The sequence below is a fragment of the Mus caroli genome, unplaced genomic scaffold, assembly GCF_978045245.1.
Source record: "Mus caroli unplaced genomic scaffold, Mus_caroli_1 scaffold_16, whole genome shotgun sequence".
Classification (NCBI taxonomy): Eukaryota; Metazoa; Chordata; class Mammalia; order Rodentia; family Muridae; genus Mus; species Mus caroli.
The window spans coordinates 73,083,139-73,202,397 of NW_028227271.1; the positions used below are offsets into that span (position 1 = coordinate 73,083,139).

The window sequence follows — 119,259 nt, forward strand, 5'->3', positions numbered from 1 at the left end:
CTTAAAATTTCTCTCTGCATGTTCATCTTCCAGCGCCTCTCTAATTAGGACAGCTACAATCCAGGTGATTTGTAGCTCTACATGGTAAGTGGTTGCCATTCTGTAAGCGCAGCTCGGATGCCTCTGACGCTTGGTCTCTGTGAGGTGAATGCCCTTCCTCCAAGCACCGCTCCTCAGCACCGAGCAGGAAAGAGATGTTGAGAAACATCAAGGCTACAGAAGAAAGCCTCTAAAGTTAAATATCACTTCCCACCTGGTACTTTGCAGGGAGCCAATAACCAACTCTCAACCAATACAATCATGCTGTCACCATGCTAACAAAGGTTTAAAATACCTTCCTATGCTTCTAGATGCCCCTTCGGTGGGTCCTGCTCCCAATGCCTCTGATCACAGGGCCGGTTTCTGCACCTCAAGAGTGCAGCTTGTTCTGGGATCATTTATAACCTCCAGACTTTTTATTTCTTAGGTTTAAATCCACGAGTGTGCCCTCCGCCCACCATAAACATGTACTTCTGAGCCCACCACCTTTCCAGCTGAAGGAATTGCCACGGACAGGTGACACTTTTGTGTGTTTGTGTGAGGATGTGTATACACAAGTGCAGTTGCCCTTAGAGGCCAGAAGAGAGGATCGAATTCCCTAGAGCAGGAGTTACTGGAGGTTGTGAGCTGCCTGGTGTGAGTGCTGGCTCCTCTGCAGGAGCAGTATGAGTTCTTGACCTCTGAGCCATCTCTCCCTCAGGTGACATCCTAATTTCCACTCATTTCAGCTTTGTGGAATGTGCTGGTGACTGGCATTCTTAAACAGGAAAGAGGAGGTCTGCTTCTGAATCCAGATAAGATGGTGTCCAGCAAAATCCATGGGCCACTCACCATGGTCTCCTGAGCCCTAACAGCCTTCACTGTTTTTGACAGGACACTCTGGGAGGGCCCTGGGCTGCAAAATTCTGAAGAAATGTAGAGTCTTGGAAATCACTGACTGGTTCTCATGCTTCAAGAAACAGAAAGCAGGACACAGGCGTCTCTGCCAGGGTTTCTCTCCTGTCCCTTTTTACATAAATTCTTATGTAACCCAGCACCTGCTCTATACAGGGCCATCTCAGCCTTCCCTGTGTTAACTAGCAACCCACACTCACTGTCACAGACTCCTACGTCCTCACACTCTTCCTCACGCATACACATATGGCTACAATTCCAGGAACACTTATGCACACAATTATACTCTGACATACAGTCTCTCCACGTGTCTCTCTCTGTTTCTGTTTTCTATCTCTGTCTCTTTCTCTCTCTGTCTCTCTCACACACACCCCTTCCTCCTGGGGTCTTCTACATGGAACTGTAGGTGGCCAGTGTGTGTCAGTGTATGGATGTGTACAAGGTGTGCAAGAGTGTGTGTGTCTGAAAGAATGTGGGTGTGTGAGTGTAACTGAGTGTGAATGTTTGAGAAGTGTGGGTCAGGGGCATGAGAAGACATGTGTGTGTGTGTGTGTGTGTATGTGTGTGTGTTTGTGTTTGTGTGTGTGTGTTAAGCGTGTGATTATACAGCAGAATGATCTGTGAGTGTTTGGGGACCTCAGGAAGGAACCAGACTCCTTTCCCAACATTTTCTTTGGGCCTCCGACCTTGGTGGCAGCATCCTCTGAAGGTGCCCTGTACCCTTAGGGTGACTCCAAGCTGCACTCAGCATCTAGGACACCCTGGTGCTAAGATGGGAATGAACTCCTTGCTAGAAGAACATGCTGTGCAAGGGAGAATAGGAGCAAAAGAAGCTCCCACGCCTCCCACGCACAGGGCTGCAGCAGGCAAGGGGCTGACTGATGGATGGCTCAGTCCTAGGCAATGTGGGAGCAACCCCAGCCAAGGCCCCATCACTCAGGCTTAATTAGTGCTCTTCCTCGTTATCTTATGTCAGTCGCCTTCCAACAAGTCTCCGCAAACATCGCTGTAGTTTGGGCTCCCTACCCCTACATGCACAGGCATTCATTTAAAAATAGCCCAAAAAATTCAATCCAGAGCAGGACACATTTGACAATGAGTTTGCACTGGTTTCATAAAGCATGGACATTTACATATACGTATACATACACACCCACATATAGATGCATATACATGTATGTATATGTGTGTGCTCATATGTATATACAATTACATTATATATTAAATACATAGTAAATAATATTATATGTATATATTATTTGAACAGGCTGGATGTTGCTAATCTTTCCCCCAGGCAGGCTCTTGTGGGAAAGTGGCTAGAGTTGAGGCAGCTGCAGTTAAGACTGAATACATCCCATTGTGCTGAGGATCCCGCTATCTTCCCATCCCAAGGTGACTCTGCCACATTCCTGACCATGCCTCACCCATTCCTCTGCTTTCTGCAATGCCACAGCCTCATCTCACAGGACTTGTTCTAATGCTAGGCTCTGCCCCTTGGTTCTGTCAGCTAGACACCTCGCATGGTAAGCTATGAAGCACTAGCACCGGGCACTCCGGCCTGCCAGGGAACGGCTTTATTGCCAGCCTCTTGGTTTTGAAGGGACAAAAATGAAAGCTGAGACATCATCCAAGGGCAGATCAGGGGTTGGGGGTGGGGGGGAGGTGCTGATCTCACCGTAGTTCCATGAGTGGGAGACTCTGTGAATTAGAGAGTAAGGAGGCCTCTGAGGGTGAAAGTCATAAGGAAACATGCTATGTATGTCATTTGGGCTATCATGGCCTAACACTATAGACTTGGAAGTCATGTGGGTTATCATGGCCTAATGCTATAGACTTTTAGAAGTCACTTGGGCTATCATGGCCTAAAACTATAGACTTGGAAGTTGGCTATCATGATCCAAACACCACAAACTCAGATGGGCTATCTTGACCCAACATGACCGGGGAAGTCAGGTGAGCTATCATGACCAATATCCAGAGACTGGGGAAGACTAGGGTTGAGGGCTGGCTGGGTCAGTCCCTGGATCTTTTACTAGCATGCACTTAGCTGTGTCTCAGTGTCTTCACATGGCGAAGAGAGAGCTCATGCCACTAACACTGCCTTTTGTCTTTGGGGCAAACAGCCTTGGGGCCCCAAATTAACATCCTCATGAGCACAGGGCTACCTCATCACCTTCCAGCTCCAAACACACTGGGGGTTGAGCCATCACCCCAGGATTGAGGGCATGGCTGAGCCATAACAGTAGTAAAAGATAATTTAAAAATCCTGCCTTAGACCATTTATGTTCCTGTATGAAGCACACACAGCCTTGTATTTTTAAATACGTCCTAGGCAGCACAATAGCTAGACAGCTGCCTACTCTCTGTGTTGTCAGAATCTACTTTCCTACTGATAACTCCAAGTTACTACTTATTATTTTCTATATTCCATCTGGGTTGCTCTTAACTTCAACTAGACAGCCATCTGGAACACGTTCTCTCAGCCCATGGTGACGGCTCTCCTTTCTCTTCTCCTGTGTGTTCTTCTCTCTCCCATGCCGCTTTTTCTTCTCCCTCTCTGCTCCTTCCCTGAGCCTACCAAAACTCAACCCCACCTATCTCTCTTCTCCCCAGCTATTGGCTGCTGACATCTTTATTTACCAATCACAATCAACTGGGGGCAAGGTCATTCAGTGACTAATGTGCCTCTTGTCTTTGGGGCAAACAGCCTTGGGGCCCCAAATTGACATTGGAATACAAACAACATTAAGCCAACCCTCTACACACAGGTACACACAGAGATGTCCTGACCTATGGAGGATACCTTCTGTAACCAGGTCCCACCGTGCCTTTCCTTTCCCAGTCTTGTGATTTCTTGGCCCCATAAGACACCTATTGCAGTGTGGCCAGAGGTCTTGACTTCAGGAGAGCCCACCACCTTTATTACCTCTGTGACAATAAACTCCATCTCTTCACATGGTAGTCTTGGGAGAGCCTCTCTTTCTAGAGAAAACAGAAAATCTCTACCAACTAAGCCTTCTAAAGAAAGGACTGTTGTTTGTTTTCAGTTGTTTTTGTTTTGAGATTAAAGTCTCACTCTGTAGCCCAGGCTGGCCTGGAACTGACTCTATAGCTCAGGCTAGACTCATACTTGCCCAGGAAGTTTCCTTTTATTTTTTTTACTTTTTCTTTTAAAATATTTACTTATTTTTATGTGTATGAATGTTTTGCCCACATGTGTAGATGTACACCGTGTGTGTACCTGGTACCTACAGAAGTCAGAAGAGAGCACCCAGTCACCTGGAACTGGAGTCACAGACAGTTGGGATCTGCCACAATGGTTATGGTGGTCGAACCTGGGTCCTCTGTAAGAGCAGCAAGCACCCTTAATTGCTGAGCCATCTCCCCTTTTTATTTTATTTTATCCTGTACTGGTGTATATTCATTGCATGTAGTGCTGAGTTTCATAAACATAGTTTGTTTCAAGTAAATCGTGTGTCTTGACCATCTTCACGCTCACTCATCGCTGCCTCCCTGTACCTGTTTCTCCCCCTCCCTCTCCCTGGTCCCATTCATCCCATCTCCTTCTGCTTTTACATTATATATTACAATATTTTTATGTCTCTATAAAGAATTCTAGGGCCCCAAAGTAAGAGAACACAGCAATACATACGTGTCTTTCTGGCCCTGGCTTATTTCATTTAACGTGGTGTTTCTAGTTGCATCCGTTCTCCTGAAAATGATATATGACTGAGCTCTCCCACCCAGAGGACTTTCAGATTCCAGTGCTGGTCAGAATAGCCAGGTTCCTGAGTGGGCCTAGGTGGAGGCTGGCACATGAGTGGGTAAAGAAAATGTGGCATGGTGGCTTCAAAGACAGTTAAGGGGACTTACTGGTTTTCCAGAGGACCTGAATCCAGTTCCCAGGACTGACATTAGGTGTGTGGCTCAAATCCATCTGTAACTCCACCTCCAGGGTATCCAACAACCTCTCCCAGTACCCCACACACAAATGGAATACATTAATTCAGACACATACAGATACATAAGTACCAACAATAAAAAAGTCAATATTTTAAAAAGGAAACATACCCAGATAGGACTTTTAAATGCAGAATGGCACAGGTTTCAAATCAGAGACCTCTGGCCTGGCTGCTACTCCTATCGGAGTGTCAGCCAGCTGGGGTTCTCTCTGCCTCTGCATCCCTTATCCCCTGTAACCTCCCAGAAATGGTTTTTATTATGTAGGAGGTGAAGACCAACTCTACTTAAAGTCTTCACTGATGGTGCTGTGTGAAGGCTGCTTAGGGGATGGGCGTGTGAAGCCAACAGTTAGGAGTAGGCATGGCAAGAACTGGCAAAGAAGCCAGCAGCCCTGGGGCCCTGAAGACAGCTTTGTCTCAAACATCTCTGACCTGCTCCTCAGAAAATAACTCAATAGAAAGCCCACAGTGGGCAGTGACTTTCCCAATGAAGGCGCTGTAGAAGGGGGAAGGAACAAGGGGAACACCACAACAGAAAATCCAAGGAACAGGAGGGCAGTGACAACTCTAGTGGAATTGACAGCATGACGTGCTTAAAATGGAGTGCTCCCTCTGGGTGGCTCCTCCTCCAGACCATGCGCAGGCCCATCTAACCAGAGGAACACGATCAGGTACATCCAGAGAGGGGAGGCTTCTGCAGCATGTCAGACTACAGTCTTCTCAGCTGTCAAGGTCATCAGGGTAAAGGCAAGCCTGAGGAATTACCCCCCTGTGAGGAACCTAAAGAGAAGTGACATCTACACGAAGTGTGGCATTCTGGAAGAACCGGTTAACAGAACACTGAGGGTCTCTGAACCTCAGCTGGAAAAAAGCTGCGGGTGGTGGCAGTGTGTTTGCTAACTCAGTGCTGGGGGAGGTGGACACAGGTGAGCCCTGGGCTTGGTGGCTAATCAGCTGAAGCTGATTGGCCTAATTGGTGAACTCCAGGTCAGTGAGAGACCCTGTTGTAACAAACAACAATTATAAGACCAGGTGTATGCTGTCTGAGGAATGACACTTGAGGTTGACCTCTAGCCTCCACACGTGCACACACATGCACTCCACGTGAACATACTTGTGCATACACACTCAAAAGGATGAATAAAAAAGTGTTTTAATACTGGCTAAGAGTGCTGATTGTTCTTCCGAAGGTCCCAAGTTCAAATCCCAGCAACCATGTGGTGGCTCACAACCATCGTAACAAAATCTGATGCCCTCTTCTGGAGTAACTGAGGACAGCTACAGTGTACTTACATATAATAAATAAATAAATTTAAAAAAAAAGGAAATATAGGAAGTCTTTTATCTGCCCAATGTGTCTATAAATCTAAACTTATTTATTTTAATTTATTTTCATCCCAGAGACATGGCTCAGTGAGTTAGGCACTTAGCACTATGTCTGATGCCCTGAGTTCAATCCCCAGGACCCACATTGATTGAAGGAGAAAACCAACTCCTACAAGCTGTCCTCTGATCTACAGATGTGCATGATGGCACACATGCATGATACACCCACAAATAAGTACATGCTTTCTTTTTAAGAACTCCATTTTGAAAACCAGCAGGGGCTGAAGAGATGGCTCAGCAGGTAAGAATGCTGACTGCTCTTGAAGAGGACATGGGTTCGGTTCCCAGGACCCGTATCAGGTGCCTCATGACTGCCTGTAACACCAGCTCCAAGGCAGGTGATGCCTCTGGCTTCTGAAGGCTCCATCATTTACTCGCACATTATCCCCCTCACCCAATTAAAAATAATCTTAAAAGAAAAACCTCAGGCAATACGAGTTGGGATGGTCAGCCTAGGACAGGCGCTCTGGGACATTCTACAAGCTCTTCGGTCTTACAGTAACTCACTTTCTGCTTCAATCAGCTGCAGTGGGAATTTTGTTGTCTACAACCCAGAACCTGGACTAATTAATCCTTTGTTTTATGTATTCATACACTGCATTTAAAATTCAAACAGCAGGCGACTCAGTGTCATGTTAGGTTGTGTTGCAATCAGGTTTGAAAGGCGAGCTAAGGTGGGCACAGCACTTGGGCACAAGATCAGGACCAGTTATATAGGGTTTGCAATCCATGTGACGCTTCCTGGAGCTGCGGAGAGGGGAGGCCTGTGTGTTATCATCACCAGAAGCAGCATGTTTTGAAACCATCAGTGGGAAGGTGAAGATAATTAAAGTCAGTTAAATTACTAATTCTTTTCCAAGCAGACAAGTTCTATAAAAGTTAAAGAGACTTTTCTTTCCCCACAAATCAAATCCCTCTTTGCTTCCTTTGTCAAGCATTAATGATCTACAAGCTTCTGGTTAGATTTGGTTGGGTTCCTAAGGCATACACGTGATGTCAGTTTCTTCCAGATTTTCCATCAGGACGTTCTCTGACTTCTTAACAGCTCCCCTCTTAGGCCCCACCCCACACAGCACACCATATGTTTTCCTTTATTTGTACTTAAAATTGTTTCACAAAGGTAAATCGGTAATCTAGACTTTTTAGCCCAGGCCTCTGATCCCAGCTACAGCCTTTGGAGCCTGATGTAGGAAAATTGAGAGTTCAAGGCCTGCCTAGATACCTTAGCAAGACCTTGTCTCAAATCAAAACTAAACACTGGGAAGCTAAGACAGAAGTGTCACTAAGAGTAATAGAACAGCTAATGAGTGAGACTCTGTCTCCAAAAGCAAACACAAAAGTAACCAAGTAGGGCTGGTGAGATGGCTCAGTGGGTAAGAGCACCCGACTGCTCTTCCAAAGGTCTGGAGTTCAAATCCCAGCAACCACATGGTGGCTCACAACCATCTGTAACAAGATCTGACTCCCTCTTCTGGAGTGTCTGAAGATAGCTACAGTGTACTTACATATAATAAATAAAAAAAAAAAAAAAAGTAACCAAGTAACATCGTTACATTGTTTACATGTTACATTGCATGTAACCTCTGCATATTTTCTTATAGAGTTTTAATTGCCTCTAGATGATTTATAAAACACAAGTCAGTGCTGTGCGCATAGCACCTGTATTGCATAAGGAGTAAGGACACAACAAGTGTTCTACATGGTCAGTGAAGACACATTATTTTTAATTAAAGGTGTTTTTTTTTTCTGGCAGTATATTTTGATCATATTCTTCCACCACCACACCACTCCCCAACTCCTCAGATCCTCCCCACCTCCCTACCCACCCAACTTCATGTTTTTTTTTCTCTCTCCCCAATCCCCAAGCAAACAAAAAAACAAACCACAAAACCCAAAATCAAAACGATAAACAACAACAACAACAACAAATACCTAAACAAAACATGCTCAAAAAAGTCATAGAGTTTGTTTTGTGTTCCCCAATGACTCCCAAGAATGGGTTAGAAGGTTGTGGTTGATATACCCAGTGACACTCCCCTGGAGAAAATGGATTTCCCTTTCCCAGCAGGTATCAGTTGCAAATCTATCTTAGGGATAGAACTGTGCCTACTTCCCTTTTCAGTACAGGGACCCTGTCAGGCTTGAACCTGTGCAGGACTTGTGCATGCTGCCGCGTCTCTGTGTGCATCCGTTCTGATGGTTCTGGAAGACACTGTTTCCTTGAAGTCCTCCATCACCTATGGCTCTTACAATCTTGCTGTTTCCACTTCCACATGGATCTGTGAGGCTTGTAGAAGGCATTTGTTAAAGACATTCCATTTAGGGCTGAGCAACCCGAAGTCTCTCACTCTCTGAACATCATCCAGTGTGGACCTCTGAGTTAGTTCCCATCTACTTCAGTATGGAGCTTCTCTAACAACGGTTGACTGATGCTCGATCTACGGGTATAGCAGCATGCCATTAGGATTCATTTTATTGTTGTGTTCCTTTAGAATAATAATAGTACAGGTTTTTCTCTAGGGCTGACTTCCTCTGTTGTCTCAGGTTCTAGGCCACTTTAGCAGAGTCAAGTATGGGCTCCATCTCATGGAGTGGGTTTAAATTCACGTTGTTAAAAGTTGTTGGTCACTGCCATAACGTTTGTGCCACTATTGCACCGATTTTGTAAGCAGGTCTCTGTTGTATTTCATCGGGTGTGTACCTGGGTAGCTGGCTGATATCAATGGTTCCTTTTCTTCTCTGGATGCATGCAGTGTACCTTCAAGCACCACGCATGCCACTCAATGGGGGTGATACTTCTGGATGGGCACCGGCTCAGTTTCTCCATGTTCAATGGCATAAGTGGAATCTTCAGTAATAGGGTCTCACCCTCTTGTGCTTGTATAGAGTAACCATGAGCCCTGTTAATACCCTGTGCTGTTTGGTAGGGTTTAGGGGGCATGTCAGAGGGACCCTTTTGGCCAATGGGTCAAAAAAAAAATCCATTCCTTGCACTGAATATTTTACTTGGTGGTATAAGATGTCTAGTTAGAGGGACTGTCTCCATTTAAATTCCTTTCATATAGTATATTTTTAGGGAGTTTCTATAGTAGTAGATTTCCACTTGGCTTTTCTAATGGCCTTAAGTGTTAGTTGTCCGTCCCTTTTACCCTTCCCTTTATCATTCTCTATTTAAGCCTGCTAGTTTCCCCCTTATCTCTTTATAACAGCATAGTGTATTTCTCCTTCCTTGGAAGTTCCCCCTTTCCCACAAGTTCTTACTAGCTACTGAACCTCTGTGGTTATTTGGATTGAAACCCATTTATCTAAGTCTTAAAAGAAACATTTAAGTTTTCAATCCTTTTCAACCACAGTGAACTCTTACTTGGAAGGGATATTTGATATTTCCATGGGACTGATAAAGTAATGTATATCAGATATGGTTAGCAGAGATCATCAGCTGGCTCATCAGCTGGACCACCTTCAACCCAAGCCGGTTCTTCTTTGTTTTTCTTTTAACTTACAAAAAAAAAAAATCTCAAGAATTACCCAGCATATTCTAGAACATTTCCTACCAAATCCCATAAAGCTATCACAGTAGACATATGGCCTGTTTCCTATGATATAACTGAAGGGAGCTTAATTAACTGTGTTACAAGAACATAACCAAAGTTGCCAGTTTCTGAAGTGGAGCCAGGCCTGATGGTGTGCGCACGCACACACACACACACACACACACGCACACTTTTAGTTATTCTGGGGCTGAGGCAGGAGGATAGGGGGTGTAAGGCCTGTCTAATCTACACAGCTTGGTCAAGACTATAAAACTTAGTGAGCGGTGTCTCAATTTTTTTTTTATCAGTAAGTATATTTTAAAAATTTCAAAATAGCAAAAGCTCATTTAAGTTAAACATTAAGAAAATGCTGATTTCAAGCACAGTGAGAAAAATTATCAATAATATTTCCATGATGTTTATAGAACATGATTTTAATATTTTCAGCTGTTAATATTAAACAAACAGAATAATTATTTAAAGATATATTTTGTTGTTATATCTCCCTTTTCATTTCTGATTGTATTAATTTGGATACTGTCTCTGTGCCCTCTCATTAATCTGGCTAAGGGTTTATCTATCTTGTTGATTTTCTCAAAGAACCAGCTCCTGGTCTTGTTGATTCTTTGTATAGTTCTTTTTGTTTCTATTTGCTTGATTTCAGCCCTGAGTTTATTATTTCCTGCCATCTACTCCTCTTGGGTGTATTTGCTTCTTTTTGTTCTAGAGCTTTCATGGGTGCTGTCAAGCTGCTAGTGTAAGCTCTCTTCAGTTTCTTTTTGGAGGTTCTTAGAACTATTAGTTTTCCTCCTACCACTGCTTTCATTGTGTCCAATAAGTTTGGGTATGATGTGTCTTCATTTTCATTAAATTCTAAAAAGCCTTTAATTTCTTTTTTTACTTCTTCCTTGACCAAGTTATCATTGAGTAGAGCATTATTCAGCTTCCATGTGTATGTGTGCTTTCTGTTATTTTTGTTGGTATTGAAAACCAGCCTTAGTCTGTGGTGATCTGATAGGGTGCATGGGATTATGTCAATCTTCTTGTATCTGTTGAGGCCGATTTTGTGATCAATATGGTCAGTTTTGGAGAAGGTACCATAAGGTGCTGAGAAGAAGGTATATTCTTTTGCTTTAGGATGAAATTTTCTATAAATATCTGTTAGATCCATTTGGTTCACAATTTCTGTTAGTTTCACTGTGTCTATGTTTAGTTTCTGTTTCCACGATCTGTCCACTGCTGAGAATGGGGTGTTGAAATCTCCCACTATTATTGTGTGGGGTACAATGTGTGCTTTGAGCTTTAGTAAAGTTTCTTTTATGAATGTGGGTGCCCTTGCATTTGGAGCATAGATGTTCAGAATTGAGAGTTCCTCTTGGTAGATTTTTCCTTTGATGAGTATGAAGCGTCCTTCCTTATCTTTTTTGATAACTTTTGGTTGAGCATTGATTTTCTTCAATATTAGAATGGCTAACTCCAGCTTGTTTCTTGGGACCATTTGCTTGGAAATTGTTTCCCAACTGTTTACTCTGAGGTTGTGTCTTTGTCACTGAGGTGCATTTCCTGTGTGCATTAAAATGCTGGGTCCTGTTTATGTATCCAGTCTGTTAGTCTATGTCTTTTTGGGGGAATTGAGTTCATTGATGTTAAGAGATATTAAGAAAAGTGATTGTTACTTCCTGTTATTTTTGTTGTTAGAGATGGGATTATATCTGTGTGGCTATTTTCTTTTGGGTTTGTTGAAAGATTACTTTCTTGCTTTTTCTAGGGTGTAGTTTCCCTCCTTGTGTTGGTGTTTTCCATCTGTTATCCTTTGTAGGACTGGATGGAAAGATATTGTGTAAGTTTGGTTTTGTCATGGAATATTGTCTTAGTCAGGGTTTCTATTCCTGCCCAAAATCATGACCAAGAAGCAGTTAGGGAGGAAAGGGTTTATTCAGCTTACTCTTCCACATTGCTGTTCATCACCAAAGGAAGTCAGGACTGGAACTCAAACAGGTCAGGAAGCAGGAGCTAATGCAGAGGCCATGGAGGGATGTTCTTTACTGGCTTGCTTCCCCTGGCTTGCTCAGCTTGCTCTCTTATAGAACCAAGACTACCAGCCCAGAGATGGCACCACCCACAAGAGGCCCTCCCCCCTTGATCACTAATTGAGAAAATGCCTTATAGCTGGATCTCATGGAGTCATTTTCTCAACTGAAGCTCCTTTCCCTGTGATAACTCCAGCCTGTGTCAAGTTGACACAAAACTAGCCAGTACAAATATCTTGGTTTCTCTGTCTATGGTAATTGAGAGTTTTTCTGGGTGTAGTAGCCTGAACTGGCATTTGTGTTCTCTTAGGGTCTGTATAACATCTGCCCAGGATCTTCTGGCTTTCATACTCACTGGTGAGAAGTCTGGTGTAATTTAGATAGGTCTGCCTTTATATGTTATTTGACCTTTCCCCTTTACTGTTTTTAATATTCTTTGTGTAGCAAATTTGGTGTTTTGATTATTATTTGATGGGAGGAATTTCTCTTATGGTCCAGTCTATTTGGGGTTCTGTAGGCTTCTTGTATGTTCATGGGCATCTCTTTCTTTAGGTTAGGGAAGTTTTCTTCCATAAATTTTTAAAAGATATTTACTGGTCCTTTAAGTTGAGAATCTTCCATCTCTTCTATACCTATTATTCTCAGGTTTCATCTTCTCATTGTGTCCTGGATTTCCTGGATGTTTTGGATTAGGATCTTTTTGCTTTTTGCATTTTCTTTGACTGTTGTGTCAATGTTTTCTCTGGTATCTTCTGCCCCTGAGATTCTCTCTTTTATCTCTTGTATTCTGTTGGTGATGCTTGCATCTATGACTCCTGATCTCTTTCCTAGGTTTTCTAACTCTAGGGTTGTCTCCCTTTGTGATTTCTTTATTGTTTCTACTTCCATTTTTAGATCCTAGATGGTTTTGTTCAATTCCTTTGCCTGTTTGACTATGTTTTCCTGTATTTCTTTAAGGGATTTTTGTGTTTCCTCTTTAAGAGCTTCTAGCTGTTTACCAGTGTTCTCCTATATTTCTTTATGGAAGTTATTTATGTCCTTCTTAAATTCCTCTATCATCATCATGAGGAGTTATTTTAGATTCAAATCTTGCTTTTCCGGTGTGTTGGTGTATCCAGGACTTGCTATGGTGGGAGAATTGGGTTCTGATGATGCCAAGTAACCTTGGTTTCTGTTGCTTATGCTCTTACCCTTGCCTCCCACCATTCTTCTGGGTGTTGTGGGACTGCCTGCAGAGTTAGTGCTCAAGGTCTACTCAGAGCACCAGTCCAGATCTGCAGGAACTCATGCCACTGGTTGGGTGGAGTTCCTGGGTGCCTGGTTCCCACTGGTCCCAGTTACTTCTGGTGTTGGGCCAGATGTTGTGGGGTGTCTCAGAATTAAAAGGAGCTACTGATCCTTTTGTTTTGTACTCAGCGTCCTTGGTGGTAAGCACTTGACTAGTCCACAAGACTTGAGCTCAATGTCCATTGCTATTTAAGTAGAACAGGAGGATAAAGATGCCTCAATGGTGGACAAGGGATTTCAGCATTTTAGTGCTATGATTGGGACACACCCACCTTCTGGCACCAAATTCAGATCCAAAAAGATTCTTAATTTTTTAAAAAATGTTTTATTTTAGCTCCTCATTGATTCTTTTTTTTTTTAAGAGTTCTCTATTTATTTTATGTATATGAGTACACTTGTCAGTGTCTTCAGACACACCAGAAGAGGGCTACAGATGGTTGTGGGCTACCATGTGGTTGCTGGGAATTGAACTCAGGACCTCTGGAAGAGAGCATCAGTGCTCTTAACCGCTGAGCCATATCTCCAGCCCTCCTCATGAGTTCTTTAAGTGGGAAAAAAATTCTAAACCTAATCTGGCTTGAGTGACAAAGGAGCTCACTAGCTCAGGGAGCAGAAGCCCAGAGGGCATCAGATCCCCAGGCAGGCTAGTGCAGTTACTGGCAAGTCCTACCCATCACTCTGGTATTCCTTATCTAGAGCCCTTCTCACTGTGTGGCCTGATACAGTCACAGCCTTCACCCCTGCACCTTCCTCATGCAGCGGGAATGGGTGGAGTGGTTTGCAAGGTCTGGGCAGAAAGAATGACGGCTGCCCTGCTTGGCTGCAGGGTTGGACACTGTATGGATTGGCAAGGAGCATCTATTGCCCCAGCCCCGACTTTGCTCCTTAGGGAGCAGGGAGTGAACACCGAGGAGGGGCAAAGGTCAACAGACATTCTCAGCAGGCCAAAAAGGCGCCTTCTCCATGACCTTCTCAAAGTTATCTTTGGCAAGAAGCCAAATTCTCTTCAGAAATTCTCCTTGGAGATATTTCCTAGCACAGATGGATATTAGGGGAAGTGGGGAGAGTAAGACTCTTCAGCCGTCAGAGCTGGAAATGCTCCCCCAGATTCAGCCTACATATGTACGCAGTCAATGAAAGGGCTCTTTCCCTCCCACAGAATGTATTTAAAGAACATTGTCTTTTAAGTTATGAAGCTAAAAACATACATAAAAGATAATTTTAGTAACAATTCCCAATATTCGTGGCTCACTGTGGGATATGAATAGTTCATCAAGAGAAGGTTTGCATTTAAACTTCCAAATGTAGTCATCTGATATGATAAGGTTTACTGAAAAATCGCATTTAGGAGTTGCAGGCTGGCTTCCTCTCCAATATTCCCCAAATAGGGCACCTGCTCTGTGCAGCAAGTAAAGATGTTTATTGCCTTAACAACTGTCTGTGCACCAGGGCTCTCTGGCTTTTGGACCTTGCTCAGCCAGGGAGACTGATAGATGCCCATGCAATTTATTACCACAATCCATGGTTTGTATCAACTGCTGGGCAGTTTTTAATGGTAGCACCAAGCTCAACACAGTGTGGACCAGAGATACTTCTTTTGGTTTTACATGCTGTCTCTGAAAAGCTCAGCATCTCTGATGCACAAACAGCCAAGACTCCATTGGTGTGTGTGTGTGTGTGTGTGTGTGTAGTATCCTTCCCTCTCTCCCTCCCTCTTCCCCTCCCTTCTTTTCCTCCTCTTCTCCTTTCTTCCTCTCCTTCCTTTCCTCTCCTCTCTCCCTCCTACCCTCCTGCCCTCCCACCCTCCCAACCTCCCTTCCTCCCACCCTTCCTCCTTTCCTCCCCTGCTCTCCCCTTCCCTCCTTTCTTTTCTCCTTCTTTTCCTATTTGGTCAGGTTTATCTGAAGAATGTTCACACCACTTAAAAAACATGAAGTTTTGTGATAATCTTCAAGACCCAAGAAAACCACACTTTCCTCCACAATACATTATCCAGGGGCCACAGAGCTCCTCCATTCACAGTAACTATTCCTCTATAGCAATTTGCTCCCCAGGACTGAAGTGACTTGTGAGTCTCTGCCTCCCAGCCCTGTGGGCCCCAGCAAAGGCTAACCAGGAAAGATGCTTATGGATCATCTAATGTCTTCAAACTGCTGTTCACTGGTTGACTCCAGCCATGTCAAAACTTGGGGCAAAAAGGAAAACTTCAACCCCCTTCTTGTTTCTGTCTATGAGCACCCCAGCTTGTGGGCAGACAATGGGCTCTGATCTGTACAGAGGCCCTCAGCAAGGTTCCCCCAAATAAAGGCCTGAATTGTCCTAAGTCACCTGCTCGCTGGCTTCTTTCTTTGCCCTTCTTGTTGAGCATCCACAATCTCTATCTGCGTCTCTGTCTCTCTGTTTGTCTCTGTGTCTCTGTTTCTCTCTGTCTCTGACTCCCTCTATCTCTGTCTCTGTTTATGTGTGTGTGTGTGTGTGTGTGTGTGTGTGTGTGTGTGTACAGAATGTGGTAGTGATGGTGCTGGGCTTCACACCTATGCCCCTCTCATTCCCAGCAAGCCTTTCTGCTCTAAGCCGTATTCCAAACTTCCTTCCCCCACAAAAACTTCTGGGCTTTGGTGCCTAAACAAATTCTTTGGTCAATTTCCTTTATTATTATTTTATTCTAAATAACAGAAAGAAAAGAGCAGTTGATTCAATCTTTTGTAAACTCAAAGCTTCCAATGGTAAGATAATTAATTAAATCATTATTTGATAGAAAATCTTAAATAACCATTTCAGTGTCCCATCTGATACCTTTCCAAAGGATTTTGGCAGTAGTCAGAAGGCAGATTTTCACAGGGTTTCTCTCGTCCACTGTGGTCTTTGTTGTTATAAACTTGGTGCTGGAAAAAGTTGAACCAATCAGAACCTTCTTCACTTGGAAGGTGTCTGATGTTATATTCGAGTTGTGTCCGATCTCACACGCAGTGGAAATTGTGTCTCTTCGGGAAACGCAAATTATAAACACACCAAAAAATTCTTAAAATATTTTGACTCGAGTATTATTTAAATCAAGAATTTCTGGCGTAATTACAACAACGTATACTAAAATAATCCGTCCTTTTGCATGAATCCCTATATGACAAGGAACAGTGTCAAGCAATCTTTGATGCTATCTTCAAAATATGCTTATGTCAAAATTTCCGCTACTATGACAAAACACCTGTTGCTGAGCACTTATCAAGGAAAGAAATTTGGGACTGGAAGTGTAGCTGTTGGTAGAGTGCTTGTGTATGGGAGGCACACACTAGGTAAACTGGGTGTGGTGGTCACATGAACAATTCTGGTACGCAGGAGTAGTGGGAGGCTCTGAAGGTCAAGTGCAAGGTTGTTCTGTGTTACACAGAAAGTTTGTAGTCAGGCTAGGATATCCAACAGCGCCTAACACAATAGCAACTAAACAGGACAAAACAAACAGAAAAGAAAGAAGGAAAGAAGGTGTAGAAAGAGGGTACAGTTTGGCGGTAGAGGGCATAGGTGTGATGCCTGGGTTGGTTCCCAGAACCACACACATGCATGCACACCTTTATGAACTAAAGTTCATTACACACACACAAGCATTAGGAACTGTGTGGTGGGTGGCATCACAATGATGGGGCTCATGAGGGGAAGAGGTCACACCACAGACGGGAAACCATCCAGCTGCTGGTCGGAAGGTCAGTTCTTTATCACAGAAGAGCATGAGAACTAACTGGGGCCCTGTGGGAAGAACTACTTAGCTCCCCTCAAAGAAGATGTTTCCATGGCTTCCCTTCACCTTCCAACATCTTCACAATAAGAACCAAGCTCCCACACAGAGCCTTTGTGGGACCCTCAAATCCCACCATTGCCCCTGCTCTCCGGTCTTCCTTGAGATGATCATGAAGACGGTCAGACTCTGGGTCCCACAGCTGTGGAATGATGACAGCACAACCGTTGTATAAGACAATGTGATTCATTCCCTGGAAACCACTTGGGATTGATATCTCTCAGGGACTAGGAAAGCTCGATAAGACACTCCCTCATGAGGCTGGGCAGCCTCAGTGAGCCAGAACTCTGGAAGCATGTGGTGTTGTTAGGATCAGGTACTGGTGAGTTAAAGGTCATCCCACTGTATTCTTCTTACCATGAGTATGGAGGAGTAGGGCTCCATGGGAAACAGGGGCATCTGCCTTTGTTGTTGGATATTGATTATGTTTCATCCACTTTCACTGCTTGTTGTCCAGTGTGTAAGAGCACTTTTAGGAGGTGTGGCCTTGTTGGAAGAAGTGTGTCACTGTGGGGGTCGGCAATGAGACCCTCCTCCTAACCACATGGGAGCCAGTCTTCTCCTAGCAGTCTTCAGATGAAGACATAGCTCTCTCAGCTCCTCTTGCACCATGCTTGCCTGGATGCTGCCATGCTCCCACCTTGATGATAATGGACGGAACCTCTGAACCTGTAAGCCAGTCCCAATTAAATGTTGTCCTTATAAGAGTTGCTTTGGTCATGGTGTCTGCTCACAGCAGTAAAACCCTAGCTAAGACAAGGAGGCACGAGATTGACTTGAATATGTTCTTCTGGTTCTGATGGTGGCCGATGGAACCAGCCAGCTACAGTCAGCCATTGTCCATCTGCCACACCTACTGCTGGTGTAATAAAGTCCCTCTCTGCCTGGCCTGTCTGGAGCCAGATAGTTCTCAGCAACACCAGTTCTCTTCAGGACTCTACTGAGGCCCTGTTCTTTTCAGGAGTATTCTTTCTCTTGAGGAATATCTGTCAACTTTTCCTGTATTAGGGATATGAAGGCACCGCAATCGGTACTTTCTCCAACTTCTAGCTACATACCCTGGGAGAAGGCTGCAGGCTCAGATAGCTTTCATCCCGTCCGTGCATCTGCAAGCAGAGCCACACTGGGACCTTCTTCTGTCCTTCCCTGCCTGCAGTGGACACTGGAAGAAATAATGAGAGCAGTAAATCAGCGCTTAATTAACCACAGTCAGGAGATGACAGCTTGGGAGTGGAAGGAGTGGAAAAGGTCTAAGCAAAGCAGAGCCAGGTCTCAAGGGGACCAGCCCCTGGGGCACCCCGAGGGCTGCAGGGCCAGGGAGCCAGCTGCCTGCAGAGAATGTGGGTGTGAGTCACGAAGGCAGGGAGAGTGGGGAAATCAGCTATGGAATGCGCCTGGGAGAGAGGAGTGTACATCTGCTGTGCTCCAGAGCCGCTTGACTGAGTGCTTACGGGTAAGGAGATGGAGGCATATAGGATGTGGGCATGTTTATCTTTATTGAAGGGGTATTTTTGGTACTGAAAATAAAATGCCAAAATGTTCTGGTGAATTGTCCAAGAGATCTTATAGGCATGAAATGAGAAGCACCTATATAAAGTAAGAAACTGGAGATGTAACTTTCTCTCAGCTGAGCTCTGTCTCAGGCTAGGGCACTGGTTTCTGAGAGCTCTCTCTCTAGGTTCTGAGGAGAGCAGGCTGCTTGAGAAGGCTGGGATTGCTCAGCTGTCCCTCCATTCCTAACTCACTGGACATCCTGAGTCGGGGCCACACAGATGTATATATACTCAGAAATCTGGGAAGTCACAGTCTAATTTGATGTGGGCAGGTGTGCTCCCCTGAGGCCCTGCGGGAGGGAACTGGACTGATCCTATTTTCTTTCTGGCAACCTTAGGATAACAGGAGTATGTGAGTCCCCAGCAGACCTGGGTAACCACAGTATGGCCATCAGAGCGCGTCCAGATGACCAAGTCTGCATTTCTGCACTGCTTAGACAGACGAGGGGGTGGGGTCAGTGTACATAAGGCATAGGAAATGGTAGTGGTTACAGATACAGGGTGGAAAAAAAAGAGGGGAACCAGATATGGTGGCTCAGTCTGGCAATCTTAACTCTTGGGTGGGCTGAGGCAGGAGGATTGCCTTGAGTTAGGGGGCTAGTCTAGGGAAGGGATAGGCTAATAAAAGTGAGGAATGCTCTTGTTTTTTTCTGGGAACACAGGATTTTCCTGGGATTAAGGCTCTGATTCTTTCTTGTTTTAATTTTATTTTTCTCAGCCGCAGCCTTGGCCGTCGTCTGCTGTGACACAGGTTGTTTAGTATGCAGATTCCCGGAATTATTATGAAGTTAAGAGTCTGTTTGGGGGGGGGGGGCTGGTGAGATGGCTCAGTGTGTAAGAGCACTGACTTCTCTTCCAAAGGTCCTGAGTTCAAATCCCAGCAACCACATTGTGGCTTCCAACCACCCATAATAAGATCTGACTCCCTCTTTTGGTGTGTCTGAAGTCAGCTACAGTGTACTTATGTATAATAATAAATAAATCTTAAAAAAACAAAAGATTCTGTCTGTATCATACTGGCAAGCCACCTATATGACCCAACCAGCTTCAGCCAGCCTACCTGAAGAGGGTCTGCAGGCATTCTGCCCCCATAGATAAACAAGATTAGGGAGGCAGAAACTCAGGCTTGTTTATAGGTTACTCTGAGTAACGCAGGGGGTGGGCAGGAGGGGGAAGTAGAGCCTGCCTCAGTCTCAGTGAGTGGTTGAGGCAAAAGGACCCTAAGGCGGGGTGAGTGAAGCCATCCAGAGTCCTGAGGGCCTTGGGCTTGGAGTCCAAGAAGGAACAAAGGGCAGATTATGGTAGGCCTGAGGCGACTCCGGGTGCTCACACAGGAGGCCAGCCTCCACCCACTCTACTGAGAAAGAAGGATTTAGGCAGAAAGGAAGTGGGGCCTTGTGAGAAGGCCACCTTGGCGGACTGGGGGTGAGGACAGGGTGTGGGAACCTGCACTGCTGGAGCTAAGGTTGTCTGGGGAGAGGCCAACAGGCCCTGGGGCTAGAGAGCAGCTGATCTGGAACAACTCTCCCCACTTCGGAGGAGGGACAGAAGACAAAACGGAGATGGACTGGAGCTCCGGGACCAGCATGCCTTGCTCCTCACTTCCTTAGGGTTGTCGTTCTAGATCTTGATCTTCTCTCGGGACCTTCCCTGGCTTTCTCATCTAGAACATTGCTATGGCCTCTCCTGCTTTCTTCTGATGCTCAATTCTTACCATGTGGCATTACTCTAAATACTGTGTATTTCATCTGATTGGAGTTAGGAGCAAGGCTGCTTCCTTTGTAGGCAGCCATGGTAATAGGCCCAAAGAAAACATTATGTCTACCTCCTGGTGGTACCAGAAGACCAGGTTTACCATAAACTCTGCCTATGGATGAGCTCAGAACTGAAATACCAACCAAACCAACTGCTCGGACTCGGGTGTCAGTGTCATGTCAGCTGCTCTCAGCCTTTGCTCTCTCTCTCTCTTTTTTTTTTTCCAATGCCTGGTTCTTCCTCCCTGTTGGAAAAATGTCTTGGTCTTTCTTGAGTCTGTGTACATTCACCAGAGCAAACACACAACCAGTGTTCTCCACTTACGTTCACATTAACCAGTGAAGATCAAATTCATACTTTACATAGGACCTGAGTCATGCTCTTTTGGAACACATAAAAACAACGTAATTGTGGGGCAGTGGATTGCACACAGACAGTCTAGTCCCCAGTCAAGCAAAGGTCTGGAACCCCAGGGACCCTATGGGTGGTGATTTCCACCTATATGGGACGGAAGGTGTTCGATCATATCTTCTGGACCCCTGGCTCCTGTTGAAGTTACCGCCCCAGCCCCGACAGCACCCTGCAGGAGAGGGGTGTGACTATCAGTCACACAGATAGAGCCCCAAGCTTCTGGCATTCTGGCTAGACTCCACCCCCACAGTTAGCTGACAATAGCCAGGTCTGCTCCTCCCCACAGCTACCATGCAACTACAAGATAGCCCAGACCACTATAAAAGGGGCTGCTCGGGGGCCCCTCCTCGCTCTCTTTAAGCTCTCTAGCTCTCCTTCTCTTTTTCCCTCCCGCCTCTCTCCACGTGGCCATGGCCAGCCTCTCTCTTTCTACCTTCTCTCTTTCTCTCTGCCTTTCTACAATAAAGCTCTAAAATCATAGACTGTCTCTGCTCATCAAGGTCTAACCTGCTTGAACGATGGGATAGGCTTTCCCCTAAGGAGCCGCGTCTAACCTCCTGCCAGAAGGCCTTCCTGTGCTCCAGCCACGGACTGGACCAAGGACTCTCACCCTCCTGGGAACCACCCAGCGCCCCCTCTCTCCCTGCCCTCTCCACCCTTTGGCCCGGGGTTGACCAAGCCGCCCCCGGAGCCCCCATTTTGTTCTTAGGTCATCCATGTTGTGGAGCGGTGTCTGGGAGACTGGGTGTCTGTCTCAGGAGACTGAGAACCTGTTACCTAGGACTGCTCCTTGTCCATTCCACCCCCACCCTGAGCTGGGATTCCGCAGCTTCCCACAGCCAGACTCCCATCTGGGGCCGCGTGGAAAGTGTGCGGCAGTCCTTCCTCATCTGTCCCCCCAGAGCACCGGGACTCGTGAGACTCGGATTTTCTCCTACTCCCTTTATTTCCCCACTCCCACTGCCCAACATGTACTTAAAGCCAAAAGCCAACCCACCCAAAGAGAAAGCAACAACAACCAAATGTTTTATAGCCCTTGGCTGTCCTGGAACTCACTTTAGCGGGAGTGAGACTGTGCTTGCCTCAGATTCAGCAATCTAAACGCAGAGATCTGCTTGCCTCTGCTTCCCGAGTTCTGGAATTAAAGGCATAAAACATCATGCCTGGCTGCCTCAAATGCTCATTTTTAAGACCCCATCCTGGCTATAGGGAACTGCATATGTACTTTTTGATAAACCCTGCAGACCTGCCTCCTTCTGCAGTTCTACTTCATGTGTGAGACATTAAACTAGGCTCTGGTTCAAAAACCAACAATGATATCTTTTTACTTGCAGATTTCACCAATGTGGCAGGAGATAGGGACTAAATAGAAATGACAACAATAACACCCTAGGGGCTGGAGGGATGGCTCAGTGGTTAAGAGAGGTTGCTGCTTGTCAGAGGAACCAAGTTTGATTCCTACCACCCACGTCAAGTGGCTCACAACAGACTGTGACTCCAACTCCAGGGAATCTGATGCCTTCTCCTTGTGCTTCAGGGGTAGCAGTATCCCTGTGTGCACATACATGTTGTGTGACAAAGATTTTCCTGGGGAGACAAAACTCATATGTTGAACTCACCCTAGATAGGATACCCATTGCAGACCAAAATACAGATCCCACCAAGTCTAACTTGGAGAGTCAATGAATATTATTAGAGTTCTTAACAGGAGCAGACATGACTCAAAGACAGCTGTATCACCAAGGCCCACCACAGCATGGGTGACAGCTCTCAAAAAGCTGAGAACCTGGAACACACTACACAGCCTGCAGGCAGCTCAACCGGTTGAAGAGTGTCCTTTCCAGGTGCCTCAGTTGGTCTAAACCTCTTCCACTCAGCTCTGCTGGTTTCTGTTGCTCCCAGGATGCAGATGGTCTGGCCTAGTAGTCTTTGAAGCTCAGTTTATAGTGCTTACTCTGGCAGGGTGGGGCCTAGTGAATCTGTTCAGTTTCAGGGACTTCCTGAAGCTGTTGTGATGTGTTTACCTTCCTCCTCTACTGTCTCCTAAGCCCCCTTTTCAACAAGGAGGAGAAGGGCAGTGTAGAGGGATATACATGCTCACCATCCTCAGGGGTAAACGCATGGCCAGTTTTAAAGATTTAGTTTTAATTGTAAAACGATTTATTATTTTACATGGATGAGTGTTTTGTCTGCATGTATGTATGTATGTGTAAGCAGCATATGTAGGCCTGGTGCCTGAGGAGATCAGAAGAGGATGCCGGATTCACAACTGAAATTACAAAAGGACCTTGAGTCACCACATGGCACTAGAAACCAAACCCCAGTCCTCTGCAAGAGCAGCAAAGGCTCCTAACCTCTGAGCTACGTCTCGGCCCCAAAGATTTCTTTTTATTTCCAAGTGTGTGTGCGTGTGTGAGTTTGTGCTCAGGAGAGCAATGTCCACGGAGGGAAGAAGAGGGTGTCGGAATGGAACTTCCTGGAACGGAAGTTAGGAATTGTTGTGAGCTGTTCAATCCCCTCCCCTGCCCTCATTTCAGTTTGAACATGCAGCAATCAGGTAAGCATTGGAGTGCCTGGCTTTACACTTCACTTTTGCACTTGTGTGTGTGTGTGTGTGTGTCCACCCGTGTGCTTATGTAGAGGTCAGAGTACAACTTTCTGGAGTTGCTTATTTTCTTTCGCCATGTGTGTTCCAGGAATTAAGCCCAGGTTGTAAGACTTAGAGGCAAGGCAAGGGCCCCCACTGAGCCATCCCAGCAGCCTAGCAATATAACTCTGAAAAGCCTGATGCAGAAGCGTACCCAAGGTAGTGCTGAAAATAAAAATACTTTACTGTTGTAAAGACAAATTATTAAACCATGTGGACAAAGTGACACATATGTTATAGACATATCACCCTTAAAACGTAGTATAGATAATTCATTGACTAGACACGACTTCTCACAATGATATTGGTTTAAAAACGAGCCTTCGTCTATCTGATGCTTTGGTAAGATTCTCTCTCCTTGTCACTTAGATTCTGTTCACATAACATGTAAGCATCAGCTTTCCAAAAAATAAAAAACAAAAAATTAAATCTTTCTTTCTTTCCCTCTATGGACATGCATATGCCTCATTTTGATTTTTGTTTCCCTTCTTCCCCTTCTCAAAGATGAGGGATCTATTACTGCTGTGGGAAAGGAGTGTGCGAATATCATACACATACACACACAGACTGTGTGAGACTGAGTCTTAATGTAGCCCAGGCTGGCTTCAAGTTTGCTGTGTAGCTGAACATTAAAATGTTTTCTCTTCGGTGCCTTGGGATTACTGGCACAGTGTCTGCCAGGCTGAATAAAAATATGCTTTTAACGATGGGGTAGGGTTGGGGACGGGGCAAACAGACAGACAAACAAACAAACCCTCTTAGAACTCCTTCTTTGGAGCTATTTATTTATACCTGCTGCTCTTCAAGTGCTGGGGACTAAACCTATACCCTAGGCATGCTGCAGAGTTATACCCGGTTCCATTCGTGTTTATCTTTAAATGGCAAATGATTCTCGGCGATATTTGGACCTAAACTTCTGAGAAAGAAAGAAAAAAGGAAGTAGATAAATAACCATTCTCCTCCCATCAGTGAAGATAAGCTAGAGCTGGCTTCAGGACAGCCCCTCCCCCATCCTGAGAAATAGCTCTGTCCCCGGAAGCGGTCCCATGGGGTTGAGGATTCTGGTGATGGATTCAGTGAGGCCAGCCAGCCCTTGCCGCCACCTTGCCACCTTCGCTGTAGCACACAGGGTTTAGGGAACAACTGCCCCTTGTAAATCCCCTGAGTCCCTGGAACAGAAGCTGACTCGGAAAGGGAAATTCCCAGCGGGAATTTATGCAGCTGTGGACAGTTACAGATGTCGAGAGAAGTTGAACAGTGGTTGGGAGTGGGGGATTTTGGTTTTCAGAAAGAAAGCCCCAGTACACCAGTATTGCCCGCCGCTTTTTGTGTTCCCCTGGTAAGAACACGCTCAGGGCAACCGGAATCTTCTGCAGTACAAACTTTATTGCTTACCCCATCAGGAGCCAGTGGAGAAGGGAGCCAGAGAGAGAGAGAGATGGCGGAGCCCCCTCCCTTTTATGGAGGACTGTCCTCCACCTCGGATGTGTCACTCCCTGATTGGCTGCAGCCCATCAGCCGGAGTTGTCGTCACGGGAAAGGCAGAGCACATGGCGTGGAAAGCTACCCCGGCACATGCGCAGCTTGCTTGTTTACTACTTAGAACACAGGTGCCAGTGCCATCAGCGCCATCTTGTAATGGCAAATGTGAAGGCGGCTCCTTACATCTCCCCCTTTTCTTTTATATAAGAGCAATAGGCCACCCATAATAATGAGAGTGGAGATAGAGGTCAAATCCCCAGTGTGTAAAATAGGGGCTTTACACAAAACCTCCTCCCAGGCTCATCACCCAAAGGGGTCTTGGTCCGCTCCCGTGTCGTTTTTCCTGGGGGAAGGACACTTGGACACTCAACCTTCTTGAAAGATGACATGTCTCCCTAGAATAGGCTCATATATGCCACAGAGCCCTTCTACTGCAGTGCTTAGCCATGCAACTCTCTCGGGCTGCTGAAGCACACTCACTCTATCCCGTGCAATGAGACTAGCCTCGTGGGGTGCAAGAGCTGAGTGGCCAGCGACCTATTGCTTAAGCATAGATAACCATATATCAGGGGAAGCACCATGTTCTAGTGCTGCAAGCGCCTGGGAAATAACCACCATGTTTGTCTCTCCTAGTTTGGGCCTTAAGCTTACAGACCAATCAAAGAAGCAACACTAATCCACAGCAAAGAACAGCTCCAAATAATTCCACCCCCACCCATTCTTTAAAGAAGGATAATGTTGAAAAGATAGTCCTTAGGTCAGGGACAGGTCCAAGTGCGTGGGGCAAGTCTCAATTTTCAAAGGGTCTGTTCAAATTTAGCCGTCCAATTCTGTATCTCCCAACGCTGCTCTCCCTTTGTTGTTATCGCACTGGACATCACCAAGAAGAGGGACATCAGTATTCCCTTGGTCAGTCTGGATTTTTCGGGTGAGTCTTTCTGGTATCCAAAATGGGTTGTCTTCATTCTGTGGAAAAACACAAACAGCTCCCCTGGATCTTATCAAAATAGGATCCGGGCCTTTCCATTTGTTATTTAAAACATCTTTCCATTTAACTATCTCATTGGGCCTATCTGGCTCTGAACAATGTCGTTCAGCCGTGGTATGGCCATGAGAATCAAGATTTAAAAAATTGAGTGTAAAGAGTGCTGTAGACACAGACACTCTTGGTACTCGGGGAAAAGCCTCCTCGACTCCCCCTTTGTTTTATTAGATGGAAGTCCAGTCAGGTGGGTCACATCCATCTGACGGCAGAACTGTTGGAATTTTTGAGATGTATAAGCTGGTCCATTATCAGTCTTAAGGAGTTTGGGTTTTCCCCAAGCACTCCATGCCTCAAGGCAATGTTGAATCACATGTGAGGCCTTTTCTCCAGTTAAAGGAGAGGCAAACATGATGCCAGAGTATGTGTCAATGGACACATGGAGATATTGAAGTTTTCCAAAGGAAGAAACATGTGTAACATCCATTTGCCAGACCTGTAGAGGTCGAATACCGCGTGGGTTAATTCCCACATGAGGAACTGGCAAGAACTCACAGCAGCTTTGACATTGAGTAACAATGTCACGGGCTTCTTTTCTCGTCAAGGAGAAATGGCGGCGTAATGTTTCAGCCGTCACATGAAAATTGTTATGAAAATTTCTTGCAGCCTCTATCGGGGATGTTAGGGCAGCAGCCACCACTTTAGTGGCTTTATCTGCCAAATCATTCCCCAGAGCCATGGGGCCAGGTAGGCCTGAATGGGCTCTAACATGAGTAATATAAACAGGAAATCTTCTAGATAACAAAACTAATTGTATCTGCTGAAAAATATTGGCAACTTTACTGGAAGGCTTAATCACTCCAGCCACTTCTAAAAAATTGAGGGGTTCTAAAAAGGTTTTTAAAACTTCTAAAACCACTAAACATTTTACCACTTGAGGTGAATTTTCATTATATTGTTTGGATACTACTTCACCATTAGCCACATAGGCACCTATGCCAGTTTTTGATCCATCAGTATATACCACAACCCCATTTTTAAGTGGGTTTCTTACTGTTATTTGTGGAAACACAACAGATTGATTTTGGGCGAACTGTAAAATTGGATGTTTTGGATAATGGTTACCTATTTGTCCTGAAAAGGAGGTAACTAAAACTGCCCAATCATTAGATGTGGCTGCCAAGGTCTGAACCTGTGCAGCGGTATAAGGTACAATTAAAAGATAGGGATTTCGTCCAAAATGGGTGATCGCTGCTTTTAGGCCTTTAAGGGCGAGCTGTGCAATTGCATCAGGATACCAATTTATTATTTTAGTTGGAGATACATTTGGATGGATCCACAACAATGGCCCATTCTGCCACAAAACTGCGGTTGGCAATTGTGCTGTCTTAAAGACACATAAACTAAAAGGCTGCGAATCCTCAATACGTTGTAATTGTGCATTCTGTAAGGCATCTTCCACCTTTTGTAAGGCCTGGCTAGCAGCTAGAGTAAGAGCCCTAGGGGAGGAGATATGAGAATCTCCTTCTAAAATATCAAACAAAGGCCTTAACTCAGCGGAAGGAATCTTCAAAAAAGGTCTGAGCCAGTTAATATCCCCTAACAGCTTTTGAAAATCATTTAAGGTATGGAGGTGATCTCTTCTTATCTCTACCTTTTGGGGCACAATTTTATTTGGGGACACCACAGAGCCCAAAAATTGTCCTGTATCAGAAATTTGGACCTTTTCTGTGGCTATCTGTAAACCCCACTGACTTAAAGTCTTAAGTAGAAAAGGATATGCCTTTTGTAGTATGGTAAGGTTTTTATGGCATAGAAGGATGTCATCCATGTAAAGAAGCAAAATTAAAGAGGGGAATTGTTCCCTCACTGGCAAAAGAGCTTCTTGCACATAAAGTTGGCACATTGTAGGACTATTGGACATTCCCTGTGGTAAGACCTTCCATTGATACCTCTTATCAGGTTCCATGTGATTAATAGAGGGGATGGTAAAGGCAAATCTGGGCCTATCCCTTGGACACAAAGGTATAGAAAAGAAACAATCTTTAATATCTATAATAATTAAATTCCAGCGACGTGGTAAGGCGGAAAGTACAGGGAGACCTCTCTGTACGGGGCCAAATAAGTTCATTTGCTCATTAATGGCTCTGAGGTCATGGAGCAGTCTCCACTTTCCTGACTTTTTCTTAATTACAAAAATTGGAGTATTCCAAGGTGAGGTAGATGGTTCAATATGGCCCAGTTTTAATTGTTCATTTCCTAACCCTTTTCCCTCTTTATAACCCATCTTTGCCATGATATTTCTTACTTTAACCGAACACCCTCCCGACGGGGCATTCTCATTGGACAAAACAAGGCCCAAATGCTGCATAATATCCCTCCCCCAGAGGTTAACCGGGAGTGGGAGCACATAAGGTATGAATTTTCCTCGCTGCCCCTCGGAGGATTCCCATGTCAAGGCAACAGAGCTTATAGTGGGACATGATTGATATCCTAGGCCCTGTAATGAATGAGATGACTCTGTGGTGGGCCATGCTTTGGGCCACCAATGTGTAGAGATTATACTTTTATCTGCTCCGGTATCAAGGATGCCTTCAAACTCTTTTCCGCTGATCTTAAGGCGGGGCTTAGGTCTATCATTCAAAGATACAACCAAATAGGCAGAATCATTTCCAGAGGAGCCCATTTTCTTTGTCTCAGGTCCTGCAGATTTCTCCCTGGTATTATCAGGGAGGAGTAGTAGCTGAGCTATCCTATCTCCTTTACTAATAGAAAAAACGCCCTTAGGGCTTGAACACAGGACCTGTATTTCAGGGGAATGTTGACAATCCATAACTCCAGGGTGGACTACTAAGCCCTGCAAGGTGAGTGAACCCCGGCCGAGAATAAGGCCCATGGTTCCAGGGGGCAAAGATGGTATAGGCTCCACCGGCACCGGCTGAATACTCATTTGAGGCATTAGTAGGAAATCGGAGGTGGCGCGCAGGTCCACCCTTGTGGGTCTTCCTGGGTCGCCTCTCTGACTGCTTCCTGGGTCCTGACAAACCGGTTCCCATATCTTTGAGGGCCCTGGGACCGAGGGCCCGATAGCCCGTTTTTTTGACACATCAGCTGATTGGTTATCAGGTGGGGGAAGGAATCTGCCCTTTATATCCCTCACAGAGCAACACTGGTCGGCTCTATGATAGCCCTTGCCACACTTAGAGCAAAGAGTGAGGGTCCCCCCCTTTTTGTCTGGAGCTCTACAATCTTTCTTAAAATGCCCAGGCCTCCCACAGTTAAAACATGTCCTCCAATCATTTCTGCCTATGAAGCGTTTTTGGGATTGGAGGATGGCAGTCGCTAAGCCTGCATTGGTGAGAGGTCCCCCGAGCTCTCGACAAACCCTGAGCCAATCCTGTAAGCCTTTATTCTTTCTTGGGGCTATGGCCGTTCGACACTCCTGTGTGGCTTGCTCATAAATGAGCTGTTCTATCAGAGGTGCGGCTTGCTCTGAATCTCCAAAAATACGCTCTGCTGCCTCTGTCATTCTGGCCACAAAGTCTGAGAAGGACTCCTGGGGTCCCTGGATGATCTTGGTTAATTGTCCAGTGGCTTCACCTGTTCGGGAGAGCGCCTTCCAGGCCTTAATAGCCGCGGAGGAAATTTGGGCATAAGCTCCCCAGTGATAATTTGTTTGATCAGCGGTATAAGCTCCCTGACCCGTTAACAGGTCAAAGGTCCAATCTCTCTGCTCTGGAGTCAAAGCGGCAGCATTTGCTCGGGCCTGAGTTTGTGCAGCCTCTTGCCATAGTGCTCTCCATTCCATATATTTGCCCATACTGGGGAGAGCGGCTTTTGCAATCATTTGCCAGTCGGCAGGAGTTAGTGCCATGCCAGCAAGCCTGTCTAACTGCACCAAGGTAAAATTAGCATTGGTTCCATATTTACGGACCGATTCAGCAAGCTCTTTAATCTGTGTATAATCTACCGGAGCGTGAACACGCCCACCCTCGGCTCCTTCAAAGACCGGAAATGCCTGTTGTATCTTCCTTTGTTCCTCTCTTGGAATGAACGAGTCTGCGCACTGCCTCTCTGCGCAGGGCTGACGCACTACGCAGGGCGGGGGCTCCGCATAGGGCGGAGGTGCACTATGACCCTGAAGCCGACTGCCCTGAGGCCAAGCAGCAAGCTGGCCTTTGCCAGTCGCTTTTGGCTTTTTTCTTGACCTATAAGCTCGCATTTCTCTCTCATAATAAGCTGCTTCCTCCTCCAAGTCTGTTTCCTCAGAAGGGCTAATTTCTTCATCTGATTCACAGCTATTAAGAACTGGCTCCTTAAACTCATCTCTTTTCTCCTCTTTCCTTCTAATCTCTCCCCAGGTATTCTTCCCTGACATTAACTTTTCCTTGGGTTCAAGACCCGTGGAAAGGCCTGTATACTTATTTCGCGCGCCATGCTTTCTCTTTTTTCCTGCTCTCTCTCCCCGCTTTACTTCTGATAGACTGTCTTGAATTTCGTTCAGAATTCTCCACCCTGTCTTAACCGCTTGTTGACATATGAAAAGAAATAAAAAGGCTTTTAACACTAGAGAAAGTTCAAGACCAGACATACCTTGTAAAGCTGTAACGCGCCGTCCCCCAGCTGAAGAGTTCTGAACCTACACCGGGTCCTTCTCAACAGTCTTGTTTCCGGGAACACTTCATTAACCGCTCCTTCTCCGTGATGCAGTAGCTCGCGGGTTCCGGCACCATTTATTGCCCGCCGCTTTTTGTGTTCCCCTGGTAAGAACACGCTCAGGGCAACCGGAATCTTCTGCAGTACAAACTTTATTGCTTACCCCATCAGGAGCCAGTGGAGAAGGGAGCCAGAGAGAGAGAGAGATGGCGGAGCCCCCTCCCTTTTATGGAGGACTGTCCTCCACCTCGGATGTGTCACTCCCTGATTGGCTGCAGCCCATCAGCCGGAGTTGTCGTCACGGGAAAGGCAGAGCACATGGCGTGGAAAGCTACCCCGGCACATGCGCAGCTTGCTTGTTTACTACTTAGAACACAGGTGCCAGTGCCATCAGCGCCATCTTGTAATGGCAAATGTGAAGGCGGCTCCTTACACACCAGATCCTCTCACAACCTCAGTGTGACTGGCCCAGTGCGGGTGGCTCCAGGCACCCTAGAACTCTGGAAAGTGTTTCAGCCTGCAGTGCCTGTTTTTTTGATGTTGTTGTTGGTTTGTTTTTTTGTTGTTTTATGTTTTGTTTTGTTTTTTAGACAGCCCTGGCTGTCCTGGAACTCACCTGTAGACCAGGCTGGCCTCGAACTCAGAAATCTGCTTGTCCCTGCCTCCCAATTGCTGGGATTAAAGGTGTGCCACACCACTGCCCGCTCCAGTGCCCGTTTGGAGCATACTGCACGAGGTTTCTCACTATGCCCTTTGACTTGTCCACCCACATCCAGGTCCTTGTGTCTTATCTCCAGGATCTCAGTCGTGTTCCCCTTTGGGCCTCCCACCGGCTGACGTGCCTGGTAGGCTCGCTGTCAGGATGGGTGGAAATGAAGAGGAGGCAGTGGGGTGAGAGAGAAGTGAGGGGTTTCTTGCTGCCTCATGAGACACAGTTGGGATATACAAGTTTTCCTCTAGAACAGGGCCATGCCACCTCCTCCTCTTTATAGTGAGGGGCTCCAGGTGACAAATTCATACACACGCTTCCGACAAGTCAACATGGCCAGTAATCTCGATTTCCGAAATGTTTGTTTCTAGTCCTGGGATCAAAGCTGGTCGGTCTCCAGCCTTCTCTGGTTAATCTTCTATGACCTGTTACCACGCTCTCCCCTCCGCCAAGTGACAATAGTCAGGAGCTGGGGAGAGTGGAGCCCTCTCAAGGCTCTGACCAGGTGCTGTCTCTCTTCACCCCGTCGGTCGGTCGTCCTCCCCTGAGGTTCCTGGTCACTTTTCCAACTCCCTAGGATTTCTTTCCTATCAACCTGCCAGTCACAGCCGGCTTGGGTGACTTGGAGACTCTGCAGACCCTGTCTTCCTTTCAGGTTAGCCCCATCTCTCCCCAAATCAGCCTCCGGTCCTTATTTCGATCAGGATCGTCACTAGGGCAGGTTCTCCCCAAGATGGAATTTCCTCCTAAGTGGACAGCTCCACCATCCGCCCCAGAGCGGACGCTTTTCCACTCTCCAAGAGAGTTTCCAGGGAGTCCCAGGACTGCAACTGGCCAGAACTTGGACTGCCCGAGAGGTGACGGTCTTGCGGCTGCCCCTCCTTCGGCCCCGGCCCCGGGGCGGATTACGGTCCTCAGTGGGGAGTGGGAAAGGGGCGAGCCTCCAGGTGCGGGTACTTTCCGACGCTGGAAACTTGCTTAGCCTTTGGCGTCTCCGGACCCCATCTCCGCCCAGGCCCCCAGGGAGCAGCCCTTGGCGGGGCGGGGCGCCTGCTGTCCCTCACGCTGGCTTTCAGCCTCTCGAGTTACAGCTTCAGGATCTCCAGAACAAGCCTTTCCCTGCTCGGGACAAAGCGGCTGTGTGGTGGTGGCGCGGTTTGGAGAGGATCTCTGATGCTCCCGGGACTCGAGCCTGGAAGGCGCCCCGCCCGCTGCTTCGCTTTCACCCCGCCCGGCGGGGCAGGGAAAGCCCCCGCGGCTCCTCCCACCCAAGGGGCTTTTCTCCAGTCGCCAGTGACTTTGCACCGGGAGCGCAGCCGCCTGGAGCTGCTTTCTGCCAGTCTGGAGCGCGCGGGGCTCCTGCTCTTCTGCGAACGCAGGGGGCAAGGGTCGGTGACCTCGGGGCGCGCCCCGTCTCCGTGTCCCCTAATTCGAGCCCCAGCCCCCGGCCCGCGCCTTGGCCTCCAGCATGGTGCTGCTGGCTGGGCCCGGGCCGGAGGGCGGCGGGACACGCTGCTTGTCCCCGCAGTCGCCGACGCCACCCCGGAGCGTACAGACAGGAGAAGACCCAGCGGACTACGAGGAGTACGAAGACTTCTCTAGTCTGCCGGACACCCGCAGCATCGCATCGGACGATTCCTTCTACCCTCCGGGAGGCGAGGAAGAGTACGGCTCGGTGTGCGCGGAGAGCGTCCCGGAGGGCGTCCCTGAGGCGGCGACCCTCCTGCGCGCCGCCTGCGCCAACGACGTGGGGCTGCTGCGGGCGCTAGTGCGGCGTGGGCCGAGTTCCGAGGAGGTACGGGAGACTGACCGCAACGGCCGGGTAAGTCCCGACAGGGTTTGGGTTCCCTCCGCTCTTCTCCCTTGCCGGCATTTCCGTGTCACCCCAATCCTGGATCTACTGCCGCTCAGAGCACCCTTTCCTTCCTGTGAGGCAATTGGGACCCCATTTGCCAAGAGGGCAGGAGATGGTCCAGCCCGGCTTCCTACTTCATCCAGGACCCTTTACCGCCCCGGGATCCCCGAATTCTCCCCAGAGGAAGAATTCTCCGCGCTGGAAATGTGGTGACATCTGAGGTGTGTGTGTGTGTGTGTGTGTGTGTGTGTGTGGTGTCCCTTCCACTCAGTGCTCCTCCGACTGTTACCTTTCCCCAGGCACTAAGTAGGCAATGGTCTCTACTCACTTTCAGGGGACATTTTCCTACCCCCATCCGCATTTGTCCGCTCTGCCTCTCCCGCTGTCTTTGCCTAACACTTTGGTGCTCGAATTAGGATTTGGAAGCTACAGTTCCTTTCATTACCTAAACCGCCCTGGCTTTTTACGTGCATTTCCTAGTGGCCCGCGCAGCGACCAGCCAGCTTTATGTGCGGTCACCGCTGCGGGTCGAAGCCAATGAGCACTCACAGCCACGCTTCAGGCAGGCCGGGTGCTGCGCAGCTCAGTAGGGGCACACTCCAGGGTCGGCACGCGGGGAAGTAAGGAGGCAGTCTCCATTTATTACGCCAAGATTCAGAGATAGTAAGAAAGTTTAAAAAAAAAAAAAGTTGGAGAGCTGTTTCCACTGACTAGTAACTGGGAAAGTGACCGCTGTGGCCGTGTCCCCATTAGTCTCTGCTGGGCGGACAAACAACCTCACCTGATTTCCATGTTCCCAGAGGCCCCGTGGTTTTTTTGCAGACTCAGCCTTGAACAAATTAGGGACGCCCGTTTCTGCTTGGGAGTCACGGCTGACGGAAAATATGTGCTTTAATATAGAGACCTGGTGACCCCGTGCCTTTGGCTTATCCTGGGGGCTGTATATGCGCAATGTTTTGTGCCTGACTGCAGTCTGGGTCAGGCTTAGGCAAGGGTGAAGCCAGGGTGTCACTTTCTGCTTTCGATAACCTGGCATTGAACTTGGAGGAATGGTTTGTGCTTGTGATGTGACAGGGAGCCGGGTCTGGTGAGGTCAGCACTACCTTGGTGCCCGTGGTGGCTGTTCCAGCTGGCATGCAGCGGGAGGAGAGGCTCAGGGGGCTATTGCTCTGCTCCACTTTCAGTTTAAGTAAGCGACTTTTCTGGGTTAGGCGCTGGCGTTAGAAACCTTCCCTTTCCTGAGCAAGCCTTGTCTGCTTGGAAGCGTACACCTGTGAGTGGCTGTTGGTCGTCCAGCTTTATTATACTTTCCGGAGAGAGGAAAAAAAATCCTAACTGAGCAACCAAGTTTGAAAACAGCAAGGGAAATTGAGAACGAGCTAAACGGTGCACAGTGCACAGCAGGCTTGAGAGTGACAGAAAGAATTCCAGAACCCCTGGGAAGCCCCTCCCAGGCCCCGAGGCTCTGGAGGACAGGTAGCAGCCTCCCTCTGCTCTTGTTTGTCTTCTGTGGAGCTCAGCTGAAACGACAGTCCCTGCTGTGTGGTTTGTGGGCCTGAAATACAGTCCTGCCCCAGAGTCTGGAGAAGTCCGATACATATGACCATCGCTTACTGTCTGTCTCCTCATTTCTCTCTAATTTGTTGTGAAGAGATCATAGTCTAATCTTGCACCCAAGCTTTCTCTTGCTGTTTTTCTCTTCCCTTGATTTTGAAGATAGAGTCTGAAGGGCCTTTGTTGTACTGCTTTGAGTCTCTACCTCTTTGCACCCATCAGATGTCCCTGGGGACCCCTGAGGGAAGAGTCCTGCCTGGGCTTTTTATCTCTGGGTCCCAGGACCAAGCCTGTGTTCTGTGTGTCCTGCGGGGACTTAGGGAGTGAGGTGGTATGTGGCAGAAGACATTCTGGTCAGGCAGGTGGGGAACCAAGGGATAGTGGCAGGTGCAGAATGGTTTGATTGTGACCTGGAGTGGAGAGGAGGGCCCTGGGGAGCTAAAGCTAGAGGGGTCCACTCAGGCCAGGTGACACTGTCTCTAGCTGGGAATTGAGAGTAAAGGAGTGTCGGTTGGTCAGTGCCAGTCTGTAGTTCTTCAGTATGTCTTCCGATGACTGTCTTCCATGACTGGCTTTTTCACCACCTGGAGGTTTCTGTTTTAAGGATACTTTCTCGAAGGCCTTTCTACCATCTCCCATCTAAGCCCAGAGCTGGCTAAGGGTAGTCCATCTGTTGAGTCTGGGGCGGGGGTGGGGTGGGTTTGGTGGGGGTGGGGCTGAGAGTGTCAGTAGTGTGTTCACTTAGAAGCAGGTATCCTTAGAGCACAAGGAAGAGCCTTTAGGCAGAGAGGCGAAAGTCCAAAGGTCCTGAGGCAGGAGCAGTGCTCCAGGTTGATCTTGCTTTGTCTTAATGAAAAGAAAATCTTAAGGCAGGCCCCAGAGCTTTGGTGGAATAATAGCGGGGGGGGGGGGGGGGAGTGTGTGATTGCTCGAACAGCAGGTGACTGCTGATGGGTAGCTCTGCTCAGGGACAGCTTTCCAGGAGCTTCTAAAGCAGTGTTTCTCAACCTGTGGGTCATGATCCCAATGGGGAGGTATCGAACACCCTTTTACAGGGGTCACATATCAGATATCCTGCATATCAGACATTTGTTATTATAATTCATAGCAGTAGCAAAATTGCAGTTATGAAGTAGCAATAAAATAATGTTACGGTTGGGGGTGGAGGAACACCATACCATGAGGAGGAAGTGTCTTAAAGGGTCGCAGCATTTGCGAAGGTTGAGGATCCCAGCTCCAAAGGCTTTTGAATGTTGGTGCTGCGCTGAATAGCTCACTTCTTAATAGGGAAGCAGTCCAGCCTGAGCCACAGATAGCTGAGGGACCACACATGGGAACTAGAGGATGTGGCTGGCTGAGCATCTTTTCTTCTGAAACATTGTTCTGGAAGGATCTCAGGATTTACTGTGCAACGTTTAAGTATTTGTTACATCATTTTCCTGTAACTCCGAACATAGGCTCTCCCCGTGTTTTTAGGTGCAGGTGGTCTGGCTCCTCTCCTTAAAGGATGGTCCCTCCAGGGAGTCTTTCCCTAACTCTTTTCTTTGCACGTCAGGATGTCAGGCTTACTCCTTCAGTCCTGGTGGCTCTCCCTTAGTTGACAGCGAAACGGAAGACACATTTGTGGCACCTAAATTTGTCGTGGAACGGTAGTCAGTTTGCATGTCGGACAGCTGGTCAAGCTGAAAGCCTCTGTGTGCTGAAATCCCAGGATGTTTTCCAAAGTCCCTGTTCACAGCCAGCCCCCACCAGCGTGGGGTGCCTCCCCCCACGAAAGGCTTACAGCTCAGTTTCACAGATACTCGGGTGTGAACACTTTACCTTGAAATACAACTGAGGCATCTGTTGCCTATTTATTAAATGAAGGATTTATGAATGTAGAGACCTTGTCTTCCCAAAGTAAGATCACAGTGTTGGAATTCATACACAGCCCACTGTCCTCCCATGCCTCCGTTTGTATGGCCTCTGTGAGCATGGAGTTAGGCTGATTCACAGGGAACTCTTGTGTCTTGGCCTTGAACCTCCAGTGTTGGCCAAGGGTCAGAGTACACAGGGAGAGGTTCACTTTGCAATTTGGGACAATGTGTTCAGTTCATGTGTTTTCTCACTCCTTAATCTTGCATTCCCTCTGCCCCTACCCCAACCTGCCATCAGGATGTGTGTGTGTGTTTGTGTGTGTATGTGTGTTTGTGTGTGTGTGTGTGTTTGTGTGTGTGTGTGTTTGTGTGTGTATTCTCACCACAGTGCTTGTGTGGATGTCGGAGGTCCCCACCGTACACCTTTGAGTCAGGGTCTCTTATTTTGCTTCTGCCTATGTTAGGGTGACCCACAAGCTTTCAGAGGTTTTCCTGTGTCTGCCTTCCACCTTGCAGTAGAAACACTGGGACTATAGGACTGGAATACAGGCCCCCACACAGTGCAGCACCTGGCTTGATGTGGGACCTAGGGGTTCAAACCCAGGCCCTCATGCTTGTGTGGCAAATGCTTTATCCTCTGAGGCATCTCCCCAGGCCTGTTTTAGTTTCATCCTCCAGTGTGGGGAAGGAGAGAAGGTGAACCAAATAGAATGTGCTAGGAACTCCAAGGACTGCACTAGAAATAAGTCTGCTCAAGTGGGTCTGGGAACACTGGGCTTGTCAAGCCGCCCACTCTTCCTCTTATCTGACATGAGTGTGTCCATGCTAAGAGCAGTGGAGAGGCACTTGTGTATTCGGTGTAAGGATATCAGTTATCTGTGACTGGTAGTGTTGTGTATGTTAGTCAGCCCTGTGTATGTAAAAATACCTGTAACATTTATTATTTTTTTATTTGGTTTTTGAGATAGGGTTTCTTTGGGCAGCCTTGGCTATCCTGGAACTAGCTCTGTAGACCAGGCTGGCTTCAACCTCACAGAGATCTGCCTGCTTCTGCCTCCTAAATACTGGGCTCAAATGTGTGTGCTACCACTATCCAGAAGTAATAATTTATTTATAAGAAGATATTTGTTTGGGTTCATACTTGTGTAACTTCCAACCCTGGCCTGAACAGGCCTATCCCTTTGGGCCTCTAGGTGCCAGATGGCAGTGGCTGCAAGCCCAGGGTGCAGGAAACTGCTTGCATCAAAGCAGATGGTCTTATAGTCTCCTTTGAGGACAGACACCTCAGGTGATCTAAGAACCTCAGACAGGGCCCTGCCTTCTAATGGTTTGATCATCTCTTTAGGAAGTACCACTTTAGGAACCAGGCTTTTAACCCATGGGCCTTTGAAGACATTATGCAAGCCAGAGCACCATGTAACTCACACCTAGGGAACACCAGGGCCTCAACAGTAACCTCTCTGCTGAGGATGTCCAAGTCTAGCCTCTGAAGGCGAGAGTTTTCATCTGTCTGCACCTAGTTGGTGAGCTGCTGATGGTAAGACCAGGATGCCTCTGCAGGTGACCCCTCTCTGCTCCTACGATGGCTCAGCTTCCAGCAAGCTGTTCCTGCTGGCTTTCCGTGGCACATGCAGGTTCCAGGAGGGCCATTTTGGCCCAGGTTTAATTCCACTTCTGCTGAAGCAAATCACAGGTCAAGCCCAGGTTCATATGGTGAAAATAGACTTTCTTCTCAGTGGAGGAGCTGTGAAGCGGAGGATAAAGGGGGGGGGGGGGGGAACAAAACCTCTTCTTGTTATGTCAGTCTACCAGAGGGAAGATGAGTGAGTCTAGGAGAATGATATATACATAACCTTGTATGTGTAGCTATTGAGCAGTGATATGTGTGTATGTGTGATATGTGTGATATGTGTGATATTGTGTATGTGTGTATGTGTGTATCTATCTGTTTGAGTTCATGGGAAAGTGTTTGCAGTCTACAGAGGTCATGGTCTGAGGGTGACCATCCTTGACCATTGGGGTTGAGCTGGCTGGGGCTGCTCTCTGTTGTTTTAATGTTGTGCAATCAGCCCCTACGTCAGCAAGATGCCCGGGACTGACTTATAGGCCACTGAAACAGTCTTTGGATCAGAATCCAGCTCCCAGGAGGCTATGGTGAGGGAGGGAGTGGTTGTTTCAGAACCAGGCAAGGGGACCCAACAAGCTAGCTCGGCAGGTAAAGGCATTTGCTACACAAGGCTAACAACCTAAGTTTAATCCAGGAAGCGAGATCAGGCTGGGAGGAGAGAATTCACTGGGGAACCTTGTCCTCTGATCCTTCCTGTGTGCATGCTGCGGTGTGTGCACCAGTGAAAGGTTTATCCTGGCTCATGATCTCAAAGGTTTCAGTCCGCAGTCACTCAGGCCTGTTGTTTTGGGCCTGTGGCTGTACAGCACAGTGTTTAGGGAGCTTAAGATGGGAGGTTCCTCACTTCATAGCAGTCAGTAAGCCAAGAGAGAAAAGGACTGAGGTAATATTTATTATACCTCCTAGTAGGCTCTACCTCCAGAAGGTTTTATCACATCTTGGCGATGATACAAGCTACGACCAAGCCTTCAACACATCAAGGGAACCTTTAATGTTCATTTTATAATAAGATATTTTCATTTTATAGCTGGTACAAAAAGGGGCTCAAAGAGCCGATAAAAAGGCCCAGAGGACAGAAGCACGTGCCCGGGACTCATGATCTGGGCTGCCCTCTGATTTCCACATACAAGCGCCGGATCACCTGTATACCAGCACATGAGATGCTAGGTGTTAACCCTCTGTTGGATGTATGGCTGGCAAAGGTCTTCTCTCATTCTGTAGGCTGCTTTTCCGCTTGACTGACTGTTTCTTTTGTTCTACAGAAGCCTTTGAGTTTCATGTGGTCCCGTTTTCCATTGTTGGCCTCATTTCCTGAGTAATTGGAGTCGTACTTAGAAATCCTTACCTGTGCTCTACCATACACTGTGTGCTGTCTCTTCAAGCAGTTTCAGGTTTTATGTGGAGGGTTTTGATTCATTTGAAGTTGATTTTTGTGCATTGAGAGCTAAGGGTCTGGTTTCTTTCTGCTACATATAAACATCCAGTTTTCTGACGCCATTTATTGAGGCTCTTGTCTTCTTTTCAGCATGCATCTTTGTAAGGTATCAGTTGGTTACAGTTATGTAGAATTAAATATGGGTCTTCTATCTACATGCCTTTTTTTGTGCTAATACCATGCTGTTTTTTATTACTATAACGGTAGTATAATGGGCTTGCTGAGGCCTTAGTTGTTTTGCTTTGGATTGTTCTTAGCCCTCCTGTTTGACTTCTTCTGGACCAGTGTTTCAGCTTATTGGGGCAGCAGTTCTACATCATAGCCATGGGGCTTACAGAGGTCAAAAACAATCCCTTATTTAAAACAACGGTATTTATTTATTTTACTAAAGACAATAAGAAAGCAGAAGTTGTTGAATTGAGTGAAGGCAGTGTGTTTCTTTCATGAAGTTTGAGAAGTAATTCATGTAGGTGGTCAGGTGTGTGTGTGAGTGCACACATGCACTCACACACACACACACACACACACACACACACACGATCACCATGTTACCATAACATTCTAACCCTTTCCTTAGCCTCCTGATCTCGGTGGAAAGAGTTCAGACGAGACACACAGAGTGTGGTGTAGAGAATAAGTAGAGTTTATTACTGAGTAAATCGTGCCATTCCTAGTGGGTGAGGTTGCCCAGTGGCCAGAGAGACCATTGCAGAGCAGAACACTCTCAATAGGTGAGCGTGGACATTGGCCTGAGAGACTGCTGTGTAGTGCACTCTAGATGGATGAGCATGAAGAGTGGCTAGAGAGGCCATTCTACAACTTATATTTCAGGTAGGTCTTATGCCGTTTCAAAGGTCTCCAGAATAACCTTCCCAATGGTCATTTTCTGACCGGATGATTGACAGGCACTCTTGGATTGACTCTTACTGGAGGGAGCAATGGTATGTAAAGTCTGTTAGATAGCCATCTTGGAGGAGTCAGGATTCCTGGAACCAGGGCTAGATACCATCAATTGGTAACCTTCCAGGAAGTCCAGAATGCCATGTCTCCTCCCTGGGCCACAGATAGGATTCAGGTCCCATTCTTCTGACTGGTCATTGAGTCTTGCTCCTGTGCTTGGTTTTACAAGGTATTGATTATGAGGGAGGGGACCTTAGCCAGTGACTATCAAGTCTGCTGATACCTAACTGGCTGCTTAGAGATACTAAGAGGAAGATCTGGGCAGGGAGTGTGTTGGGTAGAAGCCACAGAGAGCTGGGTGACATGGGGTGAGGTGGATGGATGGTGAATATGTCTTCAGCCTCCTTGTAGCTCTCAGGAGCTTGTAGTTAGATGAGGTAAGACTAAGAGTTTGGGGCTGGAGAGATGGCTTGAGGTCAGGGGCACCTCTTACCCTTCCTCAGGACCCATGTCACATAGATCACAAATGCTATGACTCTGGCTTCAAAGGATTCAATGCCCTCTTCTGGCCTCCATGGGTACCCACACATATCACACATACAAACATACACACAAATAATAAATTCTTTTAAAATGAATAGTAAGAATCTTTGATGTCATTATGTATGTACGTAAGAATCTTTCTTTCTTTCTTTCTTTCTTTCTTTCTTTCTTTCTTTCTTTCTTTTTTTTTTTGGTTTTTCGAGACAGGGTTTCTCTGTATAACCTTGGCTGTCCTGGAACTCACTCTGTAGACCAGGCTGGCCTTCAATTCAGAAATCCACCTGTCTCTGCCTCCCAAGTGCTGGGATTAAAGGCGTGTGCCACCACCGCCCGGCTGTACATAAGAATCTTAAACAAAAGTTTTTAAATGGTGTTTTTTAATTTAAAGGACAGTTGAAAGTGAAATAGACTTATTTCTATTAAGACGGAGAAAAGGAAATGGGGTAGATGTGGAGTCCCATCAGACATTTGGATTTGTGGGAAATTGGATTGGAGTGGTGGGATTTTAGAGTAATTTCTAAGTAAGAACAAAATCAACACACAGGCTTCCAAAGACATATTCGTGCCAGAGCCAGATAAGCTCATGCCCAAAGCAGGCACTGGAGGGGCAGGAAGTCAGGATTTCTATCCATCCTCAGCTGGCAATTGGAGACTATACCTGTCCTGGGATGTCTCAGCTGAGAGAGGCATAGATGGGTGTGTGGATGGCGAGATGGATGGAGAGGTTCATCTCCTTATGCTTGTGGGAAGTGGGAATTTAAGGGTGTTAAAATTTTAGTACCACATTCTCCAACAATATGCATTTGTTGTGTTTGTTTAGTTAGTGATGCTGAAGACGGAGCCTAGGGCCTCACACATGCTAGGGAAATGTCCTTCCATGAAGTTGGTTAGAATAAAGAAGTTGGGCTTCATAGTGCAAGCCTGTAATCTCAGTTACTGAGAAAGCTAAGACAGGAGGAGTAAAAGTTCAAAGCCAGGCTGGGCAACTTAGCAAGGGACTCTAACTCAAAGTAAGAAATAAAAAGGAGGATATAACGCCGGGCGTGGTGGCATACGCCTTTAATCCCAGCACTTGGGAGACAGAGGCAGGCAGATTTCTGAGTTCGAGGCCAGTCTGGTCGACAGAGTGAGTTCCAGGACAGCCAGGGATACACAGAGAAACCCTGTCTCGAAAAACAAAAACAAAAACAAGAAAGGAAGAAAGGAAGGAAGGAAGGAAGGATGAATACAGCTCAGCAGTGGGAGCTCATGCCGCATGAGTGGAGTCCTGGGTTCAGTATCCAGTTCTGGGAGTCGGGAGGAAGACAGAGATGTTACACTGACTGAAAAGAGCCCATTCAAGATGCTAACACTCTGTAATAATGTGCCATTAGGGACAGAAGAGGACTCAGGCCTGGAGAACAAAGAGCTGCTACTGAAAGATAATGTAGGAGCCCTGGGGATAGAGCAATTCTGCTCCTTGCTTTTATAGTAGCGGTGGGAAGACATACGTGGGTTAAATGTACATGAAACTAAATACAGGCAGGCATGTATGTTACATGCATGTTACACACTCACATATGTATGTAATACTCTCACACACATGCATGCACCCTTTCACGCATGTGTGTACACACCCTTCACATACATGTAAGCACAACCCTTATGTACATATATGCACAGCACATTCTCCCACAGTGCAAGCACACACCCTTACATACATGTATGGACATGCCATCTCACATACATTCATGCACAGACTCCAGTACACATATGTATGGACACACCTTAACACATACCTTAACACACACACACACACACACACACACACACACACACATATATATACACACACATACACTTGCACACCGCACATGCATGCATACACACATGCACACACACACACTTGCATGTCAGGTGACATCAGAATGCGTCTGTGATTTGAAGCAATGTCGAGTTTCCGGGTATTACTGTTACTTCATTTTCTGGGGAGTGGCTGTCAAGGACAAATGTTGCAGTCCTCAGAGTGCAACTTCCTGTGGTCTAGTTAACTATTTCAAGTGGCTAATGGGGCTCCCCTGTGATGTCACCCTCCCCCACTTTCTGCTTGAAATTTACCTTTGGTGATATGGTTGGAATGAACCTGGTTCAGCACTGTGACAGCCAAACCCGAGAGTGAGTTATAAAAGAGTGTGGGTGACAGGAGCCTTCCTAAGTGCAGGGTTTCAGGTCTCCCGAGGCTGCTGATCCACGAAGCCGTGTCCTGGGTGCTGAGGGCCACTCTAGCTCCTATTGCTGGATGCTGGGACAGCAGATGCTGCTGATACAGGTACCCTCTACCTCTGGATGCCACCTTCTTGCCATCCTCGCCAGCCCCAGTCACTGTGGTCTTTGCTGGGTGCTGTGTCAGGTTGGAGCAGGAGTGAAGCCACAGTTGAGCCCAAATCTTCCATCTTTCCAATGTGTCTTTCCCGTACCCCTTCCCAGATCTTCCTTCTGGCTGCTTGCGGGAGGAGATGCTCAAAGACAGTTGTGATGTTAGTTTAGTAAATAGGACTCTTAGTTCCTCCTCTTTCCTTGGCATTTCTACTGTAGTAGAATAACTGAAGATTTTTGTAGCAGATCAGGTACACACAGGCTTCCCAGCCCAGCAGCTACAATGGTGCTTGTTATTTCATAGGAATTAAAATAAAGCACAGATGCCAGTCTCTATTGAATGATCTGGTCAGGCAACTCAATAATATGGGTGGTTTAGCTGTTCAAGCCATTTACCATTTTTTTTTTTTAAAGGTGAAGAAGGCATGCATTTATTTTTGGGCTTGCTGCCACAATTAGGTTTCGTTTTGGAAATGGAAGCATGGTCAGAGCTAGTGGGCATGTAGGAAGGGGATCTGAGGCAGGGGCTCTGTTTCCTGGATCTTGTTTCCTGGGTGTCCTCCACCCCACTAGCCCTTAGCTGTCTTCTAACCAGTTCTAACGACTCCAGTGTTTGCAGTTTCTTTCTTAAGCTGTTGGTTTCTTTCTTTCTTTTTCTTATTTATTTATTATTACTTATTTATTTGTTTTTCTTGTATGTGTGGGGCACATGGGTACCAGGGCGCAGCATGCAGAAGTCAATTCTCTCCAGTTTGCGAGGTCCAGAGTTGGAACAGGCTGCCAGGCTTGGCAGCAAGCGCCTTTACCCACTGAGTGCCTGATCTTTTGATCTTGCTTCCTGTAGGTCTGAAATGGAAAGGCCCTTGAGTTTAGTACTACCCTCCTGGGCTGCCCAGGGGAATACATAAGATCCTTAAATAGGAAGCATTTGTCCAGTGGCAGCCGCTCTTTCGGCCGCTATTGTTTTCTGTGACTTATAGAGAGGTCATTTCTTAGTGCGATGCATTTTAACTGCATTTTAACCTCAGGAAACTTTGGCGCCAAGGGTTGAAGCAAAGGTTTGAAGCAGAAAAAGCTGTGATTAAGGAAATGGAACTGGGTGTGGCAGTTTACACCTGTAATCCCCGGCATTCAAGAGGCTGAGGCAGGAGGATTGCCTGCTGGGAACCTGAAGGCTACAGTGTGAGATCTTGTCTCAAAAATAAAATAGAACAAGAAAGGAAAAAGAAAAGGGTTGGAAAAGTGGGGTGTGGTGGCACGTGTTGTGGGTGTGGTGGAACGTGTTTTAGTCCCAGCACTTCGGAGGGAGAGATGGGAGAAGCAGGAATCTGGAATTCAAGGTCACCCTTTATTTTACATGCAAGTCAAGGACTCTCATCCGGTTAGTAAGGCCAGCTGCAGGGAGATGAGGAGGCAGCTGCAGCACATATCTGGGCGCACCTCGAGTCTGAGCAAGTGGGGACTGAGGTGCTGCTGTGGAAAGTGGAGCAGAGGCAGAGGAACCTGGAGGGACTGCAGCTGTCCTGTCAGTGACTGCCACAGCCTTTCTTCACCTTTCTTGACTACAAGTCAGAGCAAAGATGCCTGCATTGGGGGCAGTGGTGCTGGCCCGTCCTGGGCCTGATGTTGGGGTCACCAATCAGCCAAGGTGTATTCCAGAAGTTTCCTTTAGCTTCAGTGTGGGCATAGTGCTGGTTGGAGAGGACCCCACCCTCCCACTCTGCTGCTTCCGTCTAAACCTTCAGTGTTGCTATTTGACAATTCATGGGACTATAGTCATCCACTCATCCACTAAAAATCTCCCTCTTTTGGCTGCTGGTACTAGTCCCCCCCTCCCCCATCCCCCCTTTGGTGTGAGAACATGGGTGGGTTTCTAGGAAGTGAGTTCCAGGTACGGAAAAGTCGGCTCACTCATCCAGTTAATAACTGAAACCAGCTTACTGAATGGTTGTGGCCTTCTTTTCTCTGGAGTACAAATATCTGGGCAGGCCAGGGACATGTTTCCCGAAGTTCCTAAGGCCATCTGTGGGCATGGTGGAACAAGGAAAGGATGGACTCTACTATGGTGTGTCATCGGTGTGTCCTCCTCAATGGTAGCCTGGGCTAGACCATATTGATTGTGATGGTAGGGAGGAGGTCACTTACAGGGCACTAGCTGGACAGGGCGGTCCACTTACACTGGTAATTGTGTGTTTGTGTGTGCATGTGTGTGTGTGTGTGAGTGAACACTTATTGTGTAGGTGCATGTGGAGACTAGAGGTTGTTGTTAGGAGGCTATCCTTCACCACTCTCTACCTTAGGTTTTGAGGCAGGGTCTCTCACTGAAGTAGAAGCTCCCATTTCAGCTAGACCGGCTTAGCCAGTGAGCCCCTTCACCTCTCAGCGCCAAAGTTACAGATGTACACACACGGCTCCTGACTTTTACCTGAGTGTGGGCATCCAGACTCGGGTTCTAATGTGTGCATAGCTTACACTTTGCCCACTGAGCTACCTTCCAGCTCTACACGGTGCTCATGATATGAACACCACCATACAGCTGGTGGGGGTGGGGGTGGGGGACACAGAGCAGAGCTGTCTTATAGGGCAGGGGTTGTCTTTTGAGAGGTAGAGAGCCTGGGATAGAGTTGTGGGAATGGGGGCGGGGGGTCAGGGCTTCCAGCTCTGGAGGTGTCCAGGAAAGTAAGTAGATTCTTTAAGACGGTTCCCTAAGGACACACAATGGTGGCACGTTCATACTGAGCTGTGGGTCAGCTTGCGGTAGGGCGAGACCCTGTCTCAAACATAGACCAAAGTCTCAGTGAGTCAAGTGACTTGAGGACCCAGCACCTGTGGTATGGCAGGTATGTGTCAGTAACCTTGGCAACTCCCTGACCTGAGCTGGCCAGCCGCCCTGCCGAAATCAGTGAGCTCATGTTCATTGAGAGAAGGACCCCTTATATCAACCTCTGACCTCCGCCTGCATGTACGCACACGCACACTCTTATACACACCCTCACGCGTCTACAGAGACGTGCACACATACCACCCCCAGCATCGTACAACAGAGAGTAAACGGACAAACAGAAACCCAGTGGCATCCCAGTGTGAACCTCTGCCTATCTTCAGCCTTTTGGGCTGCCCTGTGGATTTTAGACTTGGCAGGTTTCACCAACATGCGAGCCAGTTCCTTAAAATAAATCTCTCCATGTCTGAGCCTCCTATTGGTTCCATGTCTCTGGAGAACCCACACTGATTCTGCCTTAGCAGTAGGCTCTGCTGGCCGAGCCTCCCTGTCTCTGGAAGCTGCTGGCTCAGCCCAGCTGCCGCCCTGAGAGTCGCACCGACAGATCAGCAGGATAGATTCCTCCTGTGGGTTTTCTCCCAGCTTCTCCTGCTGCCCATGTTGTTGGGTGTGGCCTGTACAGCCACAGGCCTGAACTTACCAGGACGCCTGTGTCAATGCTGTGCTCTGACAGCCTTTCTGCTTTCTTTTCCTCCCCCTCAACCCTCTCCTCCACCCTTCCCCTTTCCCCTTTCTTTCTTTGTTAGAGACTGACCTTCACCGTGTAGTCCAGGTTAATCCCAAACTGATGATCTTTCCGTTTCAGCTTCCCGTATGCTGGGATTACAGACATATACCACCATGCCTGGTGGGGTTTGCACTAAAGAGCAAATTTGCATCCAACCCCTCTCATGCCCCTGCTCCTGGATGTATCCCTGAAGATAGCCCATCATTCCTTATGTCCCTCAAAGTGATTCCAGCATCTGGGCTCCCATTGTTTGATGGGCCTTCACTTACATACACTCTCTCTCTCTGAGCTTTGATCTTACCATCCTCCACATCTGGATTTGCTTCCACAAGTACAACCCTTGCTAACCAGTCTGTCTTTGGAGCCTCTTCCTTCAAGGCTGCTGTTGCAGCTGCTGCCCTGCCCCGCAACATTAAGCAGGAAGATGCTACTAGCCTGGGAAAAGACAAACTCAAAACACAGAGCACGTTGTTTTGCACATAAATTACTTCAATATAACGATGACTTCAGAAATCTGAGACACATCATTGTAAGTCACGAGCTGTCATTGTTTAAATAGAGTAAGATTTCCCGAGCTTGGTACCCCTGGTGTGTTTGGCCCCACAACTTTTGTGTGAAGACTGTCTTCTGCATGGTAGAATGTTTAGTAGTATCCTGTAGTTCCTCTATTAGATGATACAATAAACTCTGTCCCCAGTGGTGACAAACCAGTCTGGACACTGTCTGGACCCTGTCATGTGTTGGATAGAGACACAGTTACCCTGGGGTCAAAGCCCCTAAGCCAGGGCAGATAGCAGCGAAGCTCTGTCTGGGCAGGAGTTGTTCGCTCTCTTCTGCCTCGTCCTTAGCAGCAGTCTGGTCAAATGGTCCTTAGTTACATAGTCATTCTTTCTATGATGTTCTCCTTGGTGCGCTCTGCTTTCTTGATCTGTGGTTGTGTGTAGCCCAGGGTGGCCCGAGAAGCCACTCTTTTGAAAGTTGAAGAATGTCAATACCTTTGAAGAAAACTGCCTACTGGGTCCTTCGGACACTCCTGTTCCAGCCTCCTGTCATCTGGGCTCCTGGTCCTCCAAACATGACTGCCTTTTCTTCTTTTCCTTTTAACAACAAAACAAACAAACAAACAAACAAAAAAACCCGCCAAAAAACAAAACAGGGTCTCACTATGTAACCCAGATGACCCAGTTCTGGATGACTCAGAACTCTATGTAACACCAGGCTGCCCTCAAATTCATAGAGATCTGCCTTCCTCTGCCTCCTAAGTTCTGAGATGAAAGATTTTCACTACGGCATCTGGCACAGAGCTATTTTTTATTTGGAGTCTTTATTGTTTGAATATTAATGCTGTATTATGTTTTCCTCTAGGGATTGTAATAGAATAAATGAATTTGCAAAACTCTGAATTGAGGTGCTTAGCCCTGTCAGGTCAAAACCTCTACTCCTAATTCTATAAGTTCCTCTGAATGTCTATCCTCCTCACCCTCCATTATCCAGTGCTTGCAGTGAGGGACACCGAGGACAGGTGGAGGCAGCCAGCATGTGCTCAGTGAGGACACAATAGCCAGAAGCCAGAGACGGCCTGCTTCGTTCTACTGAGACTGTGCTATCTGTGTCTACCAAGAAAGCTGCAATGTCACTGTATGTGTGTGTGAGTGTGTGTATGTGTGTGTGTGTATGTGTAAGTGTGTGTGGATGTGTCAGTGTATGAGTGTGTATATATGTGTGTGTGTGAGAGGGAGAGGGAGAAGGAGAGAGAAACAGAGAGAGAGAGAGACAGAGAGAGACAGAGAGACACAGACAGACAGACACTCACCATATAACCCCAAACCACCTTTCTAGTTGTCATTTCTCTTCCTTATTTTCGAGTGTTGGGGACAGGCATGTACCACCTTCCTGGCACGCATTCATTTTTGACTTTGTCATAGGGATTTTTAGTAACTAGCAGTATTCCAAGACAAAAAGGGAACACGCAAACATGCTAGAGTCTTCATAAAGTTGCTTTTTGGGCTTAATGTATTTACTTATTTTTCTGGCAGTAGGATGCTGAGCAGGAATAGGAGGTCGGGGTGCTGTTGGGAGAGGGGTGACTGCAGAGATGCCTAAGTGTGAGAATCTTGTCCTGGGGATGGGCGGTGAGTGCTCAGTGGAAGGAGAAGCAGGCCGTGGTGGGTCGTGCAATATTTGGTTCCTGTCAGAACTTCTTTCTCTCTTTGCTGAGGAAGAAACCCTCGATTAAAGACTGGAATCGAAGAACCTCCCAGAGCTGTTTGCAAGTCTAAGGAAAAGAACATGTAGGCAGGAGGAACTGGCAGGAGGGTTGGACTGTGCTAAAGTGATGAGGAAGGAAGCCAGAGGCGCTGGCTGGGGCAGAGCAGAGAGGGCAGTGCTCAGGAACAGAGGCAGGAGGGACCGACTAGGCATTCGCCATGGCTTTTAAGCTCTGGCTGCTGAGAAGTGACAATGTCAACCTATGTAACCACTGCTGCTGTGGGACGTATGGAGGGTTCAGGGTACGACTGTGTGTGTGTGTGTGTGTGTGTGTGTGAATGAGGAAGTTTCTCTTATCCTGGTGAAAGGAAACATGTGGAAGCAAGCCCTTCACGGGCGCCGTGACCTCTTAAGTCCCACAGCCTGCTGCCCAAGGCCCACCTGGCTGCTGAGTGCAGCAGGCATGCCTGATGACTAATCCCTGGATCCTCTCAAAGAGACTCTGAGCTATGGCCTGTGATGAGTAACCATGTGGTAGGTGACCATTGGGGCTCATGAAGCAGAAAACAGAGCCACAGCCTCAGTGTGTAGCCCCTGCCCTGCTCCTCCATCCTTGCTTGAGCAGAAAGGGCACCAGTCTTCTGCCTGGCCAGTCCCTGTGAAGACCTTGGGTTTTATGTTAACGTGGCTCTTGATATTTCTGTCATCTATGTTTATTGCTAGTTGCTGCTGCTTTTTTGCTGTAGGGTGACAGCTCGGAATAACATGGCTGCATGTGGGAGGTAAGGAAGAGGGCGGCATTGGTGCCACAGCCAGTGACCCCTACGTGCTTAGAAACCGCTGTTTAGATTTGATGCATTGTTAGAGTACAGTGTGCCTCGGGTTTCGATCTCTGTGCCTGATCGTGTGTGTGTGTGTTCTCTTAATGTCCCAAACACTCCATAAGATGATATTTTGCTCTCCTCAGTCTTTTGGTGCTGACCAAGTTTTGCTGTGAGGCACCGTAATGCATAATTTAGAAAGTTGCTATCCGGTCTGGTAGCAGGAGAAGATGGCGGTCTCCACAGGAGTTAAAGTTCCTCGTAATTTTCGCTTGTTGGAAGAACTTGAAGAAGGACAAAAAGGAGTAGGTGATGGTACTGTTAGCTGGGGCCTTGAAGATGATGAAGACATGACACTTACAAGGTGGACAGGCATGATTATTGGGCCACCAAGGACAAACTATGAAAACAGAATATATAGCCTGAAAGTAGAATGTGGATCTAAATACCCAGAAGCTCCTCCATCAGTTAGATTTGTAACAAAAATTAATATGAATGGGATCAATAATTCCAGTGGAATGGTGGATGCACGGAGCATACCAGTATTAGCAAAATGGCAAAATTCCTATAGCATTAAAGTCATACTTCAAGAGTTAAGACGTCTTATGATGTCCAAAGAAAATATGAAGCTTCCACAGCCTCCAGAAGGACAGACGTACAACAACTAACTTTAGTGGATCTCAAACTTGTCTTAAATCAGCAACCTTCTACTCATGTTAATGTCTTGATTAAATGTCACCATGCAAAATACCCACACATTAAGTAAAAAGAATTGCAGCTGGTAAACATGACCTGGACAGTTGTAAGAATATATTTAATATATGTACACCTATTATGTTTTCAGGTAACAAGAGACAGCACAATTTTTCTTTCTCTTAAAGCACTGTCATTTAAACATGAACCTGAAGTACTCAAAATGGAATTCAGGTTTTCAAGACAAAAGCATGACAAAAGAGTGTCAGATGGCCATGGAAACATTTGTTTTTCTGGAAAGTAAAGTCTCAAGAAGGAAGAACAGAAATGGCATGCTTTATCATATTTAGAGCTGCAGTTGGAATTGTTTAAAGTAGCAGATACAATGACTAGTCAACAGTTGTGTTAATTCTTGAAGCGGTGTGGGTGCTGACTACTATTAGTATCAAACATAGGTTCAGGATTGTTTTGATACTTGTATTTATAATAAAAGATGTTGGGGTTTTGAATTTCTGTTAAAAGCTGTTCCCGTTTGTTACATGTAACAGACATAATAATTTGTTTACAGTCTTTGTTTAGTAAAACATGCTTAGATGTTTTAAGTGAAGTCAACAAAAAGGAAATAGGTGTATGGATATGTGATTTTGAGATGAAAGTTAGTCTTAAAATGTAAATAAAATATGGAATGTGTCTTTAAAAAAAAAAAAAAAGAAAGTTGCTACCCATATCCTGTAGTCAGAGCCAGATTCAAATGTCGATCTGTTCTGGGTAAATATGGGCCTTTCCCGGTACATTTACATCCCCAGGACATTACTCATAGTTCCTGACACTTCACTTCACAGTGCAAATGTGTGCTTTCCCCATGCATTTACACATACCAGGACAGTATTCCCGTGGTGGCTTGCTTTTAACTCACTAGCAGTGTGTGCTTCTCTATGGAGCTGGGAAACACTTTTTCTTGCTCAGATGCATGGGGGTGGGGTGGGTGAGTTATGTGATGTCTTCACTGCAAGAAAATGCTTCTGATTTTAATGACTTGAAAGACCTTCTAGCATGGTACACGTTCTTTAAATGTATTTCTTTATTTTATGTATATGAGTACACTGTAGCTGTCTTCAGACACACCAGAAAAGGGCATCGGATCCCATTACAGATGGTTGTGAGCCACCATGTGGTTGCTGGGAGTTGAACTCAGGACCTCTAGAAGAGAAGTTAGTAGTTTTAACCACTGAGCCATCTCTCCAGCCTGTGGTACAGGTTTTTTAGGTCATGACTCCTGAAGGACCAATCGGGGTCCCTGTCATGACCCGCACCTGAGCTTCATTCAAAATTACCCTACTTTTTGCCTGTAGTAGTCCTTTCTCCCTCCCCTTAAAAGTACAGGATACGAGAACTTCCCACCTATCCCATGCTCCTCTGCTGCCGAGGCCTTACTGGGGTCTGCTGGGAGTGCCTTCTATATTATTCCTCTTTCCTCTCTTCAAGGAGGCCTACAGTTTCAGTCAGATTCTTTCCTACGACCCTGAGTCAACATGGGAAAGAGGCAGCAGGTGTGTAGTGTGAACAAGAAGGAGAAGCCTGCCCCAGCCATTGGGTTCAGTTCCCAGCAACCACTTGGTGGCTCACAACCATCTGTAATGGGATCCGATGCCCTCTTCTGGTGTGTCTGAAGAGAGCGACAGTGTAGACTCCATCATCACCTAGCATGGACTGACCAGACAGTACACGTGACAAACAGCCGCCCAGGAAACAAAGCTCACCAAGCTTACCACAACTTTGCTTATTGTCATGACACTTCATGACTTTCACGACCAAAACTGCCTCAGTGTCCGCCTTCTCTCCCGCTCCTGCCTCATTACCTTAACCACCACCCTCCAAAGCCGTCTACTGATCTCCTATTTTCATGGTGTCGAAAGAGAAAGCCCTGTCCCTTCAGCCCCTTGTGCCCACCACTCCATCTTTAAACCTGGTGAGCCTGCATACAGCCAGAGATTCCAAGATGTGCCTTGTGCTTGCCCTAAATGATCCAGGTCCGTTCAGTCAAACCACCCAGTGACACTCTGGATCCCAGATTTTCCCAGGGTGGCTCCTTCCTTCTCACTGACCCTGCAAGGGCGTGCCACCCTCTGGGTCTGTGAGCAACAAACTCAACCTTCTCACAGTCCTTGCTGGAATCTCTTCCGTTCCCTCTCCCGACTGCATCCAATTTGTTCAAGATTTTACTTAAGGGATCCGAGTGTCTCTTAGCTTCTGCTCGTACTTATTTTTTTTCTTGTCTGACCATTTTTTTGGGGTTAACCAATCATCCCTTTTGCTTCTTTTCTCCTTGGCCTAATCTTCTATTGGTTTTTAAATTCCTTTTTAAAAAAAATGTTTCTTGACTGATACACAAAACATCCAAATTATACACAATTAAGAGGAATGTTTTGATACCTGCATGTAGTGTGTGATGTTCAAGACTGGGTTAAGTTAATGTCTCCTCAAATAGATGTCACACCTTTTATGACAAATACTTTCAAGCTATTTTCTTCTGGCTTTTTGAAAAGCACAGTGCCTGACTATAGTTGTAGTCACCCCACTGAGCAACAGGCCCTGAACTGCTTATTCCTGCTATCTCAGGACCCACCGACACACTGACACAGCTCTCCCCAGCCCTCCCACCTCCTTTGAAATTCTTACCCTCACTTAATGTTTTATTTATAACATCTTCCTCCATTGCCTCTTTATGGGCTTGTAGATTTCAAAACCTACTTTAATAAGTGTACTGAAATGCTCTAACCTCCGTTCTAGCCCACCACCCAGCAGAGGAGTGGGAAGGAAAGGTTAATAGGGCAAAGGAGGATGAGGACCTGTTTGGAAATAGTTCTCTTCTTCTTCCCTGTCTTCTTCCTTTATTTCCCCTTCTCCCAGTACCTTGTGCATGCTGACAAACAATGTTAAGGTGTCTTCCCAGCCTTTATCCTTTATTTGGTTTTCTTCTCTTCCCTCCCCTCCCCTCCCCTCCCCTCCCCTCCCCTCCCCTCCCCTCCCCTCCCCTCCCCTCCCCTCCCCTCCCCTCCCCTCCCCTCCCCTCCCCTCCCCTCCCCCCTCTCTCTCTCTCTTTCTTTCTTTCTTTCTTTCTTTCTTTCTTTCTTTTTCTTTCTTTCCTTTTTCTTCCTCTTTGTTTTTGCTAGATTTCTGTTTTGTTGAGACAGCATTTCATGGTGTAGTACTAGTTGGCCTGGAACTCCTGTGTAGACCAGGCTGGTCTGCCTATATCCTCCTCTCAATAGGCTACCACACTCAACTGTGGAATTTGTAGAACATATTTAGTCTTTTTTTTTTTTTTTAAATTGGTTTCAGTGAAAGAGAAAGTGTGCAGGATGCCCCATCTTGTCATTAAAACCAGCAGTCTCTGGTTTGTTTTACATAGTCCTGCTGAGGAGAACTGAATTTTCACACAGCCAGAGTCAGCCATTTGCTAATGGTTTGGGATTAGCCACTGAGCTTCAAGCCACGTTGATAGGGGGAGTCATCTGAATTCTTCCCAGGGTCTTTACGGTCTTTATGTCTGTTGATTCATTTCGGGGCTTAAGATCCAGCCTTATTTTTCTTACATGGCCGGGAGTGTTTGCCCACCACCAGCAATTAAATAACATGCTTTCTGTGGAGTTCTGAAATGGTGTCTTTATTGTTCAGTATTTGATATTGCAATAATGGTTTAATTTACCTTCTCTGCCTGCTGATGGGTGTGAAGCTCACGGGTGCTCGTTAGCTCTTTGCTGGTCTGGGGCCGTCCTGGTCTTTCCTCTCCCCATTTGGATAATTATAATTATAATATCATAATTATACGATTGGTACTTCAGACTGATGTCTAATACATTACTGTACCATTCATTTTGGTTGCTGTTTTCCAACAGCCTTTTAGTTTTGCTTGTTTTAGCAGCAAGGGAATGCTGTATTTAAGTGTGTCTAGTACACTTACATATGTATGTATTTCATTCTTTCTGTGCTCCCCAAATGCTTCTTTGTCTTTTGATTAATAAAATGTTTTAGGATGTATGTGTATATGTACGTACATATACCTTTATTTTTGTCCTTAATTTTTTTATGTTTGTTCTTTTGTTTGTTTTTGTGGGAAGGGCCAGGATGCAAGCCATGGCGTGTGTGTGTGTGTGTGTGTGTGTGTGTGTGTGTGTGTGTGGAGGTCAGAGGAAAGCCTGCAGCAACTCCATTCTATTTTTATATCCTATGGATCCTGGAGATGGAACTTTAGTGGCCAGCCTTGGCAGCAAGCGCTCTTTGAGGAACCATTTTCCTGGGCTCCTTAACTCCCACCCCCTCCACCCCCTGCTTTATGTTCTGAGGCAAGGTTTTACTCTGTAGTTCCTGCTGGTCCAGAAATTACTGCGTAGCCCAGACTGGTCTTTAAAGCACAGTGCAGATTGTCAAATGTTAGGATTTGAGGCATGAGTTACCATGCTCGGTGAGTGTGCGTGGAGGGTGGGCGTGTTGAGACATGTTGTCGATTTTTATCTTAGGCTACCCTGAAGATCTCAATCCTGCTGCCTCCTGCTGAGGTCTGGGTTTGCAGGCCGGTGCCACCACCACACCTGGCTTTAGGCATGTGTTTTAATTGCTTGGCTATTAACTTGCCCAACAAAGTTGTTTGTGTATTCTTTCCATTATCCTGGCATTTCTTTAATGCTTAACTGCTAAAGACAAAGGGTTATCTCTGGTTCGTCTGCTCTACCTGTATCCCATTATTTGCATTCTCACTCCCGCGTTTTGTTTTCCGCTCTTATTTTGCTGAAGTATCAGACACATTAGAAAACCATTTAGAAGCCCGAGAGCTTGCAGCGAATTGTGGTGGTTTTCTCCCCAGACCGCTTGCCTGGCTGCTGCCCAGAGTGATGGATCACTTTCCACCCTATTCACTTCCACTTTCATTCCATCTGGCCGGGACCGGCGCTCTTCTGGCTGGGAACTTGCTCACTCATGATGAGTCTTGATTTATCAGATCAGGGTGATGTTCACGACTCACTGTTGTGGCAGATGGAGATTTTTGTTCCTATCCCTCATTTTCCTCCTTTTGAGTCAGACCTAGCCAGCCATCTGTATCGTTTGCATGTATTATTCTCATTCCTTGTATGGCTGGCATGCTTGTGTGCGTGCTTGCGTGCGTGCTTGCGTGAGTGAGTGCGTAGGTGCGTACGTGGGTGCCTGCGTGCCTGCGTGCTTGCGTATTTAGAACAGGTTTTCACTCTGTATCCCAGGTTGGCTTCAAACTTGAGCTCCGCTGGCCTCAGATTGTAGATGTCTACCACCACGCCCACCCTTGCCTGTTTTATTTTGACCTCAGCTCCATACCTTTCACTTCTGGCTCTGTTTCTCAGCTTTTCCTCGCGCCCCTAGCCCTCTCACTATCCACTTCTCCTTCTGTCTTCAATTCTTTCTGCAGACAAGATTAACGACATTTTCTTGACTTTGTAACTATGCTATGACCTCAACTTTCTAGTCTGATTTCACAAACTGAAAATGAGTAAATTTGTGTTGTCATTTTGTACTGTTGTTGTAACGCAGAATTGACTTGGTGAAGCGTCACCTGGTGAGACAGGATCACCTTTCGGTGTGGTGATTTGTTTTACGCTATCTCGGCCTATCCTTTTACTCCGTCTTTATCCGTTTTTTGGTGGTGAAGCCTTAGCTATTTATTAACTTATTATTCTTTACAAAACAAAAAGCAAAACTAGTGTTCTCCCGCTCCACCCTGGCAACTTCCTTTAGGCACTCACTGCTCCAGGTATTAGGAACCAATATTCTGAGGCATATGATCAACCTCCATGCATCTGAGTCTAGAGGGATCTAAGGGGCAAGCGCACTAAGTGTTGCAGCTGCAGCCAAGGTGACTCTGAGCAGCCGGAAGGAGGTGACAAGGGTCTCTCAGTAAGTCACAGATGGCAAGTGTTCATCTACTGTCTGCTTGTGGGCGAATGATTCTTGCATAAAATTCTCTACATGGTGAGGATCTTAGATTAAATGATTGGCCTGGAACTTCCTGAGCCCCGCTGCCTCCCAGAGCCACATCTCCTAGAATCCTAAGCTCTGGGATGGCTTCTTCCTGATCTTGTTGTGTCGTCTCTTTAAAGATTTGTTTATGTACTGTGTGCACATGTGTGTGCTAGTCATGGCGCATCGGTGAAGGTCAGAGAACAACTCAGGTCAGCAGACTTGGCCGCAAGCCCTTTAAGCCGCTGAACCCTGGAATCCCTGCTGGTGTGCATTGCCCCATGGCCTCCTCTTCATTTTCCTTTAGTTGGTTTAAAGCAGCAGCAAACATTTGCAAAGTGTTTGCTCTGTGTGTTTGCTTAGTCAACTGCGTTGTCCCTCTTGGTACCAGCTCACCCAGCCTTCCGGTCGCTGGAAGAAGAAAAGGTACCCAAATGACAAGGGCTTTCAATACAGGCCTGCATGGCACAGTCAGATTTTATTTTAGGTTTTGCAAGTGTGCCAAATACCTACTTTTACAACAGGTGCCACTGACGGGGTGCGACTGAGGCTGTCAGGACCCCACTTCCCTCCAGGGATGGAAGCTGCAGGATGGCTCCTTTATTTATACCCGTCAAGTAAATTGCTGTGTGTGTGTGTTTGTGTGTGTGTAACGAATGTTCATCTTTTTTGGTTTATGTATAACTGATATCCTTCTATATATTTGAGCTGATCAGTTTATATCTACTTGGGTTTGATATTTATATTACCCAGGAGGAAAAAGAAATGTCTGATTAAAGAAACAGGGCACAATGTTTTGGATGTCTACTAGAAACTTAGTAAAATTCCCAGGGTCTAAATCACTTTCTCTCTCACAAGATCTTTTTACAAAGCTTGGAATCTGCATATTGATACAAAGAAAGAGTAAAAGCAGCTGTCAGATGTAGCCCTGTGAGACAATGAAACAAACACACCTGCCTCCAGGTTTGCAGCCAGGGAAGTCTCAGTTACTCCCCAAATAGCTTTACCAGGGTACTCAGGGAGCAGGTGTGTCCACTCAGTTAATGCTCTTGAAAGAGTCGGGTTTGCAGACAAGGTTTCTCTGTTCCTTTGAGGAATATGTAGGACACACTGTTTAGCCCAGACTGATCCCTATTTATACTCTCTTGCCTCTTAGAATGCTAAAATTTATTAGAGAGCTAGCCAACTTCTCTTTCCCCCTCACCCCCTCTTTGTCTCATAACTGTATTCATCTTTACAATACATTTCCTGGCGTTAAGAATAGAATCTAGGGATCCCAGGATTCCTGGCTTCTCTCTGGGCCAGTCTCTCACTCCCTTGTGTCTCCAGCTCAGGCCCCCCCATCTTGCTCACCTTGAGACCCTGGATTCTGTCCCCTGCTGCCTCCTCCAGTCACCCTCCACCCTGGCACACACCTGACCCTGACAGACTACCAGCAGTTGTGCCAGCAGTCCTATGAAGCCACCTTCTCATCTGTCATCTGTACCCACTCTGTGCGCTCCCCCTGCTGATCTCACCCAGTCTTAGCTGCTCTGGGTTCCTGGAATCCGGCTGTGTGAACTCCTTTCCTGTCTCCTCATTTTCTGCCAAGAAGTCATTCTTTTTGGCTTCCTGCCTTACATTGCTCAATAGAAGAACCATCTCTAGGGACATCAGGAGCCCTCACATCCCCTGTAACTCCCCAAGATCTTCCAGAGCTCGTGCGCATGAGTTACTGCACTGAAAGGACTTATAAACACAGGATTGAAATTGCTTTTCAAAACTGCTGTCGTTAGACATGCCCTCCCTCACTGAGGCATGAGAAACAGAGTTCGCAGGCCACAGGGAAGAGAACTGCTGCTCCCACTGAGAAGGGAACCCCCCCCCCCATAGTTCTGAGGTAGTCACTCACCATTTGGTCTGACAGCTTTGTTCTTGGAGGGGACATCTAGACAAATTACCTGTCATTGTCACCCGACTGTCACCCCTGTGAACCACATGAGAGCTGCTCATCACCAGTGAGTCAGTTTCCTGAGACCTGAGGCCTGGTCCTTGAATGGGAGGGGCTATAGAGAAGGCCTAAGCTACAATGGGGACTCAGCAGCAGGAGCTGAGCCATGGTCTGGAATGGGGGTTTCCTAAGTGGGAAATGGGGCAAGGGTGACACCCTGAGCATGATGGGAGTCAGGGGAGGAAGTAAGAAGGCAGTACTGGCCTTGTGCTGGGTTGGGGAGGGGTGCTGGTTTCAGACTGAATGGGTCCTAATCCCACAGTTCAGAAGTCTGGAAGTCAGGAATCCAGGAGATGGCAGAACCATGCTCTCTGTCTCTGATGTGTGGCTCTTGTGCCTCTTCTTGTCCCTAGCATAGCCAGGCACTCCTGGGTGTATAATGGTATTGCTCTAAGCATAACTCCCATTTTCATGTACTCTTCTCTCTGTCTCCTGGATGACCCCTTAAGATCTTTAGATTTTTATCCACAAGTGCACTGTTTCCAAATAAGATCACATTCATATACACCAAGAATTAAGATGCACCCCCACCCTGTATGAATCTCTATTTTGAAACAGCATCTCGTCAGAAAGCCCATGTTAGTCTCGAACTTGGAACCCTCCTGCATTTGCTTCTCCAAGCCTAAGGCTGCCATTTGTGTCGTTACACCCCACTCACTGCACATGTCTTTTTGGGGTGTGCATTGTGTTCTGTTTCAGACAGTAATAGCTGAAGGAGAGGGATCAAGGCTCAGAATCCTGTGTGGTGTGGCAGGGTGTGCTGAGCCTTCCTCAGGGATCTGCATGCTTTCCTGAGAATGGACCATCACTTGTGAGTCGCTACGCGCTGACACTCCCCTGCCTTTTCTGGTCACGGCCTTCTGGATGATTCTGACTCTGGAAGTCACCAGCGCTTTCCCTTGAATGAATGATGTCCATCTGAAGCTGAATAGCTGGGAGGCCAGGAAAACCTTCTTGGAGGGGGAAGGGTTTTCTTAGAGAATTAAATGTAGGACTCGGCAGAGCTGCTATGGCCGGCTGGCTCAGGAGTTGGTGACTCCGGCTTGGTTGTCCCTGAGGCATCTATTGTTCCTGGAATAGCTGGACAATCTGTTCCAGGCAGGGAAGAAAACACACCAAAGCAATAGGATGACTTCATTATGAGTGCAGTTGTAATCCCAGCATTCTTTACAAGTAATTACACTTGCAGACATGAACCCGAACCTCAGCTTCATGCTAATATGAACCTATCCTTCCAATTGATATATGTTGGGTGTGCACATGGGTATTGTTCTAAATGGTTTTGGCTTTCTGCACCTTGCTATATTTACAAAGAGTCCTAACCCTCCCCCTCCCCCCTCCCCCCTCCTCCCCCAGTGTTTCCTTCTTCAGGCGCCCAATCAGAGGTAGATCTTTCTGCTTCTCCTCAGCCTTGCTCACTCCCTCATGCTTCTCTCCCTGTAGTTGCTTTCTTTCCACCCTGGGGAGATGCTGCTTTCTCATTCAGTGGCTACAGTGCTCTTAGCTCCAGCTTGTGGCTCTGCCCTCCAGCACTGCAGTGCTTGGTCTGCCCTACCCTGTGTTATGTTAACAGTGCTTTGTGAAGGTGTCACTTATGTATGGTATGGCAGAGCGTGTACATTCTAGCAGCTGGATGATTTTCAACAGGTTTGGCCGTACACTCCGAGGGTAGGTATGCCCTCTGAAAATGAGTTGTCAGGTGGTGTACTGGAGCCACATATTGTGTTCCTGAAAGCCGAGGTGGGCCAGGTCCTCTGTGGTCTTGTGGTGCAGATAAAAACAACCATAACAGAACATCCTGTTTTACCAAAACATTCTTTTTTGCTAGTAAAACGATATATAAAGCTCTTCAGAGCTTTAGAGGTAGCCCAGTCTCTGAGTTTGATCTCCAGAACCCACAATAGGAAAAGCCAGGTGTGGTGGCGGGCGCTTGTAATCCTGACATTGTGGGGTGGAGACGAGTTGTTCCCTTGTTCTCATACACCAGCCAGCTGGTCTCCTCAATGAATTGCAGGCCAGTGAGAGACCCTGTCTCTAAAGACAGAGTGGTTGCTGTCTGAGGAATGACCCAGAGGTTGACACCTGTTCTCTATAAACGTGCACAATACTTGTTTGGACACCTGTACATATGCAATTTCACATTCACGAACATCCATGTATGTGTACTCATATATACACATATACAAAAAATGAAAATTATGAAAGGTATAAGATAGGAAATGCACAACCCAGGAGCATACATACGATCAGATATAATGGGCCGAGTATCACCTATGTGCTATGATCTCACATGACTGTCAGCACAGTAAATTACAATCAGTTCATCCACGGTGGGACATCATGATGGCTGTGAGGTCTGTGGGCAGCAGGAAGTTCAATGGTCATCTGACATGTGTGACACATCAATAACCATATGCTGCGTATGTGGCTGTATCTGCACATGTATGGTCACCTCCCACTCCAAGATTCAGGTCTCCATCTCCAGTACGCTTCCTTTTGCCCACTTTCTAGTGAGTCCCTGTCCATCAGAGATAGCCACTACATAGGTTGCTTTAAATCTGGGGATCAGTAGAACCCAGGTGGAGCCTCAGTGGAATCACACAGCCTTGCCCCATGCCCAGTTTTCTTCATTCATTTTAAAGGGTTTTGAGATTTGTCTGTGTATCTCTTAAATTGCCTTTTTCTTTGCATTTCTTTATGTTTTATTTTTTTAAGATGTTTGTGTGTAGCTGGGTGGTGGTGGCTGCGGTGCACGCCTTTAATTCCAGCACTTGGGAGGCAGAGGCAGGCAGATTTCTGAGTTTGAGGCCAGCCTGGTCTACAAAGTGAGTTCCAGGATAGCCAGGGCTATACCAAGAAACCCTGTCTCAAAAAACCAAAAAACAACAACAACAAAAAAGATGTGTGTGTGTGTGTGTGTCGGAGCCCACAGAATCCAAAGATAGAATCTGCATTGGAGGCATCTGTGTTGTACCCGACATCGGTGCTGGGAACCCAGCTTCTGTCCTTGCCAGAGCAATAGTTCCGATCTACTGATCCTCGTCGCCAGCCCTCTTCTTTTTTAACAGCTGTAGGGAGAAGCCGTTCACCTGTTAGTTCCCCTCCCTGTTTGAAAGGAACAGCTCAATGTATTCCCCCCTCCCCCGCCCCGTATGTCATTGTTTTTAAACGTTGTGGTGAGTGTATGTAACAAAACTATCTCCTTTAGCCACTGTTGCAAGAGCGCAGTTTCGTGACATTGATGACTTTCACAATGCTATGTAACTACCACCACTGTTTCCAAAGCTTTAGCACTAGAAACAACCCTGTAACCTCGAAGACATCACCAATTCTGTCTTCCCCCAGTCCCTGCTCTCTAGCCTACTGATTTGCTTACTCTGTGTTTCACATAAACAGACTGTAGTGGTTTGAATGAGCAATGGTACTACGCCCCTCAGGTCAGGTGATTGGATGAGCAATCCTGCCACGCCCCTCAGGTCAGGTGATTGGATGAGCAATCCTGCCACGCCCCTCAGGTCAGGTGATTGGATGAGCAATCCTGCCATGCCCCTCAGGTCAGGTGATGAATGAGCAATCCCACTCCCCTCCTCAGGTCAGGTGTTTGAACACTTGTCACTAGTTGATTGTGCTGTTTGAGGAGGTCACCAGACCCTTAGGATGTACCGTCTTGCTGGAAGGAAGACAGCACTGGGCGTGGGCTTTGAGAGTTTATAGCTCACTCCATTTGCGGTTAGCTCTCCCAGCTTCCTGTGTGACAAAATGTGACCAACCGTCTTGCTCCTGGCGCCCACTGCCATGTTTTTCTTGCCATTATGGACTCCCCTTTGGAACCATAAATCAACAGAAACCCTAACTTTGAGTCTTTGTTGTTGCTGTCTTGTTTTTGTTTTGTTTTTTGGTTGCAAATTATTTTATCCCAGCAATGAAAAATGCACGTGGGGATATATATGCCCCTTTGTGCCTGGCTTACGTCACTTGCACACTATTCTCCAGGTTCATGTATGCTGTGGCATGCATTGGAGGTCCATTTCCTCATAGAGTGGAGAAAGTCTTTTGTGTGTGTGTGTGTGTGTGTGTGTGTGTGTGTGTGTACACCACACGTTGCTTATCCATTTGCTGATGCCTTGGGTGTTTGAGTTATTGTGAGCAAGGCAGCCGTGAACACAAGTGCCCAGGTCTCTCCTGGAATCCCTGCTTTGAACCTCCTCAGACTAGTACTTCAGACGGGTACAATTGAGTTATATGGCAGCAAGCCCTCCCGGGGGTTTGGCTGTTTGGTTCAGTGGAATATTTACAATCAATCCATCAGTGTTGTTGCGTGTAGCAAGATTTTCTTCGTTTATTGTTAAAGCTGTTTCCTACATTTGTGTATTTGCAGGTTTACTCACTTGATTCCCCTTTCACTTTTCTTCCTTCCTGTCGCCCCCTCCCCTCCTGCCCCAGCTGAGAGAAAGCATGATCTGTCATACTGGCTTCCTTAGGCTTCTTGGTGATGAACATCCACACTGTTTGCCATTTGGGGCTGTGAGTTATGAATCAGGCTCCCGATGTTCTTGTATCCGTCTTAATTTGGGTACAGATATTCTTTCTCTGGAGCGTGTCTCTGAGTGGCACTGCTGTGTCATGAGGCAGGCACATGCTAAGCTTTAACAGAGACTGGCTTCCCAGTGGTGTTCACACCCCCGTCTGCTGGGAACATGCGCGCCCCACACCCTCGCCAACATTTGGTATTGTCAGTCTTTTTTTAATTTTAGCCTCTCTGGTGGGTGTGTGCTGCTGTCTCTTTGCCGGTTTGATTTGCATCTCCCCGGTGACTCAGGATATTGAACACCTTCACATTTGGAAAAAAAGGTTATAATTTAAATTCTTTTACATAAAGAAAGCACATTAGGAGACATTAACAAACACCTGTAAGCACAGAGACATTCCAAAGCCCAGAATGTCTCATTGAAGTCATTTCCCCTGACAGCTATGAGTCAGACAGACAGATGTCAGTTTCAGTTACGTCTGAAATCACAAATGAGGCAGCAGCCTGGGTTTTTGTTTTTTGTTTTTTAAAGCAGACAGGAGCATGTATTTAAAGACTATTTTAAAAATAAAAGAAAGTGGAAGGCTATCTTTCCTCCTCACCTCCCATTGGAGAACCAGGCTTTCAGGGGGAAAGTCTGATTGCACTCCATGCTGGAGGACCATACTGTGGTTCTACCTGACTTAGCCTCGGCCCTGATGGTGAACCACCTTCACCTGGAGGCTTCTCTGCAATTGTGACATGGTCCTATCCTTCCTGCCTAAGAAGTTTCTGCTTGCTCTGTGCCAACCCCTCTCAAAGCATGGCTGGTTTCCACCTGCTGTCCCCTGAGTCACCTCGCATTGCATTGTTTACTTCCTGGGCTCCTTCCCTAGACCCAGTTTCCCCAGAGGAAGGACCTCACACACGCATCTTCTGGGTTCCTCTTCCTATTTCTACACACTACCAGGGCCTAGCTGGCGACCAGTCCCTGCTTGTAGGGTAGTGTATGGAGACGATTCTAGAGGCAGTATGACACCCCTCCCGGGAGCTGACTTTCTGTGGATATTTGTCTAGTTACTCATTCTTAGCAGATAGAACTATACCTATGTATTCTTAAATCTAGAAGACAAAATACAAGCCACCATTTCCTGATCTTTCTTCATGACCTTTTGCCCTGTTGGCCACAGGGCTATCATTTGCTCTCAGCGATGCAGCCTGCTTGCTGGTAGTATCATGAAGGAGGCATTTGAGGGTGACTGTGGGTCTGTAGATTAGAAATAGGTAAGAATTTATTAGGATATACCATGAGAAAGACAGGACCAGGCAAGAGAGTAGATGTGCCTCTTCACTAAAATTAAGCACAGCACAGTTAAAGGAAAACAAAGGAAGGCGCGGGGGACTGTGCCTGGTGTTGCTGAAGGAGAAGCATGTGGATTTGGGTTCCCGGGCAGTGCGAGCATCTTCACTGCCCAGCCGAGAGCCTTCTTGCTCACCCAGCATTCTTGCCTGCATCTTCTGGCCTCATGTCCTTTCACTGCTCAGCTGAGAGCCTCATTCACCCCACAGCCCTGTCCCATATCTTCCTGCCTCGGGTCCCACAGGCCACTTGGGAGCTTATTAAAGAATGTATGCTCTGACTCTGGGGGCCGGGGCTGGGGCCTGAGGTGTGCCTTTCTCTCCAGCTCCTGGCAACACTGATGTTATCGGTCCAGAGACCTCCCTTGAGTGGCTGGAGCAGAGGGTGAATCCAACTGGGTTAGTCTGAGGGACTCATCAGCCACCTTGTTCATTCTCCACCCTTTGCGTTGGTTGTGTTGAATCCTGCCGCCCTTCATCTAGTATAAACTAGCCTGGTGCATCCAGCTCGGTATTTGTGAAGATATTGTCTTTTAAAAAGTTGCGGGGAGACTGGGAGATTGTTTAAGGTATAATGCACTTGCCAGGCAAGTATAAGGACCCGAGGTGGGATTTCCAGCACTCGCCTCAAAATGTCAGGAGCTCTGGAGTCTGGGGCAAGTAACAGATGGGCCCCAAGGGTTTATTGACCAGGCAGATTAACTAATCAGTGAGTATCCGGTTCAGTGAAAAGACACGGTGCCAAAAATAAGTTAGGGAGAGGCTGACTTAGACACATGACCTCAGTCTCTAGTCTCCATGTATACATGCATGTGCACGCACACATGTATTTATCACACACAGACTCATGCACCAACGTACACATAGAGATGACCATACACAGACACACTAAGTAGACTGAGTTGATGTCTGAGGGCCTGCAGATAAAGAAATTGGAAATGCTGCTGATAACCCAATGTGTTCTATGTGTTCAAAGGGGTTTAATTCTTTGAGTCTGACACTAGTGGGCAATTTAGGTTCCTATATTGAATTGTATGGAGTTTTTTCTTCCCCCAGAAGTCCATAAAGTTGATCATAAGCTATAGCCTTTGAGAGGTTCAGTTTCTTGTTCCCTTATTGGTTGACGGCTGGTGTGGTAAGCTTATCAGGACCGCCCCTCTATTTTCTGTGGAACAAAAGGCAGCTTTCTCTCTCCTGTAGTGTGTCTTCACAACCCATGCACTTACTAAAGGCATGCCATGAGGAGCTTTGCTGAAGGTTTTCTTTTCTTAAATAAGTTTTTGATTATTAAACAGGACCAACCATTCATTACTGAAGAATGAGGCTTACTACTATTGAAGAGAAATGACTTCATTCAGGCCAGTCACACTGAAATCCTGGGGATTTTCTTCCTGGTCCCCCCACCCCCTGTTGAATTGTTAACAGTTAATTTTTCAGTTGTTTTTTAGAAAAGCTTACTTGTTTTTACTTTATTTTACTATTTAATGCTCTCTTCATGATTAAATTTCTTCATACATATCATTTTAAATGCTTAATGAAATCATACAATAGAAAAATTGTTCCTTAACTCTTTGTCCTAGTTTAAAAGGACTGTTTTTTGAGAGGGGGCAGGAACCAGCATTGATCTCACGTCTTCTAAGCATATAACAAATCCTGGTTGAAGCCTAGAGGGAAATTTCCAAGCTAAGTAGCATTAATTATATGTAGTTAGCCACAATTAATATAACATCCAGTAATTTTTTCATGGTTATTGACATGACAACGATCATCCTGTATTTTAGTATGTTGGTTACGTCTCTTACCAAGTACTACCAAGTGCCCAATAAGAAGCAGCCTAAAGTGAAAGACTTTTGGTTCATGGTTCAGGGATGCCACCCCTCTAGTCAGGGATGGGCTGACAGAGGGACCAAGTCATGCCTAGTGTTGGGAGCTGCTTGCTCACATCTGGGCAGATGAAAGGATGGGTGGAATTCATCTGGAGTTTTCCTTTTAATTCAGCTTGGAACCCTAGTTCATGGGAGGGTACCACTTAGGGTAGACCGTCACCTCTCAGTTAAACCTCCCTGGAAACACTTGACGTACAAAGCCCCGAGGTAGATGCTAGTAATGCCCTCGGCCAGTGTGTCTCAACCTGTGGGTCACTATTCCTTTGGGGGATTGAAGGACTCTTTCACAGGGGTCTCCTAAGACCATTGGAAAGCACAGATATTTATATTATGATTCATAACAGTGGCACGTTACAAGTATGAAGAACCAACGGAAGTAATTATATGGTTGGGGGTTACCACAACATGAGGAACTGTGTTAAAGGGTAGCAGCATTGGGAAGGTTGAAAACCGCTGCCCGAGTCATCTCTTAATCCGATCAGGTTGCCGGTAAGGGTCATCATCCCAAGCTTGCCTCTGGTCAACTTGACACCCAAATGTATCACCTAAGTCATAACCATCAAGCCCAGGGCCCCAGGTTTTTAAGTGGATCCCAATGCAGCGTGCAGTAATCCATCTCTAGAGTCCCCACAGTCTTAGCATCCTAACTTGGTACAAAACTCAAAGTTCAAAGTCATCCCAAAGACTCAAAATAGTCTCTGAGCTGTCAGCTCTAGTGAGCATCAAGAGCGAGTTAGATACTGCTAGGTTTTCAGTGTGAAATAGCTCCATAGGCCTCCATAAGTTCCCAACCTTCCTAACTCTGCCACCCTTAAATTACAGTTTCTCACGTTGTGCTGACACCCCCCCCAACCATAAAATTATTTTCATTGCTATTTCATAATGGTAATTTTGCTACAGTTATGAATCGTAACGTAAATATCTGTTTGTCTATGGTTTTAGGCCATCCCTGTGAAAGAGTCATTCGATACTGCCCCCCCCCAACCCTCCTCCACCCTCCCACTTCCATGCCCAAAGAGGTCATGACCCATAGGTTGAGAACTGCTACCTTAGGCTTTTTGTTTGAGATGGAGTCTCACTATGTAGCCCTGGCTGGCCTGGGACTCACTATGAAGACCAGGCTAACCTGGGACTCACATCTGCCTGCCTCTGTCTCCTGCATGCTGGGGTGAAAGGTGGAAAGATGTGCAGTGCCTGGTTTGTGGGCTCTTTGTTTTGGCTCGTGGTCTCCGGCTGTTGTACCTTGAGGTATAGCCTCACTGGAAGAAGTGGGTTTCTGGGGCCCAGGCTTTGAGGTTTTAGAGCTTGGCTCTACTTCCTGTCTTCTTTCTGCTTTCGGACTGAAGGTACAATGTGAGAAGCTGTCTCCTGCTGACATCAGGGCTTCCCCCACCAGAGCTGATTGTACCCCTTACTCAACTGAAAGGGGGAAACAAAGCTTTCCTCTGAGGTGGATTATTGTCAGGTATTTAGTTACAGTGAAAAGAGAAGTGCCTGATACACACACTTCCAGGATACAGAGGTACAGAATAAGCATTCCCGTTCCAGGAGGGGGGGTGGGGCAGAAGCTCAGCCAGACCACTGAATGTGAAACTCCATGTTTGTCATTCATGGCTCATGGTGGCATCATCTGGGCTCCAGCGGGCTTGAGTGGCCCTGTCTCTCAGACTCTGTTGCTTGTGTCACATGAGGCCTCTCTCTTGAGGCACTCTAGTCTGTGTCTGTGTCTTGCCTCATGAATGTCCCATGTCTCTGGTATCCTGGATATCTTTGGTATATTGTGGTATCTCCTGTAACTTTGAGATACTTCTGAGAATATTGAGTGTTACGTGGGTCAGAGAGAAACACTGGGCAGTGTTTTTTACTTCCAGCTACTTGCTTTGCTGCTAGGCTCAGTGGATTCCTCTTGTTTATAGAGTGACAGTATTAAGTCAGTGACTCTGAACAGTGGCTTCCTTTGTCCTTCCCTAAGAAATGCAGAGATTCCTATTGCTGGCAGTGTGCGCTGTCCTCTCAGGGCCTACAGCCTGGTGCTTGGTACAATTTATTCTTTCTACTGCTAATGTGATTTGATTTAAAAAACAAAATCCTAAACCTGGTTACTGTCTTAGTCTGTCTGTAATAAACTTAGTGTACATTGAGTATCATATAATCAATGGAAGTGTGATTGGCTTTGGGAAGCCAGGAAGCCTTGATCCTCTAGATCAAGGAGCTGTGTCCAGCAGAGCCTTTCTTGCTGTGTTACTCTGCGGCAGAATGAAGAAGTGTTAAAGAGCCTACATGCTTGAGCAAGCAAGAACTGAGCTTGCTGTCTGAGGCTCTTTATATAACTAGCACTAATCCACACATGAGGGTGACTCACTCTGCACCACCACTTTGGACATTAACTTTCCAACACAGTCAAACCTTAGCACCCTCGGCGTAGCAATTCTGAAGTAGTGTAAGAGCCAGGAGATTCAATGCCAGAGTGTGAAGTTAGGATCGTCCAGGGACCAGGAGAGCTTGGTGGTTGATGGGAGGGACCAAGCCCCAAAGGGCACACTGATATGCCTGAGTGCAGTGTTACTGAGCAGGGGAGATAGAATTTGTTCACAACTTGTGATAATGGAAAAATTAGACCTCTATAAAGTATCTATCACCTATAGAAACTAAGGCAATAGTGGATTAAAGACCTAACAATGAAATAGGAAACCTTGAAACTTCCCAGGTTAAATATGAGTATCTCTGGTACTTTAATAGAAAGGCGGTGATTTGTTTAAGTCTTTTTTCTTTTAAATGTATGAGTGCTCTGTCTGCATGTACATCTGCATGCCAGAAGAAAGCATCAGATCCCATTACAGATGGCTGTGAGCCACCATGTGGCTGCTGGGAATTGAACTCAGGACCTGTGGAAGAGCAGCCAATGCTCTTCACTGCTGAGCCATGTCTCCAGCCCTGAGGTGTTTTAATTTTATTTTTTTTGTTAAGTTCTCATGTAACTGAGGCTGGCCTTGAACCCCTGATCCTCCTGCGTACCCATTTTGAGTACTAGAATGAGAGCAATATAAGACCATGCTCAACCAGAGGGGTTTCTCATTTTTGTGTTGAAAAAAAATTATTGTTGCGAGCGTGTGTGTGTGTGTGTGTGCATGCACACATGTGTGTGTCTGTGTGTGTGTGTGTCTGTGTGTGCGTGCATGCACACATGTGTGTGTATGGTGCATGAGTCACATGGCACATATGTGGTGGTCAGGGGACAACTTTGTGGAGTCAGTTCTCTCCTTCCACCCGTGCGAGAGTTCTGGGGATCAAACTCAGGTGGTCAGGGTTTCCTGGCAAGTGCCTTTACTCCCTGATCCATGTCTCCAGCCCAGGCAGGATTTTTGAAGTCACAAAAAGCATTACCATAATGGAAAGCACTAACTATTTTATTGCATCAAAATGAAAACTTTGATGGCAAAATTGAAAGTAAGTAGGAAGCAAGGAGGGTAGGTATGTCCCCTCCTTCTGAGCTAATTGCTGCTGAAATGGAAATATTTCCGATATGTTGGGTTAAATAAAAGACACTGTTAGGATAATTGCTTTTATTAATAGGGCCATTAGAACATTTTATACGGCTTTCATTGATGACACCCATTCTATATCTCTTGGACAGTGCTGACTTTGAATACATAAAGTCTGATCAACGAGGAAAAGGCGAAGAAGCCGGAAGGAAATGGACGAAGGATATAAACACGCTGCTTATTAGAGTGGAAATGTAGATGGCTGATGGACAGTGAGGATGGTCAATCTTACTCTAAATTGGGGCATTGCAAACTAAGATCACAATAACGTGGGAGCCCCCGCATCGCTTCAGCCAAGACAGGATTTAAACTAGTTAAAGAGGAATTTAAAAAAAAATACTTTTTATTCTTTGAGAATTTCAGACATGTTTACAATGTATATTATGGTATCCACCTCTGTAGTTCCTCCCACCCTGCCTACTTTACACCCATCCCAACTTCCTGTCCTTCTCTTTCACGTAACCCCCTGAGCTGCCTCATGTGCATAGATGTCGGGCCATCTACAGGGCATAGGCAGCCCACGAAGGCCTACAGCCTTAGAGAACGCCAAATCTCCCCCTTCAGCCTTTGGTTATCAGTAGCTCCTCCACTGGCAATTGAGACGCCCAGGAGCAACTCCCCTTTCATTCTGGAACATGGACTAGAATTTTAAAGGTGGATATGCTGGTCATTTGGACTAGTCCCCAAGAAGATAGGGGACTTGATTTTGCATAGTCACCAAAGCCGGGGGTAGGGGTGGGGTGGTGGTGGTGAATGAGCAAGGGAGTGAGCGAGTGAGCGAGTGTCACTGCTTCCTGTCTCCTGCTGTCTCATCCAGAACCCCCAGCTTTAGTCATCTCTTTTTCTCTCACACAGTCTTCATTTCTGACCAAACATCTTGCTCACACCATCAGGGTGCCATCATCTGAAGCCTGCTTCCTGTTCTGAACTCTTCCTCAGGTGGTGGGTGGGACAGACCCCTCAGTAGTAGTATCGCAGTGACACTGGTCCCAGGAGAAGGGCTGGGTGAAGACCCAGGGACCCCAAGAGTCATATAACTTCCTGTGGAACGGGAGTATTTACAGGAGGAGGGTTCTGTCGGGGTGGCAACTGCAGCTACTGCTTAGGGCTTTTCTCAAGAGCGGTTGGGCTGTGTGTACGTTCTCAGGCTCTATCTGTTCTTAAATCCAGACATGCTGCATGGATGTCTCCCAAGAGCATCAGGACCCAAGTGCAGCATGCCTTAGGCCCCCAGGCTTTGGCAGGGTCTATACACTGCTAAGAGAGGAACAGAAGGGTCTTGTTCAGTGACTGTGAAGTGACAATTTTAAGAGTTGCTTTCAGAGGTGCTTTTGCGGATATAAGAAAAACTGTATGCATGCATGTGTGTGTGTGCGCGCGCGCGTGCGTGTGCATGCATGTAATCACACAAGGAGGACGTTATGGCGTGTTCAGTCATCTGTTAGAGCAATGTGTCCACTCAGCGATGTTCAGGAGGAGTTTGGGTGTTCCCACAATGAGCTGAGAGCACTCTGTCTCATTTGTGCAACCGTGAGCTGACAGTTGAGCTAGGAGAATGGAGAAGTTGGTGCAGTGACCTGGTCGGCAGAAAAACTGCCAGCTCCAGCAGCTTGCTAATCTAGCCTTCCTGCAGCTGCTCTGGGCTCTTGCTCCTTAAAATTCAAGAACTGCAAAAAAGTTTTACCTTATATATGGATGATCTGTTTCAAAAACCCCCACTAGCTGGAGAGTATCAGGTAGTCTTTATGGAGTTGATTGTGCTGTCTTGTGGACGTCAGTTTAAAACAACCAATATCATTCCTTCGAAACATGTGGGCACATGATCTAGTCTCTGTTGCAGTAGTAATAAGTCAGTGGTTTCTACCCCCACCTTAGACCATTCAGTTCTCAGGTAAACGACACAGAACTTTTTTTTTTAATTAGGTATTTTCCTCATTTACATTTCCAATGCTATCCCAAAAGTCCCCCATACCCTCCCACCCACCCCCCTATCCACCCACTCCCACTTTTTGGCCCTGGCATTCCCCTGTACTGGGGCATATAAAGTTTGCACAACCAATGGGCCTCTCTTTCCAGTGATGGCCAACTAGGCCATCTTCTGATACATATGCACCTAGAGACACGAGCTCTGGGGTACTGGTTAGTTCATAATGTTGTTCCACCTATAGGGTTGCAGTTCCCTTTAGCTCCTTGGGTATTTTCTCTAGCTCCTCCATTGGGGGCCCTGTGATCCATAAGACACAGAACTTTTATATTTATAATTAGCCTTTAAAGCAGCAGAGCTGGGCAGATATCTACCCTCTAAGTGTTAGTATCTACTTCTCTATCAATAACCCCGAGATATGGCTTGCTATGTTCTGTCTAGTCCACTGTTACCACAACTGGCTATCCCTTATGGCAGATTCTCCGGATCCTTTGCCCCATGGTGTCTTCTCCTCCCCCCTCCACTCTCACTCTTTCTTCTCTCTTTTGTGGTCCTCCAAGCCCTAGGACCGAAACCCCACCAACTTCTCTGCTGCCCAGCTATAGGCTGTCAGCATCTTTATCCAGCCAATAGTTCTAAATTAAGGAGCAAGGTCACATTGCGCCACTTGGTGTCCATGAGGATTCTCTTGTCCCCATGATAACCATTTCTTAGGGGCCAGTATTTTAGCATTAGAATACACAGCAAAAGACCAAACTTTAACAAGTACTCTTTGGCAGGGCAATTAATTATGACAATGGGAAAGGCACCATGTGGAAGCTCATTCCTTTTCTGTACTTTTGAGTCAGTTTTGCCCTGTAGCTCAAGCTGGCTTTGTGTTTGAGATCCCGCCGCCTCCGCCCCCTGAGTGCTGAGATTACAGCTGTATGCCACCATGCCCAACTCTTAAGTGATACTTGTATTGGAGATCTGGTTGTGCTGGTCCCCTGCGGGAGTACTCTGAACTTAAGCTTGTACCCTCCGTGTAGCAGAGCATGCACCGGCTGTGCTGAAAGAGGCTTGCTCACCAAACCTTGCTCTCGAGAGCCCATATTAGCTGACCGTTAACATCTCCTTAAGTGTGCGTGTCAGAGAAGGTAACCCTGGGTCTTGGTCATAATAAGTGTTTTGGCCAGCTGAGGTTGCTGTAACAAAACCCCGTGGACAGTGTGGTTTATGAACAATGAGAATTTATTTCTTGCAGTTTTGTAGCCAGAGGTCAGGATTCCAGCAGGACTAGGTTCTGATGAGGAGCCTCTTCAGGTCTCCATCTTTGAATGCCGGGAAAGGACCTGGAGAGCTGTCTGAGGTCCTTATACTATAGGCACTAATCTCATTCATGATAGTTCCAGCCTCATAATATGTCACCTCTCAAAGGTCCCACCTCCTAATGCCAGCGCTCTGTTGGTCAAGAGTGGTGTGTGTTTGAGTGTGTGTGTGTGTGTGTGTGTGTGTGTGTGTGTGTGTGCGTGTGTTAGGATGTCTTGTCTGGATGTTTCACGTCTGCATTCCCAATAGGCAGCATGGAATCCCCACTCTCTTCTATTTCTGATTTGATCTACGAGTTTTGTAATTTCTCAGACACACAAGAGAGTATCACTGAGTCCCAAAATTAGGGTGGGGCTGGATGCAGCTGCTCACACAGCCTGGGCTCTGTGTCTTCACCTTTCTTGGTGGAAGGTGCCTCCTCAGGCTGCAGCAACAGCCATTCTCCTCCATAGGTCACAATGGTTGCTTAGACCCTGGCTCTCCTAATGACCCCACCGCTAGCCAGAGCCAAAAGCAATGTTCGTTGCGGCAGCTTCTCAACCTCTCTTGTTTCTCACTGGGCCTCTTAGGTCCCATGACTTTTCTGGAACTCATCTGGGTGAGGAGGTGATTGCCTTAGAAGCTAGGGCAGGGCTGGGTGGGAGGGGGCTTGGGAGACAGCTTACTCTTATGGGAATGCGCAGGGGTGACCAGGTACATGAATTCCCTGGAGAATAACTGTGCTAAGTGGACTTGAAAGGACAAATTCTGGAGGCTGCAAGCATCCCCATTAAAACTCTTGTCCAATTTTCTCCTGTGACAAAGCAATCAAAGCCACTCAGAGGTGGGCCCTCTCCTGCACCATGGTGGTCACTGCCACAGCCCTAGAAGAGAGCAAGCACAGGGGTACACCTCATCTTTCCCAGGTTAATTATGGCCTTACATTAGCTTCAAGCAACAGGGAGACATTGTCCTGCAGCTTGGAGGCACAGCACTCTGGGTGATAACATACTCTGGGAGGGAGGGAGAGCATTCTGGATGCTAGAGGACTTTGATTGACATTCTGTTGGTAGAAGCTCAGCTCTCTGAGTCCTTCCTGCCTCTTCCAGCCCTGGTGGCTCCCAGGAGTCCATGGTCTTCTTGGCTGGAAGACTCATCACTCCAACTCTAGTCTGTCTGTATTTTCACATGACCTCCCCTCCCCTTCCCCCCCCCGCCCCCCCCCCCCCCATCTTCTCCCTCTGCCTATAAGGGCATCCACCACAGTGGATTTGACTTCATCCTGACCAGTCACATCTACAGAGGCCTTGTCTGCCTCTCTGGACACATTATGAGGAACTCATTGGTTGTTAGTCTCAGCCCCGCCCTAGCTTCTAAGCCAATCACCTCCTCACCCAGATGAGTTCCAGAAAAGTCACATTTTCTCCCCCTGTTTTCTTCTCCTACTCCTCCTGCTCCTCCTGCTCCTCCTCCTCCTCTTCCTCCTCCTCCTGCTCCTCCTGCTCCTCCAGCTCCTGGACTTCCTCCATCTTCCTGAAGAAGGTAGAGACCATTCTTTAAGAGCAGCTTTCCTAGTCTTCCTTAGGTTCTGGCTGATTTTGACCATAGGCTGGCAGCCTGGTGGTTTCATGCTGTTCTTGCTCTGGTGTGTTGTTTATGTGAACCGTGTATACATGTTGTAGCCTGCAGAGGCCAGAAGGAGGCCCAGGAACCCCAGAAACTAGAGTTTCTGATAACAGGAAGGGCTGTGTGTGTGTGTGTGTGTGTGTGTGTGTGTGTGTAGTGGGGTAGGGTGAGAGGTGAGGGGTGAGGGGTGAGGGGGGTGGGAAGCAAAATCCAGGTACCCTGAAAGAGCAGTGAGTGAACCTTAACTACTCAGCCATCTCTCTGGCCCCTGGACCACATTTTCTCGTCAATTTGTGGGTTGATGGACTAGGCAGTTGTCTTGGTTACTGTGAATGGCATTGCATGGCATGATGGACAGATATTTCTTTGTCTTGTCCTGACTTTGAGTCCTTTGGGCATGTACTCAGTACAGCTGGGCCAGAGGGTGTCTCTGTTTTTGTTTCTGTGAGGAATTTCTGCACCATGTTCGTAGTGGCTGTACTAGTTTACATCCCTACTGGCAATGGAGAAGATTCTTATTATTATGCATTCTTTTGTTGTTGTTGTTGTTTTCTGTTTGTTTTTGTTTTTCCGAGACAGGGCTTCTCTGTATAGCCCTGGCTGCCCCAGAACTTGCTCTGTAGACCAGGCTTGTGTCTACAATGTCAGAGATCCACCGCCCGCTGCCTCTGGAGTACAGAGTTAAAGATAATGTGCTACCACCACCCAGCTTGTATGCTTTTGATAATTTGGCAGATATTTGATTAGTAATCTCCAAAACCGACCATCTCCCTGCATGGACCTCTCCCTGTTGCCATAGAGCACTCTCCTCTCAGATGCAGTGTACTCTGATCTGCATGGCTGGCTCCTAAAATCCTTGCTCTGCCCAGAGCCACCTCCTCATCTGATGGTGGACGTACCCACTCAGTTGCTTAGGGTACGGCTTTGGGGTCTTCTTGGTTCTTTTGTTTTTCTCACACACCCCAGGTCCATTCCTTTATGAGATACCAGAATCCAAACATATCTCCTACCCAAGGCTCCACCCTGGGTCATTGTCACCTGCTCAGCTTCCACAGCACATGCGTCTCTGGAGCCACACTCTGCCCAGAAGACTGAGTTAATGCAGGTTATTGATCACCAACTGTTCAAAGTGATCTGGGTGCTTCATGGCCCTGTGGGCTTGGGTACCACTCTCTCACTTCACTCTGCCCCAGTCTCTGGCCCCCCTGGTAGGTAGTTGGAATCCCCTGATGGACAAGTCCAGATCTGGCTTTGCTTCTGCTGTTTTTCTGCCTGCGTTGTTCCCCATCCTTGTTCCCCTGTCTTCTGTTTTTTTTTTTTTTTTTGCCTCCTTCAAATCTGGGTCCAAATACTCCCTGTGAGTCAGCTGTAACCCTATCTGCTGTCATTCATTCACATCCTGTCTTGCTCCACACTGTCAAATGCTACACATGATACTGGCTGTGTGTGTGTGTGTGTGCACATGCATGCATGTTGATATCCTTACACATTGTGCCTCATGAGTTGATCATTGGCAGATAAATAAATGATTGGCCTAAGAATTGAACAGGTTGAAATCTGGGTCCCTGGGGTCCCTGTCTTAGTTAAGGTTTCACTGATGTAAACACACACCATGACCAAGGCAACTCTTATAAGGACTACATTTAGTTGGGGCTGGCTTACAGGTTCAGAGGTTCAGTCAGTCCATTATCATCAAGGCAGGAAGCATGGCAGCATCCAGCCAGGCATGGTGCAGCCAGGCATGGAGCTGAGAGTTCTACATCTTCACCTGAAGGCGGCTAGTGGAATACTGGCTTCTAGGATCTTAAAGCCAACACCCATAGTGCCAAAGCTATTCCAACAAGACCACACCTACTCCAACAGGGCCACACCTTCTAATAGTGCCACTCCCTGGGCTGAGCATATACAAACCATCACAGTCCCTGTTGCCTCTGGTCCAGCCTCCTGGAAGACAGCTGTTCCCCTCAGGGTCCTCAGAGCTCACTGATAACGCTTGGGCTGTGTGCCTCTGACCCACTTCCCCTCTTCATTTCTAGACTGGCCTTATTGTTGCGTGCTACCATGGCTTTGTGGATACCGTGGTGGCCTTAGCAGAGTGTCCCCACGTTGACGTCAACTGGCAGGACAGCGAAGGGAACACAGCCCTGATCACTGCTGCGCAGGCAGGTAAGAGCTGGCCTTTATTCTCCCTCCAGGGCTCTGCTGCTGGGCCGTGTGGGCTCCAGTGACTCCTGGATGCATCCCACAGATCTGGAAATGGATTCGCCTAGAGCTGTGCTGGGAAGGGGCTGACTGGCATGCAGGAGAGAGCGCACATCTCTCTCTGTGCTCTTGGAACAGCACACTTAGCCACTGAATCAGGAAGGATTCAGAATGGAGCTGCCACCAGCTAGAGTCTTCACCGTAGAGCCACCTCCGGAAGGCAGGCTTGCTTGCCTCTCAGAGCACTGACAACCCCGGAGACTGGGCGGTGTGGTACTGGTGGCCTGGAGCCACAGTCCCATGCTTTACTGACAGTTATGTAATTAGATCCACTGAGAAGGTGACCTTGCTTTTTACCTATAAAGAAACGCCAGGGACAGCTCTCCTCGAGCTTCAGAGAATTCGTGTAACAGAGCGAGACTAAATTAGTAAGAGTCCTGTGAAAGTGGATTCAAGTACATGTCAGGTCATCTCTGGGAGTGAATATATATGCCACCATTACCAAGGGCATGGGGGTGCCCAGGGATTTGTGGTCCATTCAGAGTGCTGGGATGTAGCTCAGGAGGCTGCAGGCGGAGTGCATTTGAAACAAGCATTTCATTCAATCACTTTAACATAAATGCTTACACTTTTCCAAACAGTTGTGTAACTGACCATTCCCTACGTTCTTAGCCTTTATACATCAGTCAGCCCATTGTATCCTGAGATTCCCCATCTGCAGATTCAACATGGATTAAAAAAAAAAAAAAAACCGTTGTAATCGGATCTGAAATAGGGCCTATAGATAGCTCAGTGGTAAGTCGCTTGCTATCCAAGGATAAGGCCCCAGACTTGATCTTGAGTGAAACAAAATAAAACAACAACAGCAATAAAACCATTCAGACGACAGGTGTGTCAGCACTAAAGCACATACAGACATTTTCCTTCACCATTATTTGCTTAAAATACAGTATATTAAGTATTTGATATATTTACACTGCATTAATTACTGCACATAATCTAGGGATGGATTAATCACACAATACAATGTGTGTAGGTTATATACCAATACCACACCATTTTACAAAATTAAAAATTATTTTACTTTATGTGTATGTATGTTTTGCCTAGTGTGCACCTGTGCACCCACACACATGTCATGCCCAGGGAGGCCAGAAGAGGGTGCTGGATCCTTTGGAGCTGCAGTTACTTGATGGTTGTGAGCCACCATGTAGATGCTGGAAACAATTCATGGTCCTTTGGAAGAGCAGTGAGTGCTCTTAACCTCTGAGCCACCTCTCCAGCCCCTACTACATCATTTTATATAAGATACTTGAGAACCTCAGGGTTTTGGTATCTACAAGGGTACTGGATCTCATGGGAGCATTTTCTTAACTGGGGCTCTCTCCTCTCTGATGACTTTAACTATGTCAAGTTAAGACTCTCCCACACAAGTGGGAACTGGGCTCAAGGCTCTGAAGCCGAAGAAAGTGCCCAAGTGTGGTGATACTGGTAGAAGCCTCTGTAGCTTGGTATCTACAAGGGTATTGGTGTCCTCAAAGACACCAAGGATGACAGTCTAGTTCATCACTCAGGTTCTTAGTGGCAAGTAACTTGTACGTAGCCCATGGCTGTGTCAGGAAGAAGAGGCTTTTGTGTCCTGAAGGACTGTGGGGCAGCTTGGGTGGTGTCTTGGCTAGGGTTTCTATGGCTGTAATGAAACACCATGACCAAAACAACGTGGGGAGCAAAAGGCTTGTTTGGCTTAAGCTTCCACATCACTGTTCACCATTGAAGGAAGCCAGGACAGGAACTCAAACAGGGCAGAAACCTGAAGGTAGGAGCTGATGCAGAGGCTATGGAGGGCTGCTGCTTACTGGCTTGCTCCTCATGGCTTGCTCAGCCTGCTTTCTTATAAAATCCTGTACTGTCGCCCCAGGGATGGCACCACCCACAATGGGCTGGACCCTCCCCCATCAATCACTAAATAAAAAATGCCCCCTGCCCCAGGTTTGCCTGCAGCTGATCTCATGGGAGCATTTTCTTAACTGGGGCTCTCTCCTCTCTGATGACTTTAACTATGTCAAGTTAAGACTCTCCCACACAAGTGGGAACTGGGCTCAAGGCTCTGAAGCCGAAGAAAGTGCCCAAGTGTGGTGATACTGGTAGAAGCCTCTGTAGCTGGCCCAAAGAGAAGAGAACTCTACTGTCTCTCTTGCTTTCTAGGCTCCATGTCAAGGGCTCTCTGTATGGATCTCATCAGGTGACACAAGGGAGGAGACACACTGTCATCTAGCTATGTCCTTAGCGGGAGTACTCTGTGCACCCCACAGGCCAGTCCAGATGTTCTTGCTGGAGTTTCCCAAAATCACTGTGTCAGCACACGGCTCTTCCCTCCCCCATTTCTAGAGTGGGGGTTTTATTCTGTTGGAGGATCCCAGATTTTGGAAGCCCAGATCTCAGCCACTGGCAGCGGGTGTGTGACAGCACCTCTGCCATAGCTTAATTTCTGTTGCTGTGATGAAATGCCCCACCACACACACACAAAAAGGGTCAGCTTCTAGGAGAAAGGCCTTACTTTAATTCACAGTTCCAGGTTACATCCATCATACCAAGGAAGTCAAGGGCACCAGAACTCAAACTGGTTATTCCTGTCATAGCCGCAGTCAAGAGCAGATTGAACAATGCCTGCCTGCTTGCTATTCAGTTCTGTTTATCTACTCTATTCAATCTGGGACCCACTATTCAGAGAACAGTACCATCTACAATGGACTGCGTCTTCCTATATCAATTGCACAATCAAAACCACCCCCCACAGACTTGCCCACAGGCCTGATCTACACTATCCCTCATTGTGACTTCTGCCCTGGGCAGCTATAGAATGTGCCAAGGTGGTGATTAAAACTATCCGACACCTATCCATCACAGCAGTAGTAGGTGTTTGGCAACCACAGCCATCATACAGGATATCCTATGGTCCTAGAACTGTTGGGGATCAGGGGGTTGGAAGTGAGGCCTCACCCTGCCTTGAGTCTTTCTCCAGCTCCCAGGACAGAGAACTAGACACAGGACCTAGCACTGCTTGTTCAGGCATTAGGGGAGGGACGGGTGTCCTGTGGATATGCAGTGGGAACATTTCACCTGGCTTGGGCCCAGGGCTTGGGCTCAGAACTCTGGGCAGAGAAGCCAGAGGCAGGTTTCTTAGCTAATGTGTCTCAAAGCCTGGGGCTTGGATGGAGCTGCAGGGATGGGTCTCTGGAATGGAGACAAGGGGATGGTGTACCTTGTGTGGTGTTAGAGAGTCACTATCTAGAAGAGAAGAGAGTTCTATGATGAAGGTAGGGGCTGGGCCAGTCAATGTCCTGCAGGGCGGTTCCAGGTGACATGATGTAGGGAGGGGACAGAGGAAGGGCTGTGTACCAGGAACAGGGCTGTCAGAGGTGTCGCTGTCGGTGAGGAATGAGGTAGGAGATTAGACTTTTGGGTGTCTGGTCAGGGAACAGCACAGACGTGAAGAGTTAAAAATTAAGAAGCAGGGGGTTGCAGAAGCATGGTTTGTGTTCGAAATGCTGGGTGATATCAGCGAGGAGGTCCCAGTGTCGAGTGAAGGGCACAGAACCAGAAACGTTCATGGGATCAGCACAACCGAGGGCCACGGACATGGGCAAGATCGTGAAGAGTGGTAGAACGTGGAGGAGAGATCTCTTTTCTGATCGAGTTGCCACATTAGTTAGTGCTTGATGCCGGTGGGGTGCTGCCTTCTGGACTGTGGTCTATTTGAAATGCCTCTGGTTTATATAAGCATTAGAATCACAACTTGACTGAGTATACTAATACTGGGTGCCCCCCCCCATCCTCCTCCCCCTTGCTTTCCCCTCCCTCTCCAGCCCTCCTTTCCTCTCTCCCGTCTCTCTGCTTTCTTCCCTCCCTGGAATTGGAGGGAGTTATTGGAGTCCCACCTGCTTTTTGCATTTTGTTGTTACCTGAATGTGTCGCCTATACTTCATGCTTGACATCGGAAACAAAGACAGTTCACAGCACCTGCAAGGCATTTGTAACTGTCCTTTAACTACAGTTCATTTGGCACCCCCTTCTGGCCTCTGTAGGCACCAGGCATGAGCACAGTATGTGTACACACAGAGGGAGAGGGAGGGGGAGCGGGAGCGGAAGAGGGGGAGGCAGAGGGATAGAGAAAACACTTATTATACACATAAAATGAAAGTGATAAATAAATCTTTAAAAATCCTCAGAAGCTAGCTGTCACATCTCAGGTTCCCTGTGTGCTTGTTTGGGTCCCTCTCCTGGTGTGTGTTTACTTCAGGAAACAGTTTCCAGCTGCTCCTAGAATCCCATCTGCCTGTTTGTTCTCAGCCCTCCAGCATTTATTCTCACCTGTGGGGTGGAGCAGCCCTTCCATCCACAGCCCTGTCTTCCAAGCTGGAAAATGCCTCACGGTACCCAAGTAGCTTCATTATTAAGCCAGTCCCCGTGGCTTTGATTACAGCTTCTGAGCTGGCAAAGGAGTTCTCCCCAAAGCTTTACTGTGAGAAATCCAGACGAGTCCAGAGGAAAGTGGTGAAGACCAGGTGGCAGCCGGTGACTTTGTTTGCTGTGTGTGTGTGCTGACTGCCCATATTAGTTCTTCTCACTGCTGTCAGAAAATACTTGACTAAAGCAACGTGCGGAAGGGGCGTTTATCTGGTCTGTGGTCTGGGGGTACAGTCCAGCAAAACAGCACATGCCCCTTTCCCAGGCAGTTTCCAGAAAAAAACACCACATGTCTGTTCTCAGCAAAGCATCCTCTCATAAGACAGTTTCTAGAAAAAAAAAAATCACATGACACAACTGAGTCTCCAAAGAAACCAGAAATTTCCACTTCAGGTAGAAATTAACTAGGTGTGTCTCCTAGTTAATTCTAAATTTAGTAAGGGTGACAGCAGAGATTAGCTATCATACCAGCTGAAGGTCAATCTCCCGCCCCCGGCCCCTGCATGCTTCAGCATAGATCTCCTTAGACAGGAGGGTAACTAACAACCTAGCACTGCTGCACACAAGAAATATCACATAGACACAGGTTATGTACCTCCAAAACGAGGTGAAAAGTCTTCACTGTCCCTACCGCATCCTTATAGACAAGGGCTCTGCAAGAGCTATATCCCTCACAGTTTGGCTGCTCTTTAAACCATGTGACATCAGTACCACACATTTGCAGTTGGGTGTCACACCCCACCTTCTTGCTGTCCTGAGTGAGACCTATGGTCTGTGGTCATAGGAATGTCCAGATTTTTACGCTGCAGCTGTGCACACCCTTAGGTGACATCCTGGGGACATTGCTGAGGTTCTGTTAAACAGCCCTCTTTGTTTGGCGTTCCAGTGTCTTCCTGCCCACTTGAAGACTGCTTCTTCTCTTTATATAGGGGCACACTTTTCCTGTACTGGTTTAATTTCCTGATGACCTGGGTCCTGAGCCGGAGGTTCTGGAGCTGTGCTCGGAGCCCAGAGTCAGTGGATGTAATGGGACTTTCTCATAGCCTCAGGCTGTGTACTCTTTCCTCTCTGCTCCCCAAGGCCTCAACTCTTTTCTTTCAATGGCGTGGGGTCCGTGGCAGAAGTTGAGCTGACATTTTGCCTAGGGTGCTTGGTACCTGCTGGCCCAGGGAACAGGGACTTGCTTCAGGCAGCCCTGGGTTTATTTGTCACTGGGCTAGGGTGGCTGCCATACACCAAAGGGTTGTGGGGTGGCATGGTCACATCCACTGACCCTGACTGGGTTGAGCAGTTGGAAGGTGATGAATTTGGCTGTGAAAGGCTCCCGACACAAGGCCTGGTTGCTTTTCTTGTGTGCTGCTTGTATAAGTGGGATACCCAGTGTTTGGAAAGAAACAAGCGAGCAGTCAAGGGGTGTGTGGGAAGAAAGACTTCTCCTTTCCCAGGTTCCCGGTTCCCAGAAGGCATGTCCAACCTTCTGACATTGCAACATGAAGCTATTGTCTACAGGGTTCACATTCACACTTGGGACTGGATGTGTGCAAGGCGGGCAGCTAAAAATAAACAAATGAAAACCCCAAGGAAATGGCCACTCCATAATTAAGGGGAACGATTTTTATTATAGGTAAAATAGAGAGTGGGGGTGGGGGTGGGGTCTACCATGGCTACATTTCAGGGACTGAGAGAGTATCAGAGAGAAGAGAGTCGGGAGAGGAGCAGCCTGGCAATTGTCAGGGCGATGGGAGCAGAGGACAGCAAAAATGATAGAAAGAGTCCTACCAGTTGTAAAGGGGCTATGCTGGGGGTGGGGGGAGGCGGGGGGCGGGCAGGCCAGCTGGAACAGCCTGTGAGCTAGCATGGGGCTCTGATCCTTTGGAGTTAATAGAGAACTAGATGCCTTCTCTGGAGTTTGGGGGACTGTTTGTTGGAGGAGAGAGAGAGAGAGAGAGAGAGAGAGAGAGAGAGAGAGAGAGACCTCCTGGCAAACAGAAACCTACTTTACACAGTTTCTGAGGACTGCTGAGTGTTTACCTGGTTGGAGTGCAGCCTCAGCTGAGTCCACATTGTCACCGTGGAGGGCTGGGACCTGATACTGACCCATTCAGTTACAAAAAAAAACAGAAACAAACTAACCAAACACCAACAGAGCAAACAAAACCACACAAAGCAGCAACAAGGAAACCCTCAACGTTTTAAGTTCAGCTACAATTTTGGGTTGGGCCACATTGGCAGCTGTTCTTGGCCACATATGGCTGGAGGTCTGTTAAGACAGCCCTGCAGAGGCAACCGTACTTAGTGCCTGATGTCTGTATAGGATTTCTTGGATTTAAAAAAGAACCTATTTTCTGTTCTTTCCTTTTTGTTTTGTTCTAACGGTGTTTTTTCCCCTCTTTCTCTGGCTTCTGTTGTTGCCCCCTGTTTGCCAGTTTGCTCATCCACCCTGTATGTGGCTGGATTGTTTGTGCCCATTCCCTATCTACCCCCACCACTGCCCACCCCCACCATCCCAGGCTCTCACCTGCTTCTGCCTGCCCAGGCTTCCAGCTCAGCAAATTGCATAGGGAGGAGGTGTGCACATCTGTAAAAATGTAAATTGAAAAGTGTTTCCTTGGTGCTTGGGGGGCAATCCCAGGACCTCTCATGTACTTACTATGAGCAAACCCTCTACTTCTGGCATCCCTGGCACCCCTTTTTTGTCTTAATTGTCTCAGCCTGATGAAGATTTTTTCCTAGTTTGTTTGGAAATGTTAGAAGCAACCTTAGCCCCATGGCAAGTTGCGTTCACAGCCTGGTTCCCACATCTGTAGAACCTGCCCTGCTTAATCCACCCACTGTTTAGTACAGAGCTGGTTAAAGCACCGAGTGCCAGGCCCTCTGCTAGGCGTTCCTGTTCTAATAGTCTGAGCCTGTCACCAAGTATCAGGGAAGCTAATGTGCTCATCAGGGGACCCACTGTGAGGATCTGGGTCTCAGATTCTCCTGGCAGATGTCATGGGGGAACCCCTCAGGAGCCTCCCCAGCAGCAATACCGCAGATCCCCATGAGATGGCTGTAGAAGGGCATAAAGGCACTGTGAGTTCATGTGCAAAAACAGAAAAGTGAGGTTGTTTTTTCAAGGAGGCCAAAGCCCTCGTATCATCTTGATTTCTTAATTTCAACCATTGTCTAGAAATTGCTGCTTGTAGTAAAGTCACTACAATTTGTGTGAGAGAGAACACCTTCCATCCTTTAACACTGTTTTACTAGTCTGCACTCAGCAACTCCAAGTAACCATGGCAACCATGCCACCCACTGTCAGCCTTTACACCAGTATTCTTTATTCTCTGACCTTTGCAACCTCAAAGCCTGTCCCTGGTGACAGGCCTCCTCCAACATGGCCACGCCTCCTGCAATAGACCACACCTCCAATCCTTCCCAAACAGTTCTACTAACTGGAGTCCAGCATTCAAATATATGAGCCAATGGGGGCTCTTCTTATTAGAACCACCATAGATGGCTAGGATAATGCTGTTGAGGCTGTGGTTTTAATCTTTTGTCCCTTTGACTTGGCTAGGACCTCTTTCTGTGAGACTCTTGCAGTTTTGCCTGGTCCTCACAGCATCTAGGTTCACTTCCGTCTCTCACCTATATGTCTAGTGTGGAGCTGGAGCAATGGCTAGATTTAATTGTCAACTTTATACAACCTAAAATCACCTAAGAGACTTTGAAGGATGGTCTAAATTATTCTGACTTTGAGCATGTCTTGGGTGGGGGTGTTGTTTTGATTACATTAATTGATATAGGAAGACACTGCCCACTGGGAGTGGCACTGTTACCCCACCCCCAAGTCTGGGTTCTGGGTGTTTAGAGAAGGTAAGCTGAATAGCAAGTGTGTATCCATTCTCTCTACTCCTGACTGTGGATGTGATGTGAGTAGCTGGTTGAACTCCTGCCTCAGTTTCCCCGAGTGATGGATTGTGACCTGGAATTCTAAGCTGAATAAACCCTTTCTCCCCTAAACTGCCTCTTTTCCAGGGCATTTTATCACAGGAATAGAAATGAAAGTAAAACAGATTGGGTCATGGCTGCTGTGTGCTCCTTGATGTGGGGACCCACTGTAAGGGCAGTGGGTGCTGGGAACCGCACTTAGGTTCTCTGAAAGAGAGGAGTGTGCTCTTAACTCTGAGCCATCCAGTCACCTCGTCAGTCCTATTTAAAAAAGACTTCCTTTGTTATTTTAAAATGCTGTGTGTGTGTGTGTGTGTGTGTCAGAGAGAGAGAGAGAGAGAGAGAGAGAGAGAGAGAGAGAGAGAGAGTCTGTGTTCATGCACTTGTGAGTCCAGGCCAAGTCCTTCATTTTTAAAACAATAGTTTTATTACTTCCAATCATCAGGATCTTGTTTTACTTTGAGTTTTAGGAAGGGCTTGTTTTCTCCTCTCCCTCCTCCTTCCCTCTCCTCCTTCCCTCTTCTATTGTTTTAAAGAAAAGATTAGAATTTGGCAAGCCTTTGGTTTCCTAACCCTGCCTGCTCTTCCACTAAACTCAGCCTTCAGAGCTCTAGCACACTAACGCTATGCCTGCAACTCAGTCAGGCAGAGAGGGCTCAGACACTGCTCTCCCTCCCCTCCCCTTTCTCCCCTCCCCTCCTCTTCCTTCCCTTTCCTTCCTCTTCTCCACCTTTGCTGCCCCAACTCTGGCTTTTCTCCTCTTCTATTAGGGATTCCCTGGGTATCCCAGCACACCTACTGGGGTACTGCATTTCCAAAGCCAACAGCTCCCTCTACTGGCCTGATTTGGAGAACTACACTGAGTCAGACAAGACCCGAGAAAACCAAATTCTCTAACACTGAGGTTCTGACATCTTCCTAATGCTGGAACCCTTATAGTTCCTCATGTTGTAGTGACCCAAAACCATAAAATTATTTTCGTTGCTACTTCATAACAGTAATTTTGCTACTGCTATGAATCATAATGTAAATGTCTGGAATGCAGGGTATCTGCTGTGTGATCCTGTGGGAAGGGTTGAGACCCAGAGGTTGGGACCACTGCTCTAACGGTTTCTATTTCTTCCCCCCTTTTTTATTATTAGATATTTTCTACAGTTTCCATTTCTAACTCAGCTTTGCACAGATAAAGGAAGACATTTTTCATCTGTCCCTGTTTTTAGTGACAGGAAGACCCTTAGCCGTAATTTGTGCTTGTGACAATGTTGAACAAGTTAGTGATTGCTTACTTTGTGGTTTATTATTAAGTATCCGATAAGGGAGCGTCTCTGGATTCACCGAGCCTGGAGTCTGTGGCCAGTTAGAGGGCTCTGGCTCACCTTAACACTCTGCGGGTCAGGGTTCAAGTGCTGTTGCCCAAACCAGAGGATGAATATTGGAAAGGATGGTGCATCAGGTAGTCAGATGAAGGGAGGCTGGGTGTTCTGGGTAGGGTGTAGGCAGGGCCACAGGTTAATAGAGGAGCTGTAGCCACCACAGAGGTACTTACATAGCAGTGTTTATGGTGGCATTATCCATAACAGCTAAGCTATAGAACACACCTAGGTGCCAGCAGCTGGAATGTATGAGCACATGTGGTATGTGGACATAACAGATTTTTTTTTTCAGCCATAAAGAAGGAAGTAAATTACATTAGTTGCAGGAAAATGGATACATCTGGAGACAAAAGTTTCCAAAAAGACAAATATTCTATGTTTTTTTTTTTGTTGTTGTTGTTTGTGGTGCCTTATTCTATACAACTACATGATCATGTACACACACATACACAACACCGAAGAGAAGTAAAATTGTCTAAGGCAGCAGTTCTCAACCTGTGGGGCGTGGCCCCTTTGGGGGTCACATGAACCTTTCACAGGGATAGCATATCAATATCCTGTATATCAGATATCATGATACATAGCAATAGCAAGACTAAAGTTATGAAGTAGCAATGAAATTGTTACTGTGGACAGGTGACCACAACATGAGGAAGTGTATGAAAGGGTGTCAGCATTGGGAAGGTTGAGAATCACTGGTCTAGGGAACAACAGGGACAAATGAGGATGGGTGGGTGAAGAATGGAGGCATGGGCAAGAGTGTGCCCAATGGGCCATGTGAGTGTGTGAGTGTGTGTATGGATGTGAGTGTGTTTGTGTGAGTGTGTGACTGTATGTGTGTGTGAGTGTGTATGTGTGAGTGTATGTGTGTGTGAGTGTGTATGTGTGAGTGTATGTGTGTGTGAGTGTGTATGTGTGAGTGTATGTGTGTGAGTGTGTGTGTGTGAGTGAGTGTGTATGTGTGAGTGTATGTGTGTGTGAGTGTGTGTGAGTGTATGTGTATGTGAGTGTGTATGTGTGAGTGTATGTGTGTGTGTGTGAGTGTATGTGTGTGTGTAAGTGTGTATGTGTGTGTGTGAGTGTGTGTGTGTGAGTGAGTGTGTATGTGTGAGTGTATGTGTGTGTGTGAGTGTGTGTGAGTGAGTGTGTATGTGTGAGTGTATGTGTGTGTGTGTGTGAGGGTATGTGTGTGTGAGTGTGTATGTGTGAGTGTATGTGTGTGTGAGTGTGTATGTGTGAGTGTATGTGTGTGAGTGAGTGTGTATGTGTGAGTGTATGTGTGTGAGTGAGTGTGTATGTGTGAGTGTATGTGTGTGTGTGAGTGTGTATGTGTGAGTGTATGTGTGTGTGTGTGTAAAAGGTTGCTCAGGCTGAAGAGATGACTCAGCAGTTAAGAGCACTGACTGCTCTTCCAGAGATCCTGAGTTCAATTCCCAGCAACCACAACCACAACCACATGGTGGCTCACAACCATCTGTAATGGGATGTGATGCCCTCTCCTGGTGTGTCTGAAGACAGGTGCAGTGTACTCATATAAATAAAAATAAATAAATCTTAAAAAAAGAAAAAACCCTCAAAGCAAACCATAATACAAAGGAGAGCGGTGAGGTCACCAGGTGAAGGAGAAAGGCTCTGGTTGGGGGACAGACATTTTGCTTAGTGATCTCTTAATTTTTTTATGTTGCCTTATAATTTCTAAGTTATTCCACTCTGCATTCTCTTTCTAATCTTGTTCTCCCCTCCAGCTTGATGTGACAAAGCCTTACTCTCAGTGTTCTCTCTCCAATGTTATAATTTCCAATGTTATGCCTGCCAATGTATCTTTCCTAGTCTTTTGTACTTTTTCTAGGAGAATAAATCACATGGTTTTTTTTTTTGTTTTTTTTTTTTTTTGGTTTTTCGAGACAGGGTTTCTCTGTGTAGCCCTGGCTGTCCTGGAACTCACTCTGTAGACCAGGCTGGCCTCGAACTCAGAAATCTGCCTGCCTCTGCCTCCCGAGTGCTGGGATTAAAGGCGTGCGCCACCACGCCCGGCACATGTTTTATTTTTCAAGCGTTCTTTTTTTTTCTACAAAAGCTCTCATTATTTTTGTAACATTATTTTTTGCTGGGAGAGGTGGCTTACTTTTTAAAATCTCTAGAAGGTCAAACATAAATTCAAATCATAAATTGAATAAGTTTACAACAGAGAATGTTTACATGCATATCCATTAAGAGTAATTAGCTCTACAGGTTCATGGAGAGTTAAAGACCATAGCTTTTGTGACTAAGTTATAAGTGAAGTTTGTATAGATAAACCCAGTCAATATTTTATCTTTTGTCCTTGCACCTATAGTAAATCATTAGCTCCCTTTTTATGGCCTTTGGTTAATGGTTTTACAACCTCTTGGAATGTGCTGTAAGTTGGAGATGCCTGCTTGTTATCTCAGAAGCAATTGTTATCTCAGAAGCAATTAATTCTTGACACTTGAAGACTGGCAGAGGTCTCATTGCAGTTTTGACATCAGAAAGGACTTAATAGCAGTCCTATTATAAAAGAGCTTAATAATTACTAATATAATTTTAGGAATTCTTACAGGATCATCTATAAGACAGTACATCTTCATCATTCTGCAGACATATCTGCTCAAAAGGGTAGGCTAATATATATATATATCAACAACAATAGGAAAAGCATATTAATAGCAGGAATCTTAAAATGAAATTCTTCTTGGCCTTGTCTGGAGAAGCCATTCTCTCATTAACTTTGACCATCCATGGCAGAACCATCTCAGGAAGATCACTGGCTAGTTTTTAGCTTCTCCTTGATGGCTCCTGGCATTGGAGATTGGCAGTCTTATGCACATGCAGGAGATGGGGGAGGGCTTGAGATGGAGCACAGATGTCTGGTGGTATCCATCACTGGGGGAGAGGAACAGGCCAGAGGGGTAGATGCTTGGGGTTTGATTCGGGACACCCAGGATAAATACGCAGTAGACACGTAGACGAGAGACTAATAGACGGGAGTATATGTGGGTGTGTTGGCGATTTAGAGGTAATGATTGAATACACGGAGCACGTAGGAGCACGGAAGGGAGAGCATGTGGGATGAGGAGAGGGTTTTCCCCTCAGCTGAGGAGCAGCAGCTTCCCGGGAACAAGAAAGGCAGAGAGATGGAGGGTCAGAGGGTGAGCTGCCAGAGGTCTCATAGAAAGACAGTTCTGCGAAAGAGGGAGGGGGAAGCAGTCAGTGCTGTGGGAGTGTCAAGGAACAGCATGGGCAAGCATCTGGTTCACCACAGTATTGGTGGACAGCTGTTGGGAGGCCGTTCAGTCACAGCTGGTCGAGTGTCAGTAGCCGGAGAGCACAGGACTGAAGGGAGTGGAATGACTGGTGGACATGCGTGACTGTGCATGTAAAGGCAGACCCATAGGGTTATTGTTGGAAATACATGCTTTCTATTTTTAATTATGCATGTGTGTGTATCTGTGTACATGATTATGAGTACCCGACAAGGCCACAAGAGGGCCTTAGACCCTATAGAACAGGAGTTAAAAGAGGTTGTGAGCCACTTGTAACTCCTTAGGTCCCAGGAACTAAACTCCGGTCCTTTGTAAGAGCAGTGCTCGCTTAACAGAAGAGCCACCCTCACCCCCTCCACCCCTCGGATTGAGTAAGATGAGAGGCTTAGACATGCATGCCAGCTAGCTACTGCTGGGTGACTCCCTGCCTCTGCAGAGTTGACTTAATGCGCATGCTTCTGTGGACAGGCTAAGGTCTTGACTTTATTGCTTTCATTTATGATTAAACTGGGGACCCTGTCCTTGGACACTTTATCCAGGGCAGTTGTTTTGCTAGCATTTCTTGTCATGCTCATTTTGGGAGTAATGAGGCAGCTGGGACATGATCTACCTGGGGGTCGGGGGAAGTTGAGGCCCAGGATGGGGAGTGTCTGAGTCAGTACATTTGAGCATCTGCCGGCTTCCTACCTGCAAATACTCCTTAGGGAAGTGTTCAGAACCACGATGACAGAACCATGACGTCACATAGCCAGGGGCAGGGTGAGGAACTACGGGCTTTTCATATCATTAGTATGAACAAGTCTATAAGGATGGTAAGACTGATGAGCTGAGGCAAGTGGTGGCTAACTACTCCAGGAAAGCTGGTCCAGAATGGCTCTCAAGCCGGGAGGTGTAAGATGGTAGGTTGGCAGCTTGGCTTATGATGTCATCATGGCCCTTGCTGCCGTTACTACCCTAGAGCTGGGAAGTTGGCAAGATTTTGAATAATGTTAGTTTTGGTGGGAGAGGTGGCTTGTTAGAGACTCTGCTATGCAAGTGTTGAGGGTCAGAGTTCGAATCCCCAAAGTGCATGTAAATGTTGAATAGATTGTCATGGATGGGACTGGGCTCAATGGGCCCTTATCAATCCGTGCTAATCAAGGACAGATGGGCATAGAGTCGTAGAGTGACAAACAGACACGACTCGAGAGAGTGTGTTGAATCTGAATGTAATGTCACAAAGTGAACACCAGTCTTATATAATACAGAAAACAAAGGGGTAGGATGTCACAGCAGGCAAAGTACATTAAAGTTATCTGACACAAAACAGAGGAATGACTTCAAAGGACTTACAGGAACTAGGTAATATTTACAGTAAAGATAAAACAGCTCTGCCTAGGGTCAGCTAATGACAGGTAAGGATTTCACACCCTAGTCACAATTTGTGCTACTCCTTTGAGGCTTGTGAAAGCTAGCACCAGGGGGTTCTGCTCTAGCAGACCTTCTCATGAATGATGCAACACTACAAACCTCCCTATTTCCTAGGCCTAAATACCTAGGGTTTCAATGGGAGAGAGGGGGCAGGGACTCCTTGTGAATGTGGGGATGCTGGGGGGGGTGTTGGGGGTGAGGTGGGGGAACTGAGGAGTTCCCTTCCCGTGATTCTTGTCCCTCGTGAAATGGGAGGCAGGTGATTTACCAGTTAGTTGATAGTTCTGAGCTCCAGAGATGGCTCAGTCTGTAAGGTGCTTGCCACACAAGCATGAGAATCTGAGTTCAGACCCATAGAACCCATGTCAAAAATTCTAGGTATGGCAGTGCGTGTCTGCAACCCCAGCTCCAGAGACTTGGAGACAGGTTTGTTGGCTAGCTAAATTGACAGGTTCCAGGTTCTGTGAGAGACCCTGTCTTAGAGACTAAGGTGGAGATAGTTGCGGAAGAAACTCTGTTGTCTTCTAGCCTTCTGAAGTGCACACTCTGTGCACCTGCACACGTACATGCACGCACACACATACACATGCACAAAGGCAGGCACACACACCTGGGCACGCACATCCACACACCAGAACCAAAACAAAAAACCCCAAAGATGGAATTTCCTCAAATGCAGCTTGGAGATATTTGATCAGGACATACAGACTTGAGCCAGGCTGAGAATTGTTAATCTACCTGCTCACGTGGAGATGGCATTACTGTGCCTGTGTGTGTGGCGGTGAGTTTAGCTTCAACGCTTTGTGCTCTCGCCTGGTTGCCAGCTTCAGCCCCCCCCCCGCCCCCCCCAGGAACACTTTGGATGGAAAACACACACACCAGTTTAATTTTAACATGCCTTGGCTAGCTCAAAGACTGGGCACTCCTAAGCCTTCCCTTCTATCCCAGGCCCAGTAGGGGAAGTGGCCAGTGGCCACCCACCTGAATTCTCACATGGCTGGTTGGCCATCTCTCCTGTAGTTCCTACGTCCCATTCTTCTCCCCTGAATCACGGTGACTGTCTCCCCTTTCCCAATTCCTAGCCCTCACACATCTAAAAGTCCTGTCCCATCTCCCAGCCGTTGGTCGCTGGCATCTTTATTGATCGAACATAAACCAATTGGGGACAAGGACATGTAGATTTCTAATTAAACCAACGCATTAGAACCAATTCCCAACACGTGTGGATCCTGATCGTGCTGGTGGGATGATGAAGCTGACATGTGGGGGGTGGGCTGACGCCTCTCCTTGTGTTTACAGAGACCCGCCCACTCGCTTCTCAGGAGTGCGCTCTGTCATCCTCTGATCTCTGCTCCCTTCCTGATGGTCCAGCCCCGCCTCCTCAGTGTCTGGTAAACAGCACAGCGCCCCCTGGAGGCGAGGAGGATCTACACTAGGCAGCAGCTACACATTGAGTTCCTGCCTCGATTAGTTCTTCTGCCTTGTTTAAAATAAACTTTCAATTTCAGAATAGTTTGGATTTAATAGAAAAAACAGCAGACGTCACACAGAATTCCTGTACATGGTTCACCCGGTTTCCCCGTTAAGATCTTGAGTTAGTGTGATTGATGCAGTGAGCGAGCCAATATCCACACACTGTTAAGGTCTTAGTTAGGTTTCTATAGCTGTGAAAAAAAACATCATGAACCAAAAGCCACTTGTTAAAGAGAGAATTTAGTCTGCTTACGTATCCAGGGCACAGCCTAATGAGGGAAGCCAGGGCACAACTCAAGGCAGGAGCCTGGCAGCTGGGACTGACTCAACCCACAGGAATGTTGCCTGCTTGCTCTGCATGCCTCGTTCAGCTTGCTTGCCTATATGCCCAGGACCACTTGACCAGGAATGGGAGCACTCACAGTGAGATGGGTCTCACACAGCAACCACCAATCAAGAGAATATCCCACAGACTTGTCTACAGGCCAATCTTATGGAGGCATTTTCTCAATTAAGAGTCCCTTTTCCCGAGCCGGGCATGGTGGCGCGCACCTTTAATCCCAGCACTTGGGAGACAGAGGCAGGCAGATTTCTGAGTTCGAGGCCAGCCTGGTCTACAAAGTGAGTTCTACGACAGCCAGGGCTATACAGAGAAACCCTGTCTCAAAAAACCAAAAAAAGAGTCCCTCTTCCCAAGTGACTCTTAGGCTGTGTCAGATTGACATAAAACTAACCAGGTCAGTTAGTAACTAAATCCCCTTCTCTATTTAGATTTTCTTGGGTACTTCCTGCGGTCGTTTCCCCTGCCCCCTTTTCCAAGGCAGTGTTTTGCTATGCAGCCCTGGCTGTCTTGGAGCTTGCTATACACACTAGGTTAGACTATAGAACTTTCAGCAATCCTCCTGCCTCTGCCTCTTCAGTGCTGGGATAGATAACATGTAGATACTACCACATTTGGCCTCTAATGTCCTTTTTCCGTTCCAGGTTCCCATCCACGATTCTGTATTGCATGTCTGTGTCTCTAGGCTCCTGGTAGCTGTGACACTTTCTCAGACTGTCTTTGTGCTTGATGGTCTTAATAAGTTTTCATACAGGATCTGGTGTATTTTAGGATGCCCTCTATTTAAACTGTGCCTTGGAATTAGATTGCAGATAGGAGCTCTTTGGAGCCACACAGAACACAGGGCCCCTCATCATAGCTTCAGGGGGCACGTGCTACAAACACAATTTTGGTCCCCTGGCTCAGTAGTGGTGGCCAGTTTCTCCACTGGGAACTGGAGCTCCACGCCCCTTTTAGTTTTCTTTTCTTTTCTTTCTTTCTTTTTTTTTTTTTTTGTTTTGTTTTGTTTTGTTTTTTTGAGACAGGGTTTCTCTCTGTAGCCTTGGCTGTCCTGAAACTCACTCTGTAGACCATAAATGGGAGCAAAAATCAGAAATCCGCCTGCCTCTGCCTCCCGAATGCTGGGATTAAAGGCGTGCGCCACCACGCCCAGCATGCCCCCTTTCCTGTGTTATATATGCTCTGGGGAGAGGTCTCCAGGCTCAGTCTTCAAGCCAGGAGGAGTATGGAGTCGCTTTCAGCTGGTGACAGTGAAGTTGTTACCTGCTCAGGTACTTCCGGCTCTTTTTGTGGTTTGCTCTTTTGTTTTGTTTGTTTGTTTGTTTGTTTGTTTGTTTGTTTGCTGTTTGCTTGTTTTGAGGCAGGGTCCCATGCATTCCAGACGAGCTGCAGACTTGTTATGTAGCTTAGATGAGTTTGCTCATCCTGCCTCTGCCTCCCACATGCTGGGGATACAGGTCTGACCGGGACTTTTCTATTTGTCTTTTTTTGCTAAGAACTTTCTGCACACTTTCTCTGCTGTGCTTTTCGTAATTGTGCATTGATATCATCTCTCCATTTTATAGACACAGAAAACTTGATTCCCTTCTCAAGAGTACCTCGGAGTTTTGAAGGCAGGTCTGGGAATTGGATTCTCTTCTTAGAGTAAGTTCTCTGAAGTATAGTGGTAACCTCTTAGTTACATTGGGGACCACTTGTGCCCTTTCCTTGGGCAAGGTAAGGCTCACTGCAGGGAGCTAGGGAGTCTCTGTGGTGATTCTGCCCTTAAGATAGAACCAACTCCTGCAGTGTGTAAGTTGGGTTAGATTCAAACCAGCTTTGAGTATCTGGGTGCCTTTGCACTGAAATGACTATGTACTTAGTATAAATCCACACACCTGTGGCAAGTTGAATGGGCAGAGAGAAGAAAACTGCCCATTATACAGATATTTTATGTGTATCATGTTGAAGTCAGGAAATCCAGTGTGTCGAGCCTATGTCCTGATTGTCAGCTGGAGCTTTGATGATCTAAGAGTCCTTCCCCATCCCCAGGCTTTTTCCAGAAGGGAGAACAGCAACTTTACCATGCAGACTGTTTTCAGTAGAAATTAAAGATGGACCAGCTGCTTTTAACACCGTTTAAACACTAACTGTTCTCCTTAAAAGTCAGGGCAAGTGGAGACTAGGATAGCTAGTGTGTGTGTGTGTGTGTGTGTGTGTGTACAACGAATACCTGCTGCAAATTGTGACTGACATGCGGTGTCACATTTTCAAAGAAAAATATCGCAACAAATCGCAATTCGTTTCACCGAGACCCAGTCTAAATCCAACCAGTGTGGCAAGTGTTCAAGCAGAGCACAAGCTAATTTTAGATCAAAGGTCTTCTTCTGCCCCACCGGCTTGAGAGCTATTGAGCTATCATGAGCTCCTGACACCCCAGCTTCATCCCAAACTCATCACACATAGAAGGTCAAGAGGTCAGTGAGTCCAAGCAGCACGGTCACAAGCTGGAATCTGTGTGTTAGGTCCCGGAGTGCCAGCCTGGTCTTGTTAGCGCTGGAACCCTCAGAGAGGTGCTGACCCATCTTTTCACAGCTGTGGCTGAGCTCAGTGGTAAGCTATAGCCTTGCTTCTTCAGAATCAGAACTCCAGTTTATGTGGCTTGTTTATTGCTAACCTATTAGTTGGTGACAGGCCAATCCGGAGGATTAAGTTTGGAGTGTGTGGGCAGAAGCCTGAACTATATAATGTCCGTCAGAAGGGGTCATAGGTGTTCCAACATGGATATCTGTGTCACTTGGGTGTGGTTTGACTGACTGAAGCCACTCAGCATATTAGGTGGATTTAATATTGTGCTCACACAGTGGAAGGACTTCGGAGGGGACCAAAGACATGTGCATGCCCCGTGCCCCCCCCCCCCCCATCCCCAGCTTCTACGTCCATCTCCAAGCCCACTTTACTGGAAGCTCAGCTGCAGCAGGGAAACAGATTCTCAGAGTTGCCGCCAGCTTCAGCTTTCTTGGTCTGCAGGCAAGCGAGAGAACCCCCAAAGTGCCTCCTGGTTTTAGGTTCCATGTTATAACACACATTCAACCTCTGTCCTGGGATCATGCTTGGATCGGGGCTCAAACACATGGCCTGGCTTCCCCACAGGAAAAGGGACTGTGTCAAGTACAGAGCTGGGGGTGGGGTGGGGTGGGGATGCCCCTGAGGCCCTGCATCTGTGGTTCTGATAGTGGAGTTGAAAGGAGCACAGGTAGAGTGGGACCCCGCACCCGCCCCATTTCAGGAAGCATGAGGGCATGTCTTGATATTTCTTGGTTGTCGAGGGCTGGGGAGGAACGGTGTTTGGTTGCGCTTGTTTTAGGGGTACGGGCCAAGAATCCTGCTAACCAGATTGTAGTGTGCACAACAGTCCCAGGATGGCTTAATTCAGCTCCGGTGACCAGAGTGCTGGAACTGGGGCCCTGATTTTTATGGCCGAGGGTGAGTGAAGAGGAATAAATCACGGGACTAGGAAAGGTGAGCTCTTGGCCATTTCTGCTGGCAGGTAGCTGTTTTCCGCCATTCTCGTGCGTGATCCTTGCCAAGAGGCTCCCAGTGTGAGTACCATGCCTGGCATTTCAAAACCCTGGGAATGAGTAGAAACCAGGTTGTGTTTGGGAAGAACAAGGTGGGAAAGGGAAGACTCGTGTTTTAAAGTGCAGGTCTTCACCTGCTTAGGTTTTATGGCCGTGTATGTGTGTGTGTGTGAGATGGTGTGTGTGTGTGTGTGTGATGGTGTGGAGTGGGAGTGGGAAGAAAAGAAGGGAGAGAGAAATACAACGTATTTTGTGTAGTAACCCGAGGTGCTCCACATGGATTAGATGTGCTCCTTCTTTGATGGATTTCCCCACCGAGGCTCCCTCCATACTTGGAAATGTTTCCCAGGCTCCCTTTCAGCCTGGCATCTGTTTTCCCTGGTGACTCCTGCTGGAAGTTGTCTGTACCCTGCCTGTAGGGAAGGAAGGTCACTTCCCATGTGGCAGCACAGCCTGACTCTGCCTCTGCCTCCAGGGAGGGAGACTGGCGAGCCACAGCGTGGCTGGGGCAGTGTCTCCCACATTCCATTCTCTCCTACATCCAGGAGAATTGTGTTGGAGATTTAAAGAGCACACACACAGGTTACAGCCAACTCAGGCTGATGATGAGAAGTGCCTGTCTCTTTCTCTGTCATGCAGAAGTGACCGCCTCTGTGAGCACATGGACTTCATGATTGTCCAATTCTCTTTCAGGGCACGTCACCATCACCAACTACTTGCTGAATTATTTCCCTGGTCTGGACCTAGAAAGGAGGAACATATTTGGATTCACAGCCCTCATGAAAGCGGCCATGCAGGGCAGAACGGAATGTGTGCGAGCCCTTATGCTGGCAGGTAAGCCCTCCTACCCTGTGGCAGTCTTTAGGCCTTAGACACACCAGGGTTAGTCTTCTAAAGAACAGATCTTAAATAGACCCATGCCTCTCACAGAATCAGTGGCAGTAAGAAATAGATTTGTTGTTGTTGATGTTGTTGTTATTGTTGAGCTGTATGGTTGTCATCATTTGAGTTTTGTTTAAAAGCCAAAAGCAAGCCAGGGTATCTAGGGCCTAGTCAGCAGAATGTGTTTCTAGTGTACAAAGAACCCCAAGGCTAGTACAACATAAACTGAGTGTGGTGATGCACGTCTGTAATCTCAGCACTCAAGATGCAGAAGCGTGAGGATAAGGAGTTCAAAGCCATCCTCTGTTGATCCCCACAACCACTGTGACTGGCTCCCCTCTGCTGAAGTCTAGCATAATCCTCAGGAGTGCGGGTCCTTGCCTGCTGTGTTCCTTAGAATGCAGCAGAAACAAGCCCAAGCCAGGAGGGCAGCTTCCTGTGCTGTCTGTCACATACCTTTCTGGGCTGATGACATCATAGGAAGTTGCAGGTGGGAGGAAGCTGTCAGTACAAACTAGGTATGACCAGCTTTCACTATTGATCCATTTATGTGATCAGGAGTTATTTCCGAATGAATGAAAAGTAGAGTATATTTTTCTTTTTAAAAAGTACCCTCCTGGTGAGATATTTGTGCTGATAAGCACATAACTTCTTGCCACTGTGACATGTGGAGTTCACTCCATTCTCATGGGGTCTTCCTGCCAATGTTGGGTGCTAGCAGCATCTGCGGCTTCCACATACCAGATGACTGGAGCATCCTCCAGTTGGAACACCCCAAAATGCCTGCAGATATTGCCTAATGACCCTAGATGTGTGGTTGTCTCTCATTAAGGGCCACAGATTACAACTAATTAAAGTGAGATAGCATTTTAAAGTCAGAAGGGACCTGTCTGTCCTCAGACGCAATCCTCCTTCCCAGCCTGTTCTGCTCCAGACTATACTGGCATGGTAGCTCTTTTAGGGTGCATTTGAGCTCCCCAAGAAGTCTTGGCTGGAGAACTTAATCTCTAGACTATTCTCACTTACACCTGTCTTGTTAACTTAATTCTTCTCAGGAAACTGAACTTTGTTTTCCTTCTGTGTAGATGTGTGAGTGATGGCCTCCCCAGATTTGTCCTGCAGTAGTAAGGATGCTTGTTGACATATTTTAAAAGTTTGCATCACTGTTTTGATCCTAATTTCCTTTTAAATATACCAGTATTAAGCAACTGGAAGTATTCATAGGAACCAGTGCTTTTCTTTTTCTTTTTTTCTTCTTTTAAAGATTTATTTATTGTATGTATATGAGTACACTATAGCTGTACAGATGGTTGTGAGCCACCATGCGGTTGCTGGGATTTGAACTTAGGACTTTTGGAAGAGCAGTCAGTGCCCTTAACTGCTGAGCCATCTCTCCAGCCCACCTGGTGCTTTTCTTTAAATTGGCCCCTCAGCACAGAGTGCGTTTATGTGTGGTGGGGGACAGTGATTCAGTAGCAGACTGAAGAATGATCATGCTATAATTATTATAAAAGCAAAAGGCACATGCAATACTACATAGTAACGTAAAACACATGCATCTCATTCCGACTATTATGTTGTTGTTGTCAGAATTCAGTGTGCTTCAGTTCCTGGGTGATTTTAACACCAAATTTTTGTTTCTGACTTGCAATTTTATTACATTCAGTTGGAACCACTTCACCTAGAAATAATGAGTGATTGAATTGGCTGACCATCTAAACCCTTTAGATTTTTCCAGAGTCTATAACACACAGCACATGTCAGGCCTTATCTGCATTGTCAGATAGAATAAAATAACGTTAGAATTATCGGAACTCGGAGTGTAATGACAAATGCAGCCGATTCTGCAAGCCTACCTGGTGGCTGTTTGGATTAGGTTTCCTGATAACGTCAGCCATTCTGATAAGGATCAAAAGTGACATGCAGCACCTTGTCAACCCAGTGGAATATTAATGCACCAAAGTGACAGCTCTATTCCTGTAAGTGGCTCTGAGGAGCCATGTCAACGATGTGATTTCTTCTTCTTTTTTTTTTTTTTCATGGAGTTTGCCAGGTTCCAGACTTGCTCAATAGAGTTCTCTTTATTCCTGAAGTGTGTGACGTAATTGCTGCAGTCTCCAGCAGGAAGGGCAGGAGGCTGAATCCTAGTATCATGGTTCTTGGGAAAAGAATGGCTTGGGAGGGAGGCATGGAGCAGGCTGCAGACACTATTCCTTGTGTGTTTGCAATCTTCTCAGACAAGCCCTCGTGGCACGCTTCTCAAAAACCAGGTGACTTGTGTCAACACATAGTTGTTTTCAGTTTATACGGAGGACAGGAATTTCTGGTTCCAGTTATGAGCCAGAAGGATGCCTACAATCAGGAACTCTGCACTGAAAGGACTCGGTGTAGTGTTTGTAGAACGTGACCTTAGCATGAAGCACAGAGGGAGGTGACAGGGACTGTATTGTGGGCCACTGGGCTGCAATCCAGCGTCTGCAAGACATAGACACCCCAGGAATGCCAGCTGATGACATAGGTGAGCTATGCTATCCCAGGAGTGCCTGAGCCTGGGTCTCATGCCTCCCAGAGGAGAGCAGTCCTGAGACTGAGTGGTTTACCTGTTCTCTCTAGCACTTGTTTGTAGTGCTGTCTGTTTCAAGTAACAAAAATCCTGTCCCAGGGATGATTTTAAAAAGGTAAACATCTGGGCTGGAGAGATGGCTCAGTGGTTGAGAGCACTGACTGCTCTTCCAGAGGTCCTGAGTTCAATTCCCAGCAACTACATGGTGGCTCACAACCATCTGTAATGGGATTCAGTGCCCTCTTCTGGTTTGTCTGAAGACAGCTACAGTGTACTCATAAAGTAAATAAATAACTAAATCTAAAAGAAAAGATAGACATCTATTTCTCATGTGTCGTTAGAAGCCATGAAGTCAACAGATACCACCCAGATCTGACCTTGGTTCCCTGATATCACAGACACTGCTTTCTTTCCACCAGTTGTCTCTCTCTCCCCTCCCTCCTTCCCTCCCTCCCTGCCCCTCCTCTCCCCTCTCTTTCTCTCTCTGTCTGTGTGTATATGTCTATGTGTGTGTTCATAGACTTGTGCACATGGGTGTGTGGGTGTGCATGCATGTGACCATGCATATGTGTGGAGGCCAGAGGTTGATGTTGAATGTCTTCTATTGCTTTCCACATTGTAGTTTGAGACAGAGCCTCGTGTTGAACTTGGAGATTTCTGACTCAGCTACAATGTCTGACCAGTGAGCCCCAGGACCTTCTGTCTCTCCCTTCTCAGCACTGGGGTTACAGGTGAATTCTACCTTGCCCAGTGCCTGGCTTTGTACATGGGCTGGGAGTCCAAACTCAGGTCCTAATGATCATGTGGCAGATACTTTACCAAATGCAGCCCAGATTGACACCTGTTGATTCTGTGGCAATCTGGGCCTGTGACTGGGCCTGTTTCAAGTAGGAAACAATAGCAGCAGGAGGCAAACAACTCATTAGGGTTCACTAACCAGGACTGGCTCCCTGGCCACAGGAGGCTGACTGGGGAATAGGACTGTAGTTAGTTAGATCAGTGATTCTAAGATGGAGTATGTCATCTCCTAGGTGGTATTTGACATGACTAAGAGGTTGGCTGTTACAACAAATGAGTTGCTACTGGCATCTTTTATAGACCAGGATGTTCTTAAAATTCCCACAGTATATAGGCTAGCCCCATAATTAAGGATTAACTGGTCAAAGATTCCTGTACTTTCAATATTGAACAAACCTAGGTTAAACCAATCACGATGTATTGTGTAGAGTCGAGTATAACGTTGCTATGATTGTAGTAGGACATTCTGCATAGGCAGCTTCCAGCACACAGTATGGCAACAGTGAGAGCCCAAGCCATTTGTCTCTGGTTTTGTTCAGTGGGTGAAATGGTGCTGGCTGGGAATGTGGCTGCTGGTGATTTACAGTAAGCAGCACTTCCGAAGCTCTCGTAGTTACTCCTTGAAAGGTATTTGTATAAAGTGTGAATCATCTTCCAGGGTGGTAGAGCACTTGCTTGGCATGTACAGGGTCCTGGGTTCAAACCCCAGCACTACAAAATGTGTTCTGCCAGCCCCATGTCTCAGATTCTCTGTCTGTGGGTTCAGCTAGCTCTGACAGAAAACACACACAAACATACAAGCATACACAGGTGGACAGACTTTTTTGTTGCCTTTCTGGAAACACAGTGTGACGATAGATAACATTTGTATCGAGTTAGGATTATGGGTAATCAGGAGATGTTTCATTGTATCAGTAAATAGCAGTGACTTTCCTAATGCTGTGACTCTTTTATACAGTCCCTCGTGTTTTGGTGATGCCCCCCCCCCATATAAGTATTACAATGCTACTTCATAACTGTAACTTTTACCACTGTTATGAATCATATGTAGAATATTTGATATGCGTTGGGGTTGTGACCCCAGGTTGAGAACCACTGATATGTAGGAGGGTGATCTGCATGGGTGCTATGCAAACACACCATTTTATGTGGACCCTGGCCCACCTCAGAATTTGATGTCCAGTGAGGATCCTGTGCCCAATCCGTTGTGGAGGCCAGGGCCAGCTGAACTCATCTCTCATAGTTCAGTTGCTGTTAGCCTCAGCCGTGGTTTCTTGAGAAAGTGGGTCGCTAACTTGGAGCATGTGACTGGGGGTCCAGGGCTGCTGTGATAGGGTTGGCCTGTCTTCTTGATTTATAGCACGTGTTTTCATGTTAAAAGGTTGGAGGCAGACTGCTAAGTTCTGGACAGCCATTCCTTTCATTTTTCATTAGCATTTGAAAAATGTCTCTTTCATGCAAATGTTCATTACGATTTTAATTTCGCAGTTTGTTCCCTTTTAACGTGACATGCAATTAATTAAGGTTTAATGTGTCATCTATTTTTGCAGTGGCATTTTTACTGCCCCCTTTTCATTTTTGCTAGTTTATAAATTGTGCTCTGGCTAATGAGTTCCTCCTGAATTCCAGTTCCAAATAATTGCCACTTTTCTAAGACAACTATTCTTTAGTTTGTCATAGGACTAAGACCATCAGCAGGGGAACTTAAAGGAGGTGGTCTTCTGAGCCATGAGGCTGCTGTGGGCCTATGCTCTAGGCTCAGAACAAGTGAGCAGCCAGCACGTGGCTGCTGTGTTGCCTCTGTGTGAGATGTGAATGCAGATGTGCTGCTGGTTGGGTCCCTAGAGAGCTCACAGGCTAATTGCCCGGGTTCTCCTGCATGCTTTGCCAGTAGGGAGGAATGGGACTGGAACTCCTGCATGATTTGTAACTATGTTGCGGTGAGATTGGACCAAGATGAACTGAGCAGCAATTCTGTATCCCTTTTGAAAGGCAGAGGTAGAAATGTATTGCCCATCTCAGCTGAGTTGGGGTTTAAGTCTGCAGTGTGTTTTGCAGAAGGGGCCATGGTGGAGAGATTTTCAGGAAGTAACTGTCTAAGGAAGATAAGGGATGTCTTTAAAGAAACAGCCCACAGGGCATATAAATAAAGTGATTCATTTATATGCCCTGTCTTAGGCAATGGTGGGGATTCAGAAGTCTGAAATTCATAGAGGGTGTATAGGCAAGAGCCTCTGCTTCAGGAAACCCGCCCTTGCTCTCATGGCCTGCACCTGATTGGATGGGGCTCACCACATTTGGAAAGCAACTCCTTTGACTTAGAATCAGATCTCTTCAGGCTTGTGCTTATTAGCTTTGTGTTTGATCAAACCACTGAGTGCTATGGCCTAGCCAAGCGAATACAAAATTAGCCAGCATAATGGTGTTGCTTGGGCTGTGGAAGCATGTGGATCTGAGTATAGGAGTCTGAAGGCAGGGCCTGCTTGGCTTCCAGCAGTGGCTTTGCAGCTTCAGGTAGCCGCCTCAGCCGCTGGCACACCATTTCATCAGGAGTCTTTGTTAAATGCATATTTCTCACATTCAGGGTAAGATGCTCCGAGAAAACCTTAGGCAATTATGTTACACCTTCATCCTAGAGTGCCCACTGGCTTGTGGAGGCAGCTGTGTGCTCCAAGAGAAGCAGGACATTACCATGAACGTAGAAGGAGGCCTAACATAGCTATGCACAGAAGTGAGGTGTCACCAGGCTTTGCCAGTTACTGACAGGACAGCTCTCATTGCTAGAATGTTCTTCTCTCATTGTTAAGGTGATGGTGGGGCCTGTTAAAAATTCTTTTAAAAGTTGCATTCATTTATGTGTATTTGTGTGGGTGGGTGCATGCGAGTATGTGTGCATGCGTGTGTGTGTGTGTGTGTGTGTGTGTGTGTATTTGTGTGTGGGGGAGCATGTGAGTATGTGTACGTGTGTGTGGGGGGGGCATGGTAGCACAAGTACCGTGGCACACATGCAGGAGTCATGATGATGTGTGGGTTCCTGGTATCAAATCCTGGTGGCAGGTACTAAGCCATTTCACCAGCTTTGTGGAGACTTACTTCTTTAAAACAAGCAAGCAAGCAAACAAACAAACAAACAAACAAATCTGTTCCCTTACTTTGGGCTCTTTGAGACCAAGTGTTGCTATGTGGAGCTTTGGCTGCTTAGAACTCAGTATTTAGCCCAGCATAGCTTCACACTTGAGATTTTCTCACCTCTCTCTCCAAGTGCCTGGGGTTGCAGGCAGGAGCCACCTTGCCTGGCTTTGTTGCAGGCTTTTTATCTAGGAAAGGTGAACCACCTAAGAGGCATTTGCAAGGCTGTGGGTGGTGCCTTGTGAGCATAGGAACTGTGACTCAGCCCTACCGTCCTGAATTCTGCCACCATTCTCTGCCTGTGAAAGAACATCCTAGCAGCCCACCCCATTGCTGCATGTGTGCTTTTGTTTTTCAGGGGCAGACGTTCAAGCAAGGGATCCCCGTCGAGGGCTGTCACCACAGGAGTGGGCTGCATACACAGGCCGAGCGGAGGCTGTTCGCGTCATTCAGAGGCTGATGGAGCGACCCTGTCCAGAGCAGTTTGGGGACAAGTACAAGCTGGAATTGCCACTTCCCGCTGAGGCGGTTTTGAAGAAGTCAGGTTCCAAAAACTGCTTGCAGAGATTCACCGCGTTCCTGCGGTCCACTCTGACCTCCCGCTCCTCCGGCCAGAGCCTGGAGGATGGAGGCGTCCTTGATCACATGGTCAGGATGACCACGAGCCTCTACAGTCCCGCTGTTGCTGTAGTCTGTCAGACGGTGTGCCCAGAGAACCCTCCCTGTGTGGGGAAACGACGCTTGGCGGTGCAGGAAATCCTAGCAGCTAGGGGCAACCTGGACGCCCAAACGCAGGACAGCAACAAGGTAGAGTGCTCTGAGCCACAATCCCAGATTTTGGAGACTCCCAGAGCTAGCTCCCGGTCTCCCAAGTCGCCCGCGGCCTCGGGGTCCACTCCTGCCCCTGTCACTCGGAAGGCCAGCCTCCTGCCTTTGCAGTTGCTTCGGAGAAGCAGCGTGCGGCCGGGCGTGGTAGTTCCCAGAGTGCGCATCAGCAAGGCACCTGCGCCCACCTTCCAGCCAGAGCGCGCAGCGTCCAAGGGCAACACCAAGGACAGCATCTACCTGCAGATCCCCAAGTGGCGGTACAAGGAGGCCAAGGAGGAGAAGAGGAAGGCAGAGGAGGCAGAGAAGAAGCGCCAGGCGGAAGCACAGAAAGAAAAGCGGGCGCCACGCTGGAGGAAAAGGACGTGAAGGGGCTATGACTCTCATGGCGCCTGTGCTTGGTGCGGGGGAAGCAGCCTAGGGGTCCTGCTTGGGAGGCTGCAGGTGGGCTCTGTAGACTGCACCACAGAGAGGGATGCTCCTGTGTGCCATGGGTGCATGCTGAATCACACAGCCTCCGGGTCATTCACCTTTCCTAGATCCAATAAGGACGGTCCTCATTGCTCCCAAGACAGAACTGGGAAAAGTACGTGTGGTTTTGTTTAAAACCAGTTCCCCGAGCATTCTATACACTAAGAGGTCAGTTTACCTAGAAGTCACCCTTAAAGACCCCCAATTAAGAATTTAAAAACCCCAGTTTATCAAAGGGCATTTTCACATAATTTTGTATCTTGTTATTTATGAAAAATTGCAGCATTTTACAAGTGATGGGCTCTTTATAATTAAGTCAGTTTTAATACTTGTATTTGTTTAAAATGCTGTCTCTAGCAATAAATACTTGTAATGACTGTGTGACTTCCACAGAAGGGATTCTCCCTTGCCATTTGGCTCTGGCCTCTGCCTTCTTGTGTCCTATGGCCACACCTGTGCACTGGCTTTTCCTATGAACTTGAGTGATGCCAAATGCCTGTTTTTACTTGAGAAAGGCACCGGCTTCTATCCAAACTGATCAAGTGAGATATGAAGTCTTACTTCCTTTCATTCTTTAAAATTCTTTTGTTCCTACCACCCCCTGGCCCCCTGCCAATCAATCACTTCATCAAAACTGATTATGGCACACTGCAGAAATATTATGTTGCTAGAGGCAAACTCATTTTAAGCAAGGGGCTTGGATAGATCCATCTTCCAGGCGGTGTGAGGAAGATGATCATTTAATGGAGGCAGGTCTTAATGGATGAGTAGCATAAACAAAGTCATATATGCTTACAAAGAGCACAAGTGGATCTTTAAAACTATCAAAGATGCAGAGGGTAGGACAGTCAGAAGGCTGCCAACTGTTGAAGGCTGCATTTTTGGAACAGGTGCTACACACTGGATACTAGACAGGGTAGTTTGGGAAAGGTTCTCCCAGAGTAGGCTACACTCTGATGGTCGCCATCTCCTTCAGATTCAAGTCCAGAGAGTCCCTCGTGTGTTTTTCTACTGATGGTTCTCCATTGATGACTGGCCCTGGTGTTTGGCTCATGCCCACGCAACTTTATAGAACTTCCAGGATGTGGGGACTTTGGCAGGGCAGTGATGGGATTTATCCCGGGTGCCAACACATCGGTGAGAGTTTCCTTTCTATTTCCAAAGCACTGAGAAATCCCAGCTGGGTCCTAGAGTATCTGTTGCACAGGCACTTTATTTGAATATTTAATGTAAAGACTTGGAAGCTATAGAGTCAGAATATTACAGGCTGATTTGGAAGCGCTTTGCTGAGGTCTGTCTTACACAGGGGGTGGGGGTAGCAAACTGGCTTAAGCTTATTTCTTCCTAATTGGTACCATTAAGTATTGAATGACATTATCTCACACCAGCCTTCCCCAAAACGCCCCAAAACAGAACCCTAAGCCTGTTCCCAGGTGGATTTGACACTGGTACCACCATTCAGTGTTTTTTTAATGTTTGTTTGTTTTGTTTTAATCACATTTTAGTAAGTTTCTCTTTAACCCTAGAAAAATACCAGGGCAAACGCTGGGGTCTTAGGCCCTCCTCTAAAACTACTGGGGTCAATTGTCTGGGTTTACCCTTGGGACCTAGGGCTTTGGTTTAGCTACATCTCCTTGGGGGCTGTGAGGACCGCGACCCATCTCCGTTATTTTTGGGGGTTATCTTTCCTGTCTCCTGGTACCACCTAGCTTGTCACGAGTCCCCACTGCTAGCCAAGGCACTGCCACAGGCTTCCAACCCACTTTCCTCAAGCTGGTTGTCCACAGATGATAACATAAACAGGTTTAATCCATTTCCCTGCTGCAGAGGGGAAGCTGTACCCCAATACTGTACCAAGCACCAAGGTGACTGTTGCCTTAGTATTGAAACTGAGACTTCTCAGCTGAGGCTGTGGGTGGCCCTTATTTCCTTTCAGGGGGCTCTTCTGGACACCCAAATTCAACTCCTGTAAAAGGCTCCAATTCTGGATGTTTCGTGGTTGTCACACGGAGAGCCAGTTTGAGGCAGCTCCTGCAGAGGCTGACTTAGTGTCTGGTATCAGTGCACCACCAATCATACAACCTGTTTCCATTGCGTTAATGTCACATTAGAGATGGCATATTACCCTGCCAAGGACCCTGGGTCCCTGCTGCAGACCAATTAGAGATGTACGGATTCTGTCCCTCCAAATCTACCTTTTCATGATCCATTTTCAGAGTTTCCAATTAAGCGTGAGTGATTATCCGTGGTGTTGCAGCAAGGGGCTCACGGGGACTTTCTCTGTTTCCTGAGTATTTGGAAGTGTGTCTAAGTGTACCACTCCTGTTTGGCCACCAGGATGACGTTGGTCCTGATGTCTGACTACGTGAAATCTCCAGAGATAACATGTGTGATGGATAGCCCCTCTCTCTGCCCCCTGGTATCACCTTGTCTTCCACTTGCTTCCTTCTCCAGTTTGATTATCAAACTTCTTGCACCAGATGCCTTGGGGTCTAAGGAGGCAGAGGAACAAAGAAGCCTTTGGTAGTCTCTCTGCATTACCAAGCTGCGACCTCTAAATCTCCAGGAGTGCGTGAAGGGCGGGGTTGTGGCTTCTGCCCTCTGCTTTTGGAAGGAAGGCCGGGTCTGTTCTCCTGACTTGGAAGAGCAGAGGAGCAGGCTTGGGGCTAGGCTTGCACTGTGTTTATTAACTGTAAATATTGAATTCCAAGCTGACAGGTGTCTTCTCAGGGATTTATACATAAATACAGTTAGGGGAAAGTTAAAGTGTATTTTAAATCTTTAAAGTTGAAGTGTGTTTTAAATCTTTTCGATGTTTGAGTCAATTAGGATTACACTGGACAGAAGACATATTTCCAAGATAGTGTCAATGCTGCTCTTTCTAAGAGAGATCTTGGAACTTGTCTCTCTGTGGAGATTTATGGGCACCGTGGCCATGGGGATAGCTGTGCATATTAAAGCCAGAGTTGTATGTAGTTGCTTCTTCTGTTTGTGACCCTTGGGTGAGCAGTTGCCTCCAGTTAGTAAGCAGAGACAACTGGTTCCCAGATGGGCCATCCCTACCCACCCCCACCCACCCCCAGTGCTGTCCACTGCTCCCCTGGTCTTTTCTCCTTGCTTTCAAGAATAAAATGTTCAGTCATTCTGCAGAAACCCACAAAGCTCTTCAGGAAGGATCGGGGAAAGTTCTGCCCACTTGGTCCATCATGACCTTGATGTGCAGTGTGCTTGCTGCGCTAGAGGAAGATGGCAGGTGACAGGAGGGACTTTGTGCCACCTTTTCAGCTCCTACCAGGCTTCCTAGCCACACCTGATACCTCAAGGGCAGCAAGATGGTCCCCTTCAGCTTTGGATCCCCCTGTCTCTGGAAGCTTATTCTGCACGTCAGGAAAGAGGACTCAAGATGTTGGCTAGAGAATGGGTTTATAGACTCAGAGAAAGTGTGCCAAGTGCTCTCTGCCCATTCCTTCCCAGCTGGCAGCTGGGACCAGGTCTCTGGAGCAGAGACAAGGAAGTTATAGGTGAGAGGCTTGTGGAGAGGGGCTAGCTTCAGTCCCCAAATGATGTAAAGCCTGCTATCCCCAGGAGTCTGGAAGCATCTTCAGTTATCCTGAGTGCTGCTCCAGTGACGGCATCTCACTGTAAGCTCCCTCCTCTTCCTCCTGTTTGGGAAATTCCAGCTAGTTCTCCAGTGTTGGCTACTGCCTGGATCATGGTCTGTGCTGCTAGCCCTTGGCTCCTCAAACTGGGCAACCATGTGGAAGGCCATGGCTTCTAGAGAAGGGAGGAAGGGACCTGGCCATGATGGACTCTTAACCAACAAAGTCATATAGATAACAAAAGGAGACCTGGGACCATCAGAGCGAGGGTAGAGTTAACCACAAAGAAAGAAAAGTCACTTCTAAGTCACTTCTAAGTCTTTTGCTGCCAGTTCTGCACATTGGTGTAACTGGAACCAGCTGGAACCAGCTGTTCATTTCTTCACCCTTGGATTCCTGTGTTTATTCCTGAACATTTTAGATAAGTGACTGAACATTTGCTTGGAGGCATTATTTGCCAGGTGCAACACACACAGTTCTGCCCCAGGCTGAAGCAAGACTGTGATGAAGGGTGAAGCCTCTGTCAGACCATTGGCAGCTCTCAGCATTAGGTCATATTAATGGGGACCTTGAATGACATTCAGTTCAATATGCAAACGGAAGGGCCAGAGCTGTGCTTGTGAATGTCCTAGCTGTGGTGGCTCACAGGGACACTCCCTCCCCACCCCCCAGGGGATGCCTCTGTAACTCAGATTGCAGAGTCTGAGAGTCTACCCAGATTCCCCAAATAATGTGAAACCTGATAGGGCTGGAGTTCTCCTGACCTAAGCTGTTCTACTAGAAGGTGATGCTGCCCCAGGTGGCCAAGAGCAAATAGCATGGCTGCATCAGCTCTGGCTTTGATGTATGTCATTGCAGGAGGGGCCCAGACCTGAGAGAACCCCACCCCTGGAGAGCTCCCATAGCCTCCAGCCTACTGCGTGGGCATGGGGGTAGATTCTGTGGGAACTGGCATAGGCTCACCCTAGGACAGCATCTTACTCTAAAGGAGCATTGAGATTCCTAGTTTGCCTCAATATGAGATTTGCTGCTGCTGACCAGGGCTGGCTTTGAAAGCATTCTCTGGCTGTGGTGTGATTCCTGTTGTTCTAGAAGAAAATGAAGACGGGAGAAAAACGAAGCTGGCCATCTCATATAGAGCAGTGGACTCTGAGTAATTAATCAGTTAAGATAATAGTTAGAGAGTTCTAGAAACTGGTTCAAAGTGGTCCAACTATGAGTAGGATGAGTGGACACTGTATGTCCCTTCCTTCCATCCCGCCATCCCAATCCTAGAGCCTGCTATGGAGTTAGAACCCAGAACTCCATTCAGGTGACAGCCAAGTCTACTATGATTGGAACCTTCTTGGTTCCAATGGTAGTTCTGGAAAGCAAACAATGAAAAGAGGGTCGTGCCTGGCGTTTGCTGGGTGTGAGGGTCTTCGGCAGTGGGGACCAGATGGTGAGGAACGGAAGCAGGCTTCTGCATCACCAGGGTTCAGGTTCCTTCTCCTGGTTTGAGTTCTGTTTTTTTTTTTTTTAATGTGAAGAGATTTTCTTTGTCATTTCTAAAACTCCTGTCAGTTGCTGGATGTCCTAAAGCTGTTGAATATGGACGTAACTGTAAATCCCAGAGTGTTTTATTTTGAGATGAGAGTTTTGCTACAGTTTATACAGGATATTTTCCTATTTAGACCTCAGGGCTCTCTTGGGACCCACTACTAAGTGTGACCCCTCCCCGCAGCTTCAATTCTGGGTAGATGAGTTACATAACCTTTAAATGTGACATCCAGCACGAAGAATGTATTTCTCTAACTTCAGGCAAACTTTGTTTTAAAGGTCTAGAAAAAAGACAGTAGAAGAAAACAGAGGTAAAAAAAAAATAAAAACCAACTGTAAAATAAACATTCTCATGGTATACAATTGTGCTATCTGAATAAACTTATGTGCATAAATTATTTAAAAGTGCTGTGAAACATATGGTATTTTCCTGTCATTTGTTTGGGTTGATGTGGTTTTATTCATTTGATTTCCACATATTTGCACTTTATTTTTCAAAGCTAAGGGCCCTTCTAGCCGTGATCCACCCCTTCCAGGAGGGGAGCACCCCTGGACAAAATGTACCTCTGTTTCCCTGTGTATCTCTTTATGAGTGGCACGCCATATGCGCTTTCATCCAGGGCTTTTCTTCCCCCATCAATTAAAATGTCCTTGAGATTTAAAAATAATTGGAAATATATTTTTATATTTATTGTGCGTGTGTGTGTGTGTGTGTGTGTGAGAGAGAGAGAGAGAGAGAGAGAGAGAGAACAAACATGCTGGTGTGTTAGTGTAGTGGGTTAGAGGACGGCTGTAGAAGCTAGCGCCCTCCTTCTACCACATATACACTAGGGATCAAACTCAAGTCGTCAGGCTTGGCAGCAAGCGCCTTGACCACAGAGCCATCTCACCAGTCTAAAGATGTAGTTCAAGTTGACCTCAAAGCTGTGATCCTTCTGCATCTGCCTCTTGAGCATATCCTTCTTGCATGCACCACCACAATTGATGTAAAATATTTTAAAAATCAGTTTTAATGACAAAAAAACCATAAACATGAGGGAGAATCTAGAACTGTAGTTTTAATTAAAATTTTATTTTACTTTATATGTATGAGTGTTTTGTATGCGTGTGTACCTGTGGCCCTCAGATTCTCCAGGATGGGTTACAGATGGCTATCAGCCATCATGTGGGTGCTGGGACTCAAACCCAGCTCCTTAGAAGAACCGCCAGAACTCTCAACAGTTGAGCCATCTTTCCAGTCATGTGTCTTTGCTTTTAAAAACTGGGTGTTATATATAGCAATACAATAACAATAATGTAAAATAACAACATAATATTATTGTAATGTAATAAAAGACAATGTCAAACAACATAATAGAATTTGATATGGTTTTATATAGAAGAAAAAGAAAAAAAATTCAGGTTATCAAACCCCTCCCCTAGAACAAATTTTTTTAAAATAACTTTCCTAAGTCAGGTCAGTGTGACTAGTCATGTCTAATTCCTATTTCACAAACGATCAGTGGAATTAAAACCCGGTTTCCATACTCGTTGCCTCAAAGGTGGATCTTTTGAAGTGCAAAATGGTTCTAGCTCCTTCGATGCACAGAAAGTTAAATTCACATATCCACCATGAAACCAGAAAAAAAAAAAAGAGCTTTCTGCCCTCGTTCATGTCTGCATGCACTTTTCCCAGAAGTCCATCCTTCATCACCCACTGTTACCCACACTTACACAGATGCATATACATGCATGTCTACATTATAAGCACATGTCCTTTATATGCGGACACTGGCTTGCATAGAGCTGTGCTCTTAATGTCTTAAAGACTTGTTTATTTGGGGCTGGAGAGTTGGCTCAGTGGTTAAGGGCGCTGACTGCTCTTCGGGAGGTCCTGAGTTCAAATCCCAGCAAACACATGGTGGCTCACAGCCATCTGTAATGAGATCTGATGCCCTCTTCTGGTGTGTCTGAAGACAGCCATAGTGTACTCACATACATAAAATAAATAAATAAATCTTTAAAAAAGGACTTATTTATTTTATGTGTATATTTGGGCCTGGTGTCCTCCAAGGTCAGAATATGGCATGGTACTGGAAGTACAGGTGGCGTGAGCCACCATGTGAGTGCTGGGAGCCAAACCTGGTCTTCCGTAAGAAGAGCCAGTGCTCGTCACCCCAGGCAGCTCTCCTGTCCCGGGACTGTGTCTTTAATGTGTTTTCCTTTGCGGTACAAACAAGCTCCTCCTCATTGGCTATGTGACTTTGTGAACAGACTATTTACAGGGAGCGATTTATATCCCCTCCGTTCCCTTTACTGTGTAATATTCCCAAGTGGAGTGACCGTAGACTGGCCAACTATTTCCTCATTGATGGGCTGTCAAATGCTCTTGGATATCACCGTGTACAGATAATAAAATAGCCTGCTTGTTTATACATATGAATAGTCTCAGTGTCTATGAATAGAGAAATAGTCTTTGTTAGGTGGAAGGAAATGAACCATTTTACTTTCCCTTAAAATTTTTTTTCATCAATTTTTTTCTACACAGTATATTTTGATCATATTCTGTCCCCTCTCGCAGCTCCTTGCACCTTCCACCCACCCAAGTTCATGTTCTTATTCTCTCTCTTAAAAAACAAAAATCAAAAAAACTAAAGAAATCAACAAAAACCAAAAGCTGAGAATCATAACAAACTTAAAAGAAATTAAGGCAAGACCAAACCAAATCAATACAAAACAAATACATTGGAGTATGGTGGATGTACTCCGTGATATTCCTCCATTAGAGAAAACCAATTTCCTCTTTCCCAGACTGTATCAATTGCAAATAACTTGCTGGTTAGAATTGGGACTTTGTGTCCACTTTACCTTCTCCATGCTGGGATTTGGTGTGGTTTGAACATGTGCGCTGCTGTGTGTGCTGTCACAGTTTCTGTGAGTTCCTATGTGTCATGTGAGCCAGCTCTGTTGTGTCTGCAAGGCACTGTTTCCTTGAAGTCACCCATCACCTCTGACTTAAAGTCCATCTGCTTCCTCTTGCACATAAGTCTTTGCCGAGCTTTGAAGGGAGGAATTTGATGGAGACATCCCATTTGGGGGCCAAATGCTCCTAAGGCTCTCATTCTTTGCACATTATCCAGTTGTGGATCTCTTTAAGTCTCACCTGCTTCAATAAGAAGCGTCTGTGAGGAGAGTCGGGTGGTGCGGTGCTCTTCTCTACCAGCCTAGCAGTGAGTCACCGGGGTGCATTTTGTTACTATGTTTCTCTAGCAGAGTAACAGTAGTGGATTTTCCTCTAGGGCCCCATGCCCTGGGTAGTCTCAAGATTCTTGGCCTCTGTAGCTGTGTCAGGCAAGGGTTCCATCTCCTGGAGTGGGCGTTAATCCAGTTTTTAGGATGTGGCTGGTTGCTTCCATAACACCTGTGCCACTTTCCTCTAGTCTGTCTTGCAGGGAGGTCTGTTATGCCAGGGTTTATAGCTGGGTGACGTTGATGACTACTCTTCTGGTCTGGCAGTGCCCAGAGTGCCTTCCAGCACCATGAGTGCCTGCTTGAATTTTCTATATTCAACAGATATACCCTTAGGTATATCTTCAGTAATAGGGCCTTTCTGTCAGCTTATAAAGTGTAACCACTGGGCTTGGCAATACCTGTGAGGTTTGGGAGTTTCTATGCCAACGCCATGCAACCCATTCTTGGCACTAGAAGTTTTGCTTGGTGCTCTGTCTCTGAGACGCTGACGCCATTTAAATTCCTTTCATGTGTGTGTATATTCGAGGAAGCTTTTAGGGCAGAAGGAAACCCATTTTCTCTCTCTCTCTCTTTTTAAATTATGTAACTGTAATAGCCTTTTCCATTCTTTAAAATTTGTTGACTGTTTCATACAAGTGTATGATGAACTTCAGTCTTTTCTGTCACCTGTTCATCTCTCTCTTTGTCCCCTTTACCTGCCCTGTGGCCCTTTCCAGGGTCTACCTCATTCTCAGCTACTAAGAGAGTGCGAGAGAGGCCTTGCTCTGCTGTCAGATTTCCTGAGCCTACAAATCCCGAGGCTAACACAGTAGGTCTCATCCTCTTTTCTTTTGTCCCGTTCTTCATGGCGTTATAAGCCTTTGTGTTTTTCACTCATTTATGAAATGGCAGTTGAGTGTTCTTACTGATGTTTGAATTTCAGTTGTTTGAGGTTTTACTTTTCAGACCATCTCGTGGTTTGGAGGCCTTTGCTGTGTAGGCCACATGGTTTTCTTACCCGTCTCTTGGTTTTTTTCTCTCTCCTATTTTACCACAAATGTCTCAGATGAAAGTTTGGGGTTACTTAACCAAACTTTCAACACTAATTTTTATATGTGAATACTTAAGAAGGTCTTTTCTATTCCTTTAGCTCAAACAACTGTTGCTCAGTTCATCATTTAGGTTGTTTTAGGCGGAGCTCAAAACAGTCATTCCCCAAGGGAAGTTTTACTCTGAAGAGAGGAAAATGGAAGTCTATTTAAAAGAAGAAGAAGAAGAAGAAGAAGAAGAAGAAGAAGAAGAAGAAGAAGAAGAAGAAGAAGAAGAAGGAGAAGAAGAAGGAGGGGGAGGGGGAGGGGGAGGGGGAGGAGAAGAAGGAGAAGGAGAAGGAGAAGGAGGAGAAGGAGAAGAAGAAGAAGAAGAAGAAGAAGAAGAAGAAGAAGAGAAGAAGAAGAAGAAGAAGAAGAAGAAGAAGAAGAAGAAGAAGAAGAAGAAGAAGAAGAAGAAGAAGAAGAAGAAGAAATCACAATTGCACGGCATTTCAAAGGACGGAAAGAAGGTGTAAATGATGCCTCGTTCTTAGACAGAAGGATTACTGGAAATTATTTGTGTTTTGATGATGAGAGCAAATATTGTGTGTATAGTGTTGAAATACTGTTTCAGAGGCTATTGAAAAGGCACGGTCCCCATAAACAGCCTGAGAACTGGGAGTTAGAAAGTGGGGTGGGGTGGCTGGGAAAAAAGTGACCTTGTCCTTATCCACTCTCTGGCAGTGCAGGGCCAGACCTCCCTATCCCATGGGAGGGAATTTGGTGCTTCAGAGCCTGGGCTTCCAAAAATGCTCACTGACAGTGGCCCTCACTGCAGGTAGCCACGTGGCTGGCAGGCAGAAGCATGGTTAAGAGTGCCTCCTGAGGATTTGGTGAGCAGGTCCCTTCCTGTGGCCACTGGCTTCTGGCAAGTCACACCTGCTGTCTCTCTTGATGATGACTGGACTGGTTTCCAGGCAGGCACATGAAAGCCTGGGACACGAGTACACAAAAGGCAGCTCACAAGCCTTCAGGCTGTTGATAACTTTCATAGACTAATTGTTCTTGTAGATTAGCACTTGTTAGTCACTGAGTCAGCATGTGTGTGTGTGTGTGTGACTGTTCTGCAGTAGGATACAGGATCAGCCTGCCAGCCCATTAGTCCCTGAGCACAGTGAGGAAGAGAAGGGCAGGGGTCCTGGGCAGAACCAGCCGGTCCTGGCTGCCCCCCATCGCCCCCACTAGTGTCACCTGCATTTTGCTGTGCTCTGTGCCCAAGCTTGCTCATGTTCTTCTTTTAAAAAGAAAACCGATTAAAATACAAAGTGTAACATGATTTAACACATCCTTCTGTCAATCGTCAATCAAACTGACCAATCCGATTTAAATTCACCTTGATATTTCTTAAAGTGTTATTTAAAAAAAAATAGGGAACTTGAGACCCACCAGGGAGGGGGCCTGTGAGGAGGAAGTCATCCCACCCCTGGGAAAAGATGCCCCTCAGGAGGGCCGCCCTGTCTGTAACTGGGTGAGAACCTCCAGGGAATGGGGCCAAGCGACTGGGAGCATGCCCTTGAGTAGATCCTGTCCTTACCGGCTCCTCCCTCCTCTCCTGCCTCTCCATCATCTCTCCCTCCATACAGGTGCCCTACCTCAATGTTCTTCCTCATCATGGCCCCCAAAACAATAGAGATTTAGGACTAAAATGAAAGTCCAACATTAGGCGCCATTTCGACAATTAACTTAGCCAGCAAAGACTTTCGGCCCCAACAGTTTTGCCGCTCACTATATCCCTACCACCTGCCCCTCCACCCACGATGAGCTGCAGGCTGTATCTTTGTCCTTCTTGGGTTTGCTTAGCAGCAGCTGTTCCACTGTATCCACCCCCTCCCCACCCCCCCACCCCCCCACCCTTGCTCATGGGCTAGTGGAGACGTGAGCCCTGTGCTTGCTTTCTAATATAGGGCTGGGTCTCCTAGCTGAGGTGGAGCCATGAGCAGAGTCCAGTTCTTGACCTTTGAGAAGCTCAAAAGCATGAACTGGAGGTAGACCATGAGGCTATTCTGAGTGACAGCCAGGCTCTTAGGAGACCTGGCAGAGCTGAAGCATCCCACCTCTAACCCTACTCCTTATCTGCTCCCAAGCCCCCTTACATTATCCACAGGCCTCCTCCATGACCTCCTGGGTGCTTTAAAAGCCGAGAAACTGAAAAGACAGCCGCCCGACTACGGTAATAAAATGTACAGAAGGTGCTTGGTGCCCCTGCTGACAAGAGCAGTACACCCTGTAGAGCAAAAGCAAAGAGAGAGCCTTGTGTCTCTTGACTCATGGGGCTCCAGCCCCAGGGTCTCAGTGGACACTCCCCACCCCACCCTCCATCCTTGGTGCTCCCCTTCGCACCTCCACTGGCTGCCCTGTCTTCGTCATTCTGCTTCTTCCTGTGCTGTTCTCTCTGGCACCCAGCACTGCAGGCAGCGCCCATCACTCCCTACGGTGAGCTCTCATCATTCTGAGTCTCTCACAGGAAGTCAGAAGAGGGGCTCGCCATCCATTAGCATGGATGTGGTGACTGTCCTTTGAAACGCCTGTCTGGCTGTTGCAGATTGGGCCGTGTTGATAAGGGCACTGACATTTTGCTAGGGGAATGTTGAACAACAATGGAAACCGGCTAAGTCAGCTCAGTTGAAGACACAATGTGGAAAACACCCAGCTTTATTAGACCCAGGCTGGCTCCTCTCCCAGAAAGGCATACGGGGAAGAAGATGCATGCCTTGCTTAATTAAACCGAATGACACCGTGCATATTCTAAGCTGTGTGAGGAAAGCCTTTGGAGGCAGACAGACTGGAGTCCAGTCCTGATTACATTTTTTTCTCTGTGATCTGCATTTTGTTAGTGAATCCATGAATGCTGACCCCCAAGCTTGATTCCTGGAAAGTATCTTCTGGGAGCCACGCTGCTGGTGGACCCACTGTCCACTCTCTTCAGAGTCCCCAGGGGTTCCCCTCTTCTGATTTCAAGCCCTTAAGACCACCAGGGATATCTCTCAAAACCACCAGTAATTCCCGATGGAAAGGCAAGTAGCATAAGCTGGCCCGCAGGGAGACAAGGGATGCGTGTTTTAAAGGCTTCCTGAATTTTATTCCGTGGGGGAGGCTGAGGCTCCATGAGATCCACTCAGCCTCAGACCTGCATGAACTCTGCAGCCACCAAGCTGAGCTGGACTCAGTCTGTAGGAGGAGATGCAGATTTGGCTCCCCCCCCTCCAGGACCAACTGCAGTCGGGGTCCAGAAGACTGTACAACCCCTAATCTATACATCATCAGACTCCTCAGGGCCAGAGACAGAATCCCAACCCTCAGAGCCAATTCTAATTATCTTGAAACTCAGGAATGGTGGCCAATAGCAGAGCCTGTCATGTTCTCCACACCTAGAGTGGAGCTTGGCTGAGGGCTGCCTTTGGTCCCAGTTCTGGAGGAGACCCTCTCTGCTGACCCCTGTGGGGCCATGTCTCTTGCCTGCACTCTGCTGTTCAGCTATTTAAAACAGGGAGCAAAGCCTGGCAGTAAGGAGACCTAGCCTATGGTGAACAGGAAAGCCTCTACTGTCATGAATTCCAGCTAACCCTATAAGCCACTGGATCTGCTCACTAGCCCTGCCAGATCCTGAATCAGTCACTGCTTCCAGAAAGCAACCAGAAGACCGAATAAATATTCAAGTAGTTTGCACCTTTTTTGCCTACAAAATAACAATATATAGTAAGCAAGGTCGTTGGGAAGGCCTGGCACTTGGGAAGTTCAGTAAATGTGAAAAGCTGATAAAATTGGCGATGCTGAGGATGGTGGCGATGTAGATGATGGCGATGAATATGGGAATGCCAGTGTTGGTAGTGTGAGGCTTCTCACGATGATGTAATAATGATAATGGCAGTCATGTGGGTGTTCACCGTGGTAGTAGTTTAGTCCCAGACTTTCCTCCAGGGAATATCTGTCTAGTTCAATCTCTCTGTGATTAATGAGATATGGTGTTACCATGGTTAAGTTTATGCGGTTTAAACAAAGCAAATAAGTGCCTACTATTTATCATTATCTCGTTAAGTTCAGGTTATCTAAATGTCCTTGGAGAAAATACTTGTTCATCGAACTAACGCTAGCTCTATCCTGGACAAGCCAACTCTTTTGAGCCTGCAGTGTAATAATAGCCTTGGTTTCATTGCCATTTCCTGGGCTAACTTTAAAAAAAATTACTCTCTGTGTGTTTTTGTGTCTGGTGTGCATGTGTATGTGTTTGTGTATAATGTGTTTGTGTTTGTGTATGATGTGTGTGTGTGTGTGTGGTGTGGGCATGCATGCCACAGGTCACATGTGGAGGTCAGAAGACAACTTTGTTGAGTCAGTTCTCTTCTTCCATGTTCAGTGGGGTCTGGGGGTTCAGGTTGCCAGGCTTGCTCAGCAAGCTCCTTGACTCCAGGAGCCATCTTGCTGACCTTTCTTCTTGGATAACTGGGGATTTCTTTTTCTTTGTGATAAGAACCGCTATAAGAACACTTAAATAATTTAACTTGCTACGTGTAAGAAAATTAGCATCAAAGCAGAGACACTAC

The 119,259-nt window shown here is 46.8% G+C and overlaps 2 protein-coding genes across 2 annotated transcripts; both read left to right on the forward strand.

Moving 5' to 3' along the window:
- Positions 1-32,106: 32,106 nt before the first annotated feature.
- Ankrd33b (ankyrin repeat domain 33B) lies at positions 32,107-110,840 on the forward strand. The gene is made up of 4 exons (XM_021183180.3): positions 32,107-32,938; positions 76,618-76,747; positions 97,308-97,448; positions 104,345-110,840. Exons 1-4 carry the CDS (start codon positions 32,585-32,587, stop codon positions 105,178-105,180), a joined length of 1,461 nt encoding a protein of 486 aa, XP_021038839.1. The 5' UTR covers positions 32,107-32,584; the 3' UTR covers positions 105,181-110,840.
- Positions 49,974-50,894, forward strand: LOC110310332 (ubiquitin-conjugating enzyme E2 variant 2). The gene has a single exon (XM_085832026.1). It carries the CDS (start codon positions 50,010-50,012, stop codon positions 50,445-50,447), a length of 438 nt encoding a protein of 145 aa, XP_085688152.1. The 5' UTR covers positions 49,974-50,009; the 3' UTR covers positions 50,448-50,894.
- Positions 110,841-119,259: the final 8,419 nt, after the last annotated feature.

Bases quoted from the DNA above. Each gene is read 5' to 3' on its own strand.
- Ankrd33b (XM_021183180.3), top strand. From the start codon at position 32,585: ATGGTGCTGCTGGCTGGGCCCGGGCCGGAGGGCGGCGGGACACGCTGC. The intron at 76,748-97,307 runs GTAAGAGCTGGC...ATTCTCTTTCAG, and splicing joins GATCACTGCTGCGCAGGCAG to GGCACGTCACCATCACCAAC. The intron at 97,449-104,344 runs GTAAGCCCTCCT...TTTGTTTTTCAG, and splicing joins GCGAGCCCTTATGCTGGCAG to GGGCAGACGTTCAAGCAAGG.
- LOC110310332 (XM_085832026.1), top strand. From the start codon at position 50,010: ATGGCGGTCTCCACAGGAGTTAAAGTTCCTCGTAATTTTCGCTTGTTG.